The sequence below is a fragment of the Triplophysa rosa genome, linkage group LG2 (genome assembly GCF_024868665.1).
Source record: "Triplophysa rosa linkage group LG2, Trosa_1v2, whole genome shotgun sequence".
Taxonomy (NCBI): domain Eukaryota; kingdom Metazoa; phylum Chordata; class Actinopteri; order Cypriniformes; family Nemacheilidae; genus Triplophysa; species Triplophysa rosa.
This window is the reverse complement of record NC_079891.1, coordinates 24201463-24342448: the sequence shown is the minus strand read 5'-3', so window position 1 is coordinate 24342448 and position 140986 is coordinate 24201463. Positions and strand designations below refer to the sequence as shown.

Genomic DNA, 140986 nt, shown 5'->3' with positions numbered 1-140986 from the left:
TACTGACTAGGCAAAAAAGCTTTGGTATAAAAAAGAATGTTATAATAATATCTCCAACCATGAAAGCTACCTGGAATGGTCTCATTAGGGCCAGTGCAGATCACTTTTTTGATCAGGACTCCATTTACTGTGTATTCTTCCTTACAAGTTCCATCACGTAGAGTCGGTTTCACATAGACAAAGGGCTCTTGATGAATGGTGACAATCTACCCCAGGAACAAGTGAATTGAATGTCATTACAAGGACTTAATTAGAACAAACTGAAAGTTAAATGATGCATCAAAATCAGTACCTTTAATCTGGTTGACATCTGATAGCCTTTCGGCTTTTCAGTTTCTCCTCCCGGCCAGATAATCTTCCTTTGCGTGTTCATTACAACCTGTAATCCATAGGATATAAATAAAACGTTTTCCTGCGAATCACCTACAGTACGCTCACTATGGATTTTTAGATATGCAAATTCATCAATAAAAACTTATTGTTATAAAAATGCATTTTGTTAGTGTTTTAATGGTTAAAATAACAAAGCAAATGTTTTCCCCGGGCAGAAAGAAAGACGGCTCATTAAAAAGACTGAGCTGATATCATACTTGCGAGCCATTGTAGACGCCCACTTGCACCAGTCTGGTTTTCTGGTAGTTCAGAATGCTGTAGTGGGCGAACCTCCTGTCTCCGTCATCATTGAACTCCACGCGGCCTGTCAGGCCATCTGGATACTTGGATGACATCAGAACTCTGGTACACAAGAGGGGTTTTTTTAAAAACCGGAAAAAATCCTCATTTAAACTCAAAGGGAGATGTTGACGATGGCTGGAGTTAATGGCACGTTACTGAGGCACGTTACTGAGATGGGAGATGCATGTAAAGAAATGTCGACTTTCTAGGGGAAGACTTAGGGGTATATTTGGGGGAGTGGAGGATGGTGGGTCTTGCAGATGATGTGCAGGCACAAACATACAGTAGGATAAAAGATTCAACACCTGTGTGGGTCTTTAAAAGGATGCAAACCAGAAGTCCAATGTAATAAACAACCTAACAGGCTTGACTATTATTCAATCTCACGCCTTTTATAAATCGAAGGCATTTAAAAAAAAAAGCTAGACTAAAGCATATTTTTCTATTTGAATATTTGTGGCGCTTCCACTCTTGTCGGTGCCAATGATAATGTATGATAATGCGTGACAGCGAATGGATGGTTGGTGGTGCGGCGAATTTCAGCCGGCGCTCGTGATCTCCGGCCTCACCGTTTAAAGAGTGGGCCAGTCTTCCAGATGTTTGTATTGCCAACACAACCTCGTGGAGGCTCTGTGATATTCTCCTTCTCAAAGAGCTCCTGGATGGACTGGGCCACCACAGCCACGGCGTCGTAGATGTGCGCAGACTCGTTCTTGCCATTGATAAGCTGAAGGCCGAGCAAGCCTGCCCAGTTGACAACATTACATAGTGTTGGACAAGGCCTCACAACAGTCTGACTTCAAGAGACACATACTCAAATCCAAGAATTACCAAAGAAAGAAATACACGTGCATTGCATATGAACGTCGTCTCAGAACAGACAGGAGGAAGATGAAAGTCATGAGGGGTTGGGACGGGGTCAGCACTGAGCAGAATGATGTGAACTCGTACACGGATGTGTATAAGGAAGCCGGGAACAAGGAAATGCGATTCTCGCTTACCATCGTATCCGCACCTCATTGCGGAGGTTGCAAAGCACCATTTACAAATAAACTCATGACAGCCAAACCTTAAAAATGTATGCACACTCATACCAATATGGATTACCACAACTCTCTATTGCATCATTTCTTGTCTACTGAAAGAAAGGACAAACACTCAAAAATGAAACAAATTAAACATTAGACAGAAAGCACAGTACAATGAGTAAAGAATCACTGTGTTTGAAACCTTTAAACGGAGCTGTTTAAACGTTCAAACACGCAAGTACAGCACAGACACTGATTCGTCGGTGGTGATTGCAAATTGTAATCGTATAAAAAGCTTAAGGCAAACATGTTCAGTTTGTTAAACAGCCTGGGAGAAAGAGAGATATTGAAAATGGAGAGGATCAAAGTACATACCATCTGGGGCTTCACTCAATGCTTTACCAGACATCTCCCTTTCTCCAACCAACCACACGTAACCAGAGCCTGTCATGTTGAGCTGGCGCGCCGCTTTGTAAATGGCCGCCGCCTCGTCTTCACTGCGATTGGATAAAGAATGCTTGTAACTACTTCTAGCAGTCTAAACGCCTCCAATTGTAATGTTGACATTTTGAGGGAGGCTCTGACTGATGCTTGTCAGCAAAATGGATGTCTTAGAAAATGTCTTAAAATGACTGTATTGCTGCTTCACACAAAAATTAAAATTCTGTCATCGTTCAAACACTCCTGAATCTTTCCAAACCTATATGAGTTGAGCTGAATGTCTCTCTCGAAAGGGTAATCATGCCAAACATCATTGGTCTTGAAATGAAAGCTAAGTAAATGATGCCATTCTTTTTGGTTAAACTATCCCCATATTCTAATGGAACCACTCTGAATTTCTTATTGTCGAAAACATACACATTTATATCTATTGAGAAATATTTTTGCTTGAGTTACTACAACCTAATGACTGATCGTATGCCTCATTTAATCAAATCGGTGATTAGTATTCAGCTAGTTTAAAGGAGCCTAAGATTAACTCACCTCGAGGACAGGATGATAACTCGAGCCTCCAGCTCCTTGGCTTCCTGGAGCAGAGCCGTCAGATTTGTGTCTTGACTGAACAGGAGCACTTTCTCTGCCTGGGATTAGGACACATCATTAGTCAAGTAGTTGACTCATCCCCACCATGAACCATGCTCTTTCAGCACTGGTGTTCCTTTTGTTTCTCTCTTTTTCTTTTTTGGGGGGGTGGGGGGTGGGGAGAGGGTTGAAAAAAATGAAGTTTATGAGATAATCTGCTTAAAAAAAAAAAACGTAAGTAAGCTTTGAGCAGCAAAAAATCTGCATTTTCACATGCAAACTCAAGGGAATCAAGATTCCAAGGAGGAACGTGCATGTAAGAAGAAGAGGGAGAAGAAGATTGATGCAACCGGAAAGCAAAAAACAGGTGGAGGAAACGGAAGGTGGTGGTGATGGCTTCTTTCCCAACCAAAACAGAAAAAACAAACAACCAAAAGGGGAAGAAATGCTGCAGAAAGGTGGGAGAAACATCTGGATTGTGCCTGTCCCACACGACCAGATCTCCACGCACTGTGTCAAATGAATAGACTTGCAATCTTGCTGGCTTCAATACATGCATTCCTTTACACAAAAATAAAAAAGTGAGAGGTGGGGGAGCGAGTTTTCGGTATACGCTTTAACAGAAAATATAACCCATTCCCGATTGAAATCATAAAAAGAATCCAAACATAAATAGACGTGCTGGCAGGATAAGGATCTCTGGAATCGTTTGTTGCTTGTTTGACTGGTTTCTAGTGGCTACTTTCAGATAACTTTTGGGCGGCGTGCATTGACCATGCAAATATACCTTGGGTCCTCGCTTGTTGTCAAAGGACAGTTGGTCGAGGTTTTCATAGTTCCTGTTTTTATTCTGATGAATAATGTGCACAGAGAAAATATGCAGACACAGAATATTATAAACAGTTATAAATGGTGCGCAGTAAAGCATTCCAACAATCTCCACTTTTCTGCTTCAAATTGGGAAACTCTAAGCCTGGGGCTTGCAAAAACACAACAAACCTCGCCAATACGTAATGGTTTGAATGTTTGAAGTGATTTTTGGATGGCTGCTTTAAGTTCGCTAATAAAAAGTTCAACAACTAATAATAAATGCTAATGTCTTCAACTTATTATAATGGATATGAAAAAGAAGCTCATTGTTGTTTATTAATAGTGCAGTAAATCCAAGGGCAACCTAATCCAGTTCACGCCTCTCATCCATCAGTTTAAACGTCTGTGTCAATCTTCCGTGAAAGAACATCGGCTACAGCCCATGAAGCACAGTTTGTTTCTGCATTTCTACATGCCCATTCAGACACATTTAAAGCGCTCTCTCAAAACAATGCACATTCCTCAGAGCTATAGAACATGTGGACTGCTTGTCTTTCAGCTTAGTTGCTGCTTTAAGAAAAACACAAAAATCCACAATACTGTATGAGCGCTTTAAACAACCAATCTGCTAGATTGGATTGATGCACATAGATTGAGATTTTATTTTATGTAGAACGTACTGTACATTCTGCCTGCTTAACCAGCAGCTGAACATATTCCCTGAAAATCTTTTGTGATTAGGCGGTAATTCATTTCAAGCCTAGTTATATTGTAAAAAAGCCAAGCAGATTTCGACTTCCAACGCAAAAAAGGAAAAAACAGAAACTATTCAAAGCTTGTTTCCCTCAAACCTCATCTACAGTCTAACAGTGAGTCACCAAAGACAAACATTTGTCAATAAAGAATTAAAAAGCCTGTTTGTTTCCTAAACTTACAGCAGACACAGAATTGTTTTGATGTTTTTCCCATTTATCATAACACTAATGTCCTCCTTAATATGCAGTAACACAACACCTGCATAGCCAAAGTTTTGCGGTAATTCTAGACGGAGAAAGAGTTTTATGAGCCCTTCCGCTGATAAGTTTCCAGGACAGTATGAGAATGTGCATATAAACCAGCTACAGCCTCGGGGCTGCCATTACTGCAAATGACATTGCAACGACATTGCAGTTGTCCCACATAAACAGTTCCACACAAATGGATTCAGACCCCTAGCAAATATCTCATTTTACTGAACTACCAATCATCCAGATTTTGTAATTTAGGCTCCATCTGAGAGGAGATGCTCACGTTAAATCCTCATACTCTAATATTAAGGATTGTAAAATATAACAGCTACAAACAGATGAACAAAGTTTTCCTACCACCAGAAAGAACACTCAATATATCAGCTACACTCTGTTGCCAGAAAGAAATGTATACCGTATTCCAACAAAAACCACCAAAACTCAAACCAGCCATATCCCCTGCTGATTTTTTGCACAGCCCCAGGTTAAGTCCCTCATTTTGCTCCTGTTGTGAATAGACAAGTAGGAGAATCTGACTATGGTAAAAAGCAATGTGAGATGAGTAGAAAAGTACAAAGTTTTGCAGATAAACCACTTCAGACGCTGCAGATGCCTTTGGCATAAATAATGTTAGCCAATGAAAAGAAATGTGTTTACACAACAGAAAAAAGAAAACATTTAACATATATAGAGGACCTCTGAGGATTTGATTACAGAAACAAACACTGACTTACACGCACGCTCGATTACACGCTGGGGCACGAGAGTCAGCAACCTACGCTATCTCACCTTCGTCTCCCTCTCCTCCAGCAGGGTTTCCAGTCTTTTCTGTGCGGCTCTTCCCTCGTGGTCGTCGCTCACAATCAGAATGATGTGATTCCACTGGAACTCGCGCATCATGTCGAACCACACCTGGGCTTGGTGAGAGTAGGGAGGTACCGTGCGCAGGAAAGAGAGGTGGATACTCTGAAAGTACGAGTGGAGGAAAAGTGTCTTTCGAGAGGCTAGAGGCTTCATTAGAATTTAATCACTTTAACTGTAATTAATTTAGAAAAGGATCCCAACATCACTGTGTGCCGAGATGCCATAAGGCAAAGATTGTAAGTGAACGTTCCACATGTGAGTCTATCTATCATACGCTGTGCTTTCTGACAGTTTTTAATTAAGTCTGTAAAAGGCCCAGATTAGAACAAAAACCAGATTAAAAACATGTCTAAATGAAGAAAACCTAATTTATTGAATTTTAACTATACAAGTATTTTAGGATAGAATAGAATCTTTAAAAAACTCAAGATCTTTGCTACACTATCAGTGTTGGGAGTAATGCGTTACAAAAGTAATGCATTACAGTAACGTATTACTTTTGCTGTAACGCAGTAGTGTAAGGCATTGCTAATCAATTTTCAGTAATATTTTTCTTGGTACATGTTCAGTAACGCTTGCGTTACAACAAACTTTTCGCCCGCTAAACATTAACAAATCAAAAATCCCGCAAGTAAGTTCTATTTCCTGTTCGTGAATAGACGCGTGTGGTGTCATTCATCTCCCTCTGGCTGGTGGAACTTCGTATTTTGTATTGTAACGCGGCATGATTTCAGCCTCTGAGCTCGAGGTCCGAGGCTATTGGCCCCGCCCGGTTCGCTGTAAGCCCTAGCGCCAGTGTTTCCAGGGTTGCGGTTTTCCCGCACAATTGGGCTATTTTGAAAATGCAGTTGCGGGATAAATTATGGAGCCGCGGGTTTTTGGGATATTTTCATAATGTACTGCGGCCACCAAAATGTTTATTTATATTCTAAGGATAAATGTTAATTGATGAACTGGCAACTCCAGGACCGGCCCGTTCTCAAAAGTGTGGGGAACGAGCGTCTGACAGGCAGGCTACAGTGCAGGGAGGGTCGCGGGAGCTCAGCTCAACCAAAGAGGAAAATATAGCGGTGGTATTAGACAATGCATCCGAATGATGTTTTTACCAATGTTTCGTACTAAGGTGCATGTCACGTTGCACAATGAAAGAATTCACGCGTGAGTGTACAACAGTTGATTCTTCCGGCTGCCAAATATCACGTTTGAGCAGCGCTATACGCAGTCTAGAACAGTGTTGGGTAAGTTACTCTCAAAAAGTAATTAATTACTAGTTACTAATTACATATTCAATAGTGTAATTAGATTACTGTACAAATTACTCTCTAAAAAGTATTTAGTTACTTATTACTAATTACTTTATATATCCTATATCAACCTTGATTAGTTAAGTGATTCAAGGATAGGCATGAAATGACTAATTCATTCAAATAAATAATATTAAACTACATAAAGTACTCTTATTAACTGACCAAAGTATTACAAATGTGAGAATTATACATTAAAGCACAGATTTTAAAGTTAGACTTTGAATTTTGACGTCAATTCCACTATTGCTCACATATATATTACACAAAGTATTTAATTTAATTACATCAGAAGTAACTGTAATTAAATTACAGAAAAAATAAGAGTAATCCCTTACTTTACTTTTTCAAGGGAAAAGTAATTAAATTACAGTAACTAATTACTTAGTAACTAGTTACACCCAACACTGGTCTAGAACAACTAAAACATTGACGTGCTTGTACACATTATACATATGCAATACATTTAACCATGCTTATTTCTTAAGCAAGTTTTTGCATGTCTTACGAAGAGAAAACACGTTTCTCGTCCATTTCCGTGTGTGGCCTCGAGCACACACGGGAACTTTTTTAAAGGGACACTCCACCCAAAAATGAAAATTCTGTTATGGATTACTCACCCTCTAGTTGTTCCAAACCTGTATAAATTTCTTTGTTCGATTGACCACAAAGATATTTGGTAGAATGTTAGCAACTGAAAATTCTTTGGCATCATTGACTACCATAGCAGAAGAAAATATAACTGTAGTCAAAGATGACCCAGAATTGTTTGCTTTCCTAAATCCCCCAAAACATCTTTTGAGTTCAACAGAACAAAAAATATATACAATATCTAGGAAACCATTCATATAAGTAACTATAGCAATAGAAATGTCTTTTGGCAGTTGTTAACTTTGATTTGACACCGGAAAATAATTGGGCTAGTTTTCATTCCTTTTGGGCGGGTTTTGAGGGGTCTTTGGGCTGTTTTCAGGAAGCTAGTTATCAAGATCCCTGTGACCAGCAGCAATGACAAGGTAAGCTAACGTTTACATGATGACTAGCTAGAACTCTATATAATCTAGTTCAGTGATGGGATGGGATGGGACTATTTTGTATTTAAATACCTTTGAAAAAAATTAATGTATTTTGTATTTAAATGTGTTTAATCTTAGTATTTTAGTTTTTTCAAACTAAAATACTTTTTGCCAATCAACCTCCGTATTAGACTTCAGGGATGGGCAGTGTTTCAAATACATCCATTTGAAATACAAAATACTATTATTTTGTGATTGTATTTTGTATTTAAATGCATTTAATCTTAGTATTTTTTGGTATTTATTTTTGTATATCCTAGTTAATTCAAGAAATCAGCAGTCTAGAGTTTGATTTGCAAAAAGTATTTTGTATTTTGAAAATACAAAAATACAAAGACATTTTGTCATTTTAGAATGTTAAGTTCTAGTTATTTTGGTGAAGTAACTCAAAAGTAGTCATGTAATGTATTACAATTCTGAGACAGTAATATTACAAGGTAAGGGATTACTTTTAAATAACACTAACAAGTAATCTGTAATTTATTACAGTTTGGAAGTAACTTGCACAACACTGTACACTATACATCCTCTAGAACTGTTTTTATAGTTATTGAATGGTAAAGCACAATTTTAACGTGATAAATGAGAAGAACAGATATCATCTGTGTTGAGGTATGCAAAACACAGTCAAAAGTAACATGCTGAGCTGCGGTCCCACAGTGCCCACCCACACTCACCTTATCTGAATAGATGGACATGCGTGTTGTGAGGCCCACCACTGGTATACGGTAAAAACCTGCTGTGTAGGACACTGGTGTGGGGGTCAGATGGTCATTGGACTGGGGCGGGTGGCTCACCAAGATCGCATAAACCTGAGGACATTCAGAATCTTAATTAGAAGAAAAATCACTTGTCACAGCTAGATCTCGAACTCTGTTGTTTTTGTTTATATAGAGAATATTTTGTAATGTCTAAATATAAGATATTAAAGATATTTCATTTTGCAAGACATCCTTCAACCTCGCAAACCAACACCAGCAATTTGCTCGATGGTTTGTATGCACATGTTGTATGTTCTTCCGTGCGACTGTATGTTGGGCGGGTGTGACACAACGTGAATGGGAATCCGTGTAACAGCACTGAGGTCTATAATCTCTGCCTCCATCGCTGTTTTATATGCTGCTACAGGTTTTTTCGCCAGAACAAAGCAGCTGTTATTGGGGCGCCATGTTGGCCTCGTCTCACGTTTTCCACACAGCAAAATCGCCAGTGTTAAAAAGGGTCAAATTAACTCTCACAGTTTTTATATAATCCACACTTTGAGAGTGTGGATTATATATACACCGTGGGTGCTAATTTGACCTTTTTTAACACTGGCGATTTTACTGTGCATTAAACGATGTGGTCCAGGTGCCTCGTACAGAGGTCAGTAATATTGCCATGAACGTTGTCTCCTACCTCTGCTGTGATTTGTATTTAGCTGACGTCACATGAATTATAGATAACTACATGTACAGTTTCGAATGTTCAGTTAATATAACCTATAAACACAGCGTTAAATACCGCCAATCCACCATGGCAATTCAAAACTGCGTATGCTTACTCATCGTTTAGGTTAAAATGGACCCCCCGGATCCTGTTGAATGTTTTCATCTTTACGAACTAAAGTACTCTAATGTTCAACGTTTTGCCTTAGCAAACATTTAAAGTGACGTAATTAAATACACATCTGTTTGAAAATGACATGTATATGTCAGAAACAATAGCTGCTAACAACAAACATTCAAAAGATTAATTAATAACATTAATTAATTCATAAAAATTTAACCGTCGTTTCAGGCTTCGGTAGGGTAGGCTATGTAATTTTATAGCAGATAGTTAACGGTTTTGTTTTTCAATGATAATAATACATTAAAATTAAAATAATAGTAACACTCTAAAAATGCTGGGTTGGGTAAAATATGAAACCGTTTTTAAATGAACCTAGAAATTTTTACGATTGGATCTGATTTGACTGAACCATGGGTTCAGTCAAAAACACCCCAGCATTTTTAATTTTCTAGTGTATGCTTAACTGATTTTGACTTTTACGTAAAAGTGCGTCTTTTTCAGGACCATCATAATTTGAATAGATTGCATAGTTGTGAATACCTGGTTGGAGATGAGGTCTTCACAAACGGACAGTGCCATCTGGATCGCATTTGGTTTATGAGTGACTGAAATAGCGTTCATCTTGAACTTATCTTTGCCGTATATACTGTTGGCTTGAGTGACAGCGTCTTTGAACACTTGTTCATATCTCTTCTGGCTCAGGACAGCCCCGATATTCACAGTCTTCGGTTCGCATCCACCTCTCGCACAGGAGCACGAGATGAGAAAGGCGAGCAGAACCAGACGCATTTTGCCCCGGATCGCAGAGGAGTCAATCCGAGCGCCCCGTTAAGGATGCGTGTCGATGTCTGTGGATTAGTCGGATGTCGTCCTCTCCAGTAGCACTGGAATGTAATCACGTCAATCTACTCTGCTGAGGAATGCTCTTAATTCATCGAGACTGATCATTAAACGCCTTCATTTGCTGGAAACCCATGTCAACACGCCTTTGTAGAAATGATGCTCGCTCCTGTTGATAGTCTGACAGATTTTCTCTCTCTCTTTCCCATGCAGGTGAGCGTGCGAAAATCAAGTTTTGTATTATTGCTTAAGTCGTCTGTGTTGAAAAAGCCACTTCAGTTGTTGCCGTGATTAAATCACAGTCGCGGTTTCTCACGTACGCAGCGGGTCCGGGTGACCTGATGCTCTGTGAGCGCCGCTGTCCTTGGTTCTGAAAGCTGTGCTCGCGCACGGATGCGCGTTCACTCGCAGATTACGCCTGATCTCTTTGAGCTGTCACGGTTGAATAGACTTCAAAACATTTGCGCTAACGCGAGGAAAATCTCAGCTCGATACATTAATTTGATTGAACCGAATGGACGGATTATTACATACTGTAACTTTGATGTGTGGAAGTCACATGAGATAAATTAAAGCATTACATGTAGCCTATGTATTAGTCATGTGCAAAGTGGCAGAGTATTTCTATAAAAAGGTTGTTTCTTCATGTTTTTGTTTGTATATCCATTTGATTGTCAATTAATTCATGTCCAATTCATGTTTATTGTTTTTTTTTCCGAAAAAGAAACCGTTAATGACAAATGAATAATATTCCTATACGTGTTTTTACAGCTGTCGATGGACTTTCATTTAAAACGAAGAAAAAAGCCTTTTCCATATAGAAATAATCAATGGAAGCTTGTTTCCATCTATCACCCGTAGATAGCTCCGGAACAGGCGGCGTTCAAGTGCAATGGAGAAATTCAACGAGACCACCGTTACCAAGGAAACAAGCATCTCCGACTCGAGAGATGCAACTCTTTTTTTCCAGACAAGAACTTGCAATTATTAAAAATGCATTTATTTCCTTCAAGATAAGCCTTATTTAAATGCTAAACGTCACTTATACGTCTGATAAATGAATGTGAATAATGAATCATGTATTCTATACGTTTTGACATTGCATTTAGATTACATCACTACTTGAGGCTGGAAGAAATTCACTCATGGACACAGATTATAAATCTTTAATTTAAATCAGACATGGATGGAATTTTGAAGGACTTGTTAGAGTACAGGCTTGGAAGCAAAAGAATACGCTTTATATTATATAAGATTATGCTTTATATTTTGATGAACTAACTATGAATGCAACATTTACAATGAGCAAGTGCTTTCATGCTCTCAAAAGCAACCATCCCATATAGGATTCACAAACACTTGCGAATATGTTTGTAATAAATCATTCAAAAGATCAATCCAGCAAATGAATAGGGTTTACAATAAGCAACAGATATGCTACAAAATTATATATAAAGCCGATTTTGTCATTTGCACATATATAGCTTACATATTTGCATATTTGTTTAGTTTAGTTTATTAATTTATTAAGCACATTTAAAAACAACAGAAGTTGTAACCAAAGTGCTGAGATATTAAAACAGTAATTAAAAGAAAAAGAAAATTAAAAGCAAAATTATCACACTGGATCAAAACCATAGAGACATAGATATATTCACCCTCAATTAAAACACACATAATAAAGATATGTTTTTAGGGAAGATTTGAAAATGGAAACAAAAGGGGGGGTCTAATATTGAGAGGAAGACTGTTCCAAAGTGTGGGAGCAGCCACCGAGAAAGCCTGATATTAGTCACACACCCACAATCAATTGCAAAGAGAGATTAAAACATGACATCAGTTGAGTGTTGGCACAAACAACAGCGGCGAAGGAAATGCACTTTATATATAAAATAACCATAACTCTCTTTAAATCTTTCTTTTTTCCTCAACATAATAGGCTAAATGCACTCATTAAAGAAATGGGAATCATTAGACATCAATACATTCATAACATTACACAGCGCAAGACGTGGAAATGTGAATAAGGGGAGATGACATCCGAACTGCTACTTAGATTTTTCAGGCTCTCAATAAATGATACCAGCAGAGTTAGTCTCAAACTGGGTCTCAGCTCTCAAAGTGTCAGTTTGGATCATGCAGTGGTAAAGCACTATATAATATGTGCTGCAGTGGTGTTTGATTTCACTGATATGTATACACATAACAAAAAAATACAAACAACAAAACATTCATACTTTATACTCAAAGCACCGTGAATCTCTTTAAGCATTTAATTGTCTAGAATGTAATATTCCCTGGGGTTGAAGTGTGACTTGTAAATATAATGTAGTTTTAACCATGTTTAACAATTTTCACTGGGGATAGGCTTTATCATTCTTTGAAAACATAATTTAAACCATGCTTCATCCTGCAAAAAATGTCTGTTTAATTATTCTTATCTCTGCCTAATGAAGAGGCTTTGCTCATAATTATCCAGGACAACAAAAACAGACACAGCCTTGTAATGGTGCTCTTAGCGCAGAAGGAAATAGAATTTAGCTTGGTGTTTTTATCACTTCTGACAAGCATTTCTCTTAAGGAGAACTAACTAAAAAAATGTAAGAACCATTGAGGACAAAAAGCATATTGCAACATGCACGCAACATTTAAAACCGTTTGCTTTTCTCATCCAGACAGAAATTAGCAGGGTTTTAGGATAGCACCATTAGCAACCAATTAGACAATAGCTTGGGTATTAGCTGTGTATTCATTCTGAGAAGAGCATGTGGTTCCTATTTTGTGAAAGAAGAAAGTTCTCAAAGTATGCTGCAAAATGGTATGGACTTAGCACAATTATTGTGTGTTAACATAAAATTTTAACTTTCCTCATTCAGAATTTGATTTGACTAATCCTACTTATTCTTCACTATTATCATGCAAATTTTTCCTATGCTCCTGAATGATTGTTGTGCCCATGCAGGAAGAGCAAGGAGATGCAATGCTGGGTGGCATGAAAATGGCTCCACCTAATGGTGTCGCACAAGACCCTCTTTCTTTTTATTTAATGGAACAACTGAAATAAAATGGAACAATAGAAGCAAGAGTATATTACATTACATATGATTGTTTAATCAAAGCTAATTGAAGAGAGTGGCTTCATTAATCTCTCATCGCACTATTTATGTGGAGTGTGAATTTGGGGTGGCACCTGGATCTCAATGTCCACCTTTTTCTTATCGGTAGGCTTTTTTTGCTCAGAACTCAGTACACAACCACACTCACTGTGTAAGGGGTGTTATCTGAATGCTCTTTTCTTCTCGATAATTTCTGCCAGCAGCTTATATCAAGCCGTCCTTGGAACAATGAATGAATCGGATATTAATAAGCAACATCACAGCAGTAATTAATACCTCTCAACAGACTAATTACACACCACATTATTAACAAAAGAGCTCAGTAAAATGCACAGACTGGTTTGTTTGCATTTACAGTCGATACAAGAGATGCGGGCAAAGGTTATTATGCTGGTTAATTTAGAGAGGTGTTTGGCTTCTCTGTATCCAACGCTGTTGGAGTTTATAGTCAGATATTGTATGCCACAGTCTGACTAGTAATGGTGTATGTTAAATTGGGATGTTTTTTAGATAATGTGAGGAGGACTAAGACTCAAAGTCTCATCATCTAAATTTTTTACATTTCCCTTTTACATTTACATTTTTAGCTTTGACTGAAAAGGTTTACAGAGGCTTTTACATCTGATGCTTACAGTAAGCAACGGTTCAATTGTATCAATATCACTGCATAGAAAACAAAAATGGAATTGTAATGTTAATTTTACTTTGATAACCATTGGGCGCAAATCAGATAGTTTACCTTTATAGTAATGCTCGATTTTTATCTTTGAAAACAAACACTTAATTTTTAGTTTTAATGAAGTAAAATAATTCCGTTTAAACCGTATACGTATATTTCGTATATATTCAACGAATTTAATTGTCTATGAATGTGGAATTTTTTTAATTACACGAATAAATATTATTATTAACAGGAAACTAACAGTTTATAACATTTTACTTCTAACATACCTTTCAGTACTCTGACTACATAAACATGTTTGTCCTTTAAAGCTCCGCGCATGCGCCGTGCATTTCTGTCACGCTGAAGGCAGCTGCTACGTGCTTAGCTAGCACACCATTTCACATCTTTCTGCCACTCATGCAGTGATCTTGTGACAGCGATGCTGAAGAGTCGGTCAGTATTCTCTTTCTCATACAACGCAATCTTATTATCCCACATTTCTTGAATGAACGCGTAGCAGGATCATTACAGATATTCAGTTTTTCATCTGCGCAAACAGCTCAGCTCAGCTGTGTAAAAGGTCGCGAGGTTCCCAAGATGGCGACTGTTTGAAGTTCACACTTCGTAGGGTAATAAAATAAACGCATTTGGAGACATTTGATGCTTGTTTATTGCGATACAGTTGTTTTTGAGCACATCCGGTTATAGTTCAAGCAGATGTCATTGTCGTGTGCCGAGTTTACAGCCCTCGTTAGTGAGCAGTGTGTGCAGTGTGTGCAGTGATTAATGTGTTTCTGTCACGTAGTACGACGGGACGTCTAAATGCTTCAGTTATGCACTAACGATTACGTTTTAGTTACGTGAACGTTAAGGGGAGCTACGAAAGAACCTTTCTAAGTTATATAAGTTAAACGCTCACGGTATACGGTAAGGTATTGTTTTCAATAAGTAATTCATTTTAGCTAGTAGTTTCGTTGTTGTTAGTATGTAAGTTAGCCGTAGTTCTGTTTCGACGTGGTGACCATGTTATAAGCTTTCCTGTAGCTCAGTGGTTAGAGCATGGCGCTAGCGACGCAAACGCCATGGGTTTGATCCCAGGCGATTGCACATACTCGGATATAAATGTATAGTATAATGCAATGGATAAAAGCGTCTGCCAAATGCGTAAACTTACACGTAAATGTAAGACACAACCAATGGGTTTAACTTGCAAGTTTGTTGGCAGTGGCTATATTGACTGACTTTGTCACTTTTGTTACTAGTTCATGCAGAAGCACCCCATGCTGACACCACAGGACATTGGTTTACGCTGTGACAAAGGCATCAGTCCTGCTCACTGTCCTGCACAGCTATGGCCAAGGAGCAGCCGAACGCATTCGACCTTCTCCCTCTTTTGGGGTCCACCGACTTGCACGAGCTGGAGCAAGTTAAAACCCTGCTGCAGGAGACTCTTAGCACAGGTCAGGGTCAAATCGATAAGTTTGTTGAAACAGTATTTACTAAAAGGGAGTTTTCTGTTTGCACTTTCACTGCTTTTATACTATAAGTAATTGCTGTATATCAATATACAAGTCTTTAAATCACAGTGAAGGTCATTTGTTTTTTCACTGGTAGATAAAGGTGCTATGTTGCTGAATAGCCTTGTGGAATATTTCCTGGACACAAATTCATCTCAAGCTGTGGATATCCTGTCTTCTGTCAGGGAGCCCCATGATAAGGTATGGTCAGCCTATGCTGGTTTGAGTTTAGGGGATGAGTTGTTGGGTTGAGTTGTGCTATTTTTTTGTCCCTCGTGTTAGGAGGTGAGCTGTGTCATATAAGGAGATAAAATGATTTACATTTCGAATTACAATATGACAATAAATGACATTTATTAATACATGATCTCATTCAAAAGTCTCATTGTTCTGTGTAATATTTGCATAGACCATCCAGCAAAACGATTACTGTTGTGATTGTCTATATTTTACTGCAGTGAAACAATTTGTAATAGTATGTCATAATACAGTATATGGACACATGACAAAAATAATACACCTGCCTTAATCCACTTTTCCCTTCACTGCTGTTTACATAAGTGTTTTATGCCTTCATGGATTATAGAACATCTGTCAGGAATTGATGAATAACAACTTCATCTGCACGTGTTTCTATGCAGCATCTTTTAGATAAGATGAATGAATGCATGGGCAAGCAGAGCAGCCGTCTCTCCACCGTCACCCTCCTTGGCCATGTTGTCCGCAAGCAGCCACAATGGATCCACAAGATTGCACGCTTCCCTTTGTTTGCTTCGTTGCTCAAATGCCTCAAGGTACCATACTGAAGTCCAGTCGAGTGTGACGAAGCTACAAATAGGATTTTGAACATGGTTAATGTTCTACATAAGAAAAGTTGCTCTGTGTTTAGTTAGGTGAACATGAATGGCAAGCAGATGTCCAATACAAAAAAAACTATTTTCATATCTGGAGAGTCTTTATGGTTTGTTTTAGAAATAATTTCTACTTGCAGGCTGATTCTGATGTAGTGGTTCTCATAACTGGGGTTCTGGTGTTGATTACTCTCCTACCCATGATTCCTCAAACCAACAAACAGCTTCTCTGTGAGTTCTTTGACATCTTTGGAAGGCTTGCTGCTTGGAACCAACGGCACCCAGGTAGTCTGTCATACACATTTCTAATACCTTTCTTTATCTTTATTGTAAAAACCGCTTGGTTTTTATTCTGGACATGGAAGATATCTCACTAGCTTTGACTGAACATATTGTCGGTGTCCTCCAGGTCACACTCAGGGAGTGTATGCAGTCCATCTGCATGCCAGTGTATACTCACTTTTCCACCGACTATACGGGATGTACCCGTGTAATTTTGTTTCCTACCTACGTGCACATTACAGCATGAAGGAGAATGTGGATACATTCGAAGAAGTAGTTAAGGTGAGTCAGTATCTGTTGTGTTACACTGTGCTTACTTGCTAACACTCACTCTGTTATCTTCTTTTTCCTTTGCTAGCCAATGTTGGAGCACGTACGGATACATCCAGAGCTCATCACAGGAACCAAAGATTACGAGGTTGATCCTATAAGGTATGTACAAATAAACAGACTTTCAACTGGATGAGAGATTATGTGTTTGGTCATACTTCACCTGTTTGTCATTTTTTGTAGATGGAAGAGATTCGAGCCCCATGATATAGTGATTGAATGTGGTAAAGTTTCCCTCGATCCAAAGGAGGCATCCTGTGAAGAGGGCTATTCTTCTTTGTCTGATTACGTAGCACGCCGCCCTGTAGAACACAGCCGGTCATGTTCGGAGCTCAGTATCCATGGTGAGCTGAATGTGCTTCACGTGATCATTTTTCTTCTGTTATTAAAGGAATAGTTTACCTTCAACATGAAAATTCTGTCATCATTTACTCACCATTTGAAACCGATTTGATTTTCTTTCTTCTGCAGAACACAAAAGGAGATCCATTTGAAAAATGTTGGGGACCGAAAACTGTTGGTCCTCATTGACTTTTGGCTTTGTGTCCATACAATAAAAGTCAAGGGGGACCAACGGGTTTTGGGTACCAACATTTTTCAAAATATCTTCTTTTGTGTTTTGCAGAAGAGAGAAAATCACACGGGTGTAAAATGATAAGAGAGTGAGTAAATAATGAAATAATTTTCATTTTGAAGGTGAACTATTCGTTTAATGCAATAATGCTACTGTTCTTTCCAGTGAATCTTACCTACTTGTCTTCCAACAGAAATGACCTCTGTCACGCCGATGACCGCTGTTTGCCAGTCTCATTCGCTATCACTTCCTTTTCTTACTGTTTCCCAGGAATCAGGTTCCAGGACACCCCCCCCCAACCATCAAGTAAGACATTCAGTGATTGTTATCAGATTGTTCAGAATGTCTTCTACTCTGTGCTACAATACAGTCTGTACAGAAGAACACAATTAAATGCTTCAAAAACAGCCTGTGAATACTATTAAAGGGACAGTTCACCCAAACATTTATGAATTCTCACCCTCAGATTATTCCAAACCTGTATAAATGTCTTTGCCTTGATGAACACAGAGAAAGATATTGGTAAGAATGCTTGTAACCAAACAGATCTCACCCCCCATTTTCTGCCATAATAGGGAAAATACATGCTATGGTAGTCAATGCGGGGTGAGCTCTGTGTGGTTACTGACACTCTTCCAAATATCTTTCTATGTGTTTAGCAGAACAAATAAATGTATACAGATTTGGAACAACCTGAGGATAAGTAGATGATGACAGAATTTTCATTTTTGGGTGAACTATCCCTTTAAAGTATTTAAGGAGCAGTTATACGATCCATTGCTGAATTTATATGTTCCAGCAGCAGAGTGATGAGATAAACTCCTCAGGATTAAAGGAGGGCATATGGAGTCCTTCCTCAATCTGTGGGATAACCACCCCGCCCAGCTCCAGAATGTCCCCTACCACCGTTTCAGAAGTCTCGCATAGTGCCGCCCACCTCTCAGGACGGATCCTCAACACACCAGGTCAGCCTATATGCACAAAGAATAAAAAAACATCCTGTTTGTTGCTTTGATGCTTATGTATGTGCCTCAGATTTTGACTGGTTTTCATTTTTAACAGTGGATGGAAAATGGTCCTTGTCTCCTTCAACCCCCTCAGGGTCATCTCCGCTCCCATCATTCTCAGAGGAACTAGGGCAGGCCGCCCAAAACACCAGCAGTACTCAGGCTAAGGTACATACGGTATAAAGATAGTACTTCTGGGTTTACTAAACCCATTCTGAGAAATAATCTGTGCACATTCTCATGCAAATTATTTTCTGAACTGCTTAGGTAAATCCAACGCTCAAAGATCTGAAGAAAGTCATGCCTAAAAGTATAAACAACAACGGTGAGATTATCTGATGATATTTTGCACAACTTCATTCTGTTGAGGATTTGACCTTCGCTGCTCAGGCACGCTGATCAATGTCTTTTGCTTTGGTTACTCTTTAGGAGGTGCTAGCGATGGCAAGAGTCCAGCGTCATTGGTGACCCTATACGACATTGTCAAGAAGACAGACGAGGAGTGAGAGGATGGTGAGAGTCGAGGCGTCATGCGTCCCACAGCGTTCAAGTATAGAAAACCGTTTTCAGTCATGCTTTAGTGTTTAGTGACCTCTCATCTCATCAGCATCTCTAACATTTTATTTTCCCAGTCGCTATCACAGAGGAGATTTTAAGCCCGACACATGGGAAACTGGATTTTGCGACGAGGCCCGGCCTGGATTCTTTTTTTTCCGGCTCCTCGGACACCTTGCTCTCATCCCACCCGAGCAACGAACCAAATTTAGTCTCCACACCAGACAGGGGTGAAGCCACAACCAAAGGAGGAGATCAGCAACCTCCATGGTCCCTGTGGCCTCCTTTCACCCCCATAGAGAATGGAAAGGGTCTGAGTAAATGTTCTCTGTCCGAACTGATGAAAGAACCCTTGCCCTACGAGCCGCTGTTTGACCTTGCCCTGCCTAAAGTGGCGTATTTGTTTTTGGAGACAAAGACCACAGAGGCCTTGAGGAGGGTGGAGGGAGAGAGGACGCTACACCGAGAGATGGAGGGCGAGGATCTTTCTGCAACTTCACCGCTGGAGGTGTTGGACCGTGTTATTCAGCAGGGCCATGACACACATGACAAGCTGCTAAAGAGGTACGTGGATTTCTTCAGGATTACTGATCGTGTTGTTTTAGAGAATTTGTAACACATGTTGGTGTTTTACAGAACTCTGTTCGTTCAAAACCAATCGTCGGACCCAAACTCTGGAGGTAAACAGCATAGCAATAAAGGAAAAGGTATTTGGTAATTTACTAATTCATAGGCTGTCCATGCTCGAGACGATTGTGTCCTTGAACCTTTCCTCATCCTAGCAAAGGACAAAACCATTCCTCTCCAACTTCTGTTTGTTTCCATTTTCTTGTTTCATTCGTCTTAATCCACATTAGTCATTTTCTCTCCTTCTGTTTTCTATGTTGTTCTCTTACAAGTTATCATTTCTCAAAATCAATACAGATTTTATTTTTGCTCATGTCCTTTTGTAATCAGTCAAAAATGATCTCGGTAGTGTCAAATCCTTTTAGGACTGTAAATTTAATTGACCGCAAAATGCTGCTGATTATGAGTTGACTTCAGTGTATTTTTTGCAGTTCTTGTGTCTGTAGCATCTGATGAACTGGGGATGTTGCGCAGTCAGCTGCTGTTGCTCCATAACCAGCTGCTGTATGAGAGACATAAGAGAGAGCAGCATGCGCTCCGGAACCGCCGTTTGTTTGGCCGTATCGTCAACACGACTGCACTGGAAGAGCAGAACAACTCCATGGTAAGAATAGAACTGAAAAAGATTAGCCATATACATAAAACAGTGGCTTTCTAATGGTGTCTTTGTTGGTGTGTGGCAGAAAACCCAACTCAAGCTTCAGGATGTTGAGATGCAGGCTTTACAGATGAGCCTGCAGGAGGAACAGCGGCGCTCCAGGCTTCTGCGAGAGGACAGAGAGACTGTGGTGAACCAGCTGCAGGCGCAAATCCAGCAGCTGCAGAAGGAACGCAATGACTATTACTCAAAGATGCAGGAACTGCAGGTGAGCGCAGAGCTGTAGGGCATTTTTATGCACTCAAAATGTAGTCATTTTGTTTTAGGATACAGTTGATAGATCGTATATAATATTTGTGTTAAATAATGTTGAGTAATGTTCTTCATGGTGTCAATTATAGAGTGACTTGCAAGAAAATCAGAAAAAGGTGGGCGAAATGGAGGCGGAGCTACAGAGAGCCAACAACAAAGTATGTAATATGGGACACCTGCTCAGCCAGCTGTCCATCAAGGTAAGACATGTGAAATCCCCTGTTGTATTTTGTAAACTTAGGCTCTACATTTGAAAGCAGATTCTACCCATGACATGAATGTATGTAGTGTTTCATTTGTGTGCTTGATTTGTCCAATCTCAGCTCAACAAAAGTGAGAGTATGGAGCAGCAGATGGCTTTTTTGAACAAACAGTTCCTGCTTTTGGGTGAGGCCAACAAGCTATGCGTGGAAGAAATTGAGCGCTTGGGACCCGAGGCAAGCAAGGTATGCAAGATGGTCCTTGACAGAAAAAGTTTGACGACTGTTATTAACTGTGCTGATGTCGTTGCTTACCTACAGGCAAACTAAAGATCTGCTGGGTTTTTTTTAACATCACAGTAGGTGCTTTCACACAGTCTTTGCCAAAACATCAGTTTATGAAATACCCTGAGCACTTGTAACCTTGCCAGGAAAGTGAATTAGTGTGTGAAAAGTGCAAGCATGTGTTCAAGGTTACGAGACTTCGACAGAGGTCTCTATTTAAGGCATACACAATCTGTACCTGCAGAACTTCACAGCCTTACGCGTCTTACATATCACCTGTCTATAAATCCCCCACCCGAATATGTTGGTTACTTTAGTACTCATCACTACATTTAACAGTATATTTGAATCTATTCTACAGAAGTTTGACATTTGAATTTAATGTTCATCTGCTATATTGATTTTAAGTCTCTAGTACCCAATGCTGAGCATTTCAAAGAGCTGAAATGAAATTCACTTGCTCTTTATTGGTAATTTGCATGGTTTGTTTAGATCAATTCAGATTTCTCGTGTGATTGTTAGGAGCTGAAGATGCAGCAGGCGTCTTCACTGCGGGAGGTAGAGCGTTTGAGGCAGAGCTCCCTCCAGCAGGGTCAGAGACTCGAGGCAGCCCAGCAGCGCATCACTGACCTGGAGACCCAAGTCACTAAGAAAGAGCAAGTCATCCGAGAGCAGAAGAAATTTCTGGAGAATGTCAAAAGTCAAGCCATGTATGAGACTGTCCATCCCTTCTTAGTCGTTTTTTGATAACACTATTTAACGTTTAAAAGTCCAGTGTGTAATTTTTTGGATGATCTATTGACAGAAATACAATATGATATAGTATGTCTTCAGAGGTGTATAAAGACCTTACATAATGAAGTGTTATGTTTTTATTACCTTAGAATGAGCTATTTCTATCTACATACATCATTAAACAAATTATTACTACTATATTATGTTGAACTTTTTGAAATAATATTTAAGTGTAATTGTATACAAACTTCATATTATATTTGCTAATGGCCTACTTATGTAGTTGGTACATAGGTTTGTGGAATGTGGATCGTCAGGTTTGTTCAGCTCTTCAAAAGCGTCTTGGCCTTGATTTATTAGTTTAAATCTGGGTTTTTTGTAGGGAGCAGCTGCAGGTTTCAGAAAACAGATACTTTGCTCAAAAACACATCACTCAGGCATTACAGTCGGAGCTGCTTGAGCTCTACAGTCAAATAGAGCTGAAGAACCTGCACACCGGTTCACCAGCAGAGAGCACCTCTGAGCCCAGCAGTTCCACCAACCAGAGGTGCGTTCCTTACCGTAATATTCTGCACGGGTTGCTTTTCAAGTGTAAATTCTGAAATACATTTCAGATGTTTCGAGACTCGTTATGGTTTGTTGAATTTCCAGCAGAAATTACATTCCCTTTTGTGTTTCAGGTCAAATCGCAACAGTACCAGCCCATCTGCTTCATCTCCATCAGCTGACCCCTTGAAAAGAGAGGAAAACGCATACATGTGTTTCAATGGCGAAGTGTCTGCCGTGTCTTCTCATACGCCTCCCAGAGCGCTCATTAACGGCAGTCAGGAAGAAGATCTTTCCGCGCTCGCCCGCTCATTTTCCTCCCTTCCCTGCGACTCCCCACTGGCAATTGGCTCTTGCCCCAGTACCGGAAGCTTTTTGGGTAAGCGTGCCAGAGAGCTCTTCCGTAATAAGAGCGAGAGCCACTACGAAGAGGAGCCAGCTGCCCCCACCTGCTTCTCTCAGGATCCGAAACTAGTAGACCCTTCAGATAATGTTGAGCTTGAGGGGTCTAATGATCAGATTGACCTGCAGCCCATGGACAGACCCCGTGCGTATAATATTCAGCGGAGGAGACAGCACGATCTTCGAATAATGGATTACAATGAGACCCATCATGAGCATTGATTGTACGCTGCTGAGGTGATCGTAGAAGAGGATAAATCCCAGTATTAGAGTGCACCACTCCAGGTCAGAGTGGTCTGTGAAGTTTTAGTTCATTTTAAAAGCTCTTTTGTATTACAGAGAAGCCAAAAAATAAGAAAAACATTTGACTGGGTTGAACTAATCCAGCCGCAGTGGCACACATATCTCCTGTCTAAATGTCATCGAGTTAACAATGAATTCATCGTAATTCTGTATGTTTTTTTTTTTTAATTGACATTCACTGTTCTGCCGTGGTGGTGATATGGTGTGGCAATTGGATGTTGCTCAGTCCCCACTCTACTTTCCAGCCAACGTATTGCCTTAATCATTGTTTTCTTCTTTAAAAAAGAAGGGTTTTGACTCTTCTGAACTTGTGTGAGCAACATGTCCCGTTGAATCACAGCGTCGTGAATTACGCCTAATGAGACTGAAATGACACCATACCAAGTGGGATTGTCGCAGTCACTTTCCCCGTTTCTGCTAAAATAGCACTGTAAATAGTTCACACATCAATCAGTCTGATAAAAATGTGAATAACAAAAAGCTGTGTAGGCAAGCAAGAAGTCGAAATCACACGTCGTTCATCGCTATGGCAAGCCATATGTGCTTTTTGTGCTTTGCCTAGAGAATATGAGTGAGCAAGCGTTGTGTTGTAGTAGTTGTAGGAATAGTTTTTATTTTTATTCATTATCCATCGCTACTGTGATTCTAGAGCCCAGTAACCAGTGCAATAATTCTAAGCAACACACGTCATGCCAGATTTGAGGTATGAATGATGATGGGGATAAACAGATTTATTTTTTGCTGTTTTGCAAGACTGTCAGAGCCTTACAGAACACAGGTTACGCTGCTGCTGGTGCATTTAATGCATTTGTGCTGTTGAGCTGTTGCTGGTGATCAAGGAATTAGAAAATGATCCGGCGTGTCTAAAGGTTGGTTGCTCTTGTGTTAATAGCATGCAAAATACGGCCGCTGCTATACGTTGACACTAAACTCGTCGGTTCTCTATAAAGCTTGCCCCTGTATTTTCTTTTATCTCAGCGTTACAATGGTCAGACCCCATTTGTAAAGAAAAGGTTTAATATAATGGGCTGCAGCTGGCTGAATTGAAAGCACTTCTTTTTTAATTCAGGCTTTCTTAAGATTGAAGAACACTAGCCGAGCATAAGACTTGATTCTTTATAAAAACTCGCCCCAGGGGTTTGTGTTTAGTGCAGGGTCCAGGTTGGAATATGTGAAGCAGTGTTATAAGAAAGGCTGGCTTTAGCCTGCCAACTGGGTAGGTGGTTTACAACGATCATTGAAATATATGGAAATCACTGCTATTTTTCTCTTTTCTTTTTAACCAAAAGCTCAAACATTGTCATTTCACAAAATGCCTTACTGCACGGAACAGGATGCCTGTCTCTTACTTTGTCAAGTTATCTGAACTGTGGTACAGTAAGTTGGATGATGACTGGTGTAACAGGTAACCAGGGAGTCTGTTTAGAAATACTGTTTTGAATTCAAGAAAAAAACAACCGCTGTTCTCCTTGTTAAGCTATGATCAACAAAAATAAAATATATGTTTTGCAAATCTTTGTCATATTCTCATCAGTTATAAAAAAGTAATTGTACATGTAATACTTAAACAAAATACTTAAACGAATCAATGAAGTCAATACTGTTTTTGTCATGAATCTATTAAAGCAAGATTTTATCTCTTTGTATTGCTTGGTGGCTTCCAGGCCGGTTTTCCTGCATGCCAGCCACCTGTGCCTTTTCTATATACTATACTTGAGTTGTTACTGGTACTCTTGTCAAGGTCAGCAGAAGTCCCTGCTTTCTCGGCCTCTGTTTGCTGAGGTGATGTTTTTGTGGCTGTGGAAGTGAGAGGTTGAGTGGCTCTTTTACAGCAGGAGGTGAGACGGTCTAGAGCCAGTGGTATCACACTCACAATTCCACCATAGAAATTTCTTGCTTCATCACAGCTCAGGCGATTGATCGCATTGTGCGGGTAGCTGTTAATACAGAGCAGCATTGAGAGATTGGGAAAGCAATGTGGCTGTAATTCATGTTTTGATGATCTAAGTGCTTCATGTTACCCTCTTTAATACTATTTAATGTTTAATATTGCACTCTAATGCAATGAAATTCAGGTCACTTTATTTTACAGTGTATATATAACTTCAGTGCACTTAAAGGGATGGATTACCCCAAAAACTAAAATTCTGCCATTATTTACTCGCCTTCGATTGTTCCAAATCTGTATGAATGTCTTTGTTCTGATGAACACAGAGAAAGATATTTGGAAGAATGCTTGTAACCAAACCGTTCTTGGACTCCATTAGCTACCATAGTAGCAAAAAATGCTTAAGAATTTTTTTTGTTCTGTTAAACACAAAAATATATATTTTGTGATTTTTGAAGATATCATGTAGGACAGCAAACCGTTCTGGGGCACTTTTGACTACCATTGTCATTTTTCCTACTATGGTAGTCTGTGGGGTCCAACAACTGTTTGGTTACAAGCATTCGTCCAAATATCTTTCTCTGTGTTCAACCAAACAAAGAAATGTATACAGGTTTGGAACCACAAGAGAGTAATTCATGACAGAATTTTCATTTTGGGTGAAATATCCCTTTAACCGCCTAATACTAACCATTAGGTTAGGGTTAGTAAGTTATGTACATGTAGAACAGGGCTGTAAAATAAAGTGCTACCCTGAAATTCTTGATTCAATACTTGTACTGTAACTTGTCACTTAACTGTGCTCTTAGCTGGCTGATGTTAGTGTTGGGGTTCAGGAGCTCACTGCAGGCATCTAAGCCCTCACAGGAAGTGTTTCGGTTCGACAATGAGGATTCCATAAGTTTCAGAACACCCTCAAGATCAGCCATTATTTCCAAAAAGAGCGAGAAGATGCATCTGTCTGTGGAGTTGCTGCAGTCATGGTTCATGTACTGTTGTACCTACAGGTAAAATCACATTTATCATTATAATTGGACAGTGTAATTACACCCAGTAACATAATACACATAATTTATTAATATACTAATATTAATATTATTAAAGTATAATGTACTTTTTTTCATTATTACAGCAATTTTAATCTACAGTAAGTGTGGTTTATAGCATGTAAATTGATGAAGAGCATTGGGAAAAATCATCCTAACCTGTGTGACCGAGGAGACTGGCTCAGTTTTGTCTCTGGCATGTTCTCTCGACCTCTCAAGAGCTGTGATAAATATAAACTGCTGCTGTTTGAGGCGCTCATACTTTTGGTCAATGGAGTACAGTTGCTCTCTTACGTCGCTCATATCGGTTGAAGTGGGCTTACTCATCCTGTTTTACAAAAATGAGATAAGTAATAAAGCACTCTCACCAGGGGCGTCGCTAGACCCCCTTTGTGCCCCATTATACATTTTAAGTTTTAATAATTTCGTTTATCAGTGTAATCATTTACATTGTATATACATCCGTTTTTGCCGCAATTATCAACGTAATTGTAACCTAATTCACGATTGTAAAAGCGACGAAGTCGCGCATTTTAACCAGTCCGAAAACCAACTCGTGGCCTATACTTTCGCGCAGAAATCCATGTCCCCGCACGTCTGTGTGTTGGTTCAAAAAATCAACCAGCTTTGTTTGGACTTGGCTGTTAAACCAGAAAATATTGTTGTTTTAAAGATAATGTTCTTTATATTAGTTGGAGCCGTAAAACGACTGGTTTCTTGAAATATTGCAATTGTATATTCTTCAAAAGATGTTTTATTCGTTGTAATCATTAGCCGGGTTTCCATCCAAAGTTGCGATTTTTTTACGCGCAAAATTGGAATATCGCATAAAACATTTGAGAAGCACCGTTTCCATCCAACTAATCAACCATCACTTCAATATCAGAAAGAAAAGTAAGAGACGGGATATAATCATTTTCATGTAGCCTATAATAATACTTGCACAAGCAGACGATTACGAAACACAATAAATGCGGTGATTTTTGGATGCCTGCTGTTTGGGAAGTCGTGACAGTTCTAAGAGGCATTTACAGAAATACTTTGACGAAATTTGCTCAGGCATTTAAGAATGACCATAACAACATTTCTGATGCTGTGTAACAAGATACTGTCAGGTTACGCCGTCTCATAGTGCAGTTACGTGACTTTTTGGAGGAATTTATTAGGCAAATGCGTTTCCATCTCCCATTATTTGCATTAACCCATTTTCGCAAAAATGAAAAAACACCTCGAGCGAGCATAAAAACCTTTTTTGCGAATAAAGTGTTTTTAAATCGAAATTTAGTGATGGAGTGATGGAGCCCGCTGATTGTGTAATGAATGCAGATGTGCAAGAAAATCTGCTTTCATTGTTTCCATACAGTGCATGCAAACATGTTAATAAAGTTGGTTAAGTATGTTAAAGATCCTTAAATATTTTTAAATACATAAATGATTACATTCCCTAGTATTGTTAAACTGTAGGAATATTGGTTTAAGCAAGGGAAGTTTAAGTGCATTGTGTCGTAAGTGATAGAAAATGTAATGGGGGCCTGTTCCCCACAGAGGTTTAGGTCTAGCAACGCCCCTGACTCTCACACAAGAATTTACGTTACACGTCATTGGACACTAGTTTTAAAAATAAAGTGTTTTAAAGATATAAATATGTAGGAAAATACACGAACATCGTTTTTAATACAAAGCAGCACGTAGGACCGAATATAAAAACAAAGTCATGTTCATTGTTGATGATGATAATGCAAAATATTAAAGTTTATATTTACATGATATAATATACCTGTATTGCTTCGCACCCCACGGATGTCAAATATCTGTAGAGTTGCTACAATGCGTCCACTTTTCCTTTGAATTTGTACGTTGCTTGGTAACAAGAAGCAGGTTAAAAAAATGCAAAGACACGTGTTGATCTACGTCACGCGTTACCACTGACAACAAACAACAACAAATGCGTGCGCCAGAAAACATCAACTAGGTAACAACAATGATTTCTCATTCTAAATTTCCTTTACCGACAACAATTTCTGTCACATCTGATATATTTGGAAATGTCAATCCGAAAAAATGTGTTTTAAAATGACGACATTATAATTTTTATTCACACACACCGCTATTTGATTTGTTTAATTTCATTTAAAAAGACAATAAGTTGGTGTTTGTTTTATCTTTCTCCTTAACCGTTAGTTGTTTGTTTGTTTGTTTGTTTGTTACAGCTTCCCAGGCCTTTTGGGAGCTCTCACGGCCGTGGTGTACTGCAGAGATGGATGCAAGAGTAAGACCCCTCAGAATCCCCCCTGAGATGGCCATTTACGCAGAGAAACATGAAATATTCGACCTGGTCCAGGTATAGGACCTTTACTTGGTAATGTTTAGGAAGAGATGACTAGAGAAGCAATTTCAACTTATTAAATGTAAACATACATATATTTGTAGACTCTTGTGAAACATTTGGTGGTGGACAAACCAGAGGACCCGATTCAATACCTGATTAATGTCCTGAAGAGAGACAGTGTCGATGGTAAGAATTTTGCAAACATATTCATAGACATGTTTTGCAACAATACATTACAGAAGTAATTTATTGTTGTTACCGGTAGATGGCGCTGTCCTACATGATATCATGCTGCAAAAGCAGTAGCGGTTGCACACACAGTATCAGAACTGCTTCAATAAAAAGGCATTTTTTATCAGTACAGAATAGTACTGCAGTCTTTATTTACTGCCAGACAGCAATGTTTCATGAAATTACCTGTCACCTTGCATTATTAATGGATTGGGGTCAGCTCATTTATTATAACAAATATTTCTGTTTCAGTGCCAAGAATCATTTTGATAGGTCCTCCAGCATCTGGAAAAAGAACCATTGTGAGTGTATTTTTTTTATTGTTTAATTATTTAGATCGTTTAATTTCAGTTTTGTAAACTTTGTTGACACTAAAATAAAATTATACCGGTATAGTGTATTGTCTTTTTCTGTTGTTTATGCCTTCGTGATATTTAGCACCTTTTTGAGTGAGACATCATTGTTTTATGCTGTCCAGTGCATTACACGCTGTGTTCCTTGCTAATAATTCATCACAGAGGAGCATCTCTAACATACAATCTGGCTGTGGTTTTGTATTTTATTGATAGCTTTCAAACCTCTAATATTACAAAATATTTATAAATACTATTCTCCAAACTAATCTTTTTATGTCTTAATTTTTGTGATAGCTCTTCATTAAACAAGTGAACATAGGTAAACATTTTAACTATTATGAAGAAAAACTGATAGGTTGAACTGTTCTTAAAACAAAAGGGTCAACCTCAGGTTGGGACAGGTTGTCCCATATGTTGTGTTTTTATTATAATTATTAGTTGCAAGATATGTTGAATAAAACAATGTTTTTGTTTGTCTGTTTGTTTTTGTATGTTAACATTTCAATTTTCCCATTTACTTTTCATTTTAAAATTATCTTAAAGTCAAATAGTAAGATTTATGTAATGTTTCCATTGTTACATTACCACGGGGCATGTTTTCTTTCAATGACAAAGTTTACTAAATGCAATGTTTGCTAAATAAAAATGTTATTTTAAACATGTTATAATAAAGACTTACAGAAATTAACTTCTAAAACTAATCCTAATTTAAAATACATACACTGAGCTGCCAGAATTCTGCCCTGTATTTATTTCTTTTGCATCTTTGTTTGCAAATGAGTTTCTTCAAACTTTATTTCAAACTACTATTTTAATGACTACCAGGTAATGAAAAGTTATGCTGTCAGACATTAGAGGTGGAATGCAGCTTCAGTCACTTGTACTGTACTCCTGTTTTATACCGTAGCACAGCATGTACTTCCCTTATTCCTCGGAGTATTTCGATCTGAGTCTGTCAGTGTTTCTACATTTCATATGCTGTTTAAAATTGTCATATTTTGTCTTGCCACAGGCTAAAAAGTTCTGTGAGCATACACAGGCTATTCACATAACCCATAGCAATATCTTGAAGGACAACACTGACCTGATCCGAGCTACACAGCAGTACCAAGAGAAAAAACAGGTGGGATCTCTTTTACTCTCTCCCTTACCATAGATTTTTGTAACCATATTTTCCATCTGAAATGTGTGCACAGCATGTTATTGCAAGGTTTCTTAAAGAGTATTCTGAAATGTCTTCTTCATCACATTAATTTTTCATGTTGAAAAGTTAAAGCCATCAGTGTTTGCTACAGTCTGTAGATGCGAGTAATTGCTGTCTCTTTGGAATTGTAAAGACATACAACTGATTTTATCTGAAGTCTGATCTTGCAAATGCAATGCAGGCTTGTTATGGGATAAAACAGGAGGGTTGAAGAGAATTAGAAGAAGAAAAGAAAAAGATCTGCTTAGAAAAAGTCCCTCCCAATGGTTTAATTATTTTAATTATCCTCTCACTTAAACTTTCCATGGCCTTGAGTTTAAAATAGAGCGATCCAAAAGATTCCAATTACTATCATTTTCACAAAACTCACAAAGGAGAGTGAGATGAAAGCTGTGGGGATGTCATAAATATGGATATGTTCAATAGCATATTTGGAATGTATTTGTTGTAGCAAAATTGGATTGTTTTCATGGACCATTGTTTTCGAACCAAAATATTAATTTTTTTGTGTTTGGGTTAAGTGTGTTCTTGACCATCTGATTGGTTGCAAATATTTTCCTAGTTTTTTTCATTCAAAATGTGACTTTTTTTCTGATTATTGATTGTTGGTGATATTGGTCTAATAGGAGATCCCCAAAGACCTTTGGATCCAGTTGATTCAGCAACGCCTATCAAAAACTGATTGTCTTAGACGGGTAAGTTTTACTTTCCTACAAGCTGTGAATTTTCTATGTTTGAAATGGAGATGCAAAACAACAAATTCACATGCGTTCCCCACATTTTGACTGAATACATTTCTTTTGACAAGCACGGTGCCCAAATAATGTATTGTTTTTGTTTGTTTGTTTTGTTTTTTATTTACACACCCTCTATGATAAATAATTAGGTGTATGTTTCTCTGCCTCTCTTGAGGAATGCTGGGAGGGTCTGAGGGAATGTAAGACTTCCTCTGACTGCTGGTGAGAGTTCCTTGAGAGGAGCTTTCATCAGCAGGCCCCTCACCGGCTGCCGGATACATGCGATCTCAGTATAGGCTACTAGTGCTGCTTAAGAGCCTCACCACCGAGGTGTCCTTTCACGTACCCTCTTAGATCTCACGCCCTTTTTGAGTCCACCTTTCATCTCACCATCAAATCACACAATCAATCCCGATCCCCCTGATTGAGGCTTTCTCTGAAGTGTCAGTTTCTCCAGTGCAATCACGCAGAGAAATATGTAAATCATTCAACTCCGAGCGACGTCTTCTTTTATCCCCCTCTAAACTCCGTAATTGGCTTTACTTAGCCAAGAATCCCGTCGCTAAACTTTTTCCGTTTGCCATGCTTTAACTTTCACCTTTTAATCTCAGTAGTTTGTGATTAGCGGCTCTTTTTAATCTAGTGATGGATGTTTATCCCTTCAGGCAATCTGTCCGATTGAATTGATCAGGTTATTTAATTATTTTCCTGTTTGACTGATCTGCATATGAGCAGATGATTGAGGCTCCTCTGTAGATTCAGGCACCTGACAAAACATCCGTGGCTCGCCGCGAGGAGCCTTCATCTCGCGGTCTCCTGCTTCACGTGCTTGAATGGGCCAGAGGAGGGAATGATTGACACGTCGCATTTGCACTGGAGCCTAGACAGCTAAACATAATTGCCCTGCCACCGACGCCTGCGCGCGGGCTCTCATCTACCTGTTTTTCCAAATTAAGCAACATTGAATGTTAATCATGCCTAATCTAGGTCATCTAGTTCATCTCTGCCTGTCGCTGCTTCTCAAGCTGTCTTAATTCTTTCTTTCTCTGTTTCTTTCGCTCTGTCTTGCTCTCATGAGGCCGCTGTTTGTAAAACTTTAGACTCGGAAAATGAAGACGGGGAGCAGAGGCAATGAATAGTGATTTAAAGTAAAATTTCAATTTAATGAGTGCCTTTCAGGCCGGGAAAAAAACGTGGACCCTAAATACATGGGGGGGGGAAAGAGGAAGGATAGAAATAGAGAAAGATCATGGGCACGTGTCTTAGTCATCCAGATCCCTAATGAGGCTTCCAAATAAAGTTATGCTGTTTGAATTTGCATAGTGTCTGTAATTCTATTTTCAGGCAGAAGGGAGGAATCTGAAGAATAGTTTGCAAATTAAATGAAATTGAAACTTTTTGAGAGAAGTTGGTTTTACTGAAATGTCATTTTAGAATGAAATGTGATATAATTACGTTTAAGATGAGATTGAAGATTTTATAGCTGTTTTATGTCAATCTGTGGGAGCATATCTTCACTGGCGTTCTGAAACCCATATGTTCAAATTGTCTATTTTTCAAGAAAAGGAAAAAACAATGTACTTTTTAAATGATGAAATACTGTGTTGTTAAAGTTGACAAGTATTTTTTAATAATTTATATTAGTTAGATATTTGAAAACCCCAGTCACAAACATAAAGAGTGACTAACGGCAAAAGATAAAAACCACAAAATATGGAGATATAAACAGGGATATGCTTATATGTTTAATATCTTAATTTTTGTGTATTTTTAGTTAATATTATCATATAGTAGTTTTCTGACTAATAAAAATTACATTATGAAATTATAATTATAAAAATGAATTTAAATATGAAAAATATGCGTGAATTATAAATATACACTGTATAACTTTGCTGTACTTTCGCAGCAGGTTTGCCAGTAACTTACTGTAGATTTAATTTACAATTTTGTTTTAAGCATAAACTTACTTAGTTTACATATTTTTCTTTCATAAAACAAGACTAAACATCTTAGGTCACTTTTCTTGTAATGTAAATGTATCGTAATTTAAGAAGTTTTAAATATTTTTACTAGAAAACAAGACAAAAATGCTTTGTTGCAGTGTTGCTGTGCTAATGCCAGTCTCTTCTTGCTTATTTTGAATCTCAAAAGTCAAAGTGATTTAATTGTGATTAAAGTAATTGAAAACGGTACTAATAGGAAAGTAGTATTAAGCAGTAATTAAATCTACAGTAAGTTACAAACCTGCTGCAAAACTACAGCAAAGTTTTACAGTGTAGTGTGCTTACAGTACACCCTGTAAATAATATGAACTCTCTAATAAATCTAAAAGTAAAGTAAAATTCATGTCTGTTCTATTCTAAAAGAATAATAAGAAAAATAAATTAAAGCATAGACTTATAAAGTGATTATGATTAAATAATACATTTCAGATGAAGCATTTTGTATTGGCTTCACTGCTGTATCGTGGGTGTATTGTGTGGGGGAGCTGTGTGTGTTGAGGTCTGTAAGTGGCATGTCAGGGCCCGTCGCTTCTGCTCCCCTGCTCTGCCTGCTGTTGGGCTGGCTGGTGACATCTGCTCCACGCATGTCCCTCCTGTGATAGCTGGCCTCACTGCAGATGTTACTGGGGTCTCTGTCTGAGCCCACTGCTACAGCCCCATGGTCCCTTTTGATGTCGGGATGAAACGGAATGGAGCCGGTCGCAGTGGGGCTCTGTTCAGATATATCTGTGTGTGTGTGTGCGTGTGTGTGTGTGTGTGTGTGTGTGTGTGTGTGTGTGTGCGTGCGTGTGTGTGCGTGGGTGTGTGCGTGGCTGTGTGCGTGTGTGGGTGTGTGGTGTGGTGTGTTGTGTGTGTGTGTGGTGGTGGGGTGTGTGCGTGGGGTGTGCTGGCGTGTGCGTGGCGTGTGTGGTGTGGTGTTGTGTGTGTGTGGGTTGTGTGGCTGTGTGTGTGTGTGTGTGCATGTGCGTGCGTGCGTGTGTGTGCGTGTGTGAGTTTGCGTGTGTATTGGAAATGTTAAAGAAGGGGTCTAAGGCTTTGAAACCTGTGTGGCTGATCCAGGTTTGGACCTTACCTAAGTTTTCCCATTGATCTAAAACATCTACAGATGTGAACTTATGCTTTTCTTTTCAACAGATTTCTCGGTGTAATCTCCATGAAATAATTACTTATATTATCGGCATGGTTTTGTAAAAGTGTGCATATTGGTAGCCTATACTTGTAGTAAACCTGCTGCACTGTTGTATACCAACCTGAAATAAGACAACTGAGATCTAGGATGAATCGCTTTGTTGTTTTCCTTACTTTGTAAATTGCTTTGGATAAAAGCATGATAAACGCCTAAATGTAATGGAAAACAGTTTGTAATCGTGCCATGTCGAACCAGGCTCACGTGGAAACATAACCGTTTCAGACTGTTCTTAGAACAGTTCTAACGGTCTGTTTTCTCATCGTTCATTCTTGTTAGGTTCTGGGCTACAGGCCTTGCATACAGACTGTGAATCAGGCCCTGCTCATGGGCTTCGCAGCCACAGAGGCAATCAAATGCTTAATGGGAAAGTAAGTGGGAGGAAACTTGCGTGCCGAGATCAGGTGAAGCAAAGGATAGGTTTGCCGTTAAAGATCAAAGCGTGAAAAAACAAAGGCTTATATCAAACAGACACCAGACACTCTGCAGCAAAAACCAGCTCCTCTGATAATACTTAGATCTATAAATGTTTGTTGCATATATTTATTTATTTTAAGATTATTCGCTGCAGTAATAGGTTGGCCCCTAACAAGCACTTTTGGGAGACGGTTTCTTTGACTGTTCTTTATTTTACCGCACCATTGCACGGGAAGCCTTGGGATTTAGGAGACTATTAGAGAAGGAAGTTTTTTATGGATTTGTAGCTAATGAATGATATGCATGCGCTTCCTTTTCTTCTTATGTTATTTTTATTGCTAAGTGAGAAATGTGGAGAGGAGCTGGAGAATTAGGCACATTTTCAAGGTTTTTATGGATTTAACCCTCCATTTGCCTCCCTGCATGACACCCCATATGGGCCGCTTTTATTCCGTATTCATACAACAATTTATACATTCATTATTTAAAATCGTACAGGGCAGCAATTTATATGAATTATTCATATAAAATTATTCATTCAAAGCCTATTACTGTTTTTCCAGGCAGGAGATTGTTTTGCTTATATGAAAACAAGTTTAAACAACAATTTAAGGACAGTAGATGACCGTGGGGAAAAGCGACTGCGAGTGCGCTCGTAGAAATGTAAACAAGAGAATTGTGCGTAAGTGTTTGTTTAAGAAAAAGTGCAAGGTTTCATCTACATCACCGCCAGAGCTGGACTCTGTCACCGCAGAGCAGGATTATTGTTTAAAGTACATTGTTTGTTCATATCTTCTCAAGGGACATGCTGTATGTGTTTGAGTGTGTATACAAAACATGCATCGTATTTACAGGGCTGGCTTCTGGAAGCCATTCCCAGGATGCAAGAAGAGGCACTACGTCTACAAGAAGCCGGCATCACACCGGACCATGTCGGTTAGTGGCATGTTGTCCAAACACTTTGCTTTTCCCAGCTGAAAAACAAGACGGTGAAAATCAGGACTCGATAATGAGACTGGCCAAATATCCCTCACTGACTCGCTATCTCTCTCCAGAGAATGTGTCAAACTCTGCTTTAACTCTTTCCTCACAGTGATGCTGGAAGCTCCCGATGTCGTCCTGATTGAAAGGAGCTTGGGCAAGAGAATAGACCCTGTCACGGGAGGTAATGTCTGTATGATCATTACACTTTGCTAGTTCACAGAGTGGGACTGCGAGACAGGCAGGCAACACACAGCCTTGTTAGAATGCATTTCATTATCCGTGGAACCTGACAGCACTCAACCTGTTTGCTGAATCCCAATCAGGCTGCATGTCCTCAGGGTTTTGGAAAGCCCAGCTGTAATGAACAAAAGCCCAGCGCTCCCTATAGATTTACGATGGTGTGGATGTGCCGTTTCCGCATAATTGCCATTTCCTTGTTTATTTATGATCTCTGTTTATGAATCTTTTTTTTTGGTGTTCACTGTCAAAATAAGTGCTATGAAGGATGTTTTCCTATGCAGTGGTTCAACTTTAGTTTATTTTTACGTTAGGCCAGGGGTCTCTAAGTTTAGCTCCAACCCTAAACAAACTGCCTGTACAGTTGAATGCACTGTTAGTCTCGCTAATGTATAAATGCATTGAGTAATGTCTTTAAGGGACAGTTCACCCAAAAAATGAAAATTCTGTCATCATTTGATCACCCTCAGGTTGTTCCAAACTTGTGTAAATTTCTTTGTTCTGCTAAACACAAAGGAAGATATTTGGAAGAATGTCAGTAACCAAACAGATCTCATCCCCCATAGTATTTATTTTCCCTATTATGGCAGTAAATTTAGGAAATGTTTGCATATCTATATATAATTTAAATTATATGTAAATGTTTATTGATTTTATAAAAATATATACATGTATGTGTATGTTTTAATAAATACCAAATTAATAAGCACAGTACACAGACATTATGTAAACACAAATTTTATTCTGGATGTGATTAATCGCGATTAGTCGTTTAACAGCCCTACTTTTTGTCCTTCAGATGTGTATCATGTGACCTTTAAATGGCCTGAGAGTGCAGATATTGCCCAGCGTTTAGAAACACCCAGGACAGTTTTGCCAGTTGATGCGATAGCCAAGAAAATCCAAAAGTACCGTACAGAAGCCCACGCTCTGAAGTTCACCTACCAGAACTGCTTGAAGACCATCAATGCTGACCAGCCCCACGTAGATGTTTTTGCACAAGGTAAACTCTCCACCTTTCTTCACTATAAATTTAGTGTTTACGAATCTTCTTGTCAGACCATCAAGCCTGATTTTCCATTGGGTGCTAGTTTAATCAAACCTTATGAACTAAGACACGTTGTATCTCTAAAGAATGCGTCACAGTGGTACAGGTTAGGCTTGGTTAGGTCACCTATAGATACAGTTAGACCGTCCCAACACATTCTTACCAACATCACCTGCTCATTTCTGTGCCCCTTTGACAATTCTAGTGGACAGAGATCTACCGCCCCTATTGTCTGGAGGTCCGCTGTGCATTGGTTGCATTCAGAGGCTGTGATTGACCTGCTTGTCAGGCACTCTTCCAGTTGAGGAGGTTGCCTCAGGCAGCTCTGCAGGCACAGACTATCCCACGAGAACCCAGGCAGCGATGAGCGGTCTTCACCTAAGCCATCTGAATACAACCTGTCTAAATATTATATCGCTCAACTTGACAAAATAATTTTGTCACTTCCCTTCCTTTAGTTGCGAGATGAGGGTAGCTTGGGTGGTGAATATTTAAACTCCTCTTTGCAAACATCACTTTGAATGTCGCATTAGTCAGGTTAGCGGCATTTCGCGAAACTCGTGTTGCTATTTTTATTTTAATAAAAGTGCATATTTATCATACACTGAAATGATGATGACCACACATTCTGAATTACAGATAGCATTTTAGAGATGTCATAAAATCCAACCTCCGTCTATCCCTTAACAATATTTTGCTCGCTCAAGCCATGTCATCATGTACTGAGAGAGTTTTAAAGTGATAGTTCACCCAAAAAACGTCATCATTTACTCATTTTCTTGTCATTTCAAACCTTTGACTTTCTTTCTTCTGCAGAATGAAAAACAAGATATTTTGAAGAATGTTGGTATCCGAACAGCAATGGCCCCCATTCACTTCTATTGTGTGGACACAAAATCAAGTGAATGGGGGCCAGTTCACAGCATTCTTCCAAATATCTTCTTTTGTGTTCTGCAAAAGAAAGAAAGTCATACAGGTTTGAAATGACAAAAGGGTGATTAAATGATGCAAGAATTTTAAACTTTAAATCCAAATTTCTTCCCTTCAAAAAGATATTTCTCCACAGTTATTTCCTCTCCCATAGCACCAAAGGTTTTCTTTCACTTGAGTGTTTGGCTTAGCCTATCTGGGGAGAATTGAAAGCTCATTTAGGTTTCATGGCACATTCGTATTAAAGTCAAAATGCTCCTTTGAGTACCTATTAAGAAAGTGACTCGTAGCCTAATGGCTTTTTGGCTCGATTTGTAAATTGTAGATTTAGCAAAGAGCGCCATTATGCTGTAATCTTTACTTAACTGCACCTGATTGTCTTGATAAATCTAAACGAAGGGTATTAAATAAATATTTGCGATAAACTCCGCTATAAAACATTTATGAGCCCAGACCGAGGCGCTAAAAGCAATAAGGCTGTCATCTTAAATCTTGATTAGCGCTAATTCAGCATGCGGTTTGATTGTTACATCGCTAGTTTCCCCCTGACTTAGCCTTTTAGCGCATTAGCATGTTTTGCATATTAAGCATTTATCCTGTTGTTGTATAGCAATTAGCAGCATAAAAGGCTGGATGAGAGGGTCTCATTAGTTATGATTAGGCTGTTGTTAATCTTCACACATTAGATCGGAGGCCCGGCGTCGGTTCGAGACGAACAGCATTGTTTCGAGTGAACCCAACTGCAAACAGATGGCCTCGTTGCGGATGTCACCCTACAAGCAAATGCCCCCGTGGACATGAAAGGAAGACTAATGATTAATTAATCAAGCGACTTTATATTCACTTTAGTGACAATCTCTGTTTATGATCTGAGCGAATGGACTTTAAGAGGCTGTCACCCGCCACACAAATGTGTTCTATTATCTTACTCCATTAAACATTTAAGAGAGACTATATGTGCGTCCTTATTGTGTCGTGAGGTGTTTGTACAGTACTGAACCATCATCGTAAGGTTAAAGGAAATGACCCGAGTGCACAAATGCTTCAGATTTTTTTAATCTTTACATAGAGATGCTCTCATTTATTTCTATATGTTATATACATGTTATTTTGTGTCTACACTGCAGCACTGAACTTCGTTCTTTCTCGACATCGCTCTGCCTCGCCCTTCACCCCCAGAATCCTTCTGTTTGGACCCCTGGGTTCAGGGAAGAGTCTTCAAGCCAAACTAATTGCACAGAAATATGGCATTGTCAACAGTAAGCTCTCCTCCTCAATTCTCAGACTGCTGTTAGTTTTAATTGTTGTGTCATACTTTACTTCACCTATAAAATTGTCATTCAGAAATCTTTGAATCCACTTCTTTGTTTTTACCAATATTCTTTATCTTTGGCGTTCAGCACTCTTAAAGGCAAACAGTAGTTCTCACCCTTTTGTCAATTCAAGCCTTTATGATTTTATTTATTCTGCAGAACACTAAAGAAGATATTTTTAAGAAAAAATCTTCTTTTCTGTTTCGCAGAAGTAAGAGTCATATACAGGTCTTGAATGACATGAGGATATATTAATGATTTATTTTTGAATGAACAATCCCTTTAACATTTTACAATGTCTATGCAGAGGTGTTTATTTAAAATTTAAAACTGTACTTTTCTCTGCTTTGTCCAATCTCTTTCTCTCTCTGTCGCTGTAGTTTGTTGCGGTGAACTTCTGAAGGCTGTGTCAGCTGATGAACACCATATGGGGGAGCTCATTAAACCCTACCTGGAGTCAGAACAGCAAGGTATGCCTCCTCACATCCCCTATACCTCCTGCCAAATGGGTCAATCACACAGAACATTCTGTAAGCTCCTTGCAAAGTTCTGTTTACTGCTTTTGACATAATTGGACCCCCTACAGCTATGACGGTCTGGTCAATAAACACACTGAGCTATATTCAAATCAATATCGGTTTATAGTAACTTTACTCATAATGTTTATCTTATAATTTATTTATTTCTGCATACATAATTGGATTCTATTACCAGTACTGTTAAGGATCGAATGCACCATAAATACTAAATTCTTGTTGTCTTTTCTTGACACTATGACCTTTTATTCATCCTTAACATTGTTATTCCCTTTCCATCTTACACCCTGTGTATCTGCTCAACACCTCTCTGTTGTAACTCCCTCAGAGACCCTAAGTAAATATATATAGTTATACATAGTCCCACCCCCAGAGAATGTATTCAACCTCTGAGACTGCCAATCACTTCCTTTATCACAGCTCTGGCCAAAGCCATTTGCCGTGAGAGAGTTTTCATTTATGCAATAAAGATCCACAAGGGACGTGAAGCGTTGAATGTAAGCGAGCATGTGTGTATTTGATTGCATGCGTTTTGTTTTTTCTTAGTCACGTTAAATCATTTTAATTGGAAAAAAGAGGAAAGAAGTCATAAAATGATGGGGAGAAGACAAATCCAAGACTCCCAAGATTCAAACTTCCATTGCCTATTTTTTGTTGCATATACGATTCGTATATGTTAATCGTCATATCGTGCTATCATTTATTTGGGTCATTATTCTTCATGAAGTTTTTGCATGACGTAAGTGTAACAGTCGTGAAGACGAAAGACAATGTCACGAGGGAACTCGGGTGTAAACTGGAGATTTAATATAAAAAGGTGCAACAAAGAAGGGTCAAAATCCACAAAAAAACGGGTAAATCCAAAAACATCCACAGAAACGAAAACAGAATAATCCAGCAGGCAAATAACATCCACGGAACAGGCAAAAATCCAACACAGTTACTTCAATACCAGAACACACACAATGGGCAAATGAGAGTACATACAGTATAGTGTTTGGATGATGGGGTGCAGGTGTGAAAGACAATGAGGGACAGGTGACAGTCACTGATGAGGCAGCGTGGCAAAAGGACATTCTGGGGCAAAAACGAGGAAAACAGGCAAGGGACCGACGGGAGTGTCACAGTATGACTCAAGACTATACTGATTGTCCAATGGCCAACCTTCCAACTTCCAACAATCCCCAATGTTCCCAAAGGTTGAAATCAAGCCACGCCCTATATTTATTCTCATTCATGAAGACATTACACTATAGATATAAGATATATAATTCGGAAGTAAACACTATCACAACTTCTGCTTCATGCCAACTTTAAATCTGGAATCTGTCATTTTTAATATGTTCAACTGAATTTAGGGTTTTTATGCTTTATCCATGCCCAATATAAACACACACCTGTACTAAATAATTGCAAGAGGATGTTATGTTATTAGATGTAGCATTGTCTGGTACACCCAACTTCTGTTCAAAAATGTATATTGCATGTTGAAGAAGCAATGTGTGCATAAGAAATGCAATGTGTTTTGTTAGCATGTATTCCATTGCCTTGTTGAACAAGGCTTCGGTATCCTGGGAGAGGGATTTCTGTGCCTCTTTCTTTCCTCGCACCCCTCCTTAGCTCTCCCCATCTTAGTGACAGTGAGGGTTCGAGAGCTTGCCTAAATAATTTACAAGTTGATTAATGGCCTCACAGGGGTATAATTAGGCGATGGAGAGATGGTAGCTAGTGTAACCAGTACAGTACTTCTGGGATTTAGAAAGCCGGATTATTAAGCAAACCAGAAAATACTTTTATACGAAGCAGAGGAGGAGAGGAGTGAAAGAACAGGAACTCTCTCCAGGCTGCCTGATGTTTGAAGCAGGGCTGCAAAGATAGGCATGAGGCTGCAGGCGTTTGATGTGGAAATTGGACAGTTTGAAATCGTCAATTTTAATTTTTCAGCAGCTGTGGGGACCCCCCTGGGTGCCAGCTTGATTTCCTTAAAGAATGCGGTTGTGTTTTTTTATTCACCTCATTATTTGTTTGTCCTCCTCCGTTCTGGTTAATTTTCCCAGCATCACGAGCGCCACTCTTCTCTAACATGCTTTTTATCAGATTTAAGAGGTGCCATCATCTCCTTAAACAATTCACTCATGTTGCCTTGTCAGGCAGCCGTCGAATGCTTTTGTACTCTGAGATGGACCCGTGAAATATCTTCAAAAGACAAAATGTACATACATGAATTTAAAAAACACCATGCTAGCTAATTATGTATCACCTCAGCAAACCGCCTTGATTTGGTACACATACAAACAAAATCGGTTGATGAGATCACTGATATCATGCGGGAAGATTATGTTTTGTTCTCCTCAAACCGCCATCTTTGATATCGTTCACTTGATGGTGAGCCTTATTGCTCATACCTGAATAAAAAACTCTACATTAGTTACATTATAGTGTCCTGTTTGCTTATTGTCGCTGTCCCTCCGATAGCTAGGATGTCCAAATTTGCTATTTTTCAGAAAAAAACTATAATTTTTAAAAATTCAATGTGTCATTTTTTGGAGGGTTTTTTTTAACAGAAATGCAATATAATATATAACTATGTTTTCAGAGGTGTATAAAGACCTTACATGATGAAACGTTTTGTTTTACCTTAGAATGAGCTATCTCTATCTACATACTCCTTGGGTCCCCATACGTGAAATTTCCCATGTTGTTTCTACAGTAGCCCTAATGAACAAACTGCTTTACAGAGTGCGTTTCGTAAATACGCAGGGCTGGATTGGTAATCAGGCATAACGGGCATTTTCCCGGTGGGCCGATGTACTTTTTGGGCCGAAACGGACGCATGGGCTGGAGAGATGGACGGATTAGAAGCGTGAATCGGGCGCATATGCATGGAACGCGAATGACAGCAGCACAACCTACCACTCGCTCCATCCAAAATGAAAACCATGAAATATGGAGATACAAGGTTTTTGAAGGACAGAAGCATTATGTTATTTTTAATCAGATCAAAGTATCTGTTCATTTATTTTTGCACCAAAATGACTCGCATATATAATACAAATCTTCACGAGTGCATCTAAATCTGTTATCTAAATGTTTTATATTTCAGGAAGTTCACAGTATTGTTTTTCTTTCCATAAAGTCTTCTTTGCTCAGTATCTTGAAGGAAGTAAACAAATGAAAGAGATTTTTCTCAGGTCCGTTAGATGTGTAACACTGTGATCCGACGCCCTACAGGGAAGAACGTATACAGTATTTCAAACAAAATGCTAAGCAGGTGTGTTTGTGTGAGTCTCATGAGGTAATCCCCACAGAAAACCATGTTTACGGCATATAGGATGAGTGTCATTCAAAGGACACCACAAGTTGAATCTCGGGAGCCTCGGTGTCTTGCATCAACACATTTGAGATTTCAGAGTTTGCCTTAATGAGATTTTCATTCCTCTATTGTTTTCATTGTTGTAATTCTAGCATATAAAAAATAAACAAGCAACTTCTTACTACTAGAACAGTCTATGTTTTAATCCTGACAGTCCCATCCAGTATAGTGCTGCAGATTCTTACGGAGAGACTGAGCAGGATTGACTGTACCATCCGAGGCTGGGTGCTCCATGGCTTTCCTCATGACGTGGACCAGGCAGAAAAACTCCACGAGTCCAACTTCATACCAAACAGGTGAATAACAGGCCCAGAAGTTATTCCATCTACTCCTTAGTGTCACCTTATGGATCAGCCATTATGTTCCTGTTCACTGACAGGACATACACTATAAAACAGTCACGATGTCAGATATACACAGTACACCAAAGCAGAGCAGAAAAAACAACACAGGACACAAGGGCTATTATGTATATGAGCTGCACTATGTCAATCTCTCAGGTTATTATTTTTGGTTTGCGTCTCCTCGGTTATCCTTAATAGTGAGTGTAACCATACGGCTCAGATTGCCCACTCAGATTACCCTTAACTCAACTGTCCAGAAGGATCAGATAGCACTGAGATTACACAACCTGTCCTCCGTGTGTGTGTGTGTGTGTGTGTGTGCTGTGCGTGCGTGTGTGTGTGTGTGTGTGTGTGTCTCATCAGTGAGCTCACATTGAGGTTAGGCCATCAGTGAAAGAACCTTGTCCCAGTTCTGTCTCCTTTGACACAGAAACAAGAGCCTGCGCAGATCTGTGCCATGTTCTGGATCTGAATGAGGAAAACCAGCACATTACCACTCTCATCTTCTTGATCACCCGAGTTCCCCCGGGCCACTTTTCAGCTCGCTTCGATCAGCTCTAAACATTTTATTTCATATGCTCTCTGGTATTACGATTCGATCACAGATGTCAACAAGCAGCCGCGGTGTCGGATTCTCTTTGCGCTTCTGCACAGCAAGGCCTTATTTTCTCCATTAACAGCCCCCGTTGTTTGGGCTAATGGCAGGAGACCTCATTTACATAGCATTAGTGTAATTGATTCGAAGGACCACCGTTAGCCTGGCCCTGAAACAATGGGGAGATAATGTTTCCAGTGGGCCGATGACGGCCCGGTGGCGGCGCTGTATAACTGACAGCTTTATTAATTAACAGCTCTCTGGTTACCAAAGCTTAGTGCGGATAAATAAGTCAGCCCCGTCTGGAGCCGTGCCAGGGCATGAGCATTTAATAGGTGTCACCGGCAGAAGGGAGAGGGGACGGAGTGCGGCAGTGTTGGCATACAGTACAAGCTGGATCCTTTTACCCATTTCCTGAAAGGGCTCCATTACCAGAGCTCATTTGAATCGGTGCCTGTTTTAAGTGCCAAGACAATGTTTCTAGTCGTGGCACTGGAGATTTTAGCCTTTATTGACAAACTTGGGATCAGTTACTTTGTGTGGTGCTCTGGTAAAGTGCTTTAAAAGCTAGCTTTTAATCACACGTTAAGCTGTATTTAAGTGTAAAATAGTAAATTAAAGTTATGATGACATATTCTCTCTAAACTTTTGCATTTAAGAGGCAGGTTATTTTTTTGGATCATGGCTTTATGTTGTTGAACTATATAGTCTTGTCAGTCTTGCTTATAAGATTTTGAAGCTTCAGGTTGCGCAGGTCACCGATTTGACCTAGTGTCACTCTGTCTTTTGTTATGTAAAGGATGTTATCTGATCCATGAAAGAGGAAGAAAAGGAAAAAGGACGCTCGCTGATGAACGTCCCTCATCAGATAATTGCTGATACCTTTGCTCTTGGTTCTCTCCTGCTGCAAGTGTCTGATCCTTTTTCAAAAACTGATCTGCAAAGTTAGGAAGTAACTACGGAACTAAAATACATTTTCCAGCTCTGCCATAGTACAGTATATTTTTAGTGAGCATATTAGGCTTATAAATGGTGTTGACAAAACAGTATTTTATTGTGTTTTGACACATTTTTGAGTGTGCAACATTTCAATCAAAGTTCAATCAAATTGTCATTTTAATTTCTGATTGTAAATTTAGGCCAGTGTGAGTTGTAACTTATGCAAATAAGTTCACAAAAAAAACAATTTCAACTTATACGTGTGAGTTAACGTGTGAAAATAGTAAGTTGAAATGACATATAAAGCCAATTTGATTGAACTTGGTAAATTTTTCAGTCAATATGGCCGCTCTAGCGAAAAAAAGTCCTGCCTTCCAGTGAAAAGAGCCAATCGTCAGTCTGTAAAGACTCTACACAGTCTCATGAGGCGCTTACCAACCTGTCTGCATGCACAGTAGCTAAAACAACAATTTTTTCAGCACACTTTAAGCTTAGGAAACAAAAGTTACAGTTTGTTACAGTTAATGTCAGGTTTAATTGTTGGTCGGAAATATGGTATGAAATTGCGATTTTTTTTTCGAGCGATTTCAGAAATGTCCACCTTCCCCCATTCAAGCAGATAGGACTGTGGTCATGCTATGACTGAAATAGCTGATTGGAGGCATTGCAAACATGGCCTCCGAGTGACACGACTTTCATAAACCGACTTTGTTGCTACTTTTTTGTTACTTTATAGCATCTAGGTACCTTACCCAACACTGAAAATCAGTCTATGATCTATTGTTATGCATTAAGCAAAGCAAGTTATTTATATAGCACATTTCATACGCAAGGTAATTCAAAGTGCTTTACATAAAATGATTGACAAAGGAAAAATAGAATACATAATGCATAAGACATCTTTAAAATGCAGATGATATAAAATCACAAATACAACTTTAGAATTTAAAAGACAATAAAACAGAAATCAAATTGATTTAAAATGTGTGTATATATAAAAAGAATGAAATCATTAAAAAAAAACAAGAAATAAAAGTGCAGTTGATGTAAACCAGCACAGTGTTCATGTTGTAAATGCACGGCTAAACAATTGTGTTTTTAATCTGGATTTAAAAATGGATACTGTTGGTGAGCATCTGATGTTGTCTGGAAGCAGATTCCAGCTACGGGTGGCATAATTGCTAAACATTGACTTGCCTTGTTTTGAGTGAGCGCTTGTTATCTGACTTGATCCTAATGATCTGAGAAGTCTGTTTGGTTTATATTCAATAAGCATATCTGAAATGTATTTAGGTCCTAGGCCTTTGAATGCTTTATAGACAATTAACAATAGCCTACTTTAAAATTGATTCAAAATGTAACTGGTAGCCAGTGTAGAGACCTGAGAATTGGAGTGATATGCTCAGATTTTTTGGTTCTGCTCAGAATCCTGGCAGCAGCGTTCTGTATGAGCTGCAGCTGTCTGATGATCTTTTTGGGAAGTCCTGTAAGGAGTCCACTACAGTAATCCACTCTGCTGGTGATGAAAGCATAACTAGTTTCTCTAAATCTCGGCCTGAGATAAAAAATCTGATTCTGGCTATATTTCTGAGATGGTGGTATGCTGATTTCCTTATTGCTTTGACATGACTGCTGAAACTAAGGTCAGACTCTAAAATGGCACCAAGATTTTTTACTTTGTGTCTTTAAACCTCTTGAGTCAAGGTATGTGTTTATCTTGTTAGCGTATGCACTACAATAGCAATATTATGAATGATATTAGATCAGGAGTTGCAGAAAATACCTGAACACCTCTGAAGACCCATGTCCAAAACCCTCTTGATGATTATTTGACTGATTTGCAGCTGATTGTTACTTCAGTTTCACTGGTCTCTCTCCTACCCCTCCTGCCAGTCTTTAACTACTCTCCAGTTTGGCTAGTCATCAACCTCTTACCGCCTTGACACGCTCACAAACAATCAGAGTCTTTGGGAGCTCTGAAATATGCATGCTTACCTGTGACAGGTAGATAAAGAAGAGCAATTAGCCATGTAATCTAAGAGTTTGGCCCAATTGGCCGCTCTCATCCATGCCCTGGTCTCTCTCTCTCTCTCTCTCTCTCTATATGCTTTCTACCTGTGCCCTGCTCTATTAGTTAAATGTATTCCGTGTGTCGGCTCTCCATCAAATCAAGCTACACTTCCTCAGATTAGCTTATTAATTATACAGCAAGGCCAGCATTACAATTTAATCAGTGGTAAACATTGCCGTGGCCACCTGTAAAGAATCTTTCCCTCATTAATTTCTTAATTTGGAGAGATAGAAAAGAAGGCAGAGGGGTTGATGGGAACGCCAGTGCCGGGAGAGATCGGGTGGACCGAGACCTTCTTGGATCACTGCAGCTGAGCGGGTAAACTGAAGAACAAAAGGGTCAAAGGTCGCCATCTACTCATAACATATACCATGAGAAGAAAAGATGCAAGTGAGTGCAGACAGCGAAGCTGGGATGCTCCTAGAGCGGTTTGGGATCATTTGTAGCAGCTGAGGACTGTCAAGTTCTTGTTATACGCCGTGTTTTAGTCACTCATTTGTTAGAGGATCTCAAGCTGTCATGTAAGAAATATCTCATGTAAATCAATTCATCTCGTAGTGCTCCCCCCACACAAAAAAAGAAGGGGGTTAAGAAGAAAGACAACACGGCACCCCCATCCTCTCGCCTCAGACACAACGCACCATCCTTTTGCTCCTCCACGTTTATAAATATTTCATGAGGAAGCATAAATATTAATTCTAATAGCTTTGCAGAGTAGTTACTATTTCCTTTTTAAGACAAATATTCATTAAACATTGAGAGAAGCTTTTTCCCTCAAATAATTAAGTCTAGTTAAACGCACACACATATTATCATGCCTCTTAAACACATCAAACATCTCGCCTTTTTCCGTCTGGGGTATGAGTCGGTTAAAGCTTCATGTCCCCTTTGTCCATTTCAGAGGGCCCGATGCTTCACAGTGGAACTGAGAGCAGGAACACAAAGGCATTTAAATATTTTATCAAAAGCACCAACTCGCATCCCTCTCTCACATTTTTTCCTTCCATCCCTTTTGTGCAGCAGGAGGCATCATACTGTACGATTTCTGATCTTCTCTCCCCATGGTTGAACTGATCCAGAGTTGTGCCTCACTACAATCACAGTTCACAATAAACGTTTGAAGAGTGTCTGGAAAATCTTTTAGGCAAACAGGAATTGAAGATGTTATGGAAGATGCTAATGGTGGTTGTAATACTCTAGAGATTTGCATAAAATCATTTGGTACTGGACTGGCACGTGAACTCCTACCTGACCACACCATTAAACCCACTTTGTGTGTGGGCAATGTCAGAATGGACAATAGGCAATGACCCTCAAACATTCCTGTGTTTGAAGTCCTATCTCGGCTCAGGAGACCTTCCATGTTTTCCATTATTTTTCTTCATAATTTATTTAGTTCTAATACCGACGCATTATGATTTTTCCTCTCTCAGTGCTAGATGGAGTCTACATATAATGGAATAATGGATTGGTGTGCTTTTCGCATGACCTCCTTCGATTTTCACAGGCATTGTGACAATTGGGGGGGTTTGTTTTTTATGGGATTTGAATATTAAAACATTTATTAGCCTTTCTTAAACAAAATGCATTTAGTGCAAGTTGCTTCCTTAGCATGTAATACTGTTGAAAAGCAGAGTGTGTTACTCTGATAATAGCATTTATCATGATCTCTGCCTTTTTCTACTCCAGGGTATTCTTTCTGGAGTTGACTGATGACATTGCAGTAGAGAGAGTCATGCTTCGAGGTGTGGATCCTGTGACTGGAGAATGGTGAGGAAGAACACATCAAATAGTTTTACCATTTTTATCTAATAGTTTTATCATTTTTTGTTAATGATGTTCCGCAGCTTAAAACATTTATTTCTGTATACCACACATAATGTGCCTATAAAATAGTAATTCAAGATCATTACAATTCTGTCATTATTTACTCACTTATGTCTCTCCGAAGCTATGTTAGATGTCCATTTGGTTTTTATATTCATAGATTTTATATTCTAATAGTCATAGAGTGACGCAGACTGTCAAGCTTCAAAAGTCTACTTAAAATAACTCAAACACTACTTTATGGTGCTTTTATAATTTTCATTTTATTTTTGGAGCATGGCAGCTCATGGTCACTATTAACTGTTGTTATACATGTACAGGTAGGTGCGTAAGGTAAATAATGACAAAAAAATGTTTTTCTTCCTGTAACAAATTTTCTTCCTTTAAAACAATGCAACATTGTAAAAAGCGCTATGTAAATAAATTGATTTGAAAATAAATATTTTTGGATAAACTTTTTTATTGAATTTTAGTCTATGACCAGAAATTCCTTTTGGTTCTACAAAATGTAACATTGCATTTGAACTCTGCAGGTACCACAGTCTATATAAGCCTGCACCCAGTCCAGAGGTCCAGGCCCGGCTGTGGTTTAACCCACGGGATTCAGAGGCTCAGCTGCTAAAGAGGGTTAAGGAGTATTGGTGCAATGCAGTGGGGCTTCAGGCCTTCTACCCACAAGCGGTGTGCATCAACGCTGACCAAGACCCTCACACTGTGTTTGAGTCACTGGAGAGTAGGCTAGTGGGTCGACTACCAAAAGTCCTGCCTAACACGGAAATATATTAGGGCTAACGGGACCATCCATTTTAAACAATGAATAAAAACTGATGTAGGTATATATGTTTAACAACACAATATCTAACTGTCAGTTGTACTTGTCTGTTTTAATAACCTGTTCGTGTCATGGGCATTCTTAATAATAAATTGCTAAATCAGCTTTGTTTTGTGGCTTTAAGATTTAAATAAATAACATGCTTTAAATATTACTCAAAGCATTAAAGTGTTTGCCTCTTCAATAATCATTCTTGTCTATGTATGTTTAATTAACAAAGCAGGAAAAAGCAGATTGGCCAAACCCTTAGCAGTATTAGTCTTGCTTCAGTTGCTTTATGCAAGCCGTACTGACAAGTCCATCTTAGGCCAGCAGGAATTTTCTTGTTGGTCTAAGATGCTTAGTACCAGGCCCGGATTAAGAATTCAGAGGCCCCTGCGCACAATTGTCTTGTAGACAATCATCATAATATCAATTTAAGATTCATAATTGGCAAGGAAACACCACCAAATACATGTTAAAAAAACTCTTACCTTTTGAGATTTAAGACAACCATGAGAGTACTCATAGATTATATTTACAACAATAACGCCGTTCTCATTGACATATTTACAGTTTCTATTGTCAGTTCTGATTTATAACGCGACATCATCTAACAAATAACCATAAAAAGTGGAGATTTTGGCTATGTTCTTTCACACAGCCTCCGTCTAGGTAACCATGTGCATATTTACAGACGAACTGTGTTCATGTTTATATATCCAAACAGGCGATAACAGTGACAGGTTGTTGGAAACGCTGTTTTGTACTCATTTCATTCAGGAGTCACCTGTCATACGGTGAATTGAATGTGCTGCTTCTTCCTGCTGCTCACTGTACAGAGTGACGCCGAGAGAGGGGATCCCTGCTACCGCGGGGCAGCACTGGCGACATTTTCCCACTGAATGAAAGCTACAGTTTGTCGCTATGCGCTTCTTCTGAACAAAAGACGCTAGAGGGCTCGTTAAAATTACTAAACCAAGAGACAGACTTCCTAAGTTAGAAACACTGTTTTGTGTGTGCATCTGCGTGTGTGCGACCGTGCGGGCCGGAGAAGCGCACGGCAGAATGAATATAGCAGAAACACTGTTATGTGAAATTGTCTTCCCCTTGATGGGCCCCAAGTGCGCATGGGCCCCTGGGCCTGTGCCCATAATGCCCATTGGATAATCCGGCCCGGTTTAGTACTCGTTTGGTGCTGGTCTAGCTGCATCATATCAGCATCTGATATAAGTGACATCCTGTGAATCAATTGATAATGAATGTGCCAACAATGCAATCGTTGTGGGTTTGATTTATACCTGGAATACATTGTTAGCTGTATATTAATGTTAATGTGAATATGCTGGTTAGTTACCAACAAAATAGGTAAAAGGGAGAAAAAACAATGACACTGACAATGCCATTTCTTCTATTTTTCCCTTTTTCTATGAAAGGTCACCAAATGTCTCCCACAGGAGAGAGGAGTTAAGTACACTGGTTAAAGAAACACGTTAACAGGATGATTTTCGAATTCCCCTTAGATAGAATAAAATGACATGTGTGCGCTGACTTAATTACAGCATATGAGAATATACATCTCTGAATATGTAAATAAAGGGGCCAGCGTGTGTCCAGATGAGTAAGTATTCTCCAAAGCTCCATCTGTTTCTGCAGCACCACAATCAGGCTATATTCTGATGATGGTCTTAAAGGAACGGTTCACCCAAAAGTGAACATTCTGTCTTTATTTACTCACCCTCAAGTTGTTCCAAATCTGTATAAATGTCTTTGTTCTGATGAACACAGAGAAAGATATTTGGAAGAATACTTGTAATCAAACAGTTATTGGCCACCACTATAGCAGTAAAAAATGCTTTATAAATTTCTTTATTCTGTTGAACACAAAAGAAGATATTTTGAAGAATGTAGGAACGCAAACAGTTCTGGGGCACTTTTGACTACCATTGTCATGTTTTCTAGTATGGTAGTCAATGGTGGCTAAGAACTGTTTTGTTACAAGCATTTTTCCAAATATCTTTCTCTGTGTTCATCGGAGAAAAAACAAAACAAATACGGATTTGGAACAGCTTGAGGGTGAGTAAATGATGACAGAATCTTTATTTCCCTTTAAGTTTTTTCTCTTATTTTCTGTTTTTATTATTTGTTCAAATTTGCACATGGCTTGTAACATGTAGGAAAATGTGAGATTTGTAGAATGCTATAGAAACGTTAACTTAACATGCACAGAAAAGCCCTTTCAGTAATGTCTTTACATGGAATAATTCAGTGACGTTATTACCGTAGGCTACTGTTACGGCTTTGAGTATTTTGCAAATAATCTGTTAAATTACAACATTTAGGAAATTAAAAAAACCTGACAGCTATATGAGCACCACCATCGCAATAAAACTGCTTTCCGTAAAGAGACTTTTATTTTGATAGTGTCACTACCCGGAAATGCCCGTAGTTTGAAGGGGACAGAGGAAAACACGTGTGAATCTTTACTCCAACGCATTGTAGAGTATTATGCTGTTAACAAGTTTACTCGCATTTACCTTGTACCTGACATTCCCCAATGAAACGAATAATAATGCGTAAATTTGCATTTAGTGTAGTTTAGTGAATTTAGCTATTACCACCTGGTTTATAGATATTAGTCATTTTGACGTTTTATAGTTAACGTTACTGCCATGGCCGATGATGTGTTGATGCTCAACATCTCTTCAGATCCTTTCAAGTTTCCCACCAAGAATAACCAGCGATCTTTTTTATCAGCAGAAAAATATTCATGGGTAAGTACTGTCCTTCGGTGTCATTTTCAATTGAACGCGATTTCTCTCGGTACAATAAACTGGTGTTGTTCTTGTTACAGAAGGGAAAAAAGAAGGAATCGGTGAAAAGAAAGGCTGTCTTCGAGCCACAGGAGAACAGCGCATTCAAACAGAGGAAGATTAATCAAACTGGTCAACAGCACACACATAAGCAAAAGCTGCAGTCCCCTAGAAGCCCATCTCAGAGGAATAATAGTAGAGACACAGAGGAGACTGGGTACCAGAGAGAAAACAAAGCTGCACAGTCCCCATCAAAGGTGAAAACATTTCCAAAGAAAGCTCCCGAAGAACATAAAGACCATGGCAGACCATTTATCAAGACATCCTCTCTCTTCAAAAACAACCCAGAGATCCCTGATGTCCACAGGTAGATGGCACGTTTGAGCATCATCGTGTTAATGAAACTTTGTTACTTCACACAAAATCTCAGTTTGACCTTACCAAGCAATCTGAGTGCCTCTTTTCTTTTTTTCAGTCGTGCAGTAACTCGAGTAAACGAGAACGTTTTCACGAACTACACTTTTGAAGAGCTGAATTTGCATCCTCATTTGGTATCAACACTTGTAGTAGTTTTGATCTAATCTGTCATCTGATATTTTTGAATTACATTTTGCCTTATCGTTTGTCATTTAAATTCCACAGGTGGCAACTCTTGAGAAGGTGTTGAAAGTGACCAGTATGACCAGGTGTGGTAGCTTTCGTTTGATTGTGTCTGTCTGCATCTCTGTACGTTTTCTCATTTTCCTCTCTGTGTCCAGTGTACAGAAACAGAGCATACCGGTGCTGATGTTTGGTAAAGATGCTGTCATCCGTTCCCAGACTGGATCAGGTAGGGGATTTTCCCATTTGGCATTAATATTGACAGTTGCTGCTATCATAGTGTTATCTTGCAGAATAGAAATGTTGACGTTACCCCCTACAGTAAAAAATGGCACAAAGAAAAGTTAAAACAATAATTGATCGTCCAGATGTGTTCCACTGTTTTGTGCAGGAAAAACATTGGCCTATGCGATTCCAGTGGTGCAGTCCCTACAAGCAATACAACCAAAAGTGAAGGCAAGCCGACTTGATTTTCTAATACTACACTCACAATGTCTCGTTTACTGTTAAATAAATTCCCTCAGTATTATGAAATATGTTTATTTTAAGAATTATATAAATGCATTTAATCCACTGTGGTCTCACAAAACAAGCATAACTAATGAGAATGTGTTTAGGTAGAGAAGGATTTAATGTTAAACTGACATTGTGTATGGATTTGAGTCACTGGTCTGCATATTTACAGTCATATACAACCAAGTTCGCTTTTTATTATGCGTTTAAACTATAAATTAACACATTTTCTTAAATTCTCTTTCAGAGATCAGATGGACCTTTGGCTGTTATCATTGTTCCAACCAGAGAGGTATCTTTCAATAAATGATACAAAGGCATAGTCATTCTCTCATTTATTTAGTGGATAATCATGCAGCATATATTCATGTATTTTACCCTTGATGCTTTTTCTAACCTTTGCCCCTCAGCTTGCCCTGCAGACCTTTCAAATGTTTCAGAATCTTCTAAAAGTAAGAATGTCGTATTGCTCTTTTAAATATACTTTAGTCGTCATGTTTATATTAAAAACAACAACAACTCAAAGATCTTGTCACTTATCGTTTTAGCCTTTCATCTGGATTGTGCCAGGAGTTCTGATGGGAGGAGAGAAAAAGAAATCAGAAAAATCCAGGTAGGAACAAGAGACTGGGGTGTCCAATCCTTCAGTATTTTCCTCTCGTCCACACTTGACTCTGAAGACATTTTTTATTTAGCCATTTAACGTTGCTATTTTTTAATTCTATGTCACTTCAGTCTCGATATTTCTGTCCTCATGTTTTTTTGCTTCAGACTTAGAAAAGGGATTAATGTTCTGATCTCGACCCCCGGGAGACTGGTGGACCACATCAAGAACACTCTCAGCATTGTTTTCAGTGCTGTGCGCTGGCTCATTCTGGATGAAGCTGACAGGTCAGAGAAACATGCGTGTTCACTTTCTAAAAATGATTAAATATCGGTATGAATGTGTATATGTACTGTTAGTTTTATGCACTGGCAGGACTCTGGACCTGGGCTTTGAGAAAGATCTGACAGTGATTTTGAATGCTCTAAACTCCACTGGAATTGCCCGACAGAATGTGCTGCTTTCAGCCACTCTCAACGAAGGTAAGCTCATTGTCCGCTCAGTACAACTGTCTGTGTTGGCTCTAGTCTAGTGAAAGCAGATTGAAATGACCTGAAAAGGGAGTTTGGCCTAGCTGGACCTGTTTTTTTCACCAAACAATAAAAGATGAGGGCCAATGGGGGTGTTTGAGAAACATGATTGAGTGCTATTACTTCGTTTTGTTTGGTGTCAATTAGGGGTGTAACGATACTTCGTATTACGATATTTCGCGATGCAAAAATGTTACGATGCTCATCGTAGAGAGATGGGGATATTTTACGATATGTTTCATTCTATTCGTTCAGCAGTCAAGACGCTACGCCAGCACGTCACGTGTGCTTATCTCACATATGCGGTAGAGAGAGAAGCCCAAGACACAATCTGTCTCCAAGTGGTTTACAAAGCGTCATATTTTCCTTCACAATCACCGTTAAAACACAGCAAACTTGAAGTGTGACTGCTGGCGAGTCACCCCGAAACTCATTACAAAGGCAGCACAAACGTTTTTATATGCCAATGTTAGTTTATCCGCTAACGTGAGCTGCTGCATAACGTGATGCAACATAAAGTAAGCCAAAAGAAACCAGCGCTGTTCCGATCAGAGAAGCGATGAAGTGAGTCGAACTGTATATTAAAAGATCGAATGACATGCTAAAAAACAAGTATGTGATTTGCAGGATTGAAGAAATGTAATACAGTTTATGTAATATGTCTTTTTGAAAGATTTTTCTCATTCATTACTGTCTCAAGCAAAGACAGTGCAGCTTCAAAGAGACATGAGCCAATAGCGCTTGAGCGTGAGCTCTGTCAGAGCGTTTCATTGGTTGAATGTACTGAACGAACGAGTCAATTGAGTCAAAATGAGACTGAATGAACTGGTAAATGTCGTTCATGGTCTAATATTCTCTGTGTTACAACAATGCATATCCAGTAGTTACTCAACTTTTCTGAAAAATAAAGGTAATGACCAGGTTTAATTTAATTCCAAGATAAAGTAAATTATGTCGAAACAGTTAAATCTTTGTATGGAACATTTAATTACACCAATTAAATGAGTTAATCCAGATAGATTTTAGTAGACTAATATAATGTAGATTTCGTCGACTAAAAATAGACTAAAACTATGATAAATTGGGTTGACTAAATCTAAATTGCATTTTAGTCAAAAGACTGACTAAAACTAAATCAAAATTTGCTGTCAAAATTGACACTGATCTTAATTCTAATTTCAGTTAAGCCTTAAAATGTTAAAATTCTTTATTAAGTTGTATGTGTAACAAAATAATTTACTGAAATTGTTAATATTTTGAAAATAAATGTTATTTGAATTTCAGTTTCATTTTTGAATTTTGTTCAAAATATCGAGATGTGTATCGTATCGTGAACCCAGCATCGAGATAAGTACCGAATCGTGAGCTGAGTGTATCATTACACCCCTAGTGTCGATAGTTGTGTGTGATTTAAACACCACCTTTATTACCATTTTTATCACAAAACAAAAAGCTGTTTCTGTGACAATCCACATATGTTATACATTTTGATTCTGTATTCTTTACATCCAGGCCTGTCTCGATTAGCCAGCATCAGTATGAAGGACCCAGCGACCATTCACGTGTCAGAGGGAAGCAAGGGGACGACTCAGACGCGTCCCCAGGCGGCTGCTCAGGCTCTGTCAGACAGCTATTCTGTTCCTGAGAGACTGAAGCAGCATGTGGTGGTAGTGCCCAGCAAACTCCACCTGGTCTGTCTGGCGTCCTTCATTCTGGCCAAATGCAAGGTAGAGAATACATGCTTTAGAAACCACTCATTAATTCTCAACGGTAAAGTGACACTGACAGGCAACTTATTTTACATAGACGATGTATTTCATGCTTTGACGTTAACTTTGCTTGTATGTGTGCAGTTTGAGTGTGGGCAGAAACTGATTGTGTTCATGTCCAGCTGTGACGCTGTGGAGTTTCTTCTCACGCTCTTCACTAAAGTTCTGTGTGCGAAGTCCGACACCAGCCCAGCCAACCTCTTCAACTTGTACAGGCTCCACGGCAACATGAAACAAGAGGTAACGCATTATGTGCCAGCTCAATAAATCTGACTATCGTTTTATGTTCAGAATAATAGAATCAAAATCTTTAATAGTGAATTTGTCATACAGTTTTATTACTTCTGACCTTAAAGGAGCAATGTGGAGATTTTAGCAGCATCTAATGTTGAGGTTGCGAATTGCAACCAACGGCTCCCTCCACATCTCCCTTTTGAAGCAGTACGATGGCTCTCACAGGACAAAGATGTCACGTTTTCACTTCTTTGCCGAAGGAGATAGCATATTTGCGAAACGCGCTCTTTAGAGCAGTTTGTCTGTTTAGGGCTACTGTAGAAACAACATGGAGAATTCCATGCAAAAGGAGTATATGTAGGTAGAAATAGCTCATTCTAAGGTAAAAAAAACAACGCTTCATTATGTAAGGTCTTTATACAACTCTGAACACATAGTTATGTACATTATATTGCATTTCTGTCAGTAGATCCTTCTAAATATTACACACAGCAGCTTTAAACATTAAACAGGTTGTTTTTGCATGTGAAAGGAGAAGCGACACTTTTCCAGGTTGCTGAATACGTAACAAATGTGTTTATGTAAATGTGAATAATCATACTAATGTCTTTTTTGTGATGTCATAACAACAAAGATTTTGGGGATTTTAAGGGCAACAGCGCTCTTAAAAGCTTCCAGAAGCTCTAGTAGCATATGACACTGGGTTAGACCATCAGGGTCTGGTTTACCGGTGGGGTACACCGGCTCTCAGCCAGCTGGCGAACAGGCAACAGCAGCAGTCTGTGCCCTGTGGCAGTGTCAGGGGAACTGAATCCTGCCACTGTCCGGCCCGCACCCTCACCCCCCACTCAAATGGAGTCGCCATGGGTCGCCCATATGGCACTGGAGGTGGAGGGGACTGGGGAGTCTCATTGGTCAAACGTTTGAAAGAGCGTTTCTGGGTGTGGTGTTAGCCTGTAGCGTTATGGATGGGTTTAGTAATGGGACGGCACAGGCCTGAGCTCTGGACGTCTCCTTCAGTGAGGAGAGCTGCAGGAGATGGGCAGCTGTTCCAGCATATAACAGATTGTGCTCCATCCAGAAGAAGGAGAGAGAGAGAGAGAGAGAGAGAGAGAGAGAGAAGCCGTCGAACATCTCACCTTCAGATGGGCTCTCAATGCCATTGCCAACCACTTTATCTTTTGTTCTTAAAGGGAAATATCTTCCAAAAATTACAATTCTTGAATAGTTTACTCTTAGGTCATTCCAAACCAGTATGATTTTCTTCTGCGGATCACAAAAGATGTTTTGATGAACATTGAAAACTCAACTACAAAACAACACTAGACCTCATTGACTCAAAGCCACATTTTTCAGAATATCTTCTCTTGTGTTGGCAAAGAAACTTTAAGGCAAATAAACGATATGTGACTGAATATAAGCTTTTATAATAATGTGCCACATTGTGTTTTCTGGAACTCTGTATCCTCAGTGACTCTCTGTAGTTTTTAAACCCTTCAGAAACACATCAGCAACTGTTCTTATGTGAACTCACCTGCTTTTTCTAGGCGCGCACCGAGGTCTTCCAGGAGTTCTCCCAGTGTCAGACTGGCATTCTGCTATGCACAGTGAGTCATTCATTTAATTGATGAAGACATTGATAGATCTAGAGTAATAAAATAAAATAAGAAACAAGTGTATGTTTATACTCTGATCTATCAACATTGACTAGAGCCCAACAAATCCCATCTCATTTTACAGGGAAACAAACCATGTAATGTGTTTTTAAGTTAGTAATAATAAGTTTTAATAGTAATAATATGTTATGAATTATAAGTGGCCATTTAACACACGCTTAATTGTAGGGTTTAGGACAGTCATTCTCAATTGGCGGACCGCGTTCCGGATCCGGACCTTTGCTTCGTTCCATCCGGACCATTTAAAACATTTGACTATTTTGGTTGTTTAAATTGAGGTGTGCGTCCACACAACGGAGAATCACATCACACGCGCTCTCAGGAACATTTATGTAATTGATCTTTTGCTGCTATATCCTCTGTCATCTTTATTTTTGCGCCGAACGCGCTTCGTTTTAACCCTTTCCGCTCTGCATGAAGAGCAGCAGACACATGCTTATTTTAACAACAGTAGTGCAGACACACAGAGCAGGCAAATGGACACACAACAGTAAACAAAATGCAGCAATATTAAAGCTTTTGTATCTGTCTGTTCACTGTTTGCTATATGTATCCAACCTTTCAACCAGATTTGTGTTATTTTATGGACCGTAACGTTTTTATCTACATGTAGCTTGTGATCCTGTGAAAACCCAGGCTGAAGTCTCATAATCGAATTAATATAAAATATTAATTTCAAGCATTAATTTAACTAAGATTTCTATCTTTAAAATGGCATTATTCAGTCAGTATTGAAGATGTTGTTATATTTTCACAGAATATTCTGTAGGATTATTTTATGTAGAAAACAGTAAAAAGACTTGCTGGGGTTTCACAAGCAGGGTCACATTTTGTATTGAACAACGTTCTAATTGGGAAATTATTTAAATCTTTATACAGTATATCCAACTGGGCTAAATTGATTAAATATTTATTTATTTTCAAAAAACATATTGTCCGGACTTCCGTTTGGATGAAAATATAAAGACCGGTCCTCTTGGATCTTTAATTGAATACCCCTGGTTAAGGATGATAAGGTTGGTTATGACTTACTGACTTAAAGGGATACTTCACCCAAAAGTGAAAATTCTGTCATCATTTACTCACTTTCGAGTTGTTCCAAATGTGTATAAATTTGAATGGAATAAATGGAATAATGCTTATAACCAAACAGATCTCAACACCCATTGACTACCATAGTAGGAAAAAAAACAATGGTAGTCAAAAGTGACCCAGAACTGTTTGCTGTCCTACGTTATTCCAAATGTCTTTTGTGTTCAACAGAACAAAAAATGATAAAGTAATTTTTCCTACTATGGGAGTCAATGGGTGTTGAGATCTGTTTGGTTATAAGCATTCTTCCAAATATCTTTCTCTGTGTTCATCAGAACAAAGAAATTTATACACATTTGGAACAACTCAGGGGTGAATAAAGGTAACTGATAGAATTTTCATTTTTGGGTGAAGTATGACCTTAAGCTGTTGGTTAAAAGAGCCAGGTGTCTGCCTTATGGACCTCTTTTTTCTCCATCCTGTCCCTCTGCAGTAGTAAATGAGTAGTTCTAGTATTGCTGACAGTCTGCCATGGCCTTGTGCCAGACTCCTCCTGTACTAGTTCCAGGGCTGTACCCAGACTCAAAGTGTAGGCTAGCGGGGCAGTGCTGGGTGTTAAGATTAAGAGCTGTCTTTCCTCCAGCGGCCATTAGAAATATGTTTATTGTGGAAAAGTGTGCTTGATTTAAAAAAAATGACAAATTAATACTTCTAAACTGGTATAGTGGATATTTTCAGAGATATTAACAGATTTTTTGTCTCTTAGGATATGTTGTTAAAAAAATTCTAGGCTAGTTTTAATTCAGTCTCCGTAAGAAAAGCACCATTAATGTTGGTTGAAAGTTTAAAGAATTCAAATTTTAATCATTTTTACATTTTTCGTCAAGGATGTGGCTGCACGTGGATTGGATCTGGCCCAGGTTACATGGATCGTACAGGTTGGATCCTTGTGTAAACCCCCCCCCAAAATGTATAATCCATTCTGCACTGAACAGCTAAAAATATTTAAATGTGACAATTTTGTTTGTTGCAGTACAACCCTCCCATTTCCGTTGAGGAATACGTTCATCGCGTGGGCCGCACAGCTCGAATCGGAGCTCAGGGAAGCAGCCTGCTTTTCCTCACCCCCTCTGAGACGGCCTTTGTGGATGTGCTGGCCAATCACAACATCAGGTGTGCTGACTGGCACTTCATCTATATCAGATTATCATTTTGATGCGCTCCGACACAGCAGCAGGGGAGTTACTTGGGGCAGGGCCAGTCACTGACTACACTATGATTAAAAGTGATCAAACTGGTCTTGTCTCTGTTCCAAAGCACACACTGTAACAGTGGAGAGCTGGACTGATGAATTTCTGTTGATATCTGCTCTGGAGGCCAGTTTTGAGCGAAGGCACACGCTCGGGTCTCTGCATGACAGGAGAAACCACACAGACAGAATGAATCTGTTCTGCTGGCACAAGAGCTTTGATATTGGCTTACATTATACTGTGATATACAGTGCTAATCATTCTTAAAAGACTTGGTTAACACAGTTTAATGTGCAGTGTCTTTAGAGTTCTCAACAAGGGGGCGGGGCCAACTGGGGGTCTTAAGATGACTTCGAATTATTTTAAATAAGACAATAAAAAACATTTAAATAAGCAGTAACTAAAAACCTAATCAAGACATTTCTTAGTGTTTATATATATTTAACATATAACATTTATGTTTTTATCGAAAGTGTCAAAATTATTGTTACAAAAGGATGGTACATATTATGGCTGTCACGATATCAAAATTTCACTTTGCGCTTTTGTTCTTTAATAAGTATCTGTAAATCTTTCTTCCACAGTTTATCCGAAATGAAGATGATCGCCATCTTGTCCACTTTGATGCGGGACAGCCGCTTCAAAGGCAGAGGGAAATGGGACAGTAAGGTAATGCTCTTGACACCATGCAGCAATCCTGAAAAGTAAACTCTTGGCTGCAGCTGTTACCGCTGAACTTTCCCGTCTTGGCAGAGTATCACGTGTGGTTGAAAGCACAGGTCTAGAGAACAGCTGTGGGAGAAGAATGGCTTTATCTCCTTCCCTCCCTCCCTCTCAACAATAAGAGCCCTCAGACAACAATGAGCGAGTGTTTCTGCCACATCTCAGTCGCTCCTAATCCTGATTTAATGTCCTTTTCCCTCCCAGCACCAATTGGCTGCTTGTAATCCCCACCCATGCCGCCCCCCTTGTTATCAGCCTCGTTTGGATGGTCAAAGGTCATTGATGGGGAGGGGTGGTGTCATCAGTTTGTACAACTAATAATATTTATGTGCTGCGCTCCTTTTTTATTGGCTTTTAATGAGGTAAAATTTAGAGACTGGACTTATAATTGATTAAATGTTTGGAATGCTTATTTCTGGTTGAGTGTTGGTTATCTGTTTGAGTTTTATTTTATTGTGTGTGTCATTGTGCAGGGATCAGGTGCTGCTTTTGAGCAGGAGGTGCGGGAGAGAGCCACTGTTTTACAGACAGACTTTGAGAATTATGTTCATGCCAATAATGAGTCACTGCAAACAGCGAAGAGTGGTGGGTTTATATCAGAATACAGTCATTGAAACCTTCTGCGTTAAATTGGTAGTTTATTCTATAGTGTTTAAGTTCTATTTGCATGAAAATATTTATTGTTGTTTATTATTTTGGTAACACTTACAATAAGGGTGCATTTTGTTAGCATCTGTTATTGCATTAGCTAACATGAATGAACAACAACAAATAATTCTACAGCATTTATTAATATTGGTTCATTTTAATTTCAGCATTTATTAATGAAGACTAACTGTTAAAGGGACAGTTCACCCAAAAATGAAAATTCTGTCGTTTACTCATCCTTCCGTTGTTTTAAACCGAAAAAGAAATCCTACTATGGTAGTCAATTATGTCCCGGAACAGAAAATGACTAACATTCTTCCAGATATCTTTCTCTGTGTTTATCAGAACAAAGAAACCTAAACAGGTATTAAATTACATGAGGGTGAGTAAATGAAATCTCCTTTTTGGGTGAACTGTCCCTTTAACATTATGAACTAACATGAACAAAAATGAATAAATGCTGGAAAACTATTGCACATTGTTAGTTCATGTTAGGTAATGCATTTACTGATGCTAACAAATACAACCTTATTGTAAAGTGTTACCATTATTTTTATTATAATTATTTATTTATGATTCTAATATTGATGTCTTATAGAGTATATAAGACACATATAAATGTTTATAATCATTTTACAAAGGATCTAATAGAAATAAAAAAATAAAATAAGGAACCTTTCTTGAAGATGTGACACTTGATGCGGTATCGCCTTTACAAGTTTCTACTATCATGATGACTAACAGTTTTTTTTGGTCCTCTAGCTCTGCAGTCTTTCCTGAGAGCGTACACCACCTACCCCTCCAGTCTGAAACATATCTTCCACATCCGCAGTCTGCACCTGGGCCACGCTGCTAAGAGCTTTGGCCTGAGGGACGCACCTAAGGGCCTGGCCAGCTCCATAACCCCTTATCCTGCCAACTGCAAAGACAGAAAGAAGGGCAAAGACAAGAGGTACAGAATCTGTCAAACAAATTTGGATACCAGATTGTATGATCTGGAAAATTTTAACTAAGTTCTGTAGTCACATTTGTCCTTTTTTCAGTTCTTTTGAACACTTTTTTTTTCTATTTTTAATAATGTCTAACAATTTTACATGCATTACAAATGAACAGGATCTGGCATTCTTGTAAATCGAGTCTCTGAAGCTAATTTAGTGGCAAAAATATGTTATGTACAATTTTCAGGGAGTACAGATCCTTATTTGATTCATAACTAACATGATCAAGATTATATGGCACATCTCCACAAGTGTTAATATAAAGTCACAATTTAAGCCCCTGACATCCTTTAATTATAGTTTTTTTAACAATAAACTTGTATTATAGTGTCACGTCATGATGAAAAGGGGAGAGAAATGCTTTCGAGTTTGTTATACAGAACTTGAATAGTGTCCCATCATGGCTGCTCTGAAAACTTCAAGCACAGCTGTGCTGGAGAAAAGCCCATCGCTTGCACGCGCTCTTGGCAGCTGTGAGTCTTTCTTTGTAGCTGAGCTTTTCAGGGTCAAAGAGGAGTACTGAAGTCCTGCTTGTATCAGCTGCAGGTTTTACCTTTCACCTTTGACAACATGGCACTTATCATCCCCCATCCTCCTCCAACTTTCTTCACGGTGTGATTTTGGTAGTCTTAAATGACAACTAAATAAAGTGCTAGTGCTAAAATGTTTAAGGTTTCCTAACACCGTGTCTACACCGGACGCGGACTACACACAGCTTGTTCTAATGGGATTGTCGCACCGGGCCGTATCCAGTGTGGACAAAATTTTTATTTATAATGGGTTCTATTGCGTTCTATTGTCTTTTGTCGCATCGCGGCGCATCCGGTGTAGACACGATGTAACATCTCCTTTGTCCTCACAAGATAGTTTGAATAGTTTGAAGTTTGTCATACAGCCCCCTTGAGCTCAAGGTGTGATTTGGAAATGCTGGTGACTGCATTACGATCGTAATGTTTTATTATGTACAGATGTTATGGCAGGTTGGCAAGCACATTGCAGTACGGTTGTTAGGCACTATGTAGTTTGGCCAGCGCTTGACATTGTGGGGTTATTATTGATCATCTCCCAAAGGAGCCATCTAGTTAGCAAAGACCATGTCCAGACTAGTCTGTGTGTTGCTGTGGGTCTTCCGTTGTGGATCCGTGCATATCGAGTGGTCAGATTCTCAGCAGGACACTTAATTAAGCTGAGGCAAGCTTTTAGTCCTGGACGAACACCACGGAGAAGGTTTGCTGTCATTACTGTCAGATAGCGATGAGTGTTTGTTTGTTTGTTTAAATCGGGAATATTCACATGGCGATATCCTCTAGTGTTTTACAGTTGACCCACACGTGCAATGATCAAGGTTCCCTAATACCATTTGAAAGTTGAGACAGTTCACCCAAAAGTAAAAATTCTGCCATTATTTATTCATCTTCATGTTGTTCAAAGCCTGTATGACTGTATGAAAGATATTTTGAGAAATGTCTCATTGGTTTTGTGTCCATACAAGGAAGTCAATGGAGGCCAACGTTGTTTGGTTATTAACATTCCTCAAAATATTTTCTTTTGTGTTCACCAGAAGAAAGAAAGTCATACATATTGAAATGACGCGAGGGTGAGTAAATAATAAAAGAATGTTCATTTTTGGTAGAACTATCCCTTTCACGCCACTGCATTCTTCTGCTTTGTAGCTCTCTTTCTTTCATCACTCCTTCAGTTCTTACACGCGCCTTTGAGGTAAAGGCTTAAAAGCCCCTGCGTGCTGTCTCTACTGTAAAGAGTGTGTCAGATGCAGTTTGGTAAAATCTGATGTTCAGGTTGCTTAACTGAAGGTTTGTGACACGCTACATTTAATTGAGCGGTGTTGCTTTGTTATATGTCTCGTCTCATAGAGAGAAACAGTCTTCATAGAACTTAATTGGGTTGTTGAAGGACCATCCTGATATCACAGCAAAATTGTTGCCGTTGTTGTATGAATATACAGCCGAGGAAAAAATTAAGAGACCATTTTAAAATTATTATGTCTTTTATTTGACTATTTATAATTATTTATAATTTTTTATTTTATTTATAAAAATTTCATTCTATGAACTACAAACAATATTTAACAAATAAAAATATTTACATTTAGTCATTTAGCAGACGCTTTTATCCAATGGGGTGTCAATTTAGACAAATTCCCATAATCGATTTTCATTTACATTAACTATCAATTAATCGATTAACATTAATACTGAAATATGCCTCTGAGTCTGCAGTGGCATATAGGCATGACAGCGCGCAAAAGCCACACAAAACGCCATCTTTCTCACCTGAATAAAAAGGTTTCTATGTTTAAAAAAATGCCTAGTAGCATTGTTAAAACGAATCGGTGTGATTGATAATATAATATAATTATGTATTTGATTATTAACATATGGACCAATATACAACGTGTCACCGCCTCAGATGTGCACTCTGGTAATTGCATATAAGCAGACTCGTATCATTGCGCGCGTGTGCGTGAGAGAATAGGTTGATTTGTTATTATAAGCATGATATATTTTTTCTAAATGTGCATAGGACACAGCGCATGGACACTATCGACAGTATTACAGAGAATCTGTAGAATTCAAAAAAGGGCATTTTAACTCACAAAGGTCCATAACGTGTTACAACCTTTAGCGGTCCTGAAGTTGAGACTTGTGTCTCACACTGAGGCATAATTTGCAGGTGGGATGAGTGGGACATGTCGCCACCACTTTTTGCCAAGTCAATTGTGTCCCGAGCACTTATTTGAATAGAACTAAACTTGTGGAACAAACACTGTAAACGCACCGCTTGTGCATCTATTGTCCAAGCACAAAAAATGGGTAAACCAATAAAGAAGTGTAATTTTTTATTATTTTAGTTATATTTAGTTTTTATATAAATATTTTCGTTATTAACGTATTGTTTTCCATTGATTTGACCTACCCCAGCGGATGGGGGCGGACTTTGTCCCCACCACTTTTGAAAACAAAGTTACGCCACTGGTCTCACATAAATAACATCATTATTTGTATTACATGAGCAGAAGCTAAAATAACAGTTAAATGATGTGCTAAACCATTTCGAATAAAATAACTGATAAGCTGTCCACATGCGATTAATGCAAACCTAAAAACCCTGATGGTACTGTACACTTTAGGAATGCCGGTGAGGATTTAATAAACTTGTGACAACATAAATAAAAGTTCAAAAATTATTTTTTATGTGATAACCTCGATTTAGGAAAAGTTCAAAAATTATTTTTTATGTGATAACCACAGTTTTTGTGTCTTGTTATGCTGTTTTTCACATTGCTGTTGGATGACTGTCATTCCTGAGGTTTGATTTTTTTTTTTATTCAACAGACACTGGACCACAGTACATCTAGAAATGTTGATTAAATAAAATTTTGGAATGGTCTCTTAATTTTTTCCATGGCTGCGATGTGAGAATAAAGCTCCTACTCTTACCCACCCCTAAACCTTTTTGGGGACTAAAAATAAATCTAATAAAATCTAAATCTAACTTACGAATAAGGCCATACAAAATCACATTGAATAGATTAGCAACCTTGTAAAATAGTTACGGATTGCCATGAGATTGATAGCGTCCACAGTGTTGGACACTGTGTTCTCAGAATCAGTATTTGTATGCAGAACTGAGGTTCTCATTACCTTCTGCAGTGGGTTGTGTGAAAAGCTTTGTTGAATTATAATAAATGATTTGAAATGAAATTAATAGGACTCTGCGGTAACGTTGAGTTTTGACTCGACTCTTACGGGATCTGTACGCTATAGGGAGTAGCATGTGTCTAACCACTAGTAATTGGCAGGGTGACCTGCAGCAGGACCTGTGAATGAAACCCATGGAGCAGGACAATAGGTCAGTCCCTGAGGAGCTGCCCCCAGAGCACCCATAACGCACTCGCCCTCTCTCCGCTGCCCAGACAACAGACAACACCCGTAATGAACTTATCTTCTGTCACGGCTGACAGCTGACATCTATATTTACCATCCAACCCTCTTTGTAGAATATTCATCCGCAGTATATCGATGTGACTTAACTGGTCAGTGCTTTGGCCCTCTTAACATTTATATTTCCGAGCCTAATTGTGTGTGTGACGACATTGTGTGTTGTGCTGCGCTCTGCCTCGCAGTGTCAGTCGAGTCTAGGCGTCCTGTCAGGAGAGACTTCATTACAGCGGGCTGTGGTGTACGCTGTCCATGTCCAGACAAGATTTCTCTAATGAGCAGATCACACCAGTATAAACATATACACACATTCATGGACATGTGAGTGAACAACAAGGACCTCCGGTACACAAGAGAGAGGCCATTACAGGGAACCTCACCAAAAATATACACACGCATCCCTCTGAGGATTTTTTGTTTTTACAGTATAGTTGGATATTCATAAACTGTATAATCTGTTTAAAAGTCATTTGTTTAAAGGAACCCATATACAGTCTCACCAAACAACCCCGCTCTTATATACAAATATAAATGCAGAACTAAAAACAAACTCCTATTTATAGACTGGCTTGTTATTTCAATCTCATGTCCTCTACTTGAGACCTCGAAGTATTAGGATTTGGAGTGGATCTTTTTTTTAAGCTGGGTGTTCTCAGAGAGCACTTAAAGGGATAGTTCACCCAAAATGAACATTTTGTAATCATTTACTCACCTTATTGTCTTTTCAAACCTGTATGACTTTCTTTCTTCCACAGAACTCCAAAGAAGATATTTTAAAGAATGTTGGTAACCAAACAACGGTGGTACCCATTGACTGGTTTTGTGTCCATACAATAGAATTGAATGGGTACCGTCGTTGTTCGGTTACCAACATTCTTTAAAATCGCTTCTTTTGTGTTAAGCAAAAGAAAAAGTCACACAGGTTCGAAATGCAGGGTTCTTACGGGTGCTGGAAATACTGAAAAATGCTTGGTTTTTAATACAGCGTTTTCAAGGTTTAAAAAATGCTTGGATTCGGGATAAAGGGCTTGAAACTGCTTGAAATGTTTAAATGCTTAATTTCATATCAAATCATTATGTGCAGTTCACTTTTTAGATAAAATAACTGAAAAAATCTTATTGCCTTTGCCGTTCGCATTAAAAACATTCTGCTCGAGCTTCGCTTACCTCTCTGATTCTGCGCACGTGGCGGGTGGCTATATGAAGAGTTCAGATGCAAAACCCTTTAAAAGCTCCGTCAAAAATTTGATTATGATGTTAAGTGAATGCTCTCCACACATCTTTGCTCTTGCAAATTCCGCTGTGTAAATAGCGAATCCGCCATGCCGCGAGCCCAACTGGCTCTTAAAGGGAATGGGCGATGAGACTCTGATTGGTTTACTGCACATTTTGCCCACAACAACACCCATGACTCATTAAGAGAGTAGGGACAACCCTTTTAGACCATGCGCCAGAGTGGATTTGGACACGCCATAGTGCACTTACGCCATAGTGCACTTGCACCCTGCGCTTTAGACCATGCATAGAATTAGACTATGCGCATAGATCGTTAAAAAAGAGCCCCTCGTTTTCAGACCAGCTCCCTAATGGGCGGAAATGCATTTGCTATTTAAACATGACATTAAAATGACAACTGCTTTGGACTGAAACTAGCAAAAACAATTGTTAAAAAATCAAATTCAGGCCCTGCAAGCTTTTGCAAATGGTAGTCAATTTTTTTTTTTAATTTTTGTCTTTTTTATTTTTCTTTTTTTTTATTATTTTATTTTGGTATTTTTTTTTTTGTTTTTTTTTTAGCACATTATCATCACTTGTGATTAAGTATGTATACTGGAAAACACATTGAAAGTACTGGAAAAGTGCTGGAATTTGGCTTTGTAAAAGGTGTAAGAACCCTGGAAATGACAAGAGGCTGATTAAATCATCTTAGAATTTTATTTTTGTGTGAACTATTCCTTTAACCTTCCAACTTGCCTTGGCTTTCCGTGCTACATTCTTTCTTGGTCCTTTTTTAGTTCATGGCACTACTCACAGCTGTATATCGACTCTTTTTAATGGTTTTGTCATTTGAACCCCTTACATACTGTATATCATTGCTTCCATTTTCTTCTGTCTTGAATGATTATTGTGTCCAGCATTTGGTCGTCTATGGTGGCAAGTGAATCTCCATGTCATTTGTTGTCGTATAACTCTTTTTGGGCTGCTCAGAATGACGTTAAACATAAAGTTTGATTTGCAATTATATTGATGAAGAGCTCACCCATCCAGTAAGCCTCTCTGTACGGTCTTTATTGTGGCTCTTTGTTTTTGTTTTCACTGAAGATTTTGTTGGCTTGTTGCTTTAACTCTGTAGCCCCACTGATGCCGAGGCATGTATCATAAATGTTATATACCTGTCAGTAAGTGTAAATATAGTGGTGATATATAATACACACACATTCGAATATGCCTATAGACATCCTTCATATCGCCTGTAGGGGTCCCTGTAGAGTGCTCAGGGAGCAATAGAACAATAACTGCCGTCTCATACCTCCTCTAAGCCCTGGGGGTAGAGTGTGTTGTGTCACCATGAGGTTGATGTGTTTGTATTGGATCCTTAAGCGGCCCCATGGGGGCAAAGCACCGCTTCATTCTCCAGAGTTATTGATTAGATAAACAGTCACTAGTTTTACATCAGGCCCCCGCTGCTGTCTGTGAGGCTTTTATTGACGACAGTGGGAAATGTGCTTAACCGGCCTCAAGCCCGACTAGGCTGTATATCCTTCTCTTTGTGTCGAGACCTTTTGCCCTGTTCATCATCTCCTCCATGGCTTATTCTGTTTATTTTGTTGGTTTATTTATTTATTTTCAAGCACTGTTTCTTATAGTTTTGCCATGAGCTCTTACAATACACACTGATGTTATAATTGTATAACGGGAGTTGGAAGTTATAATAATGTAATAAAATATCTTAATATTCCTTATTAAAAATATTTCTTGTTTTTTTTATAGGACACCTCCCTCGAAACTCACAACAAAGGAGCGTGCATCAAACCTTATCCGATCTGAGTATTTCAGTGGGATAGATGGACAATCCAAGTCTAAGAAGAGGAGGATAAAGAAGAAAGGTAACACAGAGGATTCTGATGCTGCTTAAAGAGGAAACTATAGGAGCAGAAAAGTGCTGAGGTCAGAGCACCCGCGTCCAGATGGATTCACAGGTGTTCTCAAGCAGAATTGAACATTTTTACGTGTAACAAAGCACAACGGGTGCTGCATGGTTACCCAAAAACTTTGATGCAAATGGTTCTCTGCAGTCACTTTTGAGCTGTTAAGTTCTTATAAATGTGTTGTCATAAAACATGATCTGTAACTATTTAAACAGTGTGATTTACATTGAAGAACAGTTGCATTTATGGACATGTTTTCAACAAAATGTTATTAAAACATAAAACATTGTATTTGACATAAAAGCAAGTTGTATTCAGTATTTTGACTGATCTGTCTATTTTGTAGTGCGCCTTTTTTATTTTTAAGAGACAGTGGTGAATACAACCAGAGTCGGGGCTATAGAGGGAGCATTGCTCCCCAGATTTTCCTTGGACCCCTCCAAAAAATGTCCTGCTGCTGACAATTAAAATAATAAACATTAAATACTTATTTGTATAACCTATTAAAGGGATAGTTCACCCAAAAAATGAAAATTCTGTCATCATTTACTCATCTGCCAGTTGTTCCAAATCTGTATAAATTTCTTTGTTCTGATGAACACAAAGATATTTGGTAGAAATAGTATAGTTAGTATATAGTATAGTAGTAGTATAGTTCCGACTCCCATAGTAGGAAAAATTACTTTATCATTTTTTTTGTTCTGTTGAACACAAAAGAAGACGTTTTGAAGAATGTAGGTAAGCAAACAGTTCTGAGGCACTTTTGACATCCATTGTATTTTTCCCTGCTATAGTCAAAAATCTATTTGCTTACAAGCGTTCTTTCAAATATCTTTCTAAGTGTTCATCAGAACAAAGAAATTTATACAGATTTGGAACAACTTGAAGGTGAGTAAACGATGACAGAATTTTCAGTTTTGAGTGAACTATCCCTTTAAATAATAATCTTACTAACAGAAAAAAGTTGTGCTGTAATTACATAAAATTGTTGCCCAACCAGAATTGCACCTCGTCCAGCAGGCCTTGTACTGGGCCTAAACGCAACATATTTCATGGTTGATTACGAAAATGCATCAAAACATTGTATTATTAAGAGCGGTTTTGTTTGTTTTGAGTTTGAGACAGGTCAGGTAAATGGGGCGGATGGCTTACGCTGAGCAGCTGTCAAAGCGTTGAGTCGGACTCGCTCGTTCACCAGCTGCTGCCTTTTGGCCAAGACATCGCCACGGACACTAAAAGAAATTTGACCAGAATATTGCGTTTCATGGTCGCTTTATTTTCGTAAAGCCGCTCGTTTTGTTGCCGGTAAAACTGATTGGTGTGTTATAATGAAACGCTAATTATGATTGGTCAATTTAACCCACACAACAAACCACTTACTCAGATTCGCTCTTTTAGATTTGTGTGAGATGTTCATGACGAGGCTTCATGTGAAGGTTTTAAATATGCAGATATTCCAAGAATGAATGTGAAAATGCGCTTTTGTGGACAAACTAACATTAGTTAGGGGGTAACGTTTTATTGTTATTAGCTACCTGGGTCACCGACTGTTGGATATGACTTCCCGTTGCAGATAGCTATTGTAATAAGAAAAATAAGTTTGTGGTATCACAACAGATTTAAAGAAACATCTGTTATAATAAAGATAAATTACTAATTGAATCAAAAAAATTCACAGTCTTTATTTAGAAAAGTATTTTGGCGTCTGTTGAACACAACGCGATTTACACATTTTTAAATATCTAAAAATGTTTGCAGTGCTATGAATATTTGCGCTGACCTCTGCATTAGGGAAATGAGTCACATTTTAAGACAACATCCTAATAAACATAAGAATTCTTAGCAATAAAACCATCATAACAGTTTGTGACAAATTACATATTTAACAGCGCATTTATTTTTCGTAGTATTGTTTTATTGTTGTTGCTGATGTCTTTGAAAATAAGTTTTATCTGGTAAAAATCCCAAATATTAGTTGTTCATGATTGCATATAATTGCGTTGAAATTACTGTATCTACTATTGATATTTTTTGTTTTGGTTTGCTTGCGTCATGTTTGTGCAAATAAACCATTTCTTAGGGGAAAAGCAAAAGTCTCAAAGCTCACCAGAAAACACTCATGAGGTTCATTTTTAGAACCTCATCAAATATTTTTTTCTGAAAACGTCCTCAGCATTTATTTTTTTTAATAAATAGTTAGCATCACCATTTGGTCAGAGTCATTTGGAAAGTCTATTATTGCGCGTTTTGTTATCTTTTCAAGGGTTTGTCCAAGCGCAACCCTGTTGTTCCTGAGTTTGGAGCAGTGACAGGTTGAATCAGTTCATCGCGGTGTGTGTCGAGGTATCACACAAGAAAGAGATGCTGGATCTGCGCCGCCCTGAAAACCGTGAAGGAGAATCCTCGGTACGAGAGGCCGTTGAACGGGTGGCGGAGGTGCTGATGGCCCTCTGTATAGATACAACCCAGGTCCCGGTTCGAGGTTAGAGACCAAACTTTGTGGGTAAAAATAAGGTGATGGGAACATTCTCTGAAGTGCTGAGTAGTTTCCCGCTTCAGCGAGGAGCTCCAGTCCAACTGTTGTCTGTCGCTTCCACTTCGTTCTGTATAGAAAAAATAACATGAGCTGTGAGTGCTTTGACTTACAATTTATAACAATGTACCATAATATACGTGAACATAATTATCACAGTAAGCTAATACTAACATTAAATGTATGCATTTCGTTAGGAGATATTTATCAACTTTACATTTTATTTAAGTTGGACTATATTTTTAATATTTCAGGATATCGGTTTACAATTTAAAACTGGCCTATTTTTTAAATGTAGGCCTAATTGATTTTTTGTAATTGTGTGTAATTATACATGGTGTTGTAAATTTGAGAAACGAAAGCATTGGACAATTACGGCTTCGTGGAAAGTTTTTGTTTCTCGAGAATTAATCCGTGTAATATCTCGTCCAACAGTCATCCGTCAAATTGTCACTCAGCAGAGAAGCCATTTCACGTGAATAATTAATAATTATGGCAATTGTTTAATTACTACTCGGAAGTTAAATTATTGATACTCCGTGCATCAATTTATTATTTATGACTAAATGTGTTGCGTTGTTGTATGTTTTTCACAGTTTACAAAAAACGAACTGTAGCGCATAAAATTTCGCCGATATTTATTGTTTTTGCTAAACAAAACTCGCTTAAGGTTAGTTAGTTCGCTTTCTGTTGAACAACAGTGAATTGGCCTATAATTGTACAAGATGCTATCATTCACCTGCGGTTTTGGTACCATGTTTTGACTTGTGTGTCAGTGAGGTTGAGAGTGGCTGCCAGCTCCATCCTGTCCTGCACACTCAGGTATTTCTGACGCTCGAAGCTGCGCTCAAGCTGCCCCAGCTGGTGATCTGTGAACGCTGTGCGGGCTTTACGTGGCTTCTTCAACCGGGATCTCGGGCTGTCTCTGCTGCTGGAGATTTCTCGATCACCTTCATCTTTCACTGAAAAGAATACACGATAAACATATATTTGTCAGTTTGGCCAAAATGAACCACGTCGTATTAACTTCATTTTTGCTTTAATAATGCAATATTTTAATCATAGCTTGAATGTGTGCGAATTAAATTGTTGTATACCGTTGCATCAAAAAAGTTCAAAAAGCTAATGGCTGTAAAGATGCTCCCGGGGTTGTCAAATATAAACCAAATGTGATCTGCAGGTAGACAATTTTTCTCAATTTAAAATATATTTTGAATTGTGCGCACACTTTCAGATTAGAAAATATATCTTATATATTAATTTATAGCAGGCCTATTTTTATTTTAGGTTCGAGCTAAACGTCCACAAAAGACATTTAATTTTAATTAAACGGTTTCAATTGCAAATAGGCTACATTTGACAACAACCAGTTACTGTAATAAAGTCATTTGTAGGATCAATAAAAACGAAAGTATAGTCAATGGCCAATGAATGCACTATTGTGATATATTTGTCTTCGGAGTCGTCAACAGAAGTAGGCCACAGTTTCCGTTTTATTTTTACAATGTACATAATATTTCCAGTTTTTATTCTCCATTATACATTGATTTAAGACATCAAAAATATTTTAACCACTATATTTAGCTATTTATTTTGGTGCGGTTTTACGCAATTTATTAGAAATAATAAATAGCATAACGGCGCGTAAATGTAACTACAAATTTTAACAAACAAAAATTCTTAAATAATACTAATTATAACGAAATGATTAATATTAGCCTAATTGTGTTTTTATGCTAGAACGAATATTCGTCTAAACATTGAGCCACTGTCCTCGTTTGGTTCAAAATGTAAAAGTAGTCTCACCCCTGAATTCACTGTCCGATGACGAATTGCTGTGAAGTTTATCCATGCAGTCCTCAGCATCTTGGGCTGACTGTCCATGACTGGAATAAGGAGCACATGCCGCCAGGGGTTTACAGTCCGCAAGTATGTCTCTGATCAGAAACGAGGACGTTACTGTTCGCGGCTGCTGGGATATTTGTAAAGGAGAGTCCAGTCCCAGAGTGCGGGCGTGTCTTTGCACCGCTTCTTCCACAGAGTTCCGTCTAGGTGAGGGAGGCGAGGAGCAGTCACTGTCCATGTCATACCGCGAGATCAACTCCACCGGAGACCTGCATTCTCCCTTAGAAATACACGGACTTGTAGGTCTGTGAGAAAGTATAGAGTCGATTCCAAAGCTTGACCCGTTTGTGGATACCTCCATCGTGAGTACAGCACGGAGTTGAGTGGATTTCAAATGTGCATTTGTTCTTTCTGACACTAATTTTGGTAATATAGAGGAACACATCCACATTAAAATCAGATCATATTTTACCCTTCTTAAACACTCCTTCGAGCCTGTCCCAAAAAAGTCCGCTCACTACTTATCATTGATTTCAACCAGATCCTCCTGTTGTTGAATGCAGTTCAGTTTTGTTGTAAATGTTCTCGTACTTCCTCAATGTCAATTTCAGCACCATGGACAGGTACAACATAAGACGAGAGAATCGTTCTCCAAATTTTAAAATCTAAAACTCTTACATAGATCTCTTACAACAACAACCATACTAAACCATTAGATCCTCTGACCTGACGTGTAAAGTCCTAGCCTGGTTTGCAAGGACTAAACCTGTGTAAGAGAGTATAAACACAAGCAGTGATCTCCACGACCTGAAACTAACACCGTCAAGGAATCAGCCAATGCTGGAGGAGGAATACGCTTTTAAAGGTGTCCATTCTGCTTTTGTCCTGAGCGCCACGTCGTTATTGGTTAGAGGGTTTTCTTTTTTTGGTGGGGGGGGTGATCATCACGTACGTGTTGTGGGAGGGGAACAAACACAGTCATCCTCCTCCTTTCTCCTTAAATAAATCGCAGATAGGGATTTAACACCAGGTAGCCTACTGTGTTTTTATTTAGCACTTTAATGACAGTTTTCTATAATTAAAAAATCTGAACCTTCCTATTTTGTAAGAGTTAATCAATATTATCATTATACAGTATTTAGTATTCATACAGTTTAGATGAAATAAAAAATAAGCATACAAATTAAGCAGCATAGTTTATTGAAGGATTAATACATCAAAAAGAATCCTGACAGGCAGGAGCACTGAGACAAACGTGTAATAATTACAAGCTCTGTCAATCCACTCTGTATGTGCCTTGACCCAGAATCCCTCTCCTACTTGCAGATTCTGAGTGGTGGGCTATCATCACTTTCTTGCGGGCTTCAGGGTCTCGAAAGGTGTCCAGAGCTGGTCCCACCTGCAGAACGGTATCAAATAAATCTTACTCTCATATTCAGTGGACTGGGATGTTGTGTGATGGAGGATGAGGTGAGCTTCAAAGGACAAACCACATGTGATTCATTTACATTGTATGTACAGTATATATGCAAGAGACAGAATGGCAGATATAAGTAACATGATTTTGGAACATGGAAAACGTTTGAATTTGATACACAGAAGCGTATAGTCATAAATGATGTGTACTGACTAAAATGTGTACTTACAGGTATTAAATAAAATAGAACTTGTTGTCACAGGAATATGAACAATGGCTTAAAATTCCAAATCTGTCAGCCAGTTATTTAAAAAAAAGTTTTATATGTTTAATGTTTATTTGCTATGCTTATGAAACGTTTTAAGTGAACGACATAACAAAAATTAGAAATCACGCCTTTACTAAATGCTTCTTTAGAGCAGCAAACACACTCACATCCTGCTTCAAATATACCCATTTGTCTGTTTTATTTTTTCGTTTTCCAGCCGAAAAAAAATCTGTGGCCTCTCAAAAACTCCTCTACAACCCTTTGAATTAAAGAGGAGTAAAGATGGAATGAAGGAGATGTAAGAGAAGATGACAATACAAACAAACAAATGACAGGAACGAAAAAAAAAAGAGTGTAGAATGAAGAAAAGAGTCAAGGATGCAAATGTCGAACCTGGTGCTATCAGGACAGCTACTTGACAGGCTGTAATGAGCAGAGGTAAATCTTTTATAAGGTTAACGCGCCTCTCTCTCTCTCCATCAGCTGTCATACAAGAGAGAATTCGGCGCAGGCATGCAACCAAAATAACACCCTCCCTCATTAGAGCCAACTGAGGGTGGACGACAGGACAGACAGGCGCACAGGACGAGTGTGTGTGTGTGTGTGTGTGTGTGTGTGTGTGTGTGGATGGAGGAGCGGGGGTGATTTGCAAAGGAAATGTAGACAGAGAGCAAACGAAGAGTTAAAAGAAAATAGCAGTATGGGATATGAATGTACGTAGAGTAAAAGGGAAATGTGTGTGTGTGGCCTGCGTGTGCATGTAAATGAAGAAATCTTTGTTTTGTGTTTGTGTTCTGTAAATGAATGTACTGTATATATATTAATGTATATAGTGTGACACATGCATATGCATTTTTGTGTTCCGTCAGTTGTCGTAAATGAGTGTTGGGACATGTATAATGAACTTAGGGGCCATCATTAGCTTAGCAGGAGTCTGATTCTTCCATTATTGGAAGCATTAGGGAATTTCAATGGAGAATTTTCATGTACTACTGACATGAAAGCCTGAGCTGTCTGCTTGTCAATGCATAAGACCCGCACTTCATTTAATTGGTTATTCAGAATCAAACCAACATTAAGAAACAGGACCTGAAGTGGAGAGGTTAGTGTATGTGTGAACAATCGCAAGGGCTTGAGGCATACATTGTTACTTTCACCATATATTTTTCAGCTGGATGAGTTCATAGTTGACACTGTCACAACACACTCTCTCTCTCTCTCTCTCTCTCTCTCTCTCTCTATGTTTTGAATAAATTGGAAAAAATTTTTAGATAAAATGAATAAATTAATTCGAAAAAATTGGTGACCAGAAAGTGAAAGTTCATTCTGAGGTCCATGGGAGCTTTCACCTGCTGGAAACGGGGCAGTTTCCACATGGATGGAGCCTCAGGCAAGGGCCGACTCTTGCGAAGCAGGGTTGTTCTTGTGTCCTGTATACGCCCAAGCTGAACCTGTAAAAAAGCACAGATTTAATAGACACTTTACACATTTTTTTTCAACATCACAATCAAGAATACATTTATTTTGTGATAAACATCCATGTACCTTCTTGTGGTGATGGGCTTGTAGAACTCTGTCCCTGGCCTGCTGCTCTTCCAGCCATTTTTGAGCGTACTTATACTCCATGAGCTCTGAGATTGGAGTAGATGGTCTGAATGAAACAAAACAGTATTGTTAGGTTATCAATAGTCCACAATGCATTTTTTGTGCATTAAAAACACAGCTTTTTCAGAATAGACAAAATGATAACCATGAGAGTGGAACTGGATTTATTTATTGAATATTTTGGGTAATTTGATTAGGCCTCCAGCTATTTCCAACAGTTTTATACTTTAAAGGTCCAGCATATGAACTTTAGCGGCATCTAGTGGTGAGGTTGTGAATTACAACCAATGGCTCACTCCACCCCTCCCTTAGTCCTGACACAAGATGTCGTCACGTTTTCACTTTGCCGAAGGAGATAATGTGTTTACTAAACGCGCTCTGTAGAGCAGTTTGTCCGTTTGGGGCTACTGTAGAAACAACATGACGAATACACCTCTGAAGACATAATTATGTATATTATATTGCATTTTTGTAAATAGATCCTCCAAAAACTTACACACTGGTCCTTTAAAAGCTCCATTGAGCATATTTTACCATATTTACCATGATACCATATTATCTATAAACAAATACCTTCTCAAACTCTGCACAAAAAAATCTGACTGATAAGAAAACCTCTCAGTCCATAATCATCCCACCATCGGGTGCAGTGAAATGCTTAGCATTGCCTTTTACTCCCATTTGATCCTGTATAGTGTCTACAAACTTACTACCAGGTGTGCCACCATTCTTATATCCTGAATAGACATCTCAAGATGCACTACCCTTACTCTTGTGTGCAGTATTTAATGTGTGCGTACGGGGTTGGTGACATTTTGTGCAAGGATCCTAACACACCCTCATTAGGGCTGACCGTGGCATCGGCAAACAGCATTTGATGGATAGAGTGCAGGGCCAAACAAGTCCCTGAGGACCCCTGATCTTACCTCTCATTGCTCCAGCCCTCCTTCCTCCTGACTGCCTCTTAAAACACACTCACCCAACTCTCCTCACCCTGGATGTATCAACATCAAGAGCCGGAGAGAGAGAAAGAGACCGAGAGGAAGTCTGGACACAAAGCTGTGTTTTCGGTTAAATAATTCAGCTCTGTTTCAACAGTATCAAGGCCCAAGAGGACGAGAGCCAAAAAAGAAAAGAGGCAGAAGGAGAAGGGGAGAAGGGAGCTTGTGGTGGGACAGACCGCTGTAATAATCCTACCCAAGTGCTCGTGTCATATCTCAGTGGGCATGGATCTCAAAAACAAGTTCTTCTGCTTTTATTCTATGCCTGTACATACGTACTTTCACGTCTTGTAAAAACAACACAAATTCTTTAATTGAACATTTACTCCCTCCAGTTTCCAGGATGTAAAAGAGGGTCCTGTTCTTGGAATCATTTATAGAATGTGCTTCTTCCGTAAATCCATGTATTAGAATGTTCTAAAAATGGGGGAGTTGACACAAAGTTCATCTAGTCTTGAATGGATTTGTTTAGCGCAACTGAATGCAGACACCAAAACTCACCCGATTTATTCTTCTTGGTCTTTAATGTGATAGTCCACCCAAAAATGAAAATTCAGTCATCATTTACTCACCCTCTTGTCGTTTCAAACCTATATGACTTTCTTTCTTCCGCAGAACACAAGAGAAGATTGGATGCTTTTCTAATTGGATGCTTTTGGATGCTTTTCTAATTTGAAATTGCGGATATCATAAACAATTTGAGTGAATGTTCTATATCTGAAAAATGGCAACTTTTATCATTTTTAAATTGTGTAAGTTTTAGTATATTATGTATTTTGTCCCCCATGCACATAAACTGGCATGGACCTCAGATGTTTATGCAAAACCTGATGATTCATGTTATCCCATCCTAATTGAATGGAAATCTGATCTTAACATGGTCAGTGTCACAAATTTGCTTATAGAGCGAAATCCGAACTTCTTCATTTTTCATTACATCTCAGATTTTCAATGTGATTTTAGATTTTTGGACATCCACAGATTAGTGCAGATTAGTCTGCTCTGATCTTCAGAGCATGTTGTGTTGATTTTACATGAAAGAGATCCCAGACATTTTTAAAGACAGGCCTCTATAAAACACATCCAAACTCACCTGTTAGTAACACCAAATGAAGCATCTGGTGTCATGCAAGGTGGGGCAGACCTACGAAAGCCCTCTCTGGTCGCTGGCTGGCGCCGGATGTCATGGGTGGCACGGTATTGGTGCAGCTCTTTGGCAGTCACCAAGCCTGACTTGACCCCCTCTCGGTTAAGAGAGATAAAATCCCTCTCAGTTGCCCTGTGTCTGGTAGACACTGTGTGAGTGTGCCAGTTGGAGATAGCTACAAAAAAGAAAGAGAGATCTTAAAATAAATATAATAAGCAAATAATATTGGTGTCAGCGTAACAAAACATTATAATGGCACAACAGTAGATTTTGTTTGTTTTCTGCAATAATAGTTACATTAGGATTTGTGATGACTAAGCTTAGATAAGCATGACAGGGTAACCTCCACCTAGAATCGTATCATAATTCATGGTACTGTATAAGGGAGCGGGCTTGACACTTGCAGTCATTGTCTGTCGGCCATTGGAAGCGCATAATTAAAGTGTGAGCCGGTGCAGAAGCCAGGCACAGTTTAGTATGCTAACAGGAGTGCACTGACAGCACAGGGTGAGCGCCTGAGGGGACACTTACTCAAGAAAACACATTGTGACATCATACTGTGACAAGATTTGATGGGGAGCGGGGGGTAGGGGCGTCTCATAAACAAAAGATTTTAATTTAATGTAGACGCTGCTGGAAAATGATTGAATCTTAATCATTTTCTGCTAGTGAAGCCAAAAAGCCTTAAACAGAGCTACTCTAGCTAAACAGTGTCAATTTAACAAAATTGTTTTGTCACCTACCCTCTGACACTCCTCCATCATGGACTGTCGTTGCTGTCCCATAAACAAAGTCAGATCCAGGGCAGGACAAACCTCTTGACTTGGTTTTTCCAAGTGTGGGCTGTGGATCACACAGTGGATACACAGTACTGAGGTAAATATTGAGAACTGCTTACACACACTTATATACATTTGTTGTGTATTTTGTTTCTCAATTTGAACTCCAATTCTTTTGAAGTATGAAGTGTCAAACAGCTGTCACTTTTTCTCAATCACATCACCAAAATAAAGAGTGAACTTAGAAATGACAATATATGCATCAAAATGTCCAAGGTTTATGAATCTCAAGAATAGAGGTTGGTCCAAAAACCAACAGTGATTGTGTCTAATAATAAAATCTTAATTGTGCAAAAATGTGTTACTATAAAACACACAAATGGCTGCGGCGCCTGTCAGCTCAGAAAAAAAGCTGCAAAACGACATTTCCAGTGAACATCCATGTGAACGATCTTGATGGCTGATTTCTTCAATCATGACTGAAGCACTAACACACAGACATCCGTTTAGTTCATGCAGAGTATGATTTATGTCTCCAGAGTCATAACTGTAAAATGATTGACAGCTAAAGGGTGTAAAAAAGCAACATTTATCCACCATGTGTGTGGGGGGAGAAGTTCCCTCCATCATCATCTACTCTCCATCATCATCTACTCTAAGAGCATCTCATGGGGCAGAAGAAAAGCCCACTATTCTTCTCTGAACTCTGTTAAACAACTCAAAGCCTTGTTTTAAGAGCAGCTTATCTTAGAAAAGGTGGAAAATTGAGAATCAAACCACGGCAAAGGTGACAACCGGATGTATCAAAAGTGATCTGTGGAATATGGTGCCTGAGCATTCCAGAAGCAGGTGCGTTTGATCTTTGATGGAACATGAGGGAGGTGTGCTCTCGTGTCAGTCACAGAGTTACATTTATGTCAGCGGTTCTCCTCGCGCTGTCGCGAGTGATTTTTGGAGGAAGAAAAGGGTTTGTGTGGTGAGTCTGTCGGATCTTGGGAGATCTTTGTGTGTTTGCTGTGTTCTGAGGACTTAATTCCTGGTTAAAAACCATGAATCCTCCGTTATTCTGAGGGTTGAACAGTCTACAATGAAAAATGGATTTAAAAGATATTTGTCACTGGAACCCCACCAATCGTTCTGGACACGTAAAGCCCTCCCAAAACTACGACTCCAAACTCTGGTGTTTCTATGACGAATGGCCAAATTCAGAGAACCTTTCTGGTCCTTTAGAAATTACAGACACCCGAGCACATTCCCAACCTCTAGTTAACATATCTGTTGAAACGTATCAAATGCTTCTTAAAGCTACAATCCTTTGGGTTAGTGCCGCTGTGCTGCTCGGCCACCTCTTTAATCCCTTTGGCAATTTTAATCTGCAGATTGGTTTGAGGAGATCACTTAGAGATGCCTGAAGGAACGTGTTGACTGCTGGCGTAAAACGGCTAATCAGAGCCCTCAAAACATTATTGGGCCTTTCATTCTCAATAAAAGCCTGAAAGGGAAGGGGGACAACAGAAAAGGCAAGTCGGCTGGAGGATTATGTTAAGCAAAAGCTCCTTTTATATTGTCATTTACTGGTGATCTGTCTCTATATTGTGGTTTCATTAACCAGGCACGGACCCGCTGAAAGAGCCAGAGGTCGGCATGAGAATAGAGCCGCATCGGGAGAGCCTATTCGAGGGTCGGTGGGAGCAGATTATTCACACAGCCTAAAAGGGACCGAATACAGGAGGACATAATCATCTCTTACTTAGGAGACCCCTTCAGTTTGGCCCCTGTCTATTCAGCCTCCCGTGCTTTAATTTCACCATTCTTTTGTTCCTCTCTTGCTCATGTGTGCTCTTTGGATTTTGCTTGAGCTCTGAGATTAGTTTAGCGCTGACCCTCAGTCTATCACTGCAGGTTTTTAGTCCCATTTTTCGTGCTTTTTGAACACACACACTCTCGCTCTCACACTTCACAGAAGTCTCTTCTTTTCTTTCTCAGATCTATAAGTGACCACCATGTGGCATCCCTTTGAATAGTTCAACCAAAAATTTTAATTCTGTCATTTACTAACCCTCTTGTCATTTCAAACCTGTATGACTTTCTTTCTTCTGCAAAACACAAAAGAAGATATTTGAAAGAATGTTGGTAACCGAACAACGGCGACTTGCATTGGTTTTGTGTCCATACAATAGAAGTGAATGGGTAACGTCGCTGTTCGGTTACCAACATTCCTCAAAACATCTTCTTCTGTTTCTGCAGAAGAAAGGAAGTCATACAGGTTTGAAATTATGAGAGGGTGAGTAAATGATGAAAGAATTTTCATTTTTGGGTGAACTAGCCCTTTCACTGCTGCTTTGGTTCTTTCTTCTTCCCTTGCTAAAGTTCTGCGATCTGTTGATCCGTTCCGAGTCTAAATCCCACTGTTGTGAGTGAAAAACTCACAGAACATCTCTACTAGATTACACAAATTTCAGCTTCGGTATTAAACTGTTCTGCATTTCCTGTCCAAAGCCTGCCAGTTTAATGCTGCCCCTGTAGACCTGGTTTAATCTCTTCAAGCATTCACGGAGAGCCGTGAGCCAGGCCTGATCATCTCATCTGACTCAATGCTGACAGACATCCTCGCTGTGCAATTTTTTCCCTCGTATTTACAAATAAAAGCGCCCGTGATGATGATTAGAGGATAATGTGAAGTAATGCTCTCCCGAACTGTTTCTCCTAATTATTACCCGGCTCCTGCGGACCAGTTCAGCGCCATCTGGTGCCTGATAAGAGGACAGCAGGCAAACTGGCTTAAAGTTAATCTTCCTCTCGAATAAACTAAATAGAGGGAATGAGTTGAGAGAGAGAGAGAGAGAGAGAGAGAGGATATGAATGCAACTCTGTATCTTTTAGCTGCATGTTTTTGTTGTCTTATCTCATGTGAATCTGATGGAGTTCAGAATTCAATTAGTAGGCTAGATATTTCCTTCTAAACCATTCTTATATTCTCAAAAAAAAATAGATTTGATCCTAAACATGGTCTACAATCATAATTCTACATTTTCATATGCCTCTGTGTACTTTAAAATACCCAGAAAGAGTCAACATGATGAAGTCAGCTTTTTAAAAATATACATATATATTAATAATAAGGATTAAGGTAAAAATGCTGAGAGGAGAGAAAGAAGAACCATAAGCCCCACTTTCTCATCAGATCACAGATTTCCTCTTCTTCAGCTAAATCCATTGCCTCTAAATTAATATCTGCCCATTCTAAAATCCCCCGAATGTCAATGCGCACATATGTGCAATGCAAACATACAAACAGATTCATGCGCGCATTCATCTCATCTCCTCTATAGTCTGGCTGGTTATTAAGATGCTAACTCTCTTTATGTGTGGCAAATCCTGAAGCTTTGGGTATAATTGATGAGGCATTTCCATAAAGAGGGCCAACTAATTGGAAGCATGTGTCTGGGCGAAAGCCTGCCTGCTTACCCTCCTTCAATACAGATGAGATTCATCCTACAGCTTCAGTACGTACATTCGAGTGTGTATATGTGTGGGTGTGTTTAATAGAAAAAGTAGCCTGAGTTAAGTCCACAATTTGGTCGTAACCATGTGAATTAGACATGTCCAGACCATCATAGACCTGATTAAAATTTTTACATGGATAGTACCTTGACATTACACCAAAAGTTAATATAGACAGAAATGATATACAGCCACGGAAAAAATAAAGAGACCATTGAAAATAATTTTCAGTTTTTCTAATTATATGTGTTTAAGTAAAATGATCATTTTTGTTTCAGTCTGTAAACTAGTGACAACATTTCTTTTTTTAGTTGGCATTGATTTGCAGAAAATTAAAACAGGAAAACTGGTCAATATAACAAAAAAAGATGCAAAGAAAACTCTCATGTTTAAACAACATGATACTAACGTTTTTAGGATCAGTTTAAATATGAATATATAAAAGAATCAGCCTTGGTTTTTTTTCACAACTTTCATTCTTCTTTGCAAATTCGTCATATTGTATTTGGGTGACTATGTCATTCCTGAGGTTTGTTTTGGTTAAAATTCTCCAGACACTGGACTGGACACAATACATGCACAAATGTTAAATAAACTGCAGTGGTCTTTTAATATTTCTGCGGCTGCATGTCCATACCATTCATAATATTTTCATGCATACTGCCTTTGTTATGAGATACTACATAAGGTCAAAGGTCCCTTTACATATCTCATTTACATGTATGTATTATTCAAGCAGTTTACAGTTATGTACTGTGGTTCATGATTATGGATCTGTCTTTCTGTGCTCGTGTCTACTATGGTCCCAGCTGGATCCTATTAATGATAAGGCTTAGTGTTACTACAGCGACCGTGTGGAAGCTACATCACCTTGTAAAGGTAATGCGAAGGCGTATAAGCCACTGTTCACATGGGCCTGTTTACAGAAGTGTAGGTGCCTTGCAATGCAAATGCATTTCTAAGGCCAATTAAAGTCACTAGGCCAGCCTGGTGATGTAGGTATTTAAAATAGTATATTTCTGTTTTTTTTACTTAATTCAGGCAAAAACATACCTAAAGGTCCAGACCAGACATATACCTAAAAATATGCTTGCAGGCTAACATAGGCACAGATTTGCTTAAGAAGGAATCACAGATTGCTGTGTGTCTAATATTAGCTATATAGGGTGAATGAAGTGAATGGTAATGAGTGGGAAGAGGGGACTGTGAATGGGGCCCGGCCAGTCTGCTGCACACCAGAGCTCTCTCAGACACCAGAAAACAACAAAAGCCTCAAATCTGCTCCCCTGATCTCTAATTTACTGGTCATCAGGGAATACAGGCATGAAAACAGGATTTATTGGCTATGCCTCATCAAAAGGGATTTAACAGGAGAGGGGAGGACAGGGGAGAGGTGTATTTTTCCATATTTATATTTTTACAACTATGCATTAACTTTTTGGATGCAGAGTGTAAAAAGTATATTTAGGTGTATAGCTATTAAATATGATTCTCAGAATTAATCTCCTATTCAGTTTGAGACCCATTAGCAATTTCTCATGAGACAGCCATACATCAGACCTGCACAGGCATAGAAAACTCTTCCGATGATGAAGCGCTCTCACTGTACGTTTATGCCTGTAACGGATTCTCTCTATACCTGACAGCACAAGGGACTTGCTGCGGTTGGCCTATTTCTTAATGAATATGAGCCTGCCATTGGTCCCCCTTTACACAGAAACCCTCAATTGATTAAAGCAGGTTGAGGGTGCATGTTCTAACCTCGAGCTCGAAAAACTAAACGCAAGAGGGAAGAAATCAGGCAACATCAGGCAACGCCACAAGAACAAAAGCTTAAATCCTCACAGATGACTCTGTCATTGTTCCAGCGCATTGCCAGAACCTGTAGCTGTGACTGTTCACAATGAAAAAGAATGAGAAATCCTTGATCTCGTGGGACTATAGGAACATGCACACAGTTCATTATCATAGTCATTTAAATACAGTAATCCTATTTTCTGCATCAGTCAAAGGGGGCATATCAAATAACCCTAGAGAGCATTAGAGAGAAAAGAGGGGCGAGAGCAAGCAAAGGTCTAACAGAGGCGTCTTATCCCACCGGGGCTGGACAGAATGATCGGATGAGTTTGAAAAGAGAGAAGGCGGATGAGGGAAAATAGAGAAACAGAAGATCAACCAGGTTCATTTCATCCTCCTTTCTGCTTCACTGGAAGAGTTGATGAAGTCGAAATGAAGCAGTATTAGATGAAAGATATGCAGGAAGTCGTTTTTTTAAAGACACAAGACTTGAACTGGGTCTCACAAAGAGGGTTAACTAGAGGAGAAGGAAGAGAAAATTGCAAGAGGCTTCAAACATCACACACGACGTTAATCCAATCAAAACCCTTGATGTTAAAATCGTATGTTTCATTTGGTACTACTGTCATCTCAGTACTGTCATTTTCTTATTCTGGCTGTAAATTATTAAAACATGTGTACAAATTATTATACAGAATATTCAAATGAAGCAGTGTTTATGTTTAAAGAGATAAATAGCCTAGACTAATCCTAGCATTGCACATCTTTTTATTTTCATTTGAACATTTGAAATGTTTTAAGTTAAATGATCTCTGTGTGAGATATAACAGACAACTAAACGTGCAGCCCTTGATAGAGGGGGTCAAAACGACCTTTCAAAACGGGAAGATTTATTCAGAGAATAACTCTGCCATCTAGTGGTCATTTTGATGATTATGACGCTTTCGACAAAATTCTATGTGGGCTATGAAGTACATTTTTAAAACTCAAATCATGAATAACTAAATGCTAACTATTTTTATTCAACAATGTATTTTTTTCATTTGCTTGAGAAATACAAGTTTTTAGTGGTCAACAAAACAATAAATTATTTAACCAACGCTGACCTTTATTAAGAGAGGACGATGCAGCATAGACTCTCTCACCACTCCAATGCGAGGACTTTCCATCTTGTGTTCTCCGAAATGGAAACCTAATGTACAATAACATGGTATTCCAATATTATAGATAATGTAAATTGTCGAAACAATGTTAATATGTAAATATGTGATCACAAAATATAGAGCACGGTAATTAGCTATATTATGATTTTGGCCTATGTTATAACATCATTCATTTCGTTAAAGAAAATGAGATCTCCCACCTGTTGGACTACACACCTTGCGGGGGAAAGATACACAACTTGCTGTAGTTTGTGCTATTGTGCAGCACAAATGTTTATAGCAATCCACCAATGCAAAGAGGGTTTTAAGTTAATGTTGTGCAGGCCGCGGGATGAACTCTTCTCCCTTCTCGTTGTTTTGCGTTGTCATGGCAATGGGACGCTTTTGCAAGGACCCGTAATTATTAAGCTCTTTTGTCGTGTTGTCATTTCAAAAAGGTTTTGATTATGCTGAAATTGATTGGTGATTATATATTATTTCAATAATATATTCTGTTATTTAAAAACGTAATTTATAAAACATACTACAATCAAACTTCACGCTTTTAGGAGCTGTTTTGCGTACAGTACGACAGAGGGCAGCCTAGTGCCAGAGATGCACGCGCACTCAAACAGACGAGGGAGATGAATTGAAGGGTGAATTTATTATTCATTATTAAGTATCTGAACCTTAATCTTAATGTAATTAAATGAATCTTGACAATATGTATCTGTGTGTATTTTTACGAAAATGTCACTTCTCTGAGTGACAGCAACTGCAGCCTTTGCGCGCTCTGTAGAAATGTGCAGCTGCCATACAGCGGCCTCTGCTGGTGGACAATAATTTTAACGTTGAGAAGCGCTATTTCTCGGTTGCAGCGTCATCATTTGTTCAAAGACACGAACGACCAAATATAGCCCATGCAATCCTAAAGCAGTCTTAACCACAATCTTAATGATGTCTTAAATTCTTTCACATTTATATTCAGAAGCACAGACTACATATCAGATTTATGAAAGAGGGATGTTAATTTCTTTGATAAAACTAAATACATTTCAGAACGTAATCCGTTAAAACTAGTGCACTCCACAGACAGTCGAGGTTTGTCCCTGCAAGGATCGGTTTTGCTTGTCATCTGTGCATGCAGGATCAGGTGCGGTCATCTCGAGACTGCGACGGAGCTGCGGCTTCCTCAGCATCAGCATCTCCATCAAATCGAATACCGCGGAGACTTGTTACCTGGCTTGCAGACTAAAGAGGTAATAGAAATAGTTAGCTATGATAATCTATATTCGCAGGTTACGGTCAGTAAATGTGTTTTTTAATCCGATTGATGCATTATTTGCATAACTAGAACCATTCTTGAAAAATGGGATGTTACTGCAGTATCGGCATTTATCTATCAACGTACGTTACTCATATAGCCATATATATGCCTGATTATAAAAGGATTTGAAAAGTGGATAGTGGTGAGGTGGTTTGGTAAATTGGTAAACAGTGATTTCACACTGGATCACTTATAGAACGGTGGGCCACAGAATGACCTTTAAATCTTTTTCAGGGCCTATAGTGTCTGTTTTTATTTCTATAAACGTTAGATGAAGAACCAACAGTTTTCTCTTGTACATGTTCAGGATATTGAATTTGTATCCTGCTGGGAGGAAGCAATGAAGTCTCATCCATCACTATCTATTTGTATCCTGTTTTGTAAGTAGCATGTTTTTCTTCAAACCTTTAATTTTATACAAGTAAATGAATACAAGCATGTTTTGTTTATTTTATTTTAAGCATGTCCTCTTAATATAAACTCAAAAACAAAAGAAAAGTTTTCAAGATAATTTTGTATAGAGGCCTGTAAACATTTGAGCAACATTTAATTTCAGGCACTGGCAGCAATGGAAGAATAAGAAAATAAGAAAAACAATCAAATCGAGTTCTTGTATTATATATGCAGTTTTATGATCTCAGATAAATCAAGCAACGTTTTTGAATATGTATCAATATAAAGTTTGTTTGGTGATCGTAGAGAGGTAAAAGGTGTGCTGCTGAGCTACAAGATTCAGACATGATCTTCTGTACCGCATATATATACACTGTATATAGTGTCCAAAACTGTTAATTCAAATACCCTACTCTTCATTACACAATTTAGAACCTGAAACCATAAGAGGACATCCAAAAGGATATTATGATATTGTTTTCTTTATTTCATTCTATGCTAAACCCATGAACACTTGCAAGTATAGAGATACCTACATGGGTCAAACATCCCAAAGTCAGAAAGTGCAAAACAATACTGGGCAATCAATTGGGTTCCGTTGCCCTTCCTGACATCTGTGGTCCTAAAAATATTTTCTTCTACATATTTAACTGTGGACAGTGAGTGGCATGTCTCAGGATAAGAGCAGAAAAGTTGTTTTGTTGGCATAGTTTAAAAATCGATTTATTTATTAAGTACAAATGTGGTATTAATGTTATACATTGTTGGCTGTAATATTATAATATATAGATATATGTACATATAAGAACTAAGATAAAAAAAGGTCTGGATCTGTGTAAATCTACATTTGTAAAAATATTACTTGACACATGTGGCATTAGAAAAACCCAAAATCAAATTTCATGTTTCAGACATTGACATGGTTGTGATTTCTCCCAACAGTGTGTCTGTCATGTATGGTGGGTGTGGTCAGTGCCACAAACCCATACCAGAAACCCGGCTTCTTGGACTTTGACTCGTGGTTCTGGCACACTCCTCGAGGGCCACAAATGTATTCTTGCATTACCTACATAGAGAGAAATCTTCAGGTTGACTGTATATTCCCAGAGACTCACAAGATCCCTGGGCCATTTTGTGAGTTCAAACAGGATGGTCGACTTATGGGATCCACCTACCCAAACACTCCAGTTCAGCTGATACCACCTATTGAGACCCGACGGCGAGTCAACGTCTCCTTGGTGGCCGCTAACATTTGTCGCCTCACCTGGATGCCCTTGTCCGATGACCGTGCATACACTTACACCTGCAGGGTTTACCAGGGCAGCACCTGGAAAGAGAACAGTATGGCGTTCCACCAAAGTGAGTTAAAACATGTCCCAACAAAGTCCCTCTTTAACATGCGGTGGGATGTTTAGCTCGTTTAGATTTGAGGTGTTGTCACCGTCTTTCACAATGTCAATACACAATATGGGTGTTCTTCCTCCTTTAATCCACTACTTATGGTCTTTCTCTGTCTCTCCTATGATCTGTCTTAGGAAATCTACTGGTGTGTTCTGCCATAAGCATGTTGTTCCATACAGGACCATGGATGCTTGGAGTTGTCATATCACTTCCGATGTCTCTTGGGTTCTTGTCAGGATGACCAGTCGCACATCTAGCAAGCTAAAACATTTCATCCTCTCAAAATTGTGAACTTTCTTTTAGTTTTCACTTTTTGTTTGTTTTGAATTTATTTTTTTGAAGCAATGAGAATACTTTATGTGCGAAAAACAAACCAAAATAACGACTTTAATCGATATATTCTCCTCTGTCTTGTCAGTCTATGGTGCGTGTTCACGAGAGCACTTCGACGCATGTGCATTCGGTGGGGGCAGACGCCGGCATTCTGACTGACAACCTGGAAGCGCAACTCTGTGTTTACAAGCAGACGCAGGCTGTATATAAGCTGATCTTCGCAAAATGTCTGATGATTTCGATATTGAGGAAGACTTGCACTTTTTGCCCAACCGAATGCGCATGCATTTTGAGATGAACTTTTCCTTTAACGAACAAACAGCTGTTGTTGCAGCAACTATCACAAAAGTAACCACATCTGTTCATGATCAATTCCTATCTATGACAGGACAGTCTGATATGATCATATAGTCAGATTAGTGTTGCTTGTCAGTTTGCAATCACACTGCCATCTTATTGCATAGCATACATAATATAGCACCAAACAATAAATGCCGAAACCTGAAATGATCTTCATCGTCCAAAACATACATTCTTTGTTATCAGATTGTTTGTTATTGTTTTGATATATGAACCTTTATAAAATAGTCATGTGCTTCCTTGACAACTCATATGCTCAATAGGATATGGTTTTTATTGCGGACATTTTTCTAATGTTTCTAGAAATAACTGATTGATTCATTATAATCTATAATCTGGTTGATTGGTTGGCTGGTTTATTGATCCTTGTTATTTGTCCAGTTCAAAATGCATTATAGTGCTGTTTAAACACATTATCATGGCCATAACAACTCCGTTTGTTTCCTGCACTGTTTATGGACGGCCCTGAAGGACACCCCCTCTGCACATATATTGTATTGCAGAACTTGCACTTGATGCACAGGTCAGAACTATTGTATGTATCCTGTTCACAAAAACAATCCAAGGACAAGTTTTAAGGAAAACATGTGTATTTTAATGACAATATGAAAGCAATCTAAGTATGCTTGACATAAGTATTTTGATGTACTCAAACATATATTCATGTGTCTTCCATTGTGATCGCATGTACAGTGCAGCTTCTTTATGCACAAGCTTAATTGCACTGCATTTCCCACTTGCCCCCCACCCCATCTCTACGTGCCTTAGGTTTGATTAAGGTATAACTAAACTGTGCTGCATATATTAGCTTTAATTTAGTCTATAATGACTATAATGAGGTATTGCATTGCAATATACACTGACATGCACATTTCATGCACATATAATTGTGTGGGAAAACTGAGATTTCTTTTTCACTGTGTTCTACTATGTCATTTTATGAAGGATCTATGTCACAGAATTCAATAAAGGAAGGCAGAGAGTAAAGTGTGTATATGTTATATTTATTATTAAATCCTTCCCGTTTGTCACTTTTCTGCTATATCTGCTAGGCCTATACACTATACACGTCTGCCACATGGTCATTTCAGGAACAAGAAGTGTGAAGAGACGTTAGTGTTAGTGTGAATGTAATCCTTGTGTTACATTTCATTATTTAAAAATATACACTTAATAAAATATATAATTTAAAATAAGCACACTTAATAAATTCGTTTTTAATATTTGTAAAGGCTGCTTAAAAAAGTATACCTATAAGCTGTTTTACCCATCTTGTTTACATAGGCCTAAGTACTGAGTAGTTGTTGTTTTCAAAAACAAGAACTTGTGGCAAATGACGTGTGTAGTCAAAAAACAAGTGTAGGCTGGTCGCAATGGGACGGTAGCTAATTTACCGATACAGCGGTGATGGGCGTGCTTCATTCAGTTGTGTTCATTTAGGAAACTAAAACGGACTAGCTACAGCATCCGAAAGCGGTAAAGGTAAGGTTAGAATCTCTGTTTTCTCTAACTTTTTTGCATCCTGAACCACAGCTTTTCTATATCAATGTGAACATTTAAAATGTTCGACTATGATGCTTGCAAACAGCAACAACAAAAATGGGGCGGACTGAGCAACCTTAATTTCTCTTGACTGTAGGCTACAAAATATATATGAAGAATTTGGTTCCAAAATGAGAATTTCAAAAATCATGTTTTTTTATTGTGCATTCCAATTAATATAAATCAAGCTGCAGTTGGTTTGTTTTGATTTTAAGCCATAATAACAAAAAACAAATACAGCTAGGCTAACTAATATAATAAAACACAATGAAAACATTATAAAAAACGTGATTATAAAAACGGAGTTATCTCATTTTGGAACCAAACTCTTCATCATTTTGTTAAGGTGTGGCGCCATGTAAAAACAAACGGAATTCCTGCCGAAGGGTGGATGTCATTTCTAATTAATCTTAACGAGTTCGGTCTTGCCCACTTTAGAGCTGTAACGGTGCCTAGTAGGCCTATAGTGTCGTGTTATTAAAGTAATATTTTTGTTTTGTTTTTATGTTCTCAGATAGCCTACTCAGATTACCCAACCCGTATTGAGACATCAACTATTTAGCACTAAACTGTTAGGCCTACATGAAATCTCCTCTTATGCAAACATTTTAAAGCGGGACACACCCAAAACACGGTCACTGAGTGTTTGATGCATGTATTGAGTTATAAGTGTTTGGTTGTTTTGTCATCTACAGGTTCCACTGTGCCGTTTATTTCAAGGTGTACCGAAGATGATGTGCTATACTGTTATTGCCACACTTTGTCTGTTGGGTAAAGTAGCATTTCTCCCCTTGCTCAGCTTATGCTTTTTTGCTATTTTTTTCAAGCTCAGATGCCACATATCACTATCTGCAATTTTTTTAGCCTACATAAATAATAGATATAAGTTAGTGTTATAATTTTCCAGGCATGGCTACTGCCCAGACTTCACTTGAAATTACATCCTGCTTGACCAAGGAGCAAAATCTTCGAATGATCTGCAAGTTTACTCCAGCTCCAACTCCAGACCCCAAGATCAGTGTTTGCCACTTTACGTCAGAGGGGAAGATTGTGGCCTCCTCCAATGCCAGTATTGAGCCAGACAGCACCTTCAAGATGCGAGCCAAACTCGCTTTTGAACAGAAAATGTGTCTGCTGAATCTAACTGGTCTCTCAAATGACAAACCCGAAAGCTTCGTCTGCAACATCAAACAGACTGCCAGCCAAGCGACAACATTGACAGCAACTGTGGAAAAACGTAAGACAAAAATGATATGTTTTTCACTGTTGATATTCCTAAAGACAGTCAGTTTTTGTTATTCAAACTATGAGTAGATTTCACTGGTAGTGGAAACATTTAATGCTCCATGTTTGTTCATTTTTATTTATATATAAATGTTTTTTTTTTCCACAGGTAAGCTAATCACTTGTTCCGCCTATTGTACCCTGCAGCACAGTGGAGTAGTGTTCCTGCTAGTTTTCATCACTTCCCCACTAATGTTAGAGCTTCTGTGAGCCGTGACATTGAATGGATCTTGTGGTACACCACTACCCCAAAACAAAATTATCATATTTATAGCTTGTACTCCTGTTTAACAAAAAAGGTTAATTAATGATTTTTTAAAAATCAGTTTGGTCCTAATGGGGTTTTCTACACACCGGCCTGGGTTAATGCTGTTGGCCAAAACACTGTTGTGTGATGCATGTCATAAATACCTTAAATATCATGTGAAAGTATCATGCATGTGTAAATGTGGTTTTGTTGTGAATTAAATTGTTTGGTGATGTTACAGTAATGTTAAGTGTTATGAATTATATGGAATAAAAATATTACAAATGTAGTCAGATGGGGCCAATATATGAATAAAGGAGATGCTATGGTGTACGTTCTATCTGTGTTCTCCTTGTAAACAGCATTACAAACGTGACAGAGTAATAATAAAGTATTATAAAGTCATATAATAATAAAGTCTGCATACACAAGCTGTGAATTGATGTCATTATAGTGTATTTGGCTCCCTCTCGTGACTAACGCTAGACGTTAAAAATAATGCGCATGCGCGGAGAAGATGCGTCTCGTTTGTGTTTTTTGTTGCACATAGGCAGGTAAGTCTTCAGCCATAAGTCTTCGTTTTATATATATTTTTAATAATTATATTTAGGATGTTGTAATACGCCTTGCGGATATTAGATATATTATCTGTGTTATTATTCATCACAAGCTTTTTGGACCATGTTTAATACATTTCTGTTAGCATAGCATAAATGCTAAAGTCATTGTTTGCTTTTAGCCTAGAACTGCTTTTTGTTTAATCAAGTTTATTAACCTATAGTAGTGTTTTTGGTGTAATAAGCAATGTCACGGTGACAATAAAAGTGGCTGATACAGAACACGCCGTCGTTTTTTAACCAATAACGTTACATCGGTTCGGTATGGTGGTGTGATATACAGCGCAATAAAACACAACATTACGATGTCTCACCTGCAATGTAATGTTTCAAAAAGAGAAAACGCGTGTCTTTCTACAGATCCTGCACTCATCTGCCACATGTTTTCTCTTGTTGTTATGGTCCACTGATAATTTGTTGTTGCCTCCTTTTCCATTGCATGATTTCTTTCGTTTGCGCGGACCTCAAAGGTGAAACCCAACACACGAGTATGAAGTGAGTTTTCATTTCAGTATGAGTCTGGATAAACACAGAAGTTCATTATGCTGCACATCAAATTACGCTAATAGAAAGTTGTAAAGCTCATATTTGATGTTGCATTTCTGGAAATGCAGAACAGTTTTGTTATAACATTTACTGTTGATAATTTATTGATTTCCATTTTACAGAGAACAGAGAAGTGCTGATCCTAATGGGGATTCTCCCATACTGCAGGAGGGTGAGGTCTTTGAACTGTCTATTGCTTGAGGACCTGTGTTGCGAGCAAAGTTTATATATATAAGCTTTATAGAAATGAACAGGAACAGTAAATCTAGTATAAAACAAACCACCTCCTTCCCGATATACATCCTTCAGACTACATCCAAGATGTGTGATCATTAAACTGCAATAGTCAATTTCATTTTGAGATTGACGCACTAAATTATATCCAGTTGTTTTAGGACTTGTTCGACCTGTTAGACACAGAACAATAACCTCTGACTTCCGCTTTACCAGGTGTTGTTGCAACAGCAGATGACCCAATGGCTATCGCAACCATTCAGCCAGGAGCCACATTCTCGGCAGATCAGCAAATCAAGTATCTGTTCAAAACAGAAGGAACAGGAGGGCAGGCAAGTTCATCTTAGCCATAGACTTGTCAGTCTTTTTCAGTTAGTGTGCATGTATTGTAAATACAGATATGATTGGAACTTAATGATTAAGGCCATTCCCTTCATGCTTCAGGTAACATACCGGGTGATTCATTTGGCTGATGGACAGGTAGAAGAACAGGCAGATGGGGCTGCGGCAGTCAGTGTGGTGACTGGGTTTCCCACAGCAACACACGCTATAACCCAACCTGTAACCCAGGTTGGACTGCTATTTTCTCTAACATGCTCAAAAGAATTGTAGTGTTCTATGGTTTAATGATGCTGAAAAGGTTTTATAAGGAAGAGGTCGTGTACCCCTGTGCTTATTGGCTGTAATCTTTCAGTCTGATAGTCTGGAAGGAGAAGCATCTGAAACTCAGTACTACTATCCCGCTACCATCGCTGATGCAGCTGCTGGAACCATGGTAACCAATGTCCATACAGCAGATTCAATAATTTCTCAACCCACCCCTACAGGTAATACTAAAATCTGTTATCCACCATTGCTTCTTATGTAACCCAATTTCGTGGGTGTGTGTGTATAGCAAAGAGTTGTCAACTTTTTACGTAATATCTAATGAAACATATGGTCCAAGAGAAAGTCAACCATGTCAGAGGTATATTGTATTAATGCTTTTCTTTCTTTTCTTGCCAGGTCAACTTTATGTAATGATGTCACCTCAGGATGTTCTAGCCACAACTCAACAGAGGTTCATGCTTTATATCACATTCACACATACAAAACAACATGTCTGATTATAGTAATCTTTTTGTTTTCAACAAATCCTTTTTATTGCTGATGTCACAGTAAGCCAGGAACGCAGCGCACATCCAGGGATGACAAGCGGAGGGCCCAACACAATGAAGGTTATTTCTTTTATTTAAGATCTTTATAGTCCTAAAACACTAGATTATTATCTATTTATCTATTATTATCTATCCTTATTATCTATTAAGTAAGGGATAATCTATAGCCAGCAGATTGTTGTCGCAGAAGAAAACCTGACAAGGTGAGCAGGTCTTGTATCACACTGAAGGGGTTTATTCAACAATAACAGCTGGTGGGATGTATATTATGCATATTCTGCCAACTGCATAAATGTAAATATTATCTCGCTTGTTACAAGGCTGCGTGCCACATGATTAAATTATTGCACATGAAATAAACCTTTTAGTGATTGATTGATTATCATTTTCCTGACATCTTTAAGTCAAGACACAAAGTTCTAACAAGATAAACATGGAATTTGGTTTAATAATATGTTCAAAAGAAAGTGTTATATGTTAAAGGTCCAGTTTGTGACATTCAGCGGCATCTAGCGGTGAGGTTACGAATTGCAACCCACGGCTCAGTCCACCCCCCTTCTTTTTGAAGCACTACGGCAGCTAACTCAGGACATAGATGTCATCATGCTTTTGCTTCTTTGCGAAGGAGATAATGTATTTACGAAACACCGACATATATACCTTGTGTACTCACGGTGACCTGAGTACAATTCTTGTCTCAAGAGTCCTTTGCTGATCCCACTCCACCATCTCCGCCCAACACTTTCCTGTCAGCTCTCTACTGTCCTGTCCAAATAAAGGCATAAAACCCCCCTAAAATATAACAAATATAATGTATTCTTTCTGTGAAGAAAGAACTTACAATGTATTCTTTATTGTAAGAAACAATTCGATAAACCCGTAAATAACATTTTAACAATTTTATCATTTAAACAATTGGTTTTTTTTGTCTATATTTTTTTTCACTTTTGAATATAGTGCATTATTGTTCTTATTTCTTTTTTCTTTCTATCTTAATGTATATTTCATCCCTTTCATCTATGTTTGCATGTGTACACTTTCTTCTGCACTAGGCTCCTGTCGTCAAGTCAAATTCCTTGTGTGTGTAAACATACTTGGTAATAAAGCTCCTTCTGATTCTGAAATCTATCTAAAAGAAGGTGTGCCATTGTTTTTCAGTGGAACGCAGACGCAGAGACAAGATTAACAATTGGATTGTCCAGCTTTCCAAAACCATCCCAGACTGCAATATAGACGCAGCCAAAAATGGTCAAGTAAGTTTACAAGTAAGAGTACAAGCTTTACATTTACATTTACATTTACATTTAGTCATATAGCACAGGAGTTCCCAAACCTTTCAGCCTGCGACCCCCAAAATAACAGTGCCAGTGACTCAAGACCCCCACTGTCCACGGAGGTGGTTAAAGTATACAAACGTTGCGCGCAAATGCGCACATGCACCTATTCTAGCCAAACGCGCATAATGACAACACAAAAGAGCAAAGTCTAAACATATTATTATTTTATAATTATTTACTCATTACTTGTTGTTATACATAAAATATGATCTATTACTACAGCTGGTCGAATATCATCAAACTGATTTGAGTGCTGATGGATGTGCCTCTTTTCGTACCTGAGGACGATGGCCCCTCTGACTGTGGCGCTTCTCCGCTAGCCTCCCTGCTTTGTCTTTCGTCGATATTAATCAACGTTTCATTTTGACAAATAAGATTATCCTGAACTTACAGCCTGAAAAATAATATGTGTGCCCATGGGGCTGTTTAACGTGGTGCTGTAAATGGACTTGCTGCACCTAACCTAATGCGGTTGCTGCTAATGTCGTTAATGTGACTTAATCGCCTTTTTATTTGACAGGTTTTATTTTTAACCTAACTAATATTTGTATATTTTGTTACACTTATTGATTACATATGCTATTTCTATTAATAAAAATATATATTTCTGGAAATTATCTTATGACCCTGCCCTCTCTGCCTTTGCGACCCCACCCCCCTAGGGGGTCCCCTGATTTAGCAGACGCTTTTATCCAAAGTGACTTGCAGAGAGTTCAGGGAGCAATAAAGCGATATGTCATACAGGAGCAATAATAGAATAGGTGCAATAGGGCTAATACCAAGTTACTAGTTTCAACAAAAGCCAGAACAATACCTGTCGAGAGAAAGAGAGAGGGTTAGTTTTTTTCTCTCATTTGTCTGTCAAGTATTCACAGAAGAGATGGGTTTACTTTTAAGTAGTTTTTTGAAAGTTGTGAGAGATGTGGCTGACCGGACTGAGTTAGGAAGAATGTTCCACCAGGAAGGCGTTATGAAGGAGAATGAGCAGGAAAGCGATTTACTGCCCTTTTGAGAAGGCAATACAAGACGCCGCTCGTTTGCTGATTCTTGATGGGGTGTTAGTATTATATTCAATACATTGACCAGATATACAGCAGTGGTAATATAGTGATCATATATTAACAAAAACCAAACATTCCAAGAATGTTATGCAATGTATTGCAGCGTATTCTTTGTGGAATATCACACTGTTTGTCCTTCAAATTGCTGAGACTTTACAATGACGTACAGGCTTTGAAAAAGTTCAAAATAACGTACAGGCTTTGAAAAAGTTCAAAATAACGTACCCTGAGCAATGATTGGGTATAGATCCAATCTATGCGAATCGAGAGACTCTGAATATCAATAAAAAATGTGGAATCCCTCATTCAGATTATTTTCTGCTCTTACATGTAAAGAGTAAAGGTGGGATCTTGTCCAAGGCATGTGACTATATCCAAGAGCTACGTCAGAGCAGTACACGACTGGAAGAGGAGCTTAATTCTTTGGCTAGACTGAGGATGGACAATCAGCTTCTTAAGCAAGAGGTATTACACACAGCGTTCTGAACATTATTTGTAATATCTACATTAGTTGTATTTGTGTTTTATTTTAATGAAGTAACATTGCAGTGCTATTATTTTTGTTTATTTGGTCATATAAATGCATTTAAATAAACAGGTCTTTCTCATAAAGCCCTATTCCTTTTGCATAGGTTGAAGAGTGGAAATCAAAAAACCAGATGATCAGAAACCAGTTAAGACAGCATGGCATCGTGGGGGCAACAATGGACTCTTAGTGATTCTCTGAACTGCAGATCACATTTGCAATCACATTTTTTCAAGATTAATCATTCAGTATGATTCTGGACATTCCCAGCCTCTTATTTTAAGACAGACACTTATTTAAAAGACTTGTATGCCTCAGACATAGGTGGTAAATCATGTCTAGTTCATGGCCTTGGTTTCTCCTTCACCTGTTCATTGTTTGAATTCACACATTGATTGTTTTTATTTTTTCAGGCTGATCTGGTCAGCCTGAATCAAACAATGATCAATGATCTGATCAAACAATTCTTCACAACTTTAGTTCAGTAAAAATACTGAACTAAAGTTGTGAAGAATTGTTTGATCTGTACATGTTTAGATCCGTGTCCAAAGAATGACTTTACTTTAGGACTGCTGTAGAAGCATATGGTGTAGCGGTCTGTTTCAATTATGACTTTCCTAAAAAATATAAGTTTACAGTTTAATGATCTTCATTGGTTTCTGGTTTGATATCTGTGATAAAAGCATTTACTAAACAATGATTAGACGATCACTGTTGTACAAGAATTTGCGGTTAAAAAATTACAGTGTCAGTAAATTGTTTTTAAACAAATCTTTTTTGCTTACTTTTTAAATGAAAAAAGTTGGATTTTATTTTTACTGCTTATTACTCAAAATATTCTAGTGAACCTGCACATGTATGGTTGAACCATGATGATATATACTAGTATTTTAGTTTCCCCCTTATAAATCTTATATATGTAATTTAATCGACTCCTTTGTTTTTAACAATAGAATAAGAATAAAACAAGAATGTGAGTTAAGTGCACAAGTAAATTAAATGTGTACGAGTAAAAAAAAACACTTCACCCAGTGAATTGACACACTGATTATTTTGATTTAACTTTTTATAAGAAAATGTCTTTAACTAGTCTGTGTCCTCAACTGGTGCCTTCTGATTGTTATGAATTTATTTAGAAATAGCGTAAACCTAAAATTCACATGACAAAATGTAGTGATCAGTGCACAAAATGAAGTTTGGCCTTTACACCCAAAAGTTCTAAATGAGGCAAGCCTGGGAACAGTTTTGTGTAATGGTTGTCAATTAAGAGTAGTTTAAAACTATGAATCAGTAAAGTGACTCTTACATCAACACTGGGATTATCTGTTGATATATAAAAATCATAATGCAGTTTCCTGTGTAGACCCATGTATTCAACATCTTTTAGAAAACTTACTCATATGTTTGTATCTGATGGCAAGTAAAAAAATGTAATTGTTAATAGTGTTTATTGGCTGTACACACACACAACTGGAAAATTCTTCCACGGTTTAGTATGCATTAAAACTGTTACAAAGCAATGTGTATTTAAATGGGATACACGTAACTGTTCAAACGCAATAACACAAGATCTATCTCTCACAACATTCACTCAAAACGTTATAAAGCAAGATAATATTCAATAGTTGATATGCTGTCGATCTGAGTTTGGAGAAAAGACATCTGAACTGCTATCCCATAGACATGTACATATTAACTAGACGCCTCATTGTCCGCTGGATCGTACGTCAACGCCGCCGCCATATTGGTGAGGGCAAAAGCCGACTACAAAGACATACGAGTGAATGGTGGAGCTGCCGTTTTCTGGATATAACACAACATCGTTTTCATTTCTCAACTAATTTCTATTTACGTGGAGTAACGTTAAACGTATTATAGACTTGAAAATGTATTTATTGTCATACGGAACTGTTAAAACTCAGGCTTGTCAAGCAATCATTTAGTCTTAAAAATTGTGTACACATCGCTAATGTGAAATAATTTAAGGTAGATTAGATGCACATTATCAGAACAGCTCGTGCACTTTAAAATCCTGGGAAAATTTTAAAAAATGCGTCTTTACTTTATGACTATATACTGCTATTTCATACTAATAATGCACGGGAGTGTTATTTGTTTTACTATGTCACATACATCATGTTTTACTGCTGTAACGGTTTTACCGGATTAATAAAAGAACATCTTTTATCTTTGAAAATGTCTAAAATTACAACAGAAAAAGCCATTTCCAGAGTGAAAAACATTCGTTTTTATTTAATACGTAAATTAAACTTGGATGTTTTGTTCGATGATTCAAATACATCTCAGAAACAATCTCTACATGTACGTGTTTTATTCTCGACTACTGCAACGTGGTTATTTATTCTGTTGCCTGTGTTGTCTTTAACATATCACTGAACATGATGCCATCTGGTATCTTACGAATAACAGGCACAAATAATGGATTTCACATTTCATTATGACAACCATTAACTTTAAAGTAGGCTATAACTATCGTGATATGATGCAACTGAAGTGGACTCTACGTACATCGTAAACCATTGAAATATGTTTAGAAATGTAAACGGAATTGTGCTTTTAATGCCGAAAACGCGCAGCTCTCCCATCGGGTTCAGTGGGCTTTTAGAGCACTGTTGCCCTCACTAATATGGCGGCGCCGTTGACGTATCGCAGCAGCGGAGCAAAGTGGCCAACGCGGCGTCTAGGTATTTATTATGGCTGTGTCCCAATTCGGGGGCTGCGTTCTTTGAAGTCTGCATTTTAAGAACGATTGCGTCACAGCAGCGCGACTGAAGGCTGGTAAGGCTGTCCCGATTCAAAGGTTGCTTCAAATGCAGCCCCAAAATGCGACCTGATTTCCGTGGGTTTTTAAGGATAGAACGAATGTATCCTTTACAGCCTCGGCTATCCCGAAATTCATTGCGGGCCTGTAACGGCTTGAAATTTTTAAATAATCATTCAAAACTTTAGTTAAATATAAGTATGTAATTCACAAAAACGGTCCATTTCAATGTTTTAATATTATATATGATGTTGTTCATTAACATCATTGGTGCATTATTGTGTTTTAAATTTGTAAGATTGGTTAATTTAATATACTGTTGGGCTGTTTTAATCTACATAAACATGTCATATTCTCTAAAATAAAATATCATTTTTCTGGCTCCGTATTTGTTAAAAAAAAAGTCAGGAACGTCTCTGCTGTGTCCTGCTGCTGTCGCCAGCAACATGAGCAGCAGGTGACGCAATTAGGAAATCCTCTCCGAGGCTGGTCCGTCTCATTTCAGTTCGGTTCTTGGACTTTTGAGGCTGTGTGCTTTGAAAAACAAGTCCTCGTTTTAAAGTCCGCAACCTAAGAAGGTTGTATCCCCCGAATTGGGACACAGTTTATGTCTATGTGCTATCCTGCCAACATCACGCCCTCAGCTACTGCTACCATGGTAACCGCAATTAGATCCACACAGCTGATCTGAAATACGTACTATCACAGCCCACCCTCACAAGAAATGCCAAACCATATTTAGATACTGTGGTGAGTTACTAGGCTTGTTCGAGTTGACTCATACTAGCCTGACACCGACTGGCGAGATCAGCCGGTTGCAGGCGGGGGAGGAGTGAAAAGACGGCCGTAAGGTCGGACGCTTCGTGCTTCCCGTAAAGAGCTGAACCTACAGCAGACCACGGGATATTTATTTCTTTATCACGGATTAAGTGAATATGATAGGAATACCTGTTTTTTGCATTAAGATCAGTACAAAAACATAAAATGTGATATAAAAATTAAAATATAATCGTAACCGAGTGTGTCAGAATAAACACGCAACACATAAACGTGAACATTCTGGCCAATGAGAGTAAGTGTGTCGTCATCAAGGCTTTCGCAGCCGCTTTTGAGCAACTGCAGCGCCTGACCTAAGCGGCTGGTCTTGTTTTGCTCTCGAGGTACTTTAATGGCACACGTGATCTTAAGCGGCCAATCAAAGTCGGACAAATTGTCTAACCAGAATGCATTGCTGTTGTCAGGCGGCTGCAGATTCTTGCGGGCGGCGCCGCATGAAGTCGAACAAGCCTACTGTTTGTGCGAAAGAAGTGAGCTGCTGAAAGATTAACGTTGTCTGTGTGTTCTTGTACAGATTTCGTCCGGTCTGGGTTTTATGTGAATGAATCGTTCTACTTAAAATAGGGAAATTGTAAAAAAATATTGTCATAGTTGTGTGAAAAAAAACGATTGCGACTGCGAGTGTCTGCAATCTTTCCTTTTAAGAGTTTTAGGAAAACCCCCAAACAGAATTCACATGAAAGTATATTTTTTCCTGGTTCTTTTCGTTATTTTATTGAATAACTATCATGAGCAAGACAAGTAGTGTAACGAGGTATATTAAACAAAAAATAAATTATAAATATTTTTTTGCTAGGGGAATAAGCAAAGTTATACAATCAGATATGTGCCTGTAGAATTCACATGAAAGTAGGTCCTCGATTTGAGTAGCCCCAGAGTGCAGGCTGGACGATGGGGCGGGGCAACACATTTGGAAGGAGCGACACGTGTCGCCCCGCCCACTTCACCTTTCAATAGGCTTGTTCGACTTGATGCGGCGCCGCAAGATCCGACAGGCTAATGACATCAAAGTACCGCGAGAGCGATTCGATAGCAAACTTTTAATGGTTTTTCGAATTGCTCTCGCGGTACTTTGATGTCATTCGCCTGTCGGATGTTTCGGCGCCGCATCAAGTCGAACAAGCCTATTGGTTCATGATCAGGAGCTTATTGGTGTAGAGAAGTGTGACGCTATTACAGCTTACTGGTTTAGAGAAGCCAGATAACTTTGATGACAGTACAAGGAGAGTAAAAATTGTTTCTATTTATTTAACTTTATATTTTAACGTTTAGCATGATGTTCGAGAATTTTCATTGCGTGACAGGAGGGCAGCAAGGCAACAGCTTTCGCACGCAGCTCATACCACAGCGTCTCAGCTCATACCACAGTGTCTCTTAACCTATAAAATTAAAATGTTCATTGTTTTTTCCACTTTAGAAAATGTCAACTACCGACTAACCGTATCTCCAACAAACACGAAGAAGCACCACACCATTTAAACCAGAGAAGAATATGTTTTTATCTATTCAACTGTGCCCGTTTTGTAATTTTACAAACAGTGTCTCATGTGGTACAGATCCATATGCGTAGATGAAATTTGGAAACTGTACAAATAAAACGCGGGTTTTGTAGCCTGTTTGGAAATAACACATCTGTAAAAGACGGAGAAAACATCACCTTCTTTAACATTTTACACCCGTTTTTTTGTTCACGTTTTTTCACATTACTCCTATTTAAGGCAAGGACATTACATTTATTGACAACACTGTGACAGTATGCTGTGTCTATTAATAATATGCGTTGTTATAAAACCGTAAACCATTTACATTTTTTACATTTTGTTCTGCATCTATTTATTTGTGTTTCATAACTTACAGTAGGCTATTGAGCCAAAAACTGAAGTTTGGCTAGACACAGAAGCAGAAGTTGCTGTCAAATGCAGATTCCTAGATGGAGAACATATGAAGAGTTTGGAAGTCCGTTTTTAAATGTAAAAAATCATGTTTTTTTTGTGCATTCCAATTAATATCAATCAAACTGCAGTTGGTTTGTTTTGATTTAAGCCATACTAACTCAAAAAATACAGCTAACTAACACAATAAAAACATGATAACATAATAAAAAAACATTTTATGCATGATTTAAAAAAAATTTAAACGGAGATATATACACTGCTTAAACTTTAAACTTCATATAGCCTATACACACTGCTCTAGTATCACTTTCGTTGCGGTAGCTCGTTGATATAACCAGATCACTGTTTGTGTTCGTGCGTATGGATTTCTTTTATGTTTGCTAACCCAAACTTTGCTTTATTGTTCACATTTCTACTAAATGGAACTTTCCGTATAGTATTGTTATTATGTTGTTTATTGTCGCTGATGTCTAATTCTTCGTTTCAACCCGTCCAAATCGTCCAAAGTTGTCTAAACCAATAAGCTGTTCCTAATCAAATGAAAGTTGAAGTTGGCTGGGCGACACATGTAGTTCCGCCTAATGTGTCGTACCGCCCCTCGTCCAAACTGCACTCTGGGGTACTTGCTCGATATTGCGTTTACTTTCGTTACGTCATAGAGGGGCGGGTCAGGTTTTACACATATAACCAATCACACACTAGTACAGGTAACAGAGGATAACACGGAAGGGCGTTTAGTTTCAACCTTCTGGGTTATCTTGACGGAAGAGTAGCAAGGTTTTTTCAGGGCCTAGTAAATACACATCTCTTTCAAAGTGTTATTAACCTATTTTAAAATAAAAAAAAGAAACTCTTATCTAGGATTAAGCGTGTTCCGAGTTTCAGAGTGGATATGTTGACCTTCGCCTTTGTGTTCCTCTCAATTGCAGCCACAGGTAAGCTAGCGTTACATGTTTTCAACGTGTTCGGACATTTTATATATTTCTTTTTATTTTATTATTCAAAGTTGTTTATGCGTTTTAAGTGTGATTTAATCGATAGACATGCTGACCTTGAAAGTTGTCTGTTGTTTACTTAAGTATTTGTCATTCTGTGTATTTTTAAAAGTAAAATATTATTGATTTGTTATTGCTTATTGGATTAATCCTCCTCTTTGTAAAATGTAATACAAGGACCAAATGGTGTACCATTGTGCACATTTATATTTAAACAAATTTGTTGTCCATTCCGCAACAAATCGTTTTTTGAATCGATTCTTTTAAGTGAATGTTTTGGAATCTATTCACTCGTTGAAAATGGATTATGTGAACACATCGGCGAAATGACTCGTTCTTTGAATCTATTCAATTGAGATGTTACTTGCTTAGTTACGAGATTGGCATCTAGCAACGTAGATTTTGTGAGTAATAACAGTAAAAATTGCGTTTTAGAATCGACGTCGAGCGTCGACTTATGTTTGGTTAAACGTGAACGAGATGTTACACGCCTCTGTGGTATCACCTTGGGAACCTGTATTTCCACGTTTGCCCATCCCCCATCCGAAACCCGAGCGCAACCAGGAAGCACACTTAACAATTGTTTATTTTAGTAGACTAAAAACTCTAGGATTATTGTTATAGAGCATGCAACAATCTCAGTCACTTGGAATATTATTAGACTCGAATCTCTATTGTAGCTATACTCATGGCCACATCTCACGCTGCCCGACAAACAGATGGAGGTGCGTCATGTGTCATTCAGTGTATTTGAGTATCGTGTTTGCTTATCGGTCATCCTTAAATTCACACATGAAAACACTTTCAGAATGACAGAAAATGTTCATCGCTAATAACTTGATGTTAGAAGGAAGCAACAGACATGAATTATATTAATAAAGCATATGGATTGTGCTACATGAAATATGACAACAGCAATGTTTACATCCATGGCTTTTTTTGCGAAAGAAGGTTTAGCGCTTCAAAATGTTTCGCGATATAGCTGATGGAAATGCCATTTGTCGATAAAATTCCTCAAATGTCGACACAATCTTTTTTCCATTTATTTTTAGCATCAAATACATTTCGATAAATCAAATATCGCAAAATTTGTTTGGAAACAATTTTTGTAGAGAAAAAGGGTCTTTAAAGTAATAAATGTGGTGTCACATGACATAATTAGCCTATACACGCAGCATCTGCTTTCGTGATGTTGCTCTCCTTAAAGCACTGATTCTCTGTAAAAGGTGCCTTGCGGGTGTGGATGAGAAAAATAATGTCTTGGAAATTTGGAGCTCAACAAAAATTAGTGGCACTGAAATTCCAACGCTGAAAAAAGAAAGGTAAAATAAAATATGTGAATAAGTAAATGTATTGTCATAAAATCGTGAGTCTGTTTTGATTTCATGATCAGAGGCATGTTGGCTATGGTGACGCATGAAAAATCACAAACATGACGCCTGTAAATAAAAATGTTGTAAGTGCAATTTATTAATAAAGAATTTTATCTCAAACAATTTAGGAAAATAAAGTGGTTGACTCCAAAAGCTCTAATAGAATTTTAGAAATGTTATGTGAGAATAAGCCTCAGTTAAGACGTGTCCAAACTTGCGCTCTGTCAAATAAGTCCCGTCAGAGGAGCTGCTCCACTTCAGCGTCTTCGTCTTATTTAATAACATTATGTGAAAATGAAGTTTTCATGTTTGTAGTATTTAGTTATTAATATTTTAAATTAACTTTTATTTTTAGATTCATAGTTATGTTAATTGTAGTTAAAGTTTTAGCAAATTTGGTGTTTGCTTTTGTCATTTTATAAGTTATTTGTTTATTTTTTATGTTGCTATATAAGATTAATTAATTTTTATTAGTTCTATTTTAGTTTGTTTATTTTTATAATTTTAGTGCTTTAAACTTATTTCAGTTCATTTTTGAGGCAACATTTAATTTTTTTCATTAAGTTTTTCTAATAAACAGAATTAACAGAAACGTTTTCAAAATTAAACATTTTAGTAAACTAAAATAACCTGCGAATTTGGATTTTCTCATTACTCTGTACATTTTAAAAACATTTGGGTTGCAAAAGGCCTATGAATTTGCGATATAAGCAAAATTAGGTATGGAAACGCCTGAAGGGCAGAATTTTTAGCGCTATAACAAAACCTAAGCGAAAATGCATTTTTTTTTAAGGTGTGATGTCATTACGCACACCATTTTATAACTGGACTGAAACAGGCGGAGACAGCACATTTCGCAAACATTTTTGGCGCACATTTGCTTTGTAGATAACAAAACAGCGCAAAAACTGGATGGAAACATGGCTATTAACTACATATTATTGTTTATAAATTCCTTGACACTAATTTAGGGAACATTGGCCACAGTCGCTTTTCATGTAATTACATATGCAGCGTCCGCTTCCAAGAACGATTCACCAGTGTCACAATGCCCTCAGGGCAAGTTGGTTTATTTTATAACAGAACATGATTTTGTTTTGAAATAATCCTATAAATGCAATATGTTTTTCTCTTAAGTAACTAGCATGTTTAGTGTGACTGTTCGAATACTAAGTCTAAACCCATTTTTATTGCTTTAGATTAAATCTTTATGCATGTATGTTTTCTAATCCTTTCTCATGACTATTTTTTATATGATTTAAAAATCTGGTCTCTGAAGCAACAAAACAATACAGTATAAACTTGTGTGTGTGTGTATGTGTGTGTTCATGTTTGTATGTCCCGGTGGGGACCTAAACCTGAATGCACACCAACACATGGGGACTCGTGTCACCCGTGGGGACCAAAATTGAGGTCCCCATGGGCAAAAAAGCTAATCAATTGTACAGAACAATATTTTTTTTAAATCTAAAAATGCAAAAAGTTTTCTATGATCTTTAGGGTTAGGGATAGGGGATAGAATATACAGTTTGTACAGTACAAAAAACATTACGCCTATGGACTGTCCCCACGGAGATGGTAAACCAGACATGTGTGTGTATATTTGTATAATGTGTATGTTAGTGTTTATTTGTGACAACATAAGTAGTTTGGTGTGTTACTGATCCAAGTTTCATTTTTTTTCTTTCTACAGGCTTGTGTGAGTTTTGGGTTGATGTTGGTAATCCTGCACTAAAGGTGAAAGAGAATGAAGGCAAGTTGCTGTTTTTAGTCTTTGTGTAATTGCAGAGCCAAATGGAAATGATGTATGAAAGAATGTGGCTTTCTTAGTTTTTGGCTTCAAGAATAGTCCTTTTTGTTTTAGAAAATGATGATGAATCTGAAATCTTGTTGTACTAGAGAACCTTTTTTATGGGCAACAAGTCTGTTTTAGATGATCTCCACTCAATGATGATTGTATGTGTTGATAAGGAAAAACTAAAGGGTTACAAATCAGATTCAGCCTACTAACTGTGTTTTATTTCAGGGGTGGACATGAAATGTAAATACTCTGCTACGTTTGGATCATCCCCCAGAATAGAATGGAAGTTCAAAGATATTAAAGGCTCTCAGTCATTCGTCTACTTTGATGGCAAGCCGATTGGTAAGAATTGGAAATGTACAGCGGTGATTAGCTCTTATCTGGTTTATTATTGTGTCCTTCCAATGATATGCGATGTACATCTTTTTTATTTCATTAGATAAATACGAAGGTCGTATCACTGTGTATGATGAAGGACTGAGGCTTAACAAGGTGACTCGAGCAGACACAGGAGACTATGACTGTGAGGTGTTTGGCAACAATGGGTATGCTGAGAAAACCATCAAGCTTACTGTTCTTGGTAAATTTGAATCATAAACTTTCTTGCTTCCAGTTAGTGTTTGATGCTTGCACACGCAAAAAAAGTGTTATGGCTCTTATATTATTGGAAAACATTTTAGATAGTATTGCAGCTTTAAGGATGACTTTATTTAGATGGATTAGTGTATGTGTGAATTAGGCAAAGCGTTTTCATGATGTTAGGCTGCAGAATTTATGTTTTTGAATAATTTATGCATGAGACACCAAGCAGCCTCGTAAATTCCCTTTGTTCTTTGCAGTGCCTCCTAGCAAGCCTGTATCCAGAATTCCTTCATCAGTGACAACTGGAAGTAATGCCCTGCTGACCTGTGTCGATCTGGTCGGCTCCCCCCCACCCACCTATAAATGGTACAAAAACGGTTCTCCTCTCCCAGAGGATCCAAGCAAATTCCCCAATTTTAAGAACCTCACATACAAGATGAACACGTTCAATGGTAACCTGGTGAGTAAGTGGAATGTTTCTGGAACAACATAATCAAAACTTTGTCAATTTAAGAATGTAACTGGTCTATTAACATCAGTTAGATTGAAACAGTTTTGTGCATTTAGTGTTAGAGATTGTACTACATTGTTCTTTGTAATGTTTTTATTTTTATTTTTTATCTGATTTTCAGGTGAATTTTGTCAGGTAAATTGTTAAATGCTTTGTTTTTGTATCTGATCAGGAGTTCCCAAGTGCATCTAAGATGGATATTGGTTCATATTACTGTGAGGCTGTTAATAGTGAAGGTGCTATGCGTGGTGATACAGTACAAATGGATGTCCGTAAGTAACGCTGTTCAGAAAGGGCACAAATAAGGATCTTACTATAAATAATTAAATCTCTAAATGAATATTGTTTATCTAAATCAACTACTCGGGCCTATAAACAGCTGTCTGTCATTTGTCTAATGGATGTTTTTGTTTTGTTATTTTTATATTAGGTGATGTAAATGTTGGTGGCATTGTTGCTGGTGTTATTGTGGCTTTGCTTGCAGTAGGGTTGCTCCTCTTTGGACTCTGGTATGCCAACAAAAAAGGATATCTACCAAGTAAGTTGTGTGCGTGCGAGAGAGCGAGAACATTTTAAAATATTTATCGAAACAGATCTGACTCATTTGTGTTTTTTCATTGTCTTTACAGAAGTGGCTGAAAGGTAAGACGTTTTGTTTATTTGGCACACATTTACACTACTTGTCCCAAAATGGTCTGGTTATTCCAGCAATGTCTCTGATGATAAATAAAATACTTTGCCATGCAATTACATAATTTTGTGTTTTCAGTGTTTTTTTTATTGGTAATTTTTGTGCACATAGCATGGTCAATACACAAATGGTTTACTCAGTTTAGGGTGAAAAATCAAGGCCCAGGCTTAAATCCCACTGAACATATTTTATCAATTGGAATGTCATTGTATGGTTTAGCATCAAAAGTAAAACTGGTAAATAAAATTCAGTGTCACGCAGTTCACTGTCAGATTCATAAACTTAGTTATACATTTTATAAAATGTAATGATATAAATTCTTTCTCACAGCAAGCCGAAAACAGCTGTCTATACACAGCCACGAACAGAAGATGTGGATGATGGGGATGTAAGTACATCTTTAAATTCTCTTACATAAACTATAGAATTAATTAATTTCATAAAATAATCTCACAAGATATGTGTATTTAATCTACTCTTGCATTCTAATGTACCATTAGAATAGTGGTGCTGGTACAAATGTCACATTTATTTAGTAATTATTTTGTTCTGTTTTAGGGGGAATTCAGACAGAAATCATCATTTGTTGTGTAGCCTTGACTACTCTTGTTGGAGCATGAAGATTTATTGCTTAGATCAAGATTTTTTGCTTAGGATATTTGGATGTAATTTTCAACTCTGCCTACTACACTGGTTGACCTAAAATATCCAAAAGCCAAAAGCTGGGTAAATGTGTGTAAGAGTTAGCACAAACTTGCAAACTTGCAGTATCTGAACCGTGTTTTCCAGAAGTTGAAGAGAAGTGATAAAGATAATTTATTGAAGTATGATAATGTGTTTAGACCTAAAATATGCTTAAAGGATTCATTGGCTACCAATTAATAATGTAATTCGTTTTTATTATATGCTGTTCAGTTTTGTATGGATTTAGGTGTGTGAGCCCAAGTCTATTTTACATGACAAGGCCGTTTCCCGAAACCAAAAAGAAGGAACTGCAAATAATCCCCATTTCCCTTCAAATAAGCGTGCTGTACTTTATATGATTTGTTGTTTGTTTACTTTCCTGGTAGTATTTTCAGGAATGCCTGTGTGTTTGTGTGTGTATATTTTTAAAATGTTTTATACTTATTGCTTGAAATGTAAATACTCTCCTTTTTAATGGGATTTTAGATATAGCTTCACTGAACAGAGATGCCTTTCTACTGTAAATTGCTCTTCTGAGAACAAATACATCACATTGATAGAATGTTTTCTACTTGTTTGATTGTAGTTTTAATGTATGACTTGATCCTATTCTTCAAATAAATGAAAACAACTGAAATGATTCAAGCGATATAAATGTTGACTACTTTTTATCAGACACGGTTGGAATCTGAGAAGATTCCAGCTATGCAGATGTCTCTGTAGTTCAACAGGTGGATTGATCAGAAGCACCTTTGCTTGGATACACGTTTAAAGTTTACTTGTCATGTGTACAGGTCCGTGACTAAATGTAGCCTACATTGAAATGCTTGTAAGGCAAAGTAAAACAAATGTAAAGATAATACAAATACAGTATAATACTTACAGTAAAAGTTAACATTATTAATGTATACAGATATGTTGGTTTGTGGAATATTTACAATAATGTGTTTGCTCAAATACCACGTAGCCTACCTGCACTTTCAAAGTATGCAGGTGTAGGAGACCTGTCAGTGTGTGAAAGTTGTAAGTTACATCTGTCAACTTTTCATCAAAATCTGTTTCTCTGTTAAAGGGGTATGGAAGCCCATTAACGCCACGTGATAAAAAAATCAGGCTCTAAAAAGTCAAAATGATGAGATAAAAAGTCAAAATGATGACTTAACGTGCACATGCGCAGTGCAGCCAGGACACCGCACGCTGGTGACATCCGCTGGTTAGAATGGTGTAAATGCAACTCAGTGGTTTTACAAACCAAGTGCGATTGGTTATATATATATTTTAGTTATTTGTTTTCAGTTTTCAGTATTTTTTTTAAGCTTCCAGTGCAGACATCCAAATACATCAGCAGACACATAATAATAAAACAAAGTACAAAATATAAATAAAACACAACCGTAAATAGACAGTTGTACAGAAGTAATATACTATGTAAAATAGATTGGAAATTTGTGAATATTCAAATTTATTAAAAGCTATATGTCCAGATGCTCTAGTACTCCTTCTGAAGCACCGGCCAGAGGGCAACAGTTCAAAGATGTTGTGTCCAGGGTGTATCAAGTCTGTAATGATTGCACTTTACAAGAGTGGGAAAGAAAGCACCAATGATCTTTTCAGCAATCTGGACTATCCGTTCTTGTCCACTTGTGATCAACTGAGTAGCCGAGGCAAACCTGACAGGGATTAAAGCACACAGAACAACCTTTGTTGGGCCCTATGTGGGTCTCCCACTTCAGGTCCTTTGAGATGGTGGAGCCCAGGAACCTGAAGGACTCCACAGCCAAACAATTACAAAATATTGTGTGTTTTGGGCCACATTCAATGTACAATGTATATGTAATCCTTTCAACAAAAGATCTATGAGCTACTGAAAAGTATTTCACTGGTTCCTATCTACCAGATAACATGCCTGCTGAAGCCAACAAACTACCAGTAAAAACCCAGAGAGGTTTCTATTGTGAAACATGCAGTAATAGTAATATCATAGATTTGTGAAGCCATCTCTTAAATGCATAATTTTTGATGTATGATTTTGGAGGGCAAAAAATAGACTGCTGTTTAAAAGTTCTAAAACACTTGAATGTTTGACTGAAATGTTTCTCATGGTCTTAAAATCTTTTAATCTGAAGATGTATGTTTAAATGTTTGAAATGACTTTAGTAGACAAAAATATAATCGTGGCAACATATTAATTTATTTTATTTGACGGCAAAAATTGAGGACCAAATAAAAAAAGCAGCCAAGAAATGAATAGATGAAATTTCTGCCAATACTATTGAAAAATCTTCCTACAAGGTGAAATTTCAAGAAGCTGCTCGATCATGCCAAGAGTACAATTTTGGAAAGGGTGGTTACTTTGAATATGCTATATATTCTTTAGTCCTGCATATAGTTTTGATTTATTCTGGATGCTTTTAAACATAATTCCTAGATAAAGTTACGATGAGTACTATAATTCTAAAATGTGGCCTGTCAATTTGTAGTATTTTAGTAATTTTTCAGTTTGATGAGGCTTCTAAAATGGGACTTCGGATCAGTTCAAAACAAATGAATCAGGTTGCTTGTTTCAGCCTAATTAAATAAAATAAAAAATGTACAGTTATTTATATTTACACCGTATTAAGCAACGGATGTCGCAAGCGTGCAGTGTCTTGACTGCACTGCGCATGTTAAATCATAATTTCAATTTTTTATGCCATAATTACGATTTTCAATCTCATAATTTCTTTTTTTTAATCTCATAATTATAATTTTCAATCTCATAATTTTGATTTTTTTATCTAATAATTTTGATTTTCAATCTCATAATTATAACTTTCAATCTCATAATTATGATTTTTTATCTCATAATTATGATTTTTTATCTCATAATTTCGATTTTTGTATCTCATAATTTTGACTTTTTATCTCATAATTTTGACTTTTTATCTCATAATTATGACTTTTTATCTCATAATTTTGACTTTTTATCTCATAATTATGACTTTTTATCTCATAATTATAACTTTTTATCTCATAATTTTGACTTTTTGTCTCATAATTATGACTTTTTATCTCATAATTTTGACTTTTTATCTCATAATTATGACTTTTTATCTCATAATTTTGACTTTTTATCTCATAATTATGACTTTTTATCTCATAATTATGACTTTTTAAAGTCTGATTTTTTTTATCACATGGCGGAAACGGGCTTCCATACATTTGTGCAAAACTGCGGAAAAACTGCAGGAAAAGTGCGGGTGTTGAACCCTCTCACCGGGAAAAGTATCCCCCACGGGTGCGACGCCCCTGCTTTCATGCATTTAAATGTGACCAAATTTCTGTACTAGTGCATACAGTACGAATCGTTAGCACTGTACTGACGTTATTATATTATGTCTTTATGTGCCCATCGATCTGCGCAGCGGAGTCAAACAACCTTTCTACCCTTGAACTGGCCCTCTCCTACCAAGCGCACAGCGTTCTTTGTTTCACAGATGTTTTGGTCGTCAGTCATTATAACTGTTGTCTGTGTTCATGGAGAAATACTCACCGGCACATTATCATTGCTCGTGGCCGGGAGAGTGCTGTGTCTGGCGGGAGAGAGAGGCGCTGCTGCTGTAGGAGCAGCGGTGGAGTTTGTGTGGGGAAAAAGCAGAGACTTTGGCAACAATCATTTGTAAATCGTCTTTTTTCCTCTCCACTGGTGTAGCTGCGTTCTTTGTTGTTTTATTTCCCTGCGACTTTTACTTCGTTTTGCAGCTAATGTACCACACAATGACGCTCTCGCTGTGGGCAGTTCTACTAATTCCGCCGCTGCGTTAACTTTCTCTAGCTGGTGTCGAACTCGTCTCGCGCATATACAGTGCTAATGGAATGGTCCACTCTAATCTATAATGGGGTTGGGAGTGCCTTCGTACAGATGTAATAACGTAAAACGTTAACAGGGATATCCCGACTATATTGATGATTACTTGGGGCTCTATGGCTGCTGACATGGCTTTTTGGTTAAGTCCACCTCTTCCTTTTGGGGGCCCCTGGTAGCTCGGGGCCCCAGGCGATTGCCTACCTTTGCCTAATGGTAAATCCGCCCCTGATTTGGATATTATTATTATTATTATTAATAATAATAATAAACAAACAATTCAAATGTTTTTATTTAATTTATACAATTCAAATTTAGAATTAAGCTTAAAATGAATATTTAATAATATTAAAAATAAATTTCTTGGCTCTGACTGGGTGGGCCAGCTGTCAATCCCAGGCCCACCCGTAGCTCCGCCCCTGAATCAGATTGAAGCGTTTCAACAGCCCCTTGGTATACTACAGTATATACTGCAGTTGTACTTTTTCTAATCATGCACTGCACTGTTTACTGTAATAAGTTAATAACTTTGGCGTCTTCCTGTAGAATAACATGTTTAAAACAATTAATAAAACCGTATACATGCGTTGTAAGGTCTACTTGCTAATTTTTATCCTTATCTTTGAGATGCATCTCTCTGACAGTACTGCTGGCGTGCTGCTTCAGCAAATTCCCTACAGTACAACATTCACTGCTGGTGTGTGACAAATAAAATCTGGAATATTGAAATAGCTTTTCTCTGCCATTTATGGGAGTTTTGAACAAATTTGAGGTCAGGCTTCATTGAACTGAGATGAACTCTAAATTGTTCTTCTGAGAACAAATTAAACACATTTCTAGATATTTTCCACTTGTTGTAATGATTCTTTTCATCCAATAAATGAAAACTACTGAATTTGATTCAAGTGATCTAATCATGTTAAAGGATCCAAACTCAACGAATGCCAAAAGTCTGAATTTGGGTCTGCTCAGTACAGTTTAATGTTGTTGTTGTTGAATAGCCTTCAGTGATGGTTAGTGACACTGCAGTCTAGCTTACTTTGAGCAACACTACATCAGCATCAAAAGATGAGTGCCACACACGACCATTTGTTCATGAATTACGTCATATTGTTTTCAACTGTTTTTATTTTGCATTGAAAATTCCAAATTCCCTTGAATTGATACATTCCAGACAATATTAAGGTTCACGCCATTATGAATGACTATTCCTCAATAAAAGCATCATAGAAATGTTCCCAATATGACCACTGGGGGGCAGTAAGGGACCGCTACATGTTTCGCAGATCTGTGAAAAATGGTGGAATTACGTGCTTGTCCCTGCAAATTAGATTGAACAAAATTTCTTACATAAATAGATCAAATTAAATTAATCTTATGTACTCATATCATTTTTTTTCTTTTATACATTTTAAATACACCAAAGCTCACATTTTATAACATTTTTTTTTTGTTTGCAGACATGGGTTAAAGCGTCAATGTGAAATGTAGTTTATAGAGTAAATAACGACGAACCAACAAAACAAAAACAATAAGTCAGCGGATATAAATAATTAGCAAAAGTCAGTATGCTTTATTTACAGCTAATTTAACGATTTACATTATGCATGATTTCTAAACCATTTATAACTCTTCGTTAATTTAATATATTCTCCTTAACGTTTCAAAATGTACCCTCCTCACATCCCGTATGGGTTTTGCGTCTACCTGCGTGTAGTTACGTAACCGAATGTAAGGAAATTATGTTTTGAACAGCTGCCCAACGTCACCCTTCAAAACTGCGACTTTAAGGCTGAGAGGGCGGGGCTGAGCGAGCGCTGTCTCCTGACAGGCTGCTTCCACCTTCAGTCAAGCCCCATTCATAAATAAGTCATTTAGAGGAGGAACCGATGTGGCAAGTATTGATAGATTTCGCTCGCGACGCGCCTAATTACAACAGTTCTTCCTATGCGTTCGGCCACGAGATGCTCGAGCGAATCATATTTCTTTCCTCGCAGACAGCGAAAGCGACGGTGGCCGATCCGCGGACCGAAAGAGACTGACTTCCGATCGGTGACCCCTTTCCCCAACTGTAATGACAAGAGCGCTCCAGCAGGAAGCTCGCATCATTCTGTGTTTGGAAACATTGTAGCCAAGTCTTTTGCTTGTGCGTCTTTAGGGGCTAATGGGAAATATTTAAATCGCAGTTTATTGCAGATAGTGATGTTTTATTAGATGCTTTAGACGTGTATCGGGTCCGTCCTTTTGGGCGCATCAAAAGTAAGCAAATTCTGAAGCCAAATGGAAAGCTGAACCATGGCAGCAAAGGATGACCTATATGCCAAAGTAGCTCCACGGATGCAGCGGCAGAACCGGCCTGGGACTGTCAAACATGGAAATAGTCTGGACGTGTTGCTGTCAATGGGCTTCCCCAAAACCAGGGCGTAAGTACCAGAGTTTGATTTCTCCCAGCACCCGATAGACGCATCACGGGTCTCGAGCATCACGCAGCTGTTATCACATCTGTGTACATGAAGTACAGGAACATGAAGACGTTATCACACCCTTCTTATGATAGGAAATATAGATTTAATACAGATGATTACAAATAATACAAGTTGCCTTGGTACTGGCGTCGATGTGGTTGTGTTATTGATTAACATGACGATGTGGGAAATTGGCTCAATGGCTGAAGGGTTACTGAGTTTAAAGTAGTTTTTTCCTTTTTCTCCTATTAAGCCATTTTTATCTCGTCATACATGGTCTGGCTGTATCTGTCCAGCTCCACTGGAGGCTGTATTGTTTCTTTGCTGCCAGTGCTTCCTCCAGTGGGTGAGGTTGGCACCAGGCGCAAGGCACCGGCCGAGAGGTCAGATCACCACATTGCATCTATGGGTGATCTCAGATATATTTTACTACCTGGGCACTTTACTGAACATGCTCTCTGTGTTATACTTCTCAGAAATCAATATGTTTATCTTTAACTCCTTTAATTTAATAACGTGTTCCTGTAGCTCCATTGGTAGAACATCACAATAGCAGCTCAATGGTCATCCCAGGGAACACATGCTGAAAGTTCTCAATGAACTGATGGAATAGTTTACAGTAAATGCAGTGTTTTTGCTTTGGAGAAAAGCATCTGCCAAATTCTCAAATTAATTCAGTCACATCGTAGCTCATTGCGATACAGTGAGATTTTTGGTTTGGGTTATGTCGCAGAGGCCTGAACATCTGCGTTAAATCACTTTTCTACTCTTAGGAGTACTGTTGAAGAAAAGACCTCCAGCCAACCATGAAAGCAGCATTAGGCTGCTGTCAGTGAGGAGCTAGATACTCATTCATCAAAATTACAGTTAATCTCTGCCTCTTTTAACCACAGTCTTTCTCTCTCTCTTTCCCCTGTTTCCTCACTCATATCTTTAATTTTAGACGGGATTTAACCCTGCAGTTTCCATAATCTATATAGAATCCTCATAATCTCTGCTATTTTGTTTTAGTGCTGAGATTGAGATTGTACAAACCAAATGTTGATGTTCATGAATAATCCAACAAAGACGATGAGACAAGAAGTTTTATGCCGTGTGCGGATTTTATCCAATCTCAATAACTGTTTTTTGATGCAAATCAATGTTTTCTGTCTGTAGACATCATTGATGCAGACTGTATTAAACCGGACATCGTCCTTGACATGAGAATTCTAAACATGGCTAAATATTTGTTATTTGTTGAATCAGTGGTATGCATCGTTTTTTTTATGTAAATCTCTTAAATATTCACTCTGTTTTGGACAGATATAACACATATTTATATTGTTAATAACATTAAAAGATCATAATAAATTTTTGGTTACTAAATATTTATATCTAAATATCTTTTAGCAATTGTTTTGGTGCTTTAGTCTCCATGCCCAACCAAGGGAAATATTACTGTGACAAACTATTTTGGAAACAAGATAATTTTGACAATAAAATGTAAAGAAATCTTTCCTGTTTAGGTAAAAGGGGGGTTATTGGTGACATACAGTATGTTGTTGCCTATTTATTTAGAAAATATGAATCTCAAAACAAATACATTTTTATAATTAAAAGAAGGTTACAAGTAACTTATACATTTTAACTTAAGTATAGGTTAGATATGATTAAACTAGAAACACACCAAGGCATATGTAAAAATTTTTTATTATTAAAAATAAAGGTATTTTAAAATAGTATTTTAATAATCATTTTTCATATGTTGTTGACCAAATTCAGTTTAATTGTCAGTATAAATGATAAAGTGTTCTGTTAAGTAAAGTAATGTTTATATTTTAATAGAAGAAGATATATAATACCATATGACCGTTTTAGGGGTTCACTTTGAAAAATGTGACAAACGTAGGTTAGAATAAAAAGCATATACATTTTTAAATAATAGGAATCATGACTTTTTACGTTCATTTTGTTTCCTTTTTGTTGTGTTTGTTTGTAACTCACACATTCTTAAAAAAAACATATTCCTGACATATTTAAGTATGAAAATTTAACGACTTAAAATGTTAGCTATTTGACATGTGCTAGAGAAATTCCCTGTCCTGATACTTAATAGCTGGAACATGGCTTCACATGCCAGGAGCCCCAGTAGTCTTGGACACAAGCTGCCCAGCTGGAATTATCATTGGGAGTAATAGAGCAGGAGATTTTGTGTTGTCAGTGAGTGAACTTTGAATGAATATAGATTTGCTGTCACTTGTCAATGTAAGCTAAATCAGTTTTAAATGTGTTCACACATGTTAACCAGTAAGAGTTAAAAGGTTAAGGTTGACAGTTTGCATTGTGTTCTGTTTCTGAGTGATACATCAAATCAGTACCAAGCAAGACAGTTTTTTTTAGCTCACCTGACTAAACCTTTATTTTATGTCCTCTTTTTATTGCTTAGACTATAGAGAAATTGCAATAATTTTCAATTTTGTTTGCTTTGCTTTAGTGACAGCATGCAGCCTATTGGCTCCATAATGTAGGCAAAACATGATGCTCACAAATTTGTTTACATTTGATTAGTGACCTAAAGTGCAGAATCGTAATTGTTTGTGATTTTTTTAAGTTTCAAAATTCTTAAGTTTTGTTTATTTCCATGCTTAAATTAAGAACACATTTTTGTGCCTCACTAAATTTATTTAGGGGCGGTTTCCCGGACAAGGTTTAAGATTAGTCCTGATTTATGTAAATGTCAGAGCTGTCTAAACTAAAAACAGCTTGCACTGACATATGTTAAAGTACAGTACAATATCAGTGCCATTTCTTTGTTTTAAAATGCACACAAGTCATGTTTTTTTTGTAAGACATCTTTGTACAAACTACTTAAATGTTCTAATTTAACTAATGCCTAGTCCTGGTTTAAGATAATCCCTGTTTGGGAAACCACCCCTTAAAATCTAGGAATGGATTTTAGTGTAAAATCATCTCTCCTGTATATCTCCTTCCACCCAAAATATGAAATCATTATCAATTTTAAGCCTACCTGAAACCATGTGATGTAAAAAAATCACATACACATATAATGCTGCCTGTGCTCTGATATTTAGAGTCTGATGCTGGAAACCACTTTTGTGCCTGTTGACTCAATATGAGTGCACATTTTGAAACCTTCCCCTCTTTGGAGGTTTCTTAGTGAAACTGTGGAGGCCATACTTATCAGCAAGCTGTCAGAATGTGTGCGTGTTAAGGTCAGTTTGAGGGGGAAGCTCTCATACACAGGGTGGAAACACTGATGTTTCTGTGTCCTGGCTGCTAAGGGACTCTTTCCAGTTTCGCCTGATGATGCAGGAGTTGCACAAATTTTCCGCTAGAGAAAGGCAGAAGGAGAATAGAGAGGTAGGGTTAAAAATTAGTTTTAAAAGGAGAATCTGAGTCTGTCTCGAGGTGGAAACATTCAGTTCAGAAAACACAACAGCATTACTAATTCAAAAGCTGCTTTGTGTTTGAAAAAGTTTACATGTCAGTCAGAGGTTTCTTAAAGGGATAGTTCACCCTCAAATAAAACGTGTCATTTTTTAACCGTATTTTATTCCGAATGCTTTTGACTATGGTACAAAAATCTACATTTAATGGAACCTTCACACAGGTTTGAAATATTTAATACGTGGGTGTATAAATAATACCGGCCAAATGTCTTTCATGGATATGACTAAAAGACAACTGTAATCAAGTATCATCATCTTTATTAAGACAATTACTGGGTTCACTAAGGCTTGCCTTGAACACAAAAAATACATTTTGATGTCCTTTTCCGTATAGTTCATCGAGTAAGCTTAAAGGGTGTGTGTGTGTGAATCACAGGCTTTACGGATTAAAGCCAAACTGTGTTTATATGTTCTGGGTTAGGCCATGTGTTTGTGTCTGGTCTTAAATTTTTTTAATCAATTGATTTAATCCCTGTGACATGCCGTGGAGCTCCTAGTGATGCCCACTTGATACGTTTGTGTTCTTTATTATACTACAACAATTAATGATAGGCCCATATTCAATAATAATGACTTTATTACAATAAAGTCTTTATATTTGTTGAGCAATCACATGATGAGCTTCTGAAGAATGGGAAGTAGGCACCACAAAAATGAAGAATACCATTATGGTCATTATCGCCAGTGTTTAACAACGTCAAATTAACTCTCACAGTGGATTATATATACACTGTGAGAGTTAATTTGACGTTGTTAAACACTGGCGATTTTACTGTGCTAACAATCAACAGTTACATGTCCAATAAAGTTTTATTTAATAAGATGATGAAAACAAGGTCTTAGTAAATCTCCTCAACTAGAAGAAAAGTGTAGGATTTTCCTCCCTCAATATCACTTTCAGTTCTGTTTACAAGTTGTTCAGAGTTTTTGAACATGACAATTTACAACCATAATTTTAGTGTAAAGAAGTTGTTACTTAGTATATGTGCGTGCTTAAGAAAACAAACTCAACACACAAAAGTAGAACTCCTACAGCATACTTGCAGACTCCTTGTAAACTCAAAGCTCAAAGTTTGTCCGCTAAGAGGAAGTGCCCCATTTCAGGAAGTGGTTTGTGACCTTTAGAGAGCGCCGTGGCTGCTGGGACATAAAGGAACCCATATGTGCTGAGACACAAAGACGTGGGGGTGGAAAGACACATGCACACACAAAACTTCAAATGTAGTGAGGTACACATAAAGGCATATGTGCATAATCTGAAATATCACGGCAGGGGTTCACAGAAATGTAATCAAAAGGGCAAGTGCATGCGTATACACAGCCTCCCCTTGTAGTCTCAATAAATAGGAACTTGCATGCGCCTACACAAATATATGCTCTGAACCATATGTACTTTAGTGCGTGTATTTAGGGACAGGCAGTATAATGAAAGAATTTGTATTTTAGTGTGTATATATAAGTGTGTATATTTATACGTTTGCATCACTTTTTTAAAAATATTCATCATTATGGCATCAAGTAGAACAAAAATGTGTGTTTTAATTTAGTTATTTCATATTTAAGCTTTATATAAATAAGTTACATATACATTTTTATTTTTTCATATTTGATTTTAAAATGTAGTTGAAAAAGAATGCCGTGCAGACAGGCATGATATTTAATCACTTTAAAAACTTTTACAGGAATACATAAATTACAAATTTTTTAATAAAAAATCTTACAGGAATTGCTAAACACCTTTTTTCTGCTGCTGAAGTGTAATACAGAGATACTATCCGTTTTAACACTCATATTCGCAAGTCACTGGACAAGGAAGAATCATGAAAGAAGTGTTATAACATGAGCTATAAAAAGCTAAACAGCTAAATAAAAAATACTTCCTGGTGTTATCTTCAGACAGCACACATACCATTTTACTGTGTGATTAAAATGTAGTTCCATTAATTGAGTTATATAGTTTACAAACATTTACCATGATCATTTTTATTAGAAGATTTTTACTGTTCTATGAGATGCTTTGCTGGAGGCTTTTCTCATTTACCCTCTCCTCTCGCTATAAATAAACTCACACTAAATAAATCATAGAGATGAAATGAAAAAGGATTAAAAATAATTTAAATTTTCTCCGTAGAGCTGTTTTGAGGGTTACCTGTTGCTGTTGTTTGACTGTTAGTGTTGAGTGTTGTGTTGTCAAAGTTATTGATATAGCTATTGCTATGGCTTCTGAAGGCTGTTGTAGTGGTAAAAGTGTACAAGCACATGACTGGAAAGACTTGCATTCATTTAGATGGCCTGACAAGAGCTGAGATGATAGAGCTGGATAAAGAAGGACGCGATCACTTTACACGTCTTTACCACAAAATTTCAAGTGCTATTAGATTATTAATGATAATCTTAAAACTATAATTTACCTCATTAGTAAGTTTATTTATTTTTATTTAGCCTTGTTGTGCAAGCACTGTCGAGCTTGTGCAGAGGTAGCAGCTTTTGCCAGAGGGGAACTGGAATCCCCTGGTTGGGCCTGGGTTCTCCTGAGGTTTTTTTTCTCGATTAGAGTTTTGGGTTCCTCGCCACCGTTTGCATACTGTTTGCCTGGCCGGGGGGGGGCTGCTTTAGAATTTTAATGTTTTACATAATTAATATTGCATAGAGGAATTTATAGTCTGTTATATTTGACCTGTTCTTCTCTCTCCTTTACCTTAAATGTGTGCTCTCACTGTGCGTGTGTGTGTGTGTGTGTGTGTGTGGTGTGTGTGTGTGTGTGTGTGTTGTGTGTTGTGTGTTTGTGGTGTGTGGTGTGGTGTGTGCGCGTGCGTGCGTGTCTGTGTGTGTGCGCGTACTTGTCTGTCTGTGTGCGTGCACGTCCGTGTGTCTGCGCGTCCATGTGTGTGTGTCTAAGTCTATGTCTATGTGTGTAGTATGTGTGCATATTGTGTGTGGAGTGTTTTGTATGTGGGTATGTCTGTCTTCTGTGTCTTCACGTTTTTCTTGTTTTTACAGGTACAACTTTAATTGGTTTGCTTATAGTCAATATGTCTCATGTACAGCTGCTTTGTAACAAGGAAAATTGTAAAAAGCGCTATATAAATAAAGTTGAGTTGAGTAGATCATTGTGAAATGTAGAGAATCATAAATCTCTGCTGTCAATGAATTAACATAGTCATATTTGTTAAAGCTTAGTTAAAGTTTTCTGTGTCAGTTACATTTTAAAATGTGCTGTCACTGTGCAAGTACCGATGGTGACACCATAATACAATTGAATAATATTAGTATACTCTGGTATTAAATAATTACTTAAGATACTCAAAATTACTTCCAACAATACCAACACATACACTTTTTATTAGTTAATTCAGGCAAGTGTGGAAATTCAGCACGCCTTTGTGATTCAGCAGACAAGCGATTTATCCGTCTGTTAAAGCCCTGCTGATTTGGAGTCGAACTGAACAATGAATCTGAGAGGATGAGATTGAAATCCAACAAGATCAAGATCAAAGTTTCTGAATGAGATAATGGAAGAAGTTGCAATGTATTTGTGATTATGCCTTTCTTTTGAGACATTTTTAAATGGCATAAATTGTTAATACTCAGGCACAGTGAATCATGTTTTAGTCATAGCACACGCATGTTCAAACCCGTGGTCATGCCTTGCACCACATACACGCTTTTTGTCAAAAAGTGTCAGTCTTAAACTTGTCATTTCTCTTAAATTAGCTATTCTATTATATATTATCTAAACAATCTATTAAATTAGCTATCTGAACAACCATATACAGATATAAGACTGACAAAACACACACTGTCTAAATTATATAGTGTTGTTGTCAAAAGATAAGGCCACGTTTCATTTTTTTCTGATTTGGCCTCTGTAAAGGTCCTGTTGGTCCTTCCCTTTTCTGTCTTCATACAGCAAACAGTGTCACCATCTGCCCAGTCTCATACACCCTAACCAAGCGAGAACCCTCGCACAAAAGCTGCGAGTGTCTTTTCTCTAGTTATACTATAATAAGCTGTTAACTAGTGAGGAGAAAACACAAAATGAGTGTGAAAAGATCTTCGCAGCCAACCAGCCCCGTTACTTACAGAGGCAGAAGGGGTTATTGTCAGGAGATAACAATCGTGCACGAGGATATGTGCAGAGAGAGAGAGAGAGAGAGAGAGAGCAGAACAATCAGAGACATCACACGCTGCATTTGTTATTCTTTCCTCTCATTTTCTCTGTGTGGGTTGGAGAACTAAATACAAAAGAAAGAGAGATAGAGGGTGTGAGAGTAAGATATTGAAACAGTGTCCAAATTTAAAGAGACAGTTCACCCAAAAATGAAAACTCTGTCATAATTTACATTGTCCCGAACCAGAACGATTTACAAGCAAAGTAGACATTTTGTAAGATGTTGCTCACTGGTTGCTCTTTTTCATACTTGAAACATATCGGAATAGGAGCTTTTAAGCTTCAAAAACTCACCAGACACCAAACGCAAGTAAAATGAATTTGGTTGAGTAACTAGAAGTTAAACAGTGCTTCATTGGAAAAAGCACAATTTAATGCAACATGATAATCTGACCCCCGCATATGTAAGTGACATGCAAAATATGTGTGGACAAATGTGGAATTTGATCAATACACAATATGAGTTGTTTTGTGTCAGTTCAATCCTATAACATGCACAGCACATACAACACTGGTCTGTGAAAATTTAAATTCCTTCAAGGCGTAGTTCACCCTAAAAATGTATTCACCCTCATGTTTGTTTGTATGACTTTCTTTGGAACATTTTGAGAAATGTCTCAGTTGTTTTGTATTCTTACAGTGGAGGTCTAATATTATTTAAACGTTCTGTAAAATAACTTTTACTTTTGGGTGAACTATCCATTAAAAAGGTTTTAAATTTTTTTAATGAAATCCATTCAGTATTGCATTGAGGACACCAGTTTATGTGCCTATGTGTGCGTATGGGTGTGTGGGTGTCGCGTTATGTTGTGCTGAATGGGGATACTAACTTACTCTGTAAACAGGAAGTGACTGTTTCCCCATAGAGTTTGGAGGTTGTGCCGAAGGAGGGAGAATAAAGGCGCACATATGCACTAAAGCAGCAGAAAGATACTGACTTCAATGCTAAAGTTATTACACATGTTTAAACATCACTTCCTAGGAATTATAAACAGGCAAAAATGTCAAATCAAAATCTACATAACAGTACATTTTGTTTGGACACATTCACCCAGAACCCACACACAGATGCATTCCCTGGACCTGCCTCTTCATCCCTCTGAAATACTGCACAGGAAATACAGGTTATAAATAAATCATTGAGTTCCTGCCTGAAGCACTGACCAGAGGGGAGGAGATGGCCAGTAACACAATACATCACACACACACATATATAGATATATGTATAGAGAGAGTCTGATTGATAATTGGACGAGTAAAGTGCATTTAACTGTGTGTGTGCATATGTGTGGCATCCAGAATGATTTTCTGTTCTGTTCACTAGCACAAGTTATCTCTACTGTTTAGCATGTGGTGTGTGTAGGAGCTCAGGTTCACGTGAGCTTGCATTTCTAATGCACCTCTTTGTGGATGTATACAGAAAGTTTAAACATGTGGGAGGAGTGTCAGCTTTGGGGTTTGATGAAGTGTTGAGAAAATGCGACCGTGCAGTTTCATAAAACGCTTCTTCGAAAACCCTGTTTAATGCAGATTTATGTGCCATACTTGAACCTCAGACCAAGCTTGAGGGACTTGGGAATTCTCTTCATGTACGAAAGGTTTTGTTGTAGTGCTTTCATGCAACAAGTACCAAGGTGGGGGTAATGAAGGTTTTTGCCTTTTGTTTATCTTTTTTATTATCATTTTTTTCAAGATTTAAAGGGGTCATATGGCGCAAATACAGGTTTTTCTGTGTCTTTGGTGTGTTATAAGTTGCCCATGCATGTATTAGACACGTAAAATTGCAAACATTTAAGTGTCGGAAACAAAAGATGCATTCTATCTAAAAGCGAATGCTCACCCAGACCTGCCTGAAACGCCTTGTGTAACCACACCATCACAAATCTACGTCAGTTCGTGGTATGATTTTACTAAGACCGCCCAAATGTATAGTAAGGTGGGCGTACCTGTCAGTACAATTGCTTTGGGATGTTCCAAATATGGTAAGAGGCGTTACATTTCTGTCACACGCTTGCAGTTTTCTACCAATCACTACGCACTGGTAGACTTGCCAATCATAGCGCACCTCGCTTTCAGAGCGATGAGCTTTGTAAAAAATTTGCACGTTTCAGAGAGGCGGGGCAAAGAGGAGATACAAACATGCACGGTATGTGGAAAATACATCATTTTTTAACCTTAAATCGTGTATACACATTGCATTACATCTAAATCAAATGATAATATTCGTTTTAGCCGTGTCATATGACCCCTTTAAGATCTTTTTTTTTTTTTTAATTTTTCCTTATGAGAAAATAGCTTGAAGTGAATGACAAATTTGTGTGTATGTCTGCACAGTATGCATGTATGAAAGCTTGAATATGTGTCTGACTATGTTTGGATGTCATAAATCATACCATATGCCGAGTGTGCTGTGTCTAGAGATTGCTTGTTAGTTAATATGTGTGTGTTTATAAATGCACACTTTCAAACATTTTATAACATTCTTACATGTTTCAAGGCGCTGCTCCACAAATCGGTTGAGCTTGTTTATGTATGTACTTGCATTTGGGTGGTACCTGTAATTGTGCATATAGTGAATGTTTGTTCTTTCATGGACATATGGCTGAGCATCATAGGCTTCCCCATCCCAGTATGCATTGTGGTTTTGGACCCTGAGGGTGTGCTAGCTTGATGACCATTTCCTCTTGGACGCCAACTAAATATAGAGTAATTGAGTGCTTGTGAATTGTAAACCGAAATGACCACACAAGCAAAATACACCTATTGTTGATTTTTTAAAGTAATTTGTGAATTTAGATGAATATACAATGTGTCTCATGTATATTTTATATTTGAATAATGATATATTGTCTTGCTTAGGGTGGGGCTGATAGACGATGCCTTCTTCCATCGCCGATGGCTGACAGACATGACGATGTTGAGCCGGCATCGTGATTCCAACAAATGTTTCACTTTCGTCACGACACTCTCGCTGCTCTGTGCCCGCATTACTTTACATTTACATTTATGCATTTGGCTGACGTTTTTATCCAAAGCGACTTACATTGAATTGAACTGTCCCGTTGTATAAAGAAGACGGGTGTCTGCGCAGCCCGCGTTGTATAAAGATGACGCTACTCACTTTATAACTTTTTTTATTGAATATAACATCAGAATAACAATCGAGCCTCACTTTATAACTGTGAAGCTTGCGCTGTATATGACACCCTTTTTTTACAGTCTATGGATGACACACGCCTGAATTGATAACTGACCAGCTAGCACATAAAGATGTGTCTCTGTGCAGCTCGGAGGGTAAATGTGGTAAAGGATCTGTATTTTAAACAGATTTGGTGCATTGTTTAAAAGGCATTGACATGTAAAACGTGGACCGCTGCTCACCAGTGGTTTCCTGTGCTTTGAACGATCTGCATCATCTGCATAATTTCCCCTCATCTTTCATGTGTGACTTCTCTGGTCTTGTGTCTTGTCATGGTCCTTAATCTCATGAGGTGTAAAACAAGCAGCGTTATACAAGTGATTCTTTTTATTTGTTACATCAAAATGACATTAAATAGATTTGAAGAAGAAGGTCACCCAAGTTATGCTTATGTTGTTTCAAACTCTTTTACTTTCTTAGTGGCATAAAACACAAAGATATATTCCGGCTCTTAAATAAATAAATAAAAAATCATTTATTTTTCATCACTTGTCTTTGGTTAAAAGGCACACATGCATCAAACATCTATTCACACATACATAACATTTATATACACAATGCCAAGATAACTAATGTGTTTTGGCCTTGTTTAAAATAGCTATTGCGTTGAGATAAGAGTTCCATAAGCTTTCCTCTTGGTCAATGAAGCTGACTACCTGATGAAAGTATAGGGTATAGTAAAGAGTGGGGCTTGTAATAAGCAAATGGTGACCACGGCTGTCCCTGGTACCCATGTACTGTATAAAATGTTTTTCGCATTATTTTTGCTCTGGACTTTCACTGTTACTGATCCTCAGTTAGTGGAAATTCAATATCCGGTGTCACACGAGAATGTGTCATAAATGAATTTCCACTGATTGCTCACTATCAATCAGTCATATAAGAAAAGATATTATTCCTCCTTCTTAGTCATTTTTGGTGTGTCTCTCTGAGGCTTTATTTTCAAACAGTTTTAAACAGACCCAATGTGCACAACACCTCATTTCCCTGGAGAGTGTGTGATTTTTAGAGTTTTATAAAAAGACTCTAATTAGATTTAGAACATAATTGAATCAGCTCAGAAGAAAAAGCAGCTGATAGGTCAGGTGACAGGCGAGGAAATGGCATAGTGAGTTTAGCGTGACCTTTTATTTGATTATGTGTAGTTTCACGGTGTAGATGTACAGCGCAGAGGAATATATCATTCTGCACATGGGAAGATTATGTGCAATTATCTATACTAAATATGATTGTAGTGCATGTGGAGAACTCAAGTGACCTAAATTATTGTACCATAAGTGTCAGATTGCTTTTAATTACACGTTTTAGGTCTGTATGATATAAAACAAAAGGGAGAGAGAGAGAGAAGGCAGAGTGTGCGGAGGATTTATGAACTCGGAGCGATAACACACATTTCCTTTTCATCAGTTTTTGAAAACCGCAGACCAAATGAAATTATATTTCCACTATGATCATTTTATGCCAGCCACCTGCTAAATGAGTCAGATTTTGTGAATTTACTGGTGTATCGATTAGTTGTTGCATTGGAAATATAAGGGGCTGCTTTTTAATTTAAAACGTCATGTAAATACAAATATACAACACATATAAAGACTTAAAATAAATGAAATATGTATTTATTTACATAGTAATGTAGGAAAAAAATATTATCATGTATAATATAAGTGTTTACATGTTAAATGGCCATTATACATTGTACAAAAATATCTCACTACCGAAAGTCACGACTGACCAGTCAAAATAAGGTCTGGATAATAAATAATGTTATACATAAAATTGTACATCATTGTTTGCGTGACTGTGGTTTACTGTATTAGTGAAAAGGCACGTTTGAGACATGCTGAATATGTAATGAGGAATGATGTGGTAAGCTCTTCTTATTGGTGGGTATGACTCACTTGACCTTCTTCGGGCTAATCTGAAGAAGGAAGCATTTTAATATTTATGAATGCCAGTAAAGTGATTTATCAAGCTCTAGCAAATTTGCTTTCCCAATATTGCTTTGGGGAACTGGAGGGTTATGGGAGTTTGTTTCACTTGCTTTTGATTTCATGAATGATAAATAATGTTTCATATACAGAGACAGAAACAATATAGGAACATCAGAGTGATCTCAGGTTTAGATCTCTGAGCACTGATGTACTGATAAACATCCTCCGGAAAGGAGGCCATTGATTTTGTGACCAGTACAGCAATTGAGCTGATCTTTCTCTCTCTCTCTCTCTCTCTCTCTATCACTCTCTCCCTCTGTCCTTTCTCTTATAGGCTAAAAGCTCTGGTTTCAACTGGGGGCAAAAATGTACAAGCAGCCTGCGACTGGTGAGCGTGCACACACCCACACACATGCTCCGTGACCCAGAGTTTTTGACAGCTGTTCATTTCATTTGAACCATATTGAATTGCAGACATTCATTGGACGTTGACGTGAAAATATGATACTAGTTATTTTAAAGCATTATACACATAAGCAAAAGATAAATATTTAAACACCGCCTCAAATCAAAATCTAAGTTTAGTGGTCATCTTGACAATTAGCTGATGAATACATTTACACATTTATTTTCTGAAAAATTGACTTCTGACTCATCTTGCACAACACAGAATTTTCTCCGGTCATATGAGACTAATACCACCTGCAATCGGATATAAAGTAGCACATTTTTGTTCATGTAAACAAAGCACTTTCAAAAATAAATGTGTCATGTGTTTACACTGTAAAGAAAACTGCATTTGTTAAGCAATTTCAGATTTTAAATGTACCCTTAGCCTCAACTCAGTGTTCTTGACCCTTAATGGTTCACTGCTGCCCTCTGCTGGCCAAGTTTCTTCACCTCACACCTTCATCAGTTCTCAGCTCATCAAACTTGACATTGTCTGTTTTCTACAGGTTGTTCTCCCATGTAGATGACCCATTTCTAGACGATCCTTTACCCAGGGAATATGTGCTGTACCTGAAGCCCACCGGCCCTTTGCTCAACCAACTCTCCAACTTCTGGCAACAGAGTCGTCTCACCTGTGGCAAGAACAAAGCTCACAACATCTTCCCTCACATAACCCTCTGCCAGTTCTTTATGGTCAGAACACACTATTAACAAATCCATCTGTGTTTAACAATACTGTTCTTTAGTATAGTTATGTTTAATACCACAATTGTTACACTGTCTTTGGTTCTGTGTCTCTCTTTCTCTCTCACTGTAGTGTGAAGACAGTAAAGTAGATGCCCTTTGTGAAGCCCTGCAGACAGCGGTTGGTCAATGGAGAGGTCGGTTTCCTTCCCCTCTCCCTCTGGAGTTATACTCATCGTCTAACTTCATCGGCCTCTTTGTGGAAGAGAAGGTGGCTGAGGTTATCAAGAGCTTTGCTGCAGACTTTGCCACTGAGGCGGCTTCCAAAGCAGGTGGGTAGATGAAGGTTTTTCTGTTTACAATTTTACCTTCCTTTCTTCCTCAGTGTCTCCCAGTGTCTTTCAATTCAATTCAATTTTTTTATTTTATTTTTGGTCTTTAATGGCGTGAAAATAACTGCATATTTTCATTGCCAAATCGTTTGTAGCACTTCTGTCTACCTCTGGAAATTGTACAATTTGACAGGAAGAACAAAAACTAATATCATTTTTCTATGTCTCCAGATGTTCATGTAGAGTCTCATAAAAAACAGCTCCATGTAACCCTGGCCTACCATTTCCAATCCAATCATCATGCAACATTAGAGAAACTTGCCAAAGACGTAGACATAAACCTGAGCTGTGACTGGCAGGCTGTGCTCTTTTCACGGGACATCCGATTCGCCAATCATGAGGTTGTATCAGTCAATTAATGTATCGGTTTTATATATTTCTTTTTACTGGGGCTTTTTATGATGACCAGTGTTATGTGATGTGACAAGTCTCTGTTTTCCAAGATGAAAATCATCATTTACTGACCCTCTTGTCATTACAAATCAGTATGACTTTCTTTCTATTGCAAAACACAGAAGAAGATATTTTGAAGAATGTTGGTAACCAAACAATGGTACCCATTCACTTCTATTGTATGAACACAAAACCACAAGTCAATAGGTACCGCCGTGGTTCGGTTACCAACATTCTTCAAAATATCTTCTTTCGTGTTTTGCAGACGAAAGTAAGTCATGCATGTTTGAAATGACAAGAGAGTGAGTAAATGATGTCAGAATTTTCATTTCTTGGTGAATTGTCCCTTTAAGTTACCTAATGTACCGTCGAAACCATTATAAATATTGACCCAGTGGCCTCTCCTCTTTTTCAGACTCTGCGAGTGATGTACCCTTATGTGCCTCAGAATGATGATGAACTGGAGCTGGTGCCTAGTGACTTCATCTTCATGTCACCTTTGGAACAGGCCACTGCCAGCGAGGGCTGGGTCTATGGGACTTCTATGGGCACAGGCTTATCTGGACTACTCCCGGAAAATTACGTCAACCGGGGAGATGAGTGTGACACTTGGGTCTTTCATGGGTAAGATGGATCTGAGAGGGGATTAAATCTAGATTTTGCGTTGAGCTCTTACAGCACTGATATATGGTGACAATATGCTTAAATTAAAGGCAATAACAGGCAACTTTAACTTTAAACTCACTTCATTCTATTCTTTTTTCAGATCTTTCTCTTTCCTGAATGGAACCCCACCAACCAATAGTATGGGTGCAATGGGTGGGCTTTTCCTTGACGCACACATGGACGGTCGTCTCCTTGATGACGCCATCCCAATCGACTCGTCCAGTCTTAGTGTCATTTGTCAGTCTATGCAGGTGAACTCTTGTCTCAATTTTTTTTGGAAGAAGAGTAGTTTACACAAAATGTCAATTATTTCAGTATTTACTCACCCATGTGTTACTCTGAAAATAGAAAATCTTTTGAATTTCCAAGAGTTAAGAGTGACATGGGGGTGCTTAAATGACAACAGAATGTTGTTTTTTGGGTGAACCATTCCTTTAATTTGGTAATGGGTAATGGATAATATCAACTGATGATGCTTTCTGTTTTTTGGTCTGTTTTAGATCCTACGACCCAATCAGTCTCGAATGCCTAAGAGAGCGTTGTTTGTGTGCCGCCATGGTGAGAGAATGGACGTAGTGTTTGGGAAACACTGGATCACTCAGTGCTTTGATGCCAAAGGTCCAAGTTCAGATTTCCAGATCTTCTATCGTCACTCTTTTCCAGACATGCGTCTGTCTGTTACTGAAAGCTGTTTTTCTTCCTAAACCGAGGTTCAGTTTATGGGCGTGTGCTCATTTTGTGTATGCTTTCTCTGTGTGATGCAGGTCGCTATGTGCGGTCTAACCTCAATATGCCACCGAGTCTCCCAGCGAGGAGTGGAGGCTACAGGGACTATGATAAGGATTGTCCTATCACTGTGTTTGGAGCCACACAGGCTCGCCTAGTTGGTCAGTCACTCATCACTGCTAAATACACATTTAGAGCAATATCATATGCCTTCCTTTTTATTTGATCTTTTTACTTTTTTGGTAACCTCATTAAAGGGGAACTGCCATGCGTTACTTACCCTCAGTCATTCCCATAAGCCTAGGACATTTGTTCATCTTTGCAACGCAAATGAAGATAGTTTTGACGATGTTCAGGAGCTTTCTGACTCTCGCCTATAGACAGCAACGCAACTGACATTCTGCGTTTTGAAAGTCAGTTGCATTGCTGTCTGAATTTTCATTTTTCAGCGGAGTTCCCCTTTTAAGGCGTAGTTCACCCAAAAATAAAAATTCTGTCCATTTACTCACCTTCGAGTTGTTCCAAATCTATATCCGCAAGTTTCCGGAAGGCGTTACTGTAAAAATGAAAGTGGGTAAAACTTCCGGTGAAGTGGCGGAAGTAGTGTATTGCACTAATTGCAGCGTTGAATAACTGTATTCTGATGACAGAAAATGTGATTCATATTTTGAATTGTAATACTGTTGGTTTTATTTGAGAATCTATTAATAAATAATTTCTAAACTGATGAGCAACACCTGCTGTTCGCGGCTGCACTTACAACCAGGCGAAGCTGAGACAGACTGCTCATGTTTTTTAAAGACAAACTTTAAAATGTGGACCGCTTATCTCAATCAAACAGATAACAAACATTAAACATTACTTAGAATAAATGTGCTCATAGTTTAAAAAGAGAGTTTGCAGTTTTAAAAGGGAGTTCAAATAGATTTCATGTAAGCATCAAAACACTGTATGGTCTTCAATAAAAACGCGAGACAGTAAATTGGATTTACAAGGATTCTTCACTGTATTTTACTTACGTGTTGTCAAAATCTGTTGGAATATATATCACATCATGTGATGTGGACTTGGACAACATTTCCCATCTGATATACAGGTACATCTCAAAAAATTAGAATATCATGAAAAAGGTCAATATTTTTTTGTCACTCATTTCAGAAAGTGAAACCCATATATTATATAGATTCATTACACATACAGTGAAATATTTCAAGCCTTTACTTCTTGAAATTTGGATGATTATGGCTTGCAGATAATGAAAACCCAAAATTCAGTGTCTCAATTTTTTGAGGTACTTGGTGTACAGTAGGTAATTCTTCCACTTATCGTCTTTTTAACAACACGTAGAGTGAATATTTAAAAATGTAAAAAGGCAGCTTTAGCATGTGATCTTTAATATAATGTTTATCAGATTAATGGCCAGCTTTATGATATGTGCATGCAGCCCGGGCAACCCTTTGCAGTTCGCTGTTAAATACAATGATTTACCACATCTTTAAATAGCACACAATCGACATCATGTAAAGATATTGAAAACCCTCCATGATTTTAAAATGGCTCATTGGTTTACGGTCACAACAACTGAATCAATAAAGTTGCTAAATATCTGTCGATTAAAATCATCATCCCATTCCTTTATAAAGTAGTGGACAGTATGCTGATGTAGTTTATAAGTGCTGTCAGTGTGTAAGTTCACATTCTGCTATAAATGTATGACTTGAAGTATGGCAGAAACACGCTTGTTTACATTGAACTGGAAGTTTCTCCCATCTTTCGCGCAAAGCATCATGGGCCATAGGAAACTTTATGGATTCCAAATATCTTTCTCTGTGTTCAACCAAACAAAGAAATTTATACAGATTTGAACCAACTAGAAAGTGAATAATTCATGACAGAATTTTCATTTTGGGGTAAACTGTTCCTTTAAAGTCCCAGTGAAATAAAAAATTACAATGCATATTTTTTCATGAAATACTACAGCGTTTATTGTAAATAGTTTATCAATGTGGGTCATGCTCTTTTTAAAAATTGTGTGCCCTCATAATCTTTAGTCAAAATCTGAAAATGCACTTCCGTCCTGTAATGACTATCCATCTTAGATGACATATGTTGTCATTCTGCTGCCAGTTCCATTTCAAAATTCAACGGCTGTTTTAATACATCCAATCAAATCGCAGAGAAAGATGAAAGCCACGCCCACTATGTTTCTCATTTAAAATTCCACTTTTGGAAATGCGTCAAAATACGGAACTAAAAACGATCGCAACTTCCGGTTCACGGGGACTTTAAGGATGAAGTGTGTAATACTTACCTCCACCACTAGAGGCACCTAAATAAGTCACCAAAGTACTGGTTATTTACAAACATATGAATGAAAAGGGGCCATAAAATAAGTTATGATCTTCATAAGACGGGATAGAAATGTGACAAGGATTAATGGTCTATCTGGACTTTAGTAACATGGATAACAATTCCAGCCAGCTAATTGTTATTCTAAAATTGTTAAATTGCAGTGTTTACAAACTTGATCCAAACAGTAATCACATTTTATTGCTTCACATTCCACAACCGCAATTGACAAAAGACAGAAACAATCAAAAGACATTATAAAATGCTGTGGCTCCTAAAACAGCCATTATATTTTGCAATTCTGTTTAAATCTTAGACCTTTTATTGTGCTGTTATTGCTACAGAAATGATATGTTCACCTTTGAATTTCTTTTTATCTACAGCCTCAGTTTCAATTCATGTTTCAATGTATGATTGTTTTATAGGGGAGGCGCTGCTGGAAAGTCATACGGTGATAGACTTTGTGTATTGTTCTCCATCTCTGCGCTGCGTGCAAACAGCTTATAATATCCTCAGAGGTATAAGAGCACCTTTATTTTTCATATTTCTTGTGTCCCTTCATAAATCAGATGTTTTACTGATATGTACGTACCGTGAGCCAAGGAACCATATCCGTGTTGTTTCACAGTATCCAATTTCCTCCCCTAAAACTCTTTCTTATTAACTCTCGTTATGGACTGTATGTCTCAGGTCTTCAGCAGGATGGTAAGACTAAGATCAGAGTCGAGCCGGGTCTGTTTGAGTGGACTAAATGGGTTTCGGGAACCTCTTTACCTTCCTGGATCCCCCCAGCGGATTTGGCAGCTGCTAACCTTAGTGTGGACACAACGTACAGGTACTCATATATATATTTCTATACTTCCTTTAGTGTTATGTGGTATACGTTTCAGAAAATGGATTTTGAAGTCGCACAATAAATAGTTCTAATAAGATGGTTTTTTATGGTTCTGTCTTCATTTCATAAATCAGTTCCTGTTGTAAAATTGAATTATTCTCTCATTGCCTTGTTCCTCTCCAGACCTCATATACCCATCAGTAAACTGGCCGTGTCCGAGTCCTACGAAACATATATCAGTCGCAGTTTCCAAGTGACACGTGAAATACTGTCAGTGTGCAATAATTTAGGTGGGTTGTAATTTTGTGTTGTATTTTTATATATAATCTTAATGTACGAGGTTAAAGGATGTTTCCTTGTCGTTTTGCCACCTCACAAACAGGAAATACAGTGCTGATTGTGGCCCATGCTTCCTCTCTGGAAGCTTGCACTAGGCAGATTCAGGGAGTCACTCCGCAAAACTCTAAAGACTTTGTGCAAGTGGTCAGAAAGGTCAGTTTTCCAAATATTATATATATATATATATTATATTATATTCCCAAACTTTAACATCTCTGTAACATTTTTATTCATTTTCTCTGTATCAATTTCCTCCTGTTTCTCTCGCAGATACCGTACTTAGGCTTTTGTGCCTGTGAAGAGATGGGTGAGACAGGCGTCTGGCAGCTCGTGGACCCGCCCATCCTGCCACTCACCCACGGACCCAATCACAGCTTTAACTGGAGGGAAACACTGCTGCAGGATTGAAACGCGTTGCAACTTTACCATCATTGCTCTTCTTCCAAAGGCAACAGAGATGTGCTTTAGTCACGCATCTCTCTCGCATCACAGACTTGCATCATACTATAAAACGCTCATGCTTCCATACCCAAGCTCTTCTCGCACTGCTGAAGTACACGCACCCTTGACTCCTGGTCATATATATGAGTGCAGTAATATTTGTGCTTAAATGGCATGTGGTCAAGGGTAAAACATGAACAAGTTTAAAACCGTAGCAGATTACTTTAAAACTGAGCTGAACCTTTGAAATCTTCCTTCCGATTTGAACACACCTAAAGTTTGAGACCTTCAGACGCAGGCCACATGTCTCACACAGGATGCCAAGACATAGAGCATATGTCACGTACATGATGTAACGCACGGTGATAAACTCAGGTTTCCGTGAGAAGGAGATTTTGTGCAAACTGCGTCAAAGTTGATGAGTCATCATCCAACACTTCCAAAATGGATGTAGCTGGACTCAGGTTGGATGTTCGTACACTTCTCAAACTCAATTTTACTAGACTCCATAGTGGAACGTGACTTCTTCCTTATACACTGTGAACAATGTAGACATGCACAACCTCTTGCAGCAAGATTTTCCCGTTACACCTTCCTTCCCACAGATCTGCTACAAGCCCCGCACACCGGTTTCCTGTAAGCACAAAAATCTGGCAATCAGACTTAGACAAAGGAGCTTTAAAGTAGTCATAGAAATGGATTCGGAGGGCGGCACATTCGTCCTGTGCCTTGCTAACACGCTGCTACTATTTAAAACTTTGCAACTATAGGATATTTTGGGAGTACTGTTAGTTAGGGCTTAGTAGTTGGAGACGAACATCCCAAATGCTGTCAGTCTTTTTTGCATGTAGGTTTGCTTTCGCGAGATTGGAAGGTAAACCCTGTAAGGCATCAGCATACTTTTGAAAACTGTGTCACGAATAGTTTCAACGTCTTAAACAAGCCTTTCACGAACAGCACGAATAACGTTACGTGCAGAAGTTACAAACAGGAACGCATTGCTGTGTGCGAGTAAGGCAAGCTTTACTTTCTGAGCACTTGAAAATCGAACCAAACAGGAAATATCGCTTCAAAAATGTATAGAATTGTACATTAATGCATAACTTGTCTGTATATACTAAGTAACAGTAAAAACCATTTGATGTGTTTTACCCTTAAATGGAAAATGTATAATTGCATTTATTTATGTATTCATTGTAAAGATAATTTGTTGGTGCTTCAGATTTTTGTTATTCGTTATTTCCTGTTACTGAAATCAAGCCATAACAAATAACTATATAAATCACTATATAATGCAGTGTTTATGTCCACTCCAGGAACTTACATAAGTGTATCTGTTACTGCTTTATGCCAGCTGTACTTCCTAATCTTGTTTTATCCCACAATGATTTGCCATTTAATGGAAGGAAGAAGCATGCATGATGAAAGAATAAGGTTTTTATACTGTATATTACACGCTGTCAGGGTGTACTGTTTCAGTGCATTTACCTATTTAACTTATACAGCTATGCTTTCATAAAATGTGCCAAGAGCATTGGAACAGGTTTTTTGTTGTTGTTGTTGATCTTTTTCCCAAAAGGTTCCTGTCAATGAAGATTCCTGACAATTAAAACATTTTAGAAAACATTTAGCTTCCCACTCATGAATTTGGATGAGACATTTATCACAACACAGATGACTTTATTAAGAAATATTAGCCATATTTTACTTTAGCTTTTTGTAATCCCAATTGAAGTTACCTTATTAAACCCTTCATTGAATAAATCACAGTTCTTCCAATAATGGCAACATATGAATATGCCATAAGGTGAATCATTGTGTTATTACCTCAGAGGGCTATAGAAGTCCAAATTGACAAAAGATGATTCAGACATTGTTTGACTCACTGAGAGGTGGTATTGTCACCGCATATGTTTAGAAGCATGCTAAAGTGTGCAACCTCTGACTATTAGTAAAGGAAGAGTTGGGTAACAGGAGCCAAAGTGCTAATTGATTTTTTTTGCAACACAATAAATCCGTTTTCTGATGCTCTTAAGGATGTACTTAAAACATACTCTGACCAGTTCTAAACTTTTATTGAGTTTTTGTGTTATGTTTTGTGTACACTTGGAAGCATTGCCGATCAATGACTGAGATAACAGTGAATGAATGACCAAAAGGATGGTTAAAATAGGAGTATTGCAGCTATTGTTTTTCAGTGCTTAAAGTATTTAGGTTAAATTAGTGTTTGAGTTTAATGCACCCTCATTAAAAAATTCCAAAAGCATATGACATTCAGTTACAAAAAACTACCTTTATAAATATGGTTGTTTACATTTATTTTAAGACCTAATGCATAACGTTTGTAAAGCATGTTTGCAAATAAATCTTTTGTCATCTGCATTTAAGAGTTTTTATCTGTATGTCTTACTGGTCATACTTCACAATGCAGTGATTATGTTACAGTGTATTTTTGTAATACTTCCTGACTGCACTGGTAAATTGGCCATCAGTAGCCTACAAGTTGCCGCTTTGCGCCTACTAGTGGCCACAAAGGCATTTAACCCAGTTTGAGAATTATAGTACAATAATAAATATAACAAAACCTATTGTATTATCTTTTGTTGCTATTCGATAAAATCAACTAACCTGTCCTGTATTTTTTCACATGTAACGTTATGACAATTAAGTTATTGTGTAGAACAGCTATTGCTGGTCACACACCTCTAGAAAACTCCAAACATTTTCTTTAGATTTTTTTACATTTAAGTTAAATTGTTATGTTGTTAAATTGTTCTGAAACTAGTGTTTATTTATCAGCTGTCTACATTTTTAGATGAGCTGTTTGTGTCATCCAGATTATGTTTTTATGTTAGAAACTTTTTTGTCGGTCAGTAAAAATGATACAATAACGAACTCTGTGTCATTTTTTGGACTTCTTCTAATAATCCCCAAAGTATACGGACATGCGGGAGCTGCAAAGACAATGTTCTCACCCTTTTTACTCTACAAACATTTTTCTGGTAGTTTTGACTAAGCATTGCTATGTGTTTGATCATGTATTTACAAATGTTTGCCACGACGGAATGTACGATGTAAATATTAAGTAATGACGTCGTTGCGCG

General features: G+C 38.1%; 12 protein-coding genes across 17 annotated transcripts in view; 8 read left to right on the top strand and 4 right to left on the bottom strand.

The window, feature by feature from the left end:
- Positions 1-10772, bottom strand: part of grin1b (glutamate receptor, ionotropic, N-methyl D-aspartate 1b) — a 26422-nt gene extending 15650 nt beyond the window's left edge. The window contains exons 1-10 of one of the 4 annotated variants that reach the window (XM_057327254.1): positions 9879-10772; positions 8465-8599; positions 5333-5509; positions 3514-3576; positions 2688-2785; positions 2079-2200; positions 1245-1419; positions 591-735; positions 293-379; positions 71-206 (exon numbers count right to left, since the gene is read on the bottom strand). In XM_057327254.1, coding sequence (XP_057183237.1) covers positions 71-206; positions 293-379; positions 591-735; positions 1245-1419; positions 2079-2200; positions 2688-2785; positions 3514-3576; positions 5333-5509; positions 8465-8599; positions 9879-10127 — 1387 coding nt within the window. In that variant the 5' untranslated portion in view covers positions 10128-10772. The remainder of the gene's footprint in view (positions 1-70; positions 207-292; positions 380-590; positions 736-1244; positions 1420-2078; positions 2201-2687; positions 2786-3513; positions 3577-5332; positions 5510-8464; positions 8600-9878) is intronic. The other 3 variants (XM_057327269.1, XM_057327262.1, XM_057327276.1) reach the window with 3 other exon arrangements.
- Positions 10773-14277: 3505 nt separating this feature from the next.
- Positions 14278-24589, top strand: tsc1a (TSC complex subunit 1a). Its single transcript, XM_057321885.1, is given in 22 exon segments — positions 14278-14411; positions 15221-15418; positions 15573-15676; positions 16117-16269; positions 16467-16611; positions 16736-16890; positions 16967-17040; positions 17122-17282; positions 17706-17818; positions 18312-18477; positions 18575-18687; positions 18787-18844; positions 18949-19032; positions 19152-19638; positions 19711-19754; positions 20133-20305; positions 20385-20567; positions 20701-20811; positions 20935-21057; positions 21619-21806; positions 22214-22378; positions 22512-24589. Coding segments are annotated over 21 exon segments (3399 nt in total). The 5' UTR covers positions 14278-14411; positions 15221-15309; the 3' UTR covers positions 23002-24589.
- A 123-nt stretch (positions 24590-24712) lies between these two features.
- Positions 24713-27850, bottom strand: spaca9 (sperm acrosome associated 9). Its single transcript, XM_057321896.1, has 4 exons — positions 27794-27850; positions 26176-26344; positions 25769-25971; positions 24713-25019 (listed from the first exon to the last, which is right to left on the bottom strand). Exons 2-4 carry the CDS (start codon positions 26341-26343, stop codon positions 24716-24718), a joined length of 675 nt encoding a protein of 224 aa, XP_057177879.1. The 5' UTR covers position 26344; positions 27794-27850; the 3' UTR covers positions 24713-24715.
- A 48-nt stretch (positions 27851-27898) lies between these two features.
- On the top strand, positions 27899-49703 carry ak8 (adenylate kinase 8). The gene is made up of 14 exons (XM_057328939.1): positions 27899-27988; positions 28227-28357; positions 28447-28531; positions 28829-28878; positions 29945-30055; positions 30763-30831; positions 35337-35418; positions 35576-35647; positions 36503-36706; positions 38809-38940; positions 39375-39464; positions 43058-43199; positions 48542-48622; positions 49213-49703. Exons 2-14 carry the CDS (start codon positions 28274-28276, stop codon positions 49463-49465), a joined length of 1455 nt encoding a protein of 484 aa, XP_057184922.1. The 5' UTR covers positions 27899-27988; positions 28227-28273; the 3' UTR covers positions 49466-49703.
- A 2231-nt stretch (positions 49704-51934) lies between these two features.
- ddx31 (DEAD (Asp-Glu-Ala-Asp) box polypeptide 31) lies at positions 51935-70506 on the top strand. The gene is made up of 20 exons (XM_057325995.1): positions 51935-52264; positions 52345-52670; positions 52779-52854; positions 52946-52989; positions 53062-53132; positions 53295-53359; positions 53664-53708; positions 53827-53868; positions 53965-54029; positions 54188-54307; positions 54396-54502; positions 56063-56277; positions 56404-56559; positions 58101-58160; positions 60149-60199; positions 60295-60434; positions 61096-61180; positions 61708-61819; positions 62645-62834; positions 69834-70506. Exons 1-20 carry the CDS (start codon positions 52163-52165, stop codon positions 69976-69978), a joined length of 2217 nt encoding a protein of 738 aa, XP_057181978.1. The 5' UTR covers positions 51935-52162; the 3' UTR covers positions 69979-70506.
- Positions 70507-70896: 390 nt separating this feature from the next.
- barhl1a (BarH-like homeobox 1a) lies at positions 70897-75221 on the bottom strand. The gene is made up of 3 exons (XM_057320322.1): positions 74331-75221; positions 73264-73486; positions 70897-72594 (listed from the first exon to the last, which is right to left on the bottom strand). Exons 1-3 carry the CDS (start codon positions 74818-74820, stop codon positions 72315-72317), a joined length of 993 nt encoding a protein of 330 aa, XP_057176305.1. The 5' UTR covers positions 74821-75221; the 3' UTR covers positions 70897-72314.
- A 381-nt stretch (positions 75222-75602) lies between these two features.
- cfap77 (cilia and flagella associated protein 77) lies at positions 75603-87396 on the bottom strand. Of its 2 annotated transcripts, none has more exons than XM_057326520.1 (7): positions 87251-87396; positions 86994-87079; positions 80551-80650; positions 79754-79982; positions 77600-77705; positions 77404-77505; positions 75603-75768 (listed from the first exon to the last, which is right to left on the bottom strand). In XM_057326520.1, the coding sequence occupies exons 2-7, from the start codon at positions 87054-87056 to the stop codon at positions 75646-75648; spliced, it is 723 nt and encodes a 240-aa protein (XP_057182503.1). In that variant the 5' UTR covers positions 87057-87079; positions 87251-87396; the 3' UTR covers positions 75603-75645. The 2 variants fall into 2 exon arrangements, with proteins under 2 accessions (XP_057182503.1, XP_057182504.1); XM_057326521.1 differs by having other exon boundaries at positions 87267-87396.
- A 663-nt stretch (positions 87397-88059) lies between these two features.
- On the top strand, positions 88060-92003 carry si:ch211-215c18.3 (uncharacterized). The gene is made up of 4 exons (XM_057362942.1): positions 88060-88288; positions 88664-88736; positions 89692-90108; positions 90285-92003. The coding sequence occupies exons 2-4, from the start codon at positions 88697-88699 to the stop codon at positions 90389-90391; spliced, it is 564 nt and encodes a 187-aa protein (XP_057218925.1). The 5' UTR covers positions 88060-88288; positions 88664-88696; the 3' UTR covers positions 90392-92003.
- Positions 92004-92206: 203 nt separating this feature from the next.
- thy1 (Thy-1 cell surface antigen) lies at positions 92207-94254 on the top strand. The gene is made up of 4 exons (XM_057362931.1): positions 92207-92325; positions 93081-93156; positions 93293-93622; positions 93779-94254. Exons 2-4 carry the CDS (start codon positions 93117-93119, stop codon positions 93877-93879), a joined length of 471 nt encoding a protein of 156 aa, XP_057218914.1. The 5' UTR covers positions 92207-92325; positions 93081-93116; the 3' UTR covers positions 93880-94254.
- Positions 94255-94377: 123 nt separating this feature from the next.
- Positions 94378-100317, top strand: usf1l (upstream transcription factor 1, like). 2 transcript variants are annotated; one of them, XM_057362926.1, is made up of 11 exons: positions 94378-94470; positions 95004-95028; positions 95202-95251; positions 95530-95645; positions 95758-95883; positions 96008-96140; positions 96319-96373; positions 96472-96530; positions 97629-97723; positions 99205-99333; positions 99501-100317. In XM_057362926.1, exons 2-11 carry the CDS (start codon positions 95024-95026, stop codon positions 99582-99584), a joined length of 852 nt encoding a protein of 283 aa, XP_057218909.1. In that variant the 5' UTR covers positions 94378-94470; positions 95004-95023; the 3' UTR covers positions 99585-100317. The 2 variants fall into 2 exon arrangements, with proteins under 2 accessions (XP_057218909.1, XP_057218904.1); XM_057362921.1 differs by having other exon boundaries at positions 97629-97735.
- Positions 100318-105608: 5291 nt separating this feature from the next.
- f11r.1 (F11 receptor, tandem duplicate 1) lies at positions 105609-112186 on the top strand. Its single transcript, XM_057348984.1, has 10 exons — positions 105609-105843; positions 108970-109029; positions 109303-109419; positions 109517-109657; positions 109917-110119; positions 110343-110442; positions 110601-110708; positions 110800-110812; positions 111192-111249; positions 111420-112186. Exons 1-10 carry the CDS (start codon positions 105801-105803, stop codon positions 111453-111455), a joined length of 879 nt encoding a protein of 292 aa, XP_057204967.1. The 5' UTR covers positions 105609-105800; the 3' UTR covers positions 111456-112186.
- A 5088-nt stretch (positions 112187-117274) lies between these two features.
- Positions 117275-140757, top strand: ubash3ba (ubiquitin associated and SH3 domain containing Ba). The gene is made up of 14 exons (XM_057326358.1): positions 117275-117812; positions 130942-130995; positions 131564-131750; positions 131875-132073; positions 132305-132474; positions 132942-133150; positions 133293-133443; positions 133693-133810; positions 133957-134079; positions 136693-136785; positions 136958-137102; positions 137286-137392; positions 137485-137594; positions 137712-140757. Exons 1-14 carry the CDS (start codon positions 117685-117687, stop codon positions 137847-137849), a joined length of 1932 nt encoding a protein of 643 aa, XP_057182341.1. The 5' UTR covers positions 117275-117684; the 3' UTR covers positions 137850-140757.
- The last annotated feature ends 229 nt before the right edge of the window (positions 140758-140986 follow it).

What these genes read in the sequence shown, in the direction of transcription:
- spaca9 (XM_057321896.1), bottom strand. Translation starts at nt 26,343, where the DNA reads ATGAGTAAGCCCACTTCAACCGATATGAGCGACGTAAGAGAGCAACTG. An exon ending in CAGTCTCCTCGGTCACACAG is followed by an intron (nt 25,972 to 26,175) that starts GTTAGGATGATT and finishes TTTTACCTGTAG; the next exon opens with GTACAACAGTACATGAACCA. An exon ending in ATCAGCCAGCTAAGAGCACA is followed by an intron (nt 25,020 to 25,768) that starts GTTAAGTGACAA and finishes CTGTATTAACAG; the next exon opens with CTACCCGCACAATGCGATCA.
- ak8 (XM_057328939.1), top strand. Translation starts at nt 28,274, where the DNA reads ATGGATGCAAGAGTAAGACCCCTCAGAATCCCCCCTGAGATGGCCATT. An exon ending in AAATATTCGACCTGGTCCAG is followed by an intron (nt 28,358 to 28,446) that starts GTATAGGACCTT and finishes ATATATTTGTAG; the next exon opens with ACTCTTGTGAAACATTTGGT. An exon ending in GAAATATGGCATTGTCAACA is followed by an intron (nt 38,941 to 39,374) that starts GTAAGCTCTCCT and finishes CTGTCGCTGTAG; the next exon opens with TTTGTTGCGGTGAACTTCTG.
- ddx31 (XM_057325995.1), top strand. Translation starts at nt 52,163, where the DNA reads ATGGCCGATGATGTGTTGATGCTCAACATCTCTTCAGATCCTTTCAAG. An exon ending in CCGTTCCCAGACTGGATCAG is followed by an intron (nt 53,133 to 53,294) that starts GTAGGGGATTTT and finishes TGTTTTGTGCAG; the next exon opens with GAAAAACATTGGCCTATGCG. An exon ending in CTGGCATTCTGCTATGCACA is followed by an intron (nt 58,161 to 60,148) that starts GTGAGTCATTCA and finishes TTTTTCGTCAAG; the next exon opens with GATGTGGCTGCACGTGGATT.
- barhl1a (XM_057320322.1), bottom strand. Translation starts at nt 74,820, where the DNA reads ATGTGGATGTGTTCCTCTATATTACCAAAATTAGTGTCAGAAAGAACA. An exon ending in ATCGGACAGTGAATTCAGGG is followed by an intron (nt 73,487 to 74,330) that starts GTGAGACTACTT and finishes TATTCTTTTCAG; the next exon opens with TGAAAGATGAAGGTGATCGA. An exon ending in ACATGGTACCAAAACCGCAG is followed by an intron (nt 72,595 to 73,263) that starts GTGAATGATAGC and finishes TTTTCTATACAG; the next exon opens with AACGAAGTGGAAGCGACAGA.
- cfap77 (XM_057326520.1), bottom strand. Translation starts at nt 87,056, where the DNA reads ATGGAAAGTCCTCGCATTGGAGTGGTGAGAGAGTCTATGCTGCATCGT. An exon ending in AAGCCCATCACCACAAGAAG is followed by an intron (nt 77,506 to 77,599) that starts GTACATGGATGT and finishes GCTTTTTTACAG; the next exon opens with GTTCAGCTTGGGCGTATACA. An exon ending in AACTGCCCCGTTTCCAGCAG is followed by an intron (nt 75,769 to 77,403) that starts GTGAAAGCTCCC and finishes ACCGTTCTGCAG; the next exon opens with GTGGGACCAGCTCTGGACAC.
- si:ch211-215c18.3 (XM_057362942.1), top strand. Translation starts at nt 88,697, where the DNA reads ATGAAGTCTCATCCATCACTATCTATTTGTATCCTGTTTT. An exon ending in ATCTATTTGTATCCTGTTTT is followed by an intron (nt 88,737 to 89,691) that starts GTAAGTAGCATG and finishes TTCTCCCAACAG; the next exon opens with TGTGTCTGTCATGTATGGTG. An exon ending in CAGTATGGCGTTCCACCAAA is followed by an intron (nt 90,109 to 90,284) that starts GTGAGTTAAAAC and finishes GATCTGTCTTAG; the next exon opens with GAAATCTACTGGTGTGTTCT.
- thy1 (XM_057362931.1), top strand. Translation starts at nt 93,117, where the DNA reads ATGATGTGCTATACTGTTATTGCCACACTTTGTCTGTTGG. An exon ending in TGCCACACTTTGTCTGTTGG is followed by an intron (nt 93,157 to 93,292) that starts GTAAAGTAGCAT and finishes ATAATTTTCCAG; the next exon opens with GCATGGCTACTGCCCAGACT. An exon ending in GACAGCAACTGTGGAAAAAC is followed by an intron (nt 93,623 to 93,778) that starts GTAAGACAAAAA and finishes TTTTTTCCACAG; the next exon opens with GTAAGCTAATCACTTGTTCC.
- usf1l (XM_057362921.1), top strand. An exon ending in TTCTCAACCCACCCCTACAG is followed by an intron (nt 96,141 to 96,318) that starts GTAATACTAAAA and finishes TTTTCTTGCCAG; the next exon opens with GTCAACTTTATGTAATGATG. An exon ending in CTAGCCACAACTCAACAGAG is followed by an intron (nt 96,374 to 96,471) that starts GTTCATGCTTTA and finishes CTGATGTCACAG; the next exon opens with TAAGCCAGGAACGCAGCGCA.
- f11r.1 (XM_057348984.1), top strand. Translation starts at nt 105,801, where the DNA reads ATGTTGACCTTCGCCTTTGTGTTCCTCTCAATTGCAGCCACAG. An exon ending in CCTCTCAATTGCAGCCACAG is followed by an intron (nt 105,844 to 108,969) that starts GTAAGCTAGCGT and finishes TTCTTTCTACAG; the next exon opens with GCTTGTGTGAGTTTTGGGTT. An exon ending in CTTTGATGGCAAGCCGATTG is followed by an intron (nt 109,420 to 109,516) that starts GTAAGAATTGGA and finishes TTATTTCATTAG; the next exon opens with ATAAATACGAAGGTCGTATC.
- ubash3ba (XM_057326358.1), top strand. Translation starts at nt 117,685, where the DNA reads ATGGCAGCAAAGGATGACCTATATGCCAAAGTAGCTCCACGGATGCAG. An exon ending in GTACAAGCAGCCTGCGACTG is followed by an intron (nt 130,996 to 131,563) that starts GTGAGCGTGCAC and finishes TGTTTTCTACAG; the next exon opens with GTTGTTCTCCCATGTAGATG. An exon ending in TCATTTGTCAGTCTATGCAG is followed by an intron (nt 133,444 to 133,692) that starts GTGAACTCTTGT and finishes GGTCTGTTTTAG; the next exon opens with ATCCTACGACCCAATCAGTC.